This window comes from Bos mutus, unplaced genomic scaffold (assembly GCF_027580195.1).
Source record: "Bos mutus isolate GX-2022 unplaced genomic scaffold, NWIPB_WYAK_1.1 CTG172, whole genome shotgun sequence".
Taxonomy (NCBI): Eukaryota; Metazoa; Chordata; class Mammalia; order Artiodactyla; family Bovidae; genus Bos; species Bos mutus.
The window spans coordinates 333,605-477,783 of NW_027219175.1; the positions used below are offsets into that span (position 1 = coordinate 333,605).

The following is a 144,179-nucleotide window of genomic DNA, read 5'->3' on the forward strand; positions in this document are numbered from 1 at the left end:
TTGTCTGTTACTTATTCATTTTTTCTAGTCCCTATAGAAATGTTTTATCGTCTTTTCCCATTCCATTTCTAGAATGTTTTATCACCTTTACTACCACAACATCCAAGTTATTTTCAGTGGAGCCTGCCTACTTTTTCTTTCATTATGTTTTGACTTTTTACCACATTCCTTTGCCTACAACATATTTCTCTGACTTCACATTTCCCTAGAAGTGTTCCTCATCATTTCTTCCCAAACTTCTCCAAAATAGTATTGTTGCTCCTCGTCTCCAAAATTACAGTTGATCTAGTGTTTGTTTGCAGTTGCAAAGATTACAACTATGTTCTTGAATCTGCAAGTCTTACGTTTGCAGTTGGAGAGACTGACAACTATGTTCTTGAATCTGCAGTTGAGTCTTCCGTCTCTAATGGTGATACCATATCTGTTCATGTCATTTGTAGATGTCTATAGAATTAGTCTGACATTAGGCAGTCTATTTGCTGAAGATTGGTTGCGTTTTTCTGTCTTGCTTGTTGTGTAGTGTGAGGCATCAGCCCTGGGTTGTGTAGGCAGTTGGGTGCAGTACATCTGAGATTAAGAAAGAGGCCTTCAACAGACTGTCACCAAAAAATAATCAGTGTAGACAGGAGATTCTCTAAAGTGTCCCATGATCCTGGTCTCAGTGTGAAAGGTTGTAATGGAATGCAAAGAGCTGGGATTCTTGGAAATGTCCTCCAGAGGAGAGGAATTCAATCTGGGGCCAGAGATAAGGCTTTTTAAACTTTGTATAATTGTAAAATTTTATTAAAATATCAAAATGAAGAAAACTTACAGGTATACATGTGTTCCCATCCCGAACCCTCCTCCCTCCTCCCTTCCCATACCATCCTCTGGGCCAGTCCCAGTACACCAGCCCCAAGCATCCAGCATCAGTCTTCAGCTGGATATTATATAGTCACTAGTAGTCTGTTAATGAAAGACTGCCAATGTTTAAAACTCAGAGTGGTACCAGGCCCCCTCACACATAAGATGCATTTTGGGATAATCTTGGCGTCAGATGATTCATCCCGGGCCATAAAATGATTGTCTTGAAGGAGGATAGATTACCATACAAATGATTCATTTACGTAGATTAGGGAAATACTATCTGAGTATGACATACTAGTTTGTCAAGTAGGTTCTGAGCCATTAGGAGGAACTGACTTAAGAACAGACTTTGGGGTAAAAGCATAGTACATTAGCATAGTTTAAGACAAACATTTCCATAAGAAAAATACATTGGTTATCTCAAGGTTTGAGAATAGTTAACTTCAGATGAAACCAGGTGTCATTCTGGCAATATAACATTTTAAGAGAAACCTCCTTTTAAATTTGTATAAAGACAGAAAAAAAAATATTGCTAGTTTGTTTCCTCCTGCTACTTAAGAGATAAAAATGTCTGATACTTTCAGGCCAAATCCTTCATTTGGAGACCCCGGCCTTCCTGCCTGTTACCCTCTCAGATGATGACAGCAGAAAATATCAGGCCCAACTTATGCCCAGAGAACTACAATACCATAGTGATAGATTGAGGAGATTAAAAAAGTAACATAGATAAATGGTAAATAAATAAGTAAAAGGTGCCACAAGCAATAAACACTACAGAGAAGACAACAGATTCATAATGAGAGCCAATCAAGTAAATCTCAAGGCAAAAAACACCACCAGAGTAGAGTGCCAACTGAAAAATAAAGAAAGCAAATCTGACAAGAAGATCAGGACAGCCTCCACAGAATAACAGAAAACCACAGTTAATATAGAAATGCATACCCATGTTAAAGAATGAAGTGATGCAACAGCAACTAAAGGCACAGAAAATAGGAAACCAAAGTAAAAGTAGAAATAGCTATACAAAAAATAAAAATATAGTTGAAATAATCTTCAAGATCAAATCAATGTGTAGTAACAAAGAAGCATACAACTGAGAAAAATAGTGCACAAACAACACAACAATTCAATGCATCAAAAGAATAATACATATTTCCTTGTGTCTCATCTGTGAGTGTCCTAGTGCTCAACATGGGCCAGAGGACAATTACACCTCTTTGGGAAGTTCTCCAAAGATGGAGAGAACTGGATTCTGGATATCTCTAAGGGCACCTCAGACTCAAAACTGCTATAATTCCTGTGCGTTCTTATAGCTGCCTGAGCCTGGGCATTTTTTTTTTTTTGACCTCTTCTCAGCTTTGGATGTAATCCATAGACACAGGGTCTGCATCATTAATCCTGTGTATTTAATCTGCAGCATGCACAACTGGATGGAAGATTCATAATCCTCTTTCTTAATGGCTCTGTCCCTGGGCCTCAGGTGTAAATTTCATCCTTCCTCACATGTGGTCACCAAATGTGTCTGACTTGAGACACTTGTGGTGCACTGGGGTCTGCCATGATGAGCACAGAAGGTTAAGGTACAGCTGCTTGGAATTCTGGAAACATGGTGGTGCTAGTTATGAATAGGAGCCAGCAGCCATAGGCAGAAGAGGTTTTGCCTGAATGGGATCCTTTTCTAGCCTGTGTTTGCAGGAGCATGAGTGGTACTTCTGCTGGTCTTTCTCTTTTGCCTTGTAGTAGGTGTTAACAGGTGGCCATGACACACATTGTGTGTGTGAATCTCACTTTATACAAATTATATTTCATTAGTTGTTTTACTTTGCTTCCTTGTAGTTCAAAGTAATTTACCCTTTAGTGAAGGGGCTTGCCTCATTCTGGAAATCTCTTCCCTTCTTCTCCATCTCACACCACAAGGTACAGATTTTGTCTTGCTTCCTCTTATCCTCCTTCTCCCATCTTAATTCCTTTCTACCCAGGTATCTCTGAAACCTACATGGGATGCTCTGGTGACCATGATCTTCTCTTAGTATTTATCTGATGCTCTTGGAGAACTATTGTCAGTTTAGAAGTATTATTTGTGATCCATTCATTGAGAGAGGTTCATTTCACATCCTCTTACATTTCTGCCTTCTTGAAACTTCTCAGGTTTGCCTGTCAAGCTCCATTATTCTTTTCCTTGATAGTAAAACAGAAACATTAGTTGAGAAGAATTAATCTGTTTGGTGGGAGGTTGCATATGTACACGCATAACTGGTACTACTTTGACTTCCAACATGCAATCAAGCATATTGTGTTGCTGTTGTTTTTCTTTCCCCCTTGTAAATGTCTCGTAATGAGGAATTGTCATCAGCATGAAGAAATGAAGAACTTTCCACATAAAACATAATAACATAATTGGGCTCAAAAAGTCAGCACTTGAATATATCTAGCTATTTTTGAACATTTCTGACATTTCCCCATAGTACAGATATCTGATTTAGGATCTCGAAGCTTAACTCCATTCAGTGAGTGTCAAAGGTCAGAGACTGCCATGGACATAATTTAATTCTTGTAGAATAAGATGGTGAGTTCAAAGGAAATTGCCAGTTCGTACTTAACTATTTGATAAGGAGAGAAAACGACAACAGCAGCAATGACCAAAAAATGAAATAAACAAACAAACACAGTTTTCTGTAGTTACTGATTTAATCATAAGGGTTGCATATGAATTGATGTTGTATAATAGAAAAAGGCTTCTCTGGTGGCTCAGACAGTAAAGCCTACAATGTGGGAGACCTTGGTTCTATCCCTGGGTCGGGAATTTCCCCTGGAGAAGGAAATGGAAACCCAATCCAGTACTCCTACCTGAAAAATCCCATGGACAGAGGAGCCTGGTAGGCTAAAATTCATGGGGTCGCAAAGAGTCAGACAAGACTGAGCAACTTCACATTATAGAAAAAGCAAGCGGAGACCATACAATCATCTATATCTGCTTAATTGCCTCTGCTAATCACTTGGACACTGTGAATCACACACTAGCCAAAAAAAAAAAAGAATAAGAATTTTGGAAAATTCTTATTAATAAGAATACCAGAATTCCATACCTGTTTCCTGGGAAACGTGTATGCTAGTGAAGGTGCAACAGTTATAATTGGACATGGGACAATGGACTGGTTCAAAATCGAGAACGGAACAAGTCAAAGCTATATATTGTTTCCCCAAGAAAGGTCCGTCTAGTCAAGGCTATGGTTTTTCCTGTGGTCATGTATGGATGTGAGAGTTGGACTGTGAAGAAGTCTGAGCACTGAAGAATTGATGCTTTAGAATTGTGGTGTTGGAGAAAACTCTTGAGAGTCCCTTGGACTGCAAAGAGATCCAACCAGTCCATTCTGAAGGAGATCAGCCCTGGGATTTCTTTGGAGGGAATGATGCTGAAGATGAAACTTCAGTACTTTGGCCACCTTTTGCGAAGAGCTGACTCATTGGAAAAGACTCTGATGCTGGGAGGGATTGAGGGCAGGAGGAGAAGGGGACGACAGAGGACGAGATGGCTGGATGGCATCACTGACTCGATGGACTTGAGTCTAAGTGAATTCCAGGAGTTGGTGATGGACAGGGAGGCCTGGCGTGTTGCAATTCATGGGGTCGCAAAGAGTTGGACATGACTGAGTGATTGAACTGAACTGATATATTGTTTCCCTGTTTATTTAACTTCTGTGCAGAGAACAACATGATAAAATAAAATCCTAGATGAAGCACAAGCTAGAAACAAAATTTAAGTTGGAGATATGAATAAACTTAGTTATCTCAAAGACAACACACAAATGACAGAAGAACAATAGGAACTAAGGTGCCTCTTGATGAAGGTATTATATGTTTCAAGTATAGACATCTGAAATGAGATAGTCCTACATAAAAAATGAAATTCTCAGTTTCACATATGAAAATCTAGATGCAGATTTCAGAATGTGAGATATAAAATTTTCTATTATTCACATATACAAACCTGGGGACAGATTTTCCAATTTGAAATATGGAGTTCTCTGTACATCCCACATGAAAGTATGGACACAAAATTTTATGCATAAAATGGAATTTTTCACATTAGAGTTATGAAATCTGGATACAGATTCTTTGACAGGAAATACAAAAATGTTTATTTCACATATCAAAATATGGTCACAGGGTTTCTCATATGAAATATGGAATTTTTTCATATTTCTCATTTAAAAATCTTTGTACTGTCTTTCCTTCATGAAATATTGTATACTGTCTATTTAACATTTGAAAAACTCATTAATTTTCCTACAAGAAATATTGAATTTGCCCACAGGTTTTCATGCTTGAGCCATGAAATTCTCCATAAATGAAGGTCTTCTGTTTTGATTTGGAATTCTGTGTATTTCACATTCGAAAATCTTGGGAGACATATTCTCATATGAAATACGAAATCTCAATTATTCACATATGAAGTTTTTCCAGATTTGTACACATGAAATAGAGAATTTTCAAGGATTCAGAAATTAAGATATGAGCTAAACAGTCAAACATTGAACAGCTACATTTCATGTATTTCCCGTATAACATATAGAGTTCTTGGTATTTCTTTGATGAAAGTCTGGGTGAAGATTTCCCTACATGAAATAGTGCATTAATATATTTTACACAAGTAAAATTTAAACCCTTATGATTATACAGTGAAAGTGATAAATAGAGTCAGGAGATTCTATCTGATAGAGTGCCTGAAGACCAATGTGTGGTGGTTTGTGATATTGTACAGGAAGCAGTGATCAAGACATTTTCCATGAAAAAGGAATGCAAAATGGTGAAATGATGAGGCCTTACAAACAGCAGAAAAGAGGAGAGAAGCTAAATGAAAAGGGAAAAAGAAAACTATACACATTTGAATGAAGAGTCCCAATGAATAACAAGGAGAGATAAAAACTTCCTCAATTATCAATGCCAAAAAACAGAGGAAATAAATAGAATGGGAAAGCCTAAAGATCTCTTCAAGAAAATCAGGGATACCAAGGGCAAATTCCATGCAAAGAGGGGTGCAATAAAGGAGAGAAATGGTACAGACTTAACAGAAGCAAAAGCTATTAAGAAGAGGTGGCAGGAATACACAGATGAACTATGCACAAAAGATCTTCATGATCCATTTAAGCAGGATGATGTGCTCACTCACCTAGAGGCTGAACATCCTGGAATGACAAGTCAAGAGGGACTTAGGAAGCATATGTACAAACAAAGCTCATGGAGGTGATGCAATTCACTTGAGCTATTGCAAATTGTAAAAGATGATGCTGTGAATGCACTTTCCCCCATATGCCAGCAAATTTGGAAGATCAGCTATAGCCAGAGGACTGGAAAATATCAGTTTTCATTCCAACTGCAAAAAAAAAAAAAAAGGCAATCCAAAGAATGTGCAAACTACCACTTAATTGCACACATCTCTCACACTTGCAAAGTACTGCCCAAAATTTCCCAAGCCAAGCTTCAAGAGAACGTGAACCATGAGCTTTCAGATGTTGAAATTGGATTTAAAAAGGGTAGAGGAATCCAAGATCAAATTTCCAACACCTGTTGGGTCTCAAAAAAGCAAGAGAACACCAGGAAAGCATGTACTCCTATTTGACTATGACAAAGATTTTGATTGTGTAGATCACAACAAAACATGGAAAATTCTTCAAAACATGTGACTACTAAGGCATATTACATGCCTCCAGAGAAATCTGTATGCAGGTCAAGAAGCAACAGTAAGAAAAGGACATGGAAAAACTGACTAGTTCCAAGTTGGGAAAGGAATATATCAAGGCTGTATATTGTCACCCTTTTTATTGTCCTTAAATGTGGAGTTCATCATACAAAATTCCATACTGCATGAAACAGGGTTTGCAGACAAGATTGCTGGGAGAAATGTCAGTAACCTCAGATATGCAGATGACATTATTCATATGGTAGTATATGAAAAGAACTACAGAGCCTCATGAGGAAAGTGAAAGAGGAGAGTGAAAAAGATGACTAAAAACTCAACATTTAAATGAGAATCATGGCATCCGGTCCCATCACTTCATGGCATAAATATGGGGAAACAATGGAAACAGTGAGAAACTATTGAGGGGGGGAGGGTCCCAAAGTAGCTGCAGATGATGACTCTGAAATTAAAATATGCTTTCCCCTTAGAAGGAGAGTTATGACCAGGGTAGACAGCATATTATAAAGGAGACAAATGTCAGTCTAGTCAAAGCTATGTACAGAGGTGAGAATTGGATTATTAAGAAAGTTGACGTTCAAAGATTCAATGCTATTGAAATACGGTGTTGGAGAAAACTCTTGAGAGTCCGTTGGACTGCAAGAGGATCAAAAGGGTCAATTGTAAAGGAAATCAGTCCTGAATATTGATTGTAAGGTCTGATGCTAAAACTGGAACTTGAATATTTTGGCCACCTAACATGAAGGACTGACTCACTGGAAAACAGCCTGATGCTGAGAAAGATTGAAGGCTGGAGGAGAGGGCAAAGACAGAAGATGAAATACTAGGAAGGCATCACTGACTCGATGGGCATGGGTTTGATCAGGCTCTATGACTTGGTGATGGAAACTGAAGCCTGGCATGCTGCAATCCATGGCATCAGAAAGAATCAGACAGGACTGAGTGGCTTAACAGAACTCACTTTATGCCCTTAGATTCTCAGCGAAAGGAAAGTGATAAAGAACTCTCTTACCCATCAGCTGATAATCCTAACATTTCCTAATGATCCCTAAGATTTTTCACTGTTTCCTCAGAGATTCAGACAGGATGAACATTTTTTCTATTATATATATAAAGATCCCCTAGGAAATAATGGAAGGGGCATAATTTACAGAAAGTGGCAGAAGAAAATAAGTACATCAGGAAGGCACCATGACCTTGTCAAAAACATACAGTACACTCCTTTAATTCTGAGTGTGAGACCTGACCAGTCTTGATGACTGGCCTTTGCAAAGGGCAGTGACCAAGACATTGCTGCCTATTGCATTAGAAATGACACAAAGAAAGCACATCATGGTAATCATGCCTCTGTTAACCTCCCCTAACCAAGACAATAGTCTGTAGTAGGCTTTGGGGAGCTTAGAGGATCACAAGGTCTCCCACAATGGTTGGAGCTACCTGGGCCTTTCCCACAGAGAGATGGCCAGGTGTGATGAGGTCACCTTTTTCATGACAAAAATTATCATCTATGGCTACCAGTCGTATTGTCAGTCCTCTGGACTTGTCAGAACCCCAAAACCATGATTCTAGCTGGCAAAGTATAAAAGTGTGAGTGGAGTATAATTGTCCCCCATTCCAACTGTATTACTGTTAATTTCCCCTTCCCGACATGCTTGCACTTGCCTTATATATTGAGGTGCTCCTAAATGACACAATGAACCAGTTACACCTAATTGTTATATATAGGCATTACACTTATTAGTAATGGAATCACCTTTTCTCTAGCACACACAGAACATCCTCCAGGATAGATAGAATCCTGTCCCATAAAACTACCCTTGGTAAATACAAAAAGAAGAAAAGAAAATGAAAGAATTTCAAGCATCTTTTCCATTCACAATGATGTAAGATTAAGTGTCAACTGCAGAGGAAAAGAAAATTAAAAATCCAAACATATGGAGGCTAAATCACACACATCTGAATAACCAACAGATCAAAAAATAAATCAAAATGGAAATCAAATTTAAATACAAACAAATGAAAACAAAAACAAAAACATGACAACCCAAAAGCCTTGGATTCAGTAACTAGCAGTGTTAGGAAGGAGATGCATAACATATAAGCCTGCCTCAAGGAAGATGGGGAACATCAAAGAAACAAACTACCTTTAAATCTAAAGCAAACACAAAAAGAAGAAAAGAATTTCCCCAAAGTTAGTAGAATGAAAAGAATCATAAAAATCAGAGCAGAAATAAGTGAAAAAGAAACAAAGGTGGCTATGGCAAAATTCAATAAAATGAATATCTGGTTCTTAAAAACAAAAATCAATGACAACAGATTAGCCAGAATGATCAAGAAAAATAAAGGAGGGGTGGAGAAGAATCACAGTAGTAAAATTAGAAATGAAAATGGAGAAATCACAAAAGACAACACAGAAATACAAAAGGTCATAAGAGATTACTGTGTGCAATTATATGTCACTAAAATGGACAACTTGGAAGAAATGGAAAAATTCTTAAGGAAGAATAACAGTTCATAACGGAAGGAGTGCAAGAAGTAGAAAATCTTAAGAAATGCATCAGAATTATGGAAATTAAAGCTCAAATCAAAAATTTTTCAACAATCAAAAAACCAGGACCAGATGGTTCCACAGATGAATCCTGCAATTTTTTTTTTTTTTAGAATTCACCAGAAAGTTTTATGGAAGAACAAACACTTAATCAACTCAAACACTTCAGTAAAATAGCAGGGGGGGCAGGGTAAGCTCCCCAACTCAATCTATGAGGCCGCCATCACCCTAATACTGAAAGCAGACAAAGATGCAACAAGGAAGCAAACTACAGGCCAATATCACTAAACATATTAGTAAACTTGGATATAGAAAAATTCCTGCAACTTCTAGCAACAGAATCCAACAACATGTTGAAAAAATCATGCATCATTACCTTAAACGCATGTTGGCTTCATCCTAGGGATGCAAGGATTCTTTAATATTTGCAAAGTAATCAATCAATATAATATACCATATTAAAGTAAAAGATTAAAACCCATATTATTATCTCAATAGATGTAGAGAAACTCCTAGACAAATTTCCACATGTACTTATGATAACTCTCCAGAAAGCAGGTATAAAAGGAACATATCTCAACACAGTAAAAGCCATATATGAACAAACAACAGCAAACAGTATCTTCAATGGTGAAAAATTAAAAGCATTAGGAAGAAGACAAGGATGCCCATTCTCATCATAACTATTCAACATTGATTTGAAAGTCCTAGCCACAGCAGTCAGAGAAGAAAACGGAATAAAAAGGAATCCAGGATGTTAAAAAGTGAAAGGAAACCCGCACTGTTAGCAGATGACATGATCCTCTACATAGAAAGCCCTAAAGACGTCACGAGGATATTACTAGAGAAAATTGATGAATATGAAAATGTTGTGGCCTGTAAATTATCATACAGAAGTCTCTTGCATTACTATACATGAACAAGATAACAGAAAGAGAAATTATGCAAACAATCCTGTTCACCATTACAGTGAAAAGAACAGCATACTTAGGAGTAAATTTACATAAAGAAACAAAAAGAATTTTATGTGTACATAAAGTTGTATACATAGAAAACTATGTAAACCTAGAAAACTATAAAACAATGATGACAGAAATCAAAGATGAGATAAATAGATGGACAATTTTACCAGGTTGATGGACTTGAAGAAACATTATAGTGAAAATGAATATACAAAGTAAACGAAACAATCTATAGGTCAATGCAACCCTTATCAAGTTACCAATGGTATTCTTCAGAGAACTAGAACAAATACTTTTACAGTATGTATACTTTCACAGTAAGTATAGAAACACAAGCAAATCTTGACAAAGATAATAGCAAAAGCAATCTTGAGAAAGAAGAATGCAAATGCCAGAATCAACCTACTTGACTTCAGAATATACTACAAAATTACAGTCTTCAAGAAAGTAGCACAAAGACAGATCTAGATAAATGGAACAAAATAGAAAGCCTAGAGATAAGTCTACGCACCTATGGACATCTTAATTTTGACAAAGGAAGAAAGAATATACAATGGAGAAAAGACAATCTCTTTAACAAGTGGTGAAAAAAAAAAAAAAAGATCAACCAGCTGTAAAAGAATGAAACCACAACCCTTCCTAACACCATAGGCAAAACTAAACTCAAAATGGATTAAATGCTCCCCAAACAGGAATTTTGCTTTCTTGCGTTTATTTTTCTTAGGGGTGGTCTTGATTCTTGTCTGCTGTACAAAGTCACGAACCTCAATCCCTAGTTTACCAGGTACTCTGTCTATCAGATCTAGTCCCTTAAATCTTGGCTTCGGTATCAGGACTCTGCAAAGGATGGCTTCAGTTGATCCCCTCGCTGCTCTTGGCCCCACAGTGTTACGGTGACAGGATAGATTGGGATGTGTTCTCACCTGGAGGCTGGAAGGAAACAACTACTTTGAAAGGGCCTCTGTACAGTAAATGGCAGACTTCAATTTTTGTGGCATCGGTGTTATGGCCCTTAGCACGATGTTGTCCCTTTGTATCTCCATTTTTAGTGGTGTTTCATCTATAAATTTCTTTCCATAAAGATAATTCCATTTTTAAATATGAAATTCTCTGAATGTCACATACTGACATGTGGCCAAATTTTGCTACATGAAGCATAGAACTCAATATTTCACATATGAATACATGAATGTAATTTTCCTCTGGGAAATATGAAATTCTCCATATTTCACCTGGGAAAATGACAACAAAAGCTTTTGAAAACAAAATTGGAATCCTCTGTATTTCATATGAAAATCTGCATGCATGTTTTCACACTTGATATTAGGAATTTTATATTTTAGTCATGTGAAAAACTGGGTCTTTTTTTTTTAACTGAATAAAACTATTTTATTTTATTTTATTTTTTTTATTTCTCATGTGTTCCCCATCCTGAACCCTCCTCCCTCCTCCCTCCCCATACCATCCCTCTGGGTCGTCCCAGTGCACCAGCCCCAAGCATCCAGCATCGTGCATTGAACCTGGACTGGCATCTCGTTTCATACATGACATTTCACATGTTTCAATGCCATTCTCCCAAATCTTCCCCCTCTCTCCTCTCCCTCTCCCACAGAGTCCATAAGCCTGTTCTATACATCAGTGTCTCTTTTGCTGTCTCGTATACAGGGTTATCATTACCATCTTTCTAAATTCCATATATATGCGTTAGTATACTGTATTGGTGTTTTTCCTTCTGGCTTACTTCACTCTGTATAATAGGCTCCAGTTTCATCCACCTCATTAGAACTGATTCAAATGTATTCTTTTTAATGGCTGAGTAATACTCCATTGTGTATATGTACCACTGCTTTCTTATCCATTCATCTGCTGATGGACATCTAGGTTGCTTCCATGTCCTGGCTATTATAAACAGTGCTCACGATGAACACTGGGGTACACGTGTCTCTTTCCCTTCTGGTTTCCTCAGTGTGTATGCCCAGCAGTGGGATTGCTGGATCATAAGGCAGTTCTATTTCCAGTTTTTTAAGGAATCTCCACACTGTTCTCCATAGTGGCTGTACTAGTTTGCATTCCCACCAACAGTGTAAGAGGGTTCCCTTTTCTCCACACCCTCTCCAGCATTTATTGTTTGTAGACTTTTGGATCACAGCCATTCTGACTGGTGTGAAATGGTATCTCATAGTGGTTTTGATTTGCATTTCTCTGATAATGAGTGATGTTGAGCATCTTTTCATGTATTTGTTAGCCATCTGTATGTGTTCTTTGGAGAAATGTCTATTTAGATCTTTGGCCCATTTTTTGATTGGGTCATTTACTTTTCTGGAGTTGAGCTGTAAGTTGCTTGTATATTTTTGAGATTAGTTGTTTGTCGGTTGCTTCATTTGCTATTATTTTCTCCCATTCTGAAGGCTGTCTTTCCACCTTGCTAATAGTTTCCTTTGATGTGCAGAAGCTTTTAAGTTTAATTAGGTCCCATTTGTTTATTTTTGCTTTTATTTCCAATATTCTGGGAGGTGGGTCATAGAGGATCCTGCTGTGATGTATGTCGGAGAGTGTTTTGCCTATGTTCTCCTCTAGGAGTTTTATAGTTTCTGGTCTTACATTGAGATCTTTAATCCATTTTGAGTTTGTTTTTGTATATGGTGTTAGAAAGTGTTCTAGTTTCATTCTTTTACAAGTGGTTGACCAGATTTCCCAGCACCACTTGTTAAAGAGATTGTCTTTAAAAAACTGGGTTTTATCTTTTATCCACGTATTGTGGAATTTTGCTTGTTTCCCTTATGAACATCTGGCTATTGATTTTAGCACACAAAAGACTGAATTTTTATTATTTCACATATGTAAAAAGGGGCACAGATAACCCTCTATTAAATATGGAATACTCTATATTACATGTATGAAAACCGAGGCAGAGTTTTAACCCATCAAATATTGAATTATATATATGTAATTCAGGAAAATGTAGGTCATGATTTTTCTACATGAAATATCCACTTATCCATATTTCAAAAGTGAAAATCTCAGCATAGGTTTTGCTACATAAAATATGGATTTCTCTATGTTTGAACTTTTACACTCTAGGCACTCCAGGATAGATAACATCCTGGACCATAAATCTAGCTTTGGTAAATTAAAAAAAAAAAAAAATTGAAATCATTCCAAGCATCTTTTCTGACCACAGTAGGGCAAGATTATATATCAATTACAGGGGGAATAACTAAAAACCCCAATATATGTAGGCTGAACAACAAACAGCTGTATAACCAACAAATCACCGAAGAATTAAAAAATGAAATCAACATATCCATAGAAATGAACGAAAACACAATAACCCAAAACCTATGGGACATTGTAAAAGCAGTGCTAAATGGAAGGATCATAGTAATACAGGCTTACCTGCAGAAACAAGAAATAAATCAAATAAGTCAACTAGAAAAGGAAGAAATTAGGAATACCAGAGTAAATAGAAAAAAATAAATAAATTGTAAAAATTAGGATAGAAATAAATTCAAAAGAAATAAATAGACCAAGCAAAAATTTTAACAAAGCTAAAAGCTGGTTTTTTGAGAAGATAAATAAATTGAAAAACCATTAGCCAGAGTCATCAAGAAACAAAGGGAGAAGAATTAAATCAACAAAATCAGAAATGAAAATGGAGGAATTCCAGCTGGCAACACAGAAATACAAAGGATCATAAGAGACTATTACCAGGAACTATATGCCAATAAAATGGATGAGTTGGAAGATATGGAGAAATTCTTAGAACAGTATAACCTTCCAAAACTGTATCAGGAGGAAGTAGAAAATCTTAACAGACATTTGACAAGTGCAGAAATTGAAACTGTATTCAGAAATCTTCCAGCAAACAAAAGCCCAGGACCAGAGGGCCTCACTGCTGAATTCTACCAAAAATTTTGAGAAGAGCTAACACCTATTCTACTCAAACTCTTTCAGAAAATTGCAGAGGAGTGGAATTTTCCAAACTCCTTCTATGAGGACACCATCACCCTAACATCAAAACCAGACTAAGATGACACACAAAAAGAAAACTACAGGACCATAACACTGATGAACATAGACACAAAAATGTAATACACCATGTTAAAAAATTGAAAGATAAAAAGCATATGATTATCTCAATAGATGCAGAAAAGGCCTTTGACAAAATGCAACACTTTATGATAACAGCCCTCCAGAAAGAAGGAATAGAATGAACATACCTCAACATAATAAAAGCTATATTTGACAAAATCACAGCAAAGATGACCCTCAATGGTGAAAAATTGAAAGCACCCCTCCCCCCACTAATGTCAAAAACAAGAAAAGAGTGTCCACTCTTACCACTACTATTCAACATAGTTTTGGAAGTTTTAGCCATAGCAATCAGAGAAGAAAAAGAAATAAAAGGAATCCTGATTGGAAAAGAAGGATTAAAACTCTCACTCTTTGCCAATATCCTTATCCTCTACATAGAAACCCCTAAAGAACCCACAAGAACATTACTAGAGCTAAGCAATGAATATAGTACAATTTCAGTATATAAATTTAACACTCAGAAGTCCCTATCATACCTATACACTAACAATTAGAAAACAGAAACACAATAAGGAAACATTCCCATTCACCATTGTAAGGAAAAGAAGAAAATACTTAGGAATAAATCTACCTAAAGAAACAAAAGACAGATATATATATATATATATATATATATATATATATATATATAATTATAAAATATTGATTAAAAAAGAAATCAAAGAGGACATAAATAGATGGAGAAATATACCATGTTCATGGATTGGAATTATAGTGAAAATGAGTATACTGCCTAAAGCAATTGGTAGATTCAAAGAAATCCCTAACAAACTACTAACGGTATTTTTCACGGAACTATAACAAATAACTTCACAGTTTGTATGGAAATAGCAAAAGCCTCGAATAACCAAAGCAATTTTGAGAAATAAGAATGGACATGAAGGAATCAACCTGCTTGACTTCAAGCTATACTACAAAGCTGTAATCATCAAGACAGTATGGTACTGGCACAAAGAGAGAAATAGATCAATAGAACAAAATAGAATGTCCAGAGATAAAGCCACACACCTATGGACAACCTTTTTTTGACAAGGGAGGCAAGTATATACAATGGAAAAAAAGACAATCTCTTTAAAAAGTGGTGCTCAGAAAACTGGTCAACCACATATAAAAGAATGAAACTAGCAATATAGTACCATGTCGTACCTGTCAGAAAGGATACTATCCAAAAGTATACAAACAATAAATTCTGGAGAGGGTGTGGAGAAAAAGGAAGCCTTTTACACCGTTGGTGGGACTGCAAACTAGGACAGGAACTATGGAGAACAATGTGGAGATTAATTGAAAAAAAAAAAATTGGAAACAGAGCCTCCATATGACCTAACAATCCAAGTGGTGGGCATACACACCAAGGAAACCAGAATTGAAAGAAACACGTGTATCCCAATATTCATCAACACAATGTTTATAATAGCCTGGACATGGGTGCAACCTAGATGTCCATTGACAGACGAATGGATAAGAAATCTTTGGTACATATGCACAATGGAATATTACTCAGCCATTAAAAAGAATTAATTTGAATCCGTTCTAATGAGGTGGACTAAACTGGAGCCTATTATAACGACTGAAGTAAGTCAGAATGAAAAACAACACAGTATACTAACGCATATATATGGAATTTAGAAAAATGGTAACAATGACCCTATATGTGAGACGGCAATATAGACACAAATGTACAGAACAGTATTTTGGACTCTCTAAGAGAAGGTGAGGGTGGGATGATTTGAGAGGATAGAATTGAAACATGTATATTATCATAAGTGAAACAGATCTCCAGTTTGGGTTTGATACATGAGAAAAGGTGCTCAGGGCTGGTGCACTGGGATGATTCTGAGGGATGGAATGGGAGGGATAGGGAAGGAATGTTCAGCATCAGGGACACATGTAAACCCATTACTGATTCATGTCAATGTATGGAAAACACACTACAATATTTTAAAGTAATTCACCTCCAATTAAAAAAAAAATGTACTTAAAATAAAATTTAAAAAGCCTGCTGGGCTTCTCCAGTGATCCAGTGGCTTTAGAATTTCCATGTCAATGCAGGGGACATTGTTTGATCCTTGGTGTGAGGAGATGGCACAGGCTACCAAAGTAGATAACCCTTTTTGCCAAACTACTCAACCTGGGCACCCTAGGGCTTCTGCTTTGCAATAGAAGGGAGTACAATGAAAAGCTAGCTCACTGCAATAAAAAGTAATCCCCACTTACTGCAACTTGAGAAACTTTGTGCACAGCAATAAAGAAAGTGCAGCAATAAATAAATTCTAAAAAGTATAAGTAAATAAATTCTAAATTTTTAAATTTCTTTCATGTAATGTGAAATTCCTGTATTTCATTGAATATCCAGATGTTGAATTGACTGCTTGAAATATGGAATTCCTATATTTCAAATATAAAAACCAAGGGCATTATTCCTAAATGAAATATAAATTCTCTATATTTCACATGTAAGTATTTTGGTATAGATTTTCCTATAGGATTCTCTAAATTTCACATAGGAAAATATATTTGAAAGTTGAAATTCTATATAATTTACATATGAAATTCAGGATGATTATGCTTCCTACTGCAAATGTGGAATTCTCTAATTTTGTATGAAAATCTGGATGTAGATTTTCGTAGATGAACATGAAATTTCTGTATTTCAAATCTTTACCATTGAAGCTACCAGGGAACTTTAATAGTTTTAGGAAAACCTCCAAGCTTTTCTAAAATTAATACCCAAAATAGATGCCCTTTTCATGATAGCTGACTGTGATTTAAAAACAGGAAATCAGAAGATACATGGGTAACAGGCAAGTTTGGACTTGGGATACAAAATTATGCAGAACAAAGTCTAAATGCAGAGTTTTGCAAATACAAAGGTTAAACATGGAAACCGCAACAGAGTGTTCTTGGGCTCCAAATCACTGGGGACAGTGATTACAACCATGAAAATAAAACACTCTCACTCCCAGGAGAAAAACTATGACAGACTTAGACACAATGTGCTGAGAAGCAGAGACATCACTTTTTTGACAGAAGTCCGTGTAGGCAAAGCTAGATTTCCCCCCACCCCAGGGGATAATGTATGGATGTCCATTTTGTGTGACCCTACAAAGCATGGCTTAGTTTCACTAAGTTAGACAAGCGGGGATCCATGTGATGGACTGATTAATTTATGTGATGGTGGTTTCAGTGTTTCTGCCCTATAATGCCCTCTCTCAGCACCTACCATCTTACTGGGATTTCTCTTTCTTTGGACATGGAATATCTCTTCACTGCTGCTACAGCAAGCTGCACAAGCAAACACAGCCACTGCTCCTTACCTTGGACATGGGATATCTCCTCTTGACTGCGGGCTGCTCCAGTGCCACAGAGCCACAGCTCACTGCTCTAGTGAATTAGGGAAACTCAGTAATGGCCACAGGAATGGAAAATGTCAGTTTTCATTCCAATCCCAGAGAGAGGCAATGCCAAAGAATACTCAAACTACTACACAATTGCCTTCTTCTAATGCATGAGTAAAGTAATACACAAAACTCTCCAAGGCAGGCTTCAACAAAATGTGAGCCGTGAACTTCCAGATGTTCAAGCTGGTTTTGGAAAAGGCCAAAATAGATATCAAATTTCAAACATCCCCTGGCTCTCTGAAAAAGCAAGAGATTTCCAGAAAACAAACAAACAAACAAACCCATCTATTTCTGCTTTATTGACTATGCCAAAGACTTTGACTCTATGGATCACAATAAACTGGGGAGAATTCTACAAGACATGAGAATATCAAACCACCTGACCTGTCTCTTGAGAAATCTGGGTGCAGGTCAGTAAGCAACGTTAGAACAAGGCATGGAAGAAAAGACTGGTTCAAATAGGAAATGGAGTAGGTCAAGGCTGTATTGTCACCCTGCTTATTTAACTTAAAAGCAGAATACACCATGGGAAACACTGGGTTGTATGAAGTAGAAGCTAGAATCAAGATTGCACGGAGAAATATCAATAACTGCAAATACACAGATGACATGACCCTTATGGCAGAAAAAGAGGAAGATCTAAAAGCTTCTTGATGAAAGTGAAAGAGAGAGTGAAATAATGACTTAAAATTCAACATTCATTAAACTAAGATCATGGTATCTGGCCCCATCATTTCATGTCAAATAGATAGAGAAACAACGTTAGACTTCATGTATTTTGTTGGTGAGGGTGGGTCCAAATCACTGCAGATGGTTACTGTAGCCATGAAATTAAAAGATGCTTCCTCCTTGAAAGTAAATTTATGAGCAACCTACACTGCCTATTAAAAAGTAGAGACATTACTTGGACAATAAAACTCTGTCTAGTCAAGGTTATTGTTTTTTCCCAGTATTCATATATGGATGTGAGGGTTGGACTATATAGAAAGCTGAGAAGAAGAATAATTGATGCTTTTGGACTATGATCTTGGAGAAGACTCTTGAGAAACCCTTGGACTGCAGGAGATCAAACGAGTCCATCTTAAGGAGATCAGTCCTGGGTATTCATTTGAAAAACTGATGTTGAAGCTGAAACTCCAATACTTTGGCCAACTGACTAGAAGAGCTGACTCATGGGAAAAGACCCTGATGCTGGGAAAGATTGAGGGCAGGAGGACAAGGGGACAAAAGAGGATGAAATTGTTGGATGGCATAGTAGACTCAATGGGCATGAGTTTGGGTAGATTCTGGGAGTTGGTGATGGACAGGGAGACCTGGACTTCTGTAGTCCATGTGGTCACAAAGAGTCAGATATGACTGGGAGAATGACCTGAACTGATCTGAGCCGACGTATGGATGTAAGAGTTCGACTATAAAGAAGGCTGAGTGCCAAAGACTGAGATTTTGAACCTGTCTTGCTGAAGGGGACTACTGAGAGTCCCTTGGACAGCAAGCAGTTCCACCCAGTCAATCCTAAAAGAAACTAACTGTAAATATGCATTGGAAGGATTGATGCTGAAGCTCAAGCTCCAATATTTGACTAAAGGACTCATGAGAAAAGACTGCCACTCTATCTTGGTCATGAAACAATATTGGCTCTAATGTGGGAAAGACTGACTGAAGAAGAAGAAGAGGATAAAAGAAGTTGAGTTGCTTGGACATGCTGGAATCTCTTGACTCAACCAAAATGAGTCTGAGCAAAGTGTTGGAGACAGGAAAGGGTTGGGAAGCAGGGACGGCTGCTGTCCACGGTGTTGCAGAATTGGAACTGGGTGGTCAACTGAAAATCAGCAACAACTGTTTCACATATGTCAACCAGGAGATTTTCGAACCTGAACTATGGAATTCTCTATATCACCTTAGGAAAATGAGATGCTTCTTTATGAATTATGGACATTTCTCAATTTCATTTATGAAAATCTGGGTGGATATTTCACTTCTTAATATATGAGAGATTCAATTACTCAGGAACCAAATTTTAATAGAAATATGTTTACATGTAATATGGAGTATTGTACACTTCAAATGCGAAAATCAGGGTACACATGTCCTTATGGGACATGCTATTAGAAAATCTGGGTGTCCATTTTCCTACATTAAAGACGAAATTTTCCATATTTCTAAGACCAACAACTGAGCACAGTTTTTCTTACATGAAATATGTAATTGTTTTTATTTCCCTTTTGAAAATATGGGTTGAAACTTTCCAGTAGGATAGATGGAATGTTTAATTCATGTATAAAAAGGTGGGTCCTTGAACCTCTAACATGAATTATGGAAAGCACATTATTTCATGTATAAAAATCAAGACACATATTTTCTTGCACAAAATAGGGTATTCTCAAATGAATGTTAAGGTTTAATACCAAACAAAATTCTGTAAAATAATTATCCCTCAGTAAAAAATAAACTTAAAAACTTGCTCAAAACATGGTATTCTGTGTATTTTGTATCTCATCATCTAGGTGTAGATGTTTCTAACTGAAATAGGGAATTCTCTATATCTCACATATGTAATTCTGCAGGTAGAGTCTCTGATATACAGTAGTGAATTCTCTGTATTTGACGTAAGAAAAAATGCTGAAGAATCTTGTACATGGAAAAGTGGGATTTTTGTTCCTTTCACATGTGAAAACCAGTCTACAACTTGTCTTATAAGATATGAACTGTACATATTTCAGAAATAAAAATTTGAATGAAGAAATTTTACATGAAATATTAATTTAGTCAAAGCTGTTGTTTATCCAGAAGTCATGTATGGATGTGAGAGATGGACTATAAAGAAAGATGAACAGGAAAATTAATGTTTTTGAACTGTGGTGTTGAAGAAGGCTCTTGGGAGTCTCTTGGATGGCTAGGAGAAATCCAACCAGTCCATCCTAAAGGACATCAATCCTGAATATTCTTTGCAAAGACTGGGGCTAAAGGTGAAACTCCAATACTTTGGCCACCTGATGTGAAGAACTGACACATTGGAAAGTATCCTGATTCCGGGAAAGGATCAAGGTAGGAGGAGGAGGGACAACAGAAGATGAGAAGATTTAAATCACAGCAGGATCCTCTATGACCCACCTCCCAGAACATTGGAAACAAAAGCAAAAATAAACAAATGGGTCCTAATTAAACTTAAAAGCTTCTGCACAACAAAGGAAACTATAAGCAAGGTGAAAAGACAGCCTTCAGAATGGGAGAAAATAATAGCAAATGAAGCAACAGACAAACAACTAATCTCAAAAATATACAAGCAACTCCTACAGCTCAATTCCAGAAAACTAAATGACCCAATCAAAAAATAGGCCAAAGAACTAAATAGATATTTCTCCAAAGAAGATGTACAGATGACTAACAAACACATGAAAAGATGTTCAACATCACTCATTATCAGAGAATTTCAAATCAAAACCACAATGAGGTACCATTTCACGCCAGTCAGAATGGCTGTGATCCAAAAGTCTACAAGCAATAAATGTTGGAGAGGGTATGGAGAAAAGGGAACCCTCTTACACTGTTGGTGGGAATGCAAACTAGTACAGCCACTATGGAGAACAGTGTGGAGATTCCTTAAAAAACTGGAAATAGAACTGCCTTATGATCCAGCAATCCTACTGCTGGGCATACAAACTGAGGAAACCAGAATTGAAAGAGACACATGTACTCCAATGTTCATTGCAGCACTGTTTATAATAGTCAGGACATGGAAGCAACCTAGATGTCCATCAGCAGAAGAATGGATAAGAAAACTGTGGTATATATACACAATGGAGTATTACTCAGCCATTAAAAATAATACATTTGAATCAGTTCTAATGAGGTGGATGAAACTGGAGCCTATTATACAGAGTGAAGTAAGCCAGAAAGAAAAACACCAATACAGTATACTAACACATATATATGGAATTTAGAAAGATGGTAACAATAACCCTGTAAGCGAGATAGCAAAAGAGACACACATGTATAGAACAGTCTTTTGGACTCAAGTGGGAGAGGGAGAGAGTGAGATGATTTGGGAGAATGGCATTGAAACCTGTATAATATATATGAAACTAATCACCAGTCCAGATTTGATGCATAATACTGGATGCTTGGGGCTGTTTCACTGGGATGACCCAGAGGGATTATATGGAGAGGGTTGGGGGGGGGCTGATTCAGGATAGGGGACACATGTATACATGTAGCGGATTCATGTTGATGTATGGCAAAACCAATACAATATTGTAAAGTAAATAATCTCCAATTAAATAAGTAAAATATATATATATATATATATATATATATATATATATATATATATATATATATATATATATATACATATATATAAAAGAAGATTGGATGGCATCACTGAATCAATGGACATGAGTTTGAATAGACTCAGTGAGTTGGTGACAGACATTGAGGCCTGGCATGCTGCAGTTTATGGGGACGCAAAGATGTGAATATGACTGAGCCACAAAACTGAACTGAACATGGACCTGTCCATCAGAAAAAGAACCAGCTTCCCTCTCAGTTAGTCTATCCCATCAGGAAGCTTCCACAACTCTCTTATTCTTATCCATCAGAGGGAAGACAGAATGATAATCATAATTACAGGAAACTAACTAAACTGATCACATGGTCCATAGCCTTGTCTAACTCAATGAAACTATGAGCCATGTGTGTAGGGCCACCCAAGATGGACGGGTCATGGTGAAGGGTTCTGACAAAATGTGGTCCTTGGAGAAGGGAATGGAAAACTTCTTCAGTATTCTTGCTTTGAGAAACCCATGACCAGCATGTAATGGCAAATTATAGCATACAGAAAAAGGAACACCCAAGGTGGCAGGTGCCCAATATGCTACAGGAGATCAGTGGAGAAGAAACTACAGAAAGAATGAAGGCATGGAAGCAGAGCAAAAACAGCACCCAGTTGCAGATGACACTGGTGATGGAATTAAGTCCAATGTTGTAAAGGGTAATGTTGCATAGGAACCTGGAAGGTTATGTCTATGAATTAAGGAGAATTTCATGGAGTCAAACAGGTGATGCCAAGAGTAAGCATTGACATTTTAGGAATCAGTGAATTAAAATGGACTGGAATGGGTGAATTTAACTCAGATGTCCATTATGTCTACTACTGTGGGCAAGAAGCCCTTAGAAAAAATGGAGTAGCCACCATAGTCAACAAATGCTGACTGAAATGTAGTACTTGGAGGCAATCTCAAAAACAGCAGAATGATCTCTGTTTATTTCCAAAACAAACAAGTCAATATTACAGTCATCCAATCCTATGCCACTAATAGTAATGCTGAAGAAGCTGAAGTAGTAGCTTCTTCTTCTATGAAGACCTACAAGAACTTCTAAAACTTACATCCATAAAAGATGTCCTTTTCATCACAGGGGAATAGAATGCAAAAGTAGGAAGTCAAGAGACACCTGGAGTAACAAGCAAATTTTTCCTTGGAGGACAAAATGAAACCACTCATAAGAAATGGAGTTTTGCCTAGGGGACACATGGCTCATAGAAAGCACTCACTTCCAGGAACACCAAAAAAAAAAAAACTATACACAAGGACATTACCAGCTGGTCATACTGAAATCAGATTGATTCTTTTATTTGCAGCCAAAGATGGAGAAACCATATAAAGTCAGCAAAAAAAAAAAAAAAAGGCTGGGATCTATTGTAGCTCAGATCATGACCTACTCATGCCAATTTCAGGCTTAAAATGAAAAAAGTAGGGAGACTACTAGACTCTTCAGCTAAGACCTAAATCATACCCCTTATGATTACACAGTGAAAGTGACAAATAGACCCAAGGGATTAGATCTGATAGAAAGAGTTCCTGAGTAACTACCAACAGAGGTTTATGAAACTGTGCAAAAGGCAATGACCAAGACCATCCTCAACAACAACAATAAAAAATGCAAAAACCCAAAATGGGTGTCTGAATATACCTTACAAATTACTGAGACAGGAAGAGAAGCTAAAACAAAGGAGAAAGGCAAAGATATATCCATGTGAAAGCAGAGTTCCAAAGAAGAGGAAGGAGAGATAAGAAAGCCAACTTCAGTAAACAATGCAAAGAAATAGAGGAAAATAATGAAATGGAAAATACAAGACATCTTCACAAAAATTAGAGATACCAAGGGAACATTCCATGCAAAGATGGTCAAAATAAATAATAGAAATGGTACTGACTTACCAGAAGCAGAATGCATCAAGAAGCAGTGTCCAGAATACACAGAAGAACTATACAAAAAGGATATTCAATACACAGATAACCACGATGTTGTGATCACTCACCTAGAGCCAGACATCTTAGAATGTGAATTCAAGCCATCCTTATGAAGCATCACTATGGAGAAAACTAGTGGAGCCGATGGAATTCCATTAGAGCTATTTCACAGACTAAATGATGGTTCTATGAAAGTGCTACACTCTATATGCCAGCAAATTTGAAAAAACTCAGCAGTTGCCACAGGACTGGAAATGCTGTTTTCAGTCCAATCCTAAATAAAGGCATTACCGAAGAATGTCCACACTATCACACATTTTCCCCTATGACAAATGGTAGAAAAGTAATGCTCAAAATTTGGCAATCCAGGCTTCAACATTTCCTTAACATGAACTTCCACATGTTCCAGCTGGATTTAGAAAAGTGTGAGGAATGAAAGATCAAGTTGCCAACATCCACGAGATCATCAAAAAAGTAAGAGATCTAAAAAAAAAGCAACTTCTCCTTCTTTCTTTAAACAGAAGCCTTTGTGGAAATCACAACAAATTGTTAAAAATATTTAAAGTGGTAGGAAAACAAGACCACCTGCCTGCCTCCTGAGAAATCTGTATCCAGGTCAAGAAACAACAGGCTATGGGGCAACAGGTTGCTTTCAAATAAGGAAAGGTTTATACCAAGCCTGCATATTGTCTCCCTGCTTATTTAACGTCTATGCAGTGTAAAACGTGCAAAATGCCAGGCTGAATGAAGCACAAGCTTGAATTAATACTCCTGGGAGAAATATCAATAAACAGAGAAGTAGATGACATCAGCCTTATGGCAGAAAGTGAAGAAGAACTAAAGAGCATCCACAGCAAACATTATCCTCAATGGTGAAAAATTGAAAGCATTTCCTCTAAAGTCAGGAACAAAACAAGGGTGCCCACTTTCACCATTACTATTCAACATAGTTTTGGAAGTTTTGGCTACAGCAATCAGAGCAGAAAAAGAAATAAAAGGAATCCAAATTGGAAAAGAAGAAGTAAAACTCTCACTATTTGCAGATGACATGATCCTCTACATAGAAAACCCTAAAGACTCCACCAGAAAATTACTAGAACTAATCAATGATTATAGTAAAGTTGCAGGATATAAAATCAACACACAGAAATCCCTTGCATTCCTATACACTAATAATGAGAAAACAGAAAGAGAAATTAAGGAAACAATTCCATTCACCATTGCAACGAAGAGAATAAAATACTTAGGAATATATCTACCTAAAGAAACTAAAGACCTATATATAGAAAACTATAAAACACTGGTGAAAGAAATCAAAGAGGACACTAATAGATGGAGAAATATACCATGTTCATGGATTGGAAGAATCAATATAGTGAAAATGAGTATACTACCCAAAGCAATTTATAGATTCAATGCAATCCCTATCAAGCTACCAACAGTATTCTTCACAGAGCTAGAACAAATAATTTCACAATTTGTATGGAAATACAAAAAACCTCGAATAGCCAAAGTGATCTTGAGAAAGAAAAAATGGAACTGGAGGAATCAACCTACCTGACTTCAGGCTCTACTACAAAGCCACAGTTATCAAGACAGTATGGTACTGGCACAAAGACAGAAATATAGATCAATGGAACAAAATAGAAAGCCCAGAGATAAATCCACGCACATATGGACACCTTATCTTTGACAAAGGAGGCAAGAATATACAGTGGATTAAAGACAATCTCTTTAACAAGTGGTGCTGGGAAATCTGGTCAACCACTTGTAAAAAGAATGAAACTAGAACACTTTCTAACACCATATACAAAAATAAACTCAAAATGGATTAAAGATCTCAACATAAGACCAGAAACTATAAAACTCCTAGAGGAGAACATAGGCAAAACACTCTCTGACATACATCACAGCAGGATCCTCTATGACCCACCTCCCAGAATATTGGAAATAAAAGCAAAAATAAACAAATGGGACCTAATTAAACTTAAAAGCTTCTGCACAACAAAGGAAACTATTAGCAAGGTGAAAAGACAGCCTTCAGAATGGGAGAAAATAATAGCAAATGAAGCAACCGACAAACAACTAATCTCAAAAATATACAAGCAACTCCTACAGCTCAACTCCAGAAAAATAAATGACCCAATCAAAAAATGGGCCAAAGATCTAAATAGACATTTCTCCAAAGAAGACATACAGATGGCTAACAAACACTTGAAAAGATGCTCAACATCACTCTTTATCAGAGAAATGCAAATCAAAACCACTATGAGGTACCATTTCACACCAGTCAGAATGGCTATGATCCAAAAGTCTACAAATAATAAATGCTGGAGAGGGTGTGGAGAAAAGGGAACCCTCTTACACTGTTGGTGGGAATGCAAATTAGTACAGCCACTATGGAGAACAGTGTGAGATTCCTTAAAAACTGGAAATAGAACTGCCTTATGATCCAGCAATCCCACTGCTGGGCATACACACTGAGGAAACCAGAAGGGAAAGAGACACGTGTACCCCAATGTTCATCGCAGCACTGTTTATAATAGCCAGGGCATGGAAGCAACCTAGATGTCCATCAGCAGATGAATGGATAAGAAAGCTGTGGTACATATACACAATGGAGTATTACTCAGCCATTAAAAAGAATACATTTGAATCAGTTCTAATGAGGTGGATGAAACTGGAGACTATTATACAGAGTGAAGTAAGCCAGAAGGAAAAACATAAATACAGTATACTAACGCATGTATATGGAATTTAGAAAGATGGTAACGATAACCCTGTATGCGAGACAGCAAAAGAGACACTGATGTATAGAACAGTCTTATGGACTCTGTGGGAGAGGGTGGGAAGATTTGGGAGAATGTCATTGAAACATGTGAAATGTCATGTATGAAATGAGATGCCAGTCCAGGTTCAGTGCACGATGCTGGATGCTTGGGGCTGGTGCGCTGGGAAGGCCCAGGGGATGGTATGGGGAGGTTGGGAGGAGGAGGTTCAGGATGGGGAGCATGTGATTTTTTTAAAAATAAAATTTAAAAAATAAAATAAAATAAAAAAATAAAGAGCATCTTGATGAAAATTCAAAGAGAAGAGTGAAAAATCTGGCTTACAATCTCAACATTCAGAGAACTAAGATCATGACATCTGATCCAATCACTGCTTAGCAAAGGGATGGATAAACAATGGAAAGAGCAAAATACATTATTTTGAGGATTCCAAAATTACTGCAGATGTTGATTTCACCATGAAATTAAAACATCCTCTTTGGAAGAAGGCTATGACCAAACTACAACATATTGAAAAGCAGAGACATTGCTTTGCCAACAAATGTCCACATAGTCAAAGCTATGGTTTTTCTAGCAGTCATGTATGGATGTGAGATTTGCACTCTAAAGATAGGTGAGTGTGGAAGAACTGGTGCTTTTAATCTATGCTATTGGTGAAGACTCTTAAGAGTCTCTTGGGCTTAAGGAGGCTAAAGGAAATCAATCCTGAATATTCTTTGGAAGGACTGATTCTGAAGATGTAACTCCAATAATTTGGCCACCTGATGTGAATAAATGACTCATTTGAAAAGACACTGATGCTTGGAAACACTGATGGTGGGAGGAGAAGAGGATGACAGAGGATGAGATGGTTGGATGGAATCCCCGACTCGATGGACACGAGTTCGAGTATGCTTCAGGAGTTGGTGATGAACAGGGAAGCATGGTGTGCTGCAGTCCATGGGGTTGCAAAGAGCTGGACAAGATCCAGAGACTGAACTGAACTAAACTCAAATGTACAATCAACTACATTTATACATGCGAATATAGTGATGCTGCATTTACTACATGATAGATTGCACTTTTTTATTTCACTTCATGAAAATTTGGAAGCTGTTTTTCTTACATGAAACGTGGAATTCTCTCCACCTCATGTATGAAAATATGCCTGGTGGTTTTCTACCATTAGATGTGGAAATATGTATATCTCACATATGAAAACCTTGGCAATGGCTTTCTGAAGATAAGGAAAACCAGTATGAAATTTCAATTCTCTCTATTTCCCTAGGGAAACTCTGGACACCACTGTTTCTTCATAAACTAGAGAGTGCTGGCATTTCTCAAACCTATATCAAAACAAATAGTTTGTTCCATGAAATGTGTAATGTTCTGTATCAGCTGTATCAAAACCTAGGTGCTAAATTTCCATCTAGGGTTTGGGGCTTCTATGGAAGAAAGTGAAAAGGAACTAAAAAGCCTCTTGATGAAAGTGAAAGAGGAAAGTGAAAATGTTGGCTTAAAGCTCAATATTCAGAAAACTAAGATCATGGCATCTGGCCCCATCCATTCATGGGGAATAGATGGGGAAAGACTAGAAACAGTGTCAGACTTTATTTTTTTGGGCTCCAAAATCACTGCAGATGGTGATTGCAGCGATGAAATTAAAAGATGTTTGCTCCTTGGAAGGAAAGTTATGACCAACCTAGGTAGCATATTGAAAAGAAGAGACATTACTTTGCCAACAAAGGTCCATCTAGTCAAGACTATGGTTTTTCCAGTAGTTATGTATGGATGTGGTAGTTGGACTGTGAAGAAAGCTGAGCACTGAAGAACTGATGCTTTTGAACTGTGGTTTGGAGAAGACTCTTGAGAGTCCCTTGGACTGCGAGGAGATCCAACCAGTCCATTCTGAAGGAGATCAGCCCTGGGTGTTCCTTGGAAGGGATGATGCTAAAGCTGAAACTCCAGTACTTCGGCCATCTCATGTGAAGAGTTGTCTCATTGGAAAAGACTTTGTTGCTGGGAGGGATTGGGGGCAGGAGCAAAAGGGGATGCCAGAGGACGAGATGGCTGGATGGCATCACCGACTTGATGGACATGAGTCTGAGTGAACTCCAGGAATTGGTGATGGACAGGGAGGCCTTGCATGCTGCAATTCATGGCGTCTCAAAGAGTCGGACAGGACTGAGCAACTGAACTGAACTGATACCGTATTTGATGTCAGAATGGAGATTTTCCTATAAAAAATGGAAATCTCTATATTTCATATGAAGCACCGGTTCTTCAGCTACAGAAACACCTATGTTTCCTGTTTGCCTGTTTCCCTGTGCCTTGAATATTAGTTTGTGTCTACATGTGTGAGATTGTTGACTCTTTGTGTGTGTGTGTGTGTGTGTGTGTTTTCTGTAATGATATGTGTCCTTCCACAGCTGATGAAGAGATGAAGCTGACACATCACAAGACGTGTAGCAAGCAGAAGGAACTCTGTTCATTTCCAAGACAAACCGTTCAGTAACACAGTAATCCAAGTTTGTGTCCTGACCAGTTATGCTGAAGTAGTTGAAGTGGAACAGTTGTATGAAAACTTACAAGACCATTTAGAATGAATATCCAAAAAAAGAAGTCCTTTTCACCATAGAGGAATGGAATGCAACTGTAGAAAGTCAAGAGATACCTGGAATAACAGATAAATTTGGCATTGGAGTGCAAAAGGAATCCAGTAAAAGGCTAAAATTGTTCTGCCAAGAGAATACAGAGCTTATATCATGCACCCTGGTCCAGCAACACAAGAGAAGACTCTACACGTGGAATCACCAGATGTTCAGTACTGACATCACATTGAATCTTTTTTTTTTTTTTTTGCCACCAAAGATGGAGAAGCTATATATGGTCAGCAAAAGCAGGATGGTAAGCTGACTATGGCTCAGATCATGAATTCCTTATTGCCAAATTCAAACTTAAATTTAAAAAGTCCAAAAAACACTAGACTATTCAGGAGTGACCTAAATCAAATCCCTTAAGAAAGGTTTACTCAGTGAAAATGCAAATAGATTAGAGGAAAATAATAGATAGAAAGAATGACTTAAGAACTCGGACAGAAAATTAGACATTTTACAAGAAGCATTGATCAAGAGTTCCTCAAGACAAAAAATGCAAAAAGGCAAAATGGACCTAAAGATGCCTTACAAATAGATGAGAAAAAGAATAGAAGCTGAAAGGAGAAAAGGATGAAAAGGAAAGAAAAGGAAGAAAAGGGAAGGAGAAAGGGAAAGATGTCCATCATTTTTAGGCAGAGTTTCAGAGTATAGGAAGGAGAGATGATGCCATCCAGGTTTCCTCTGTGATCTTCTCCTCCTGAAATCCCTCCCAGCATCAGAGTCTTTTCCAATAGAATGGGCCAAAGACTTGAGATGTTCAAAAAAAAAAAAAAAAAAAAAAAGAAACCAAGGGAATATTTCTTCCAAAGTTGGTCAAAATAAAAGACAGAAATTTCAAGAGCCTTCCAACAGCAGAAGATATTAAGAAGAATTCTTCAAGCACTCACAGAAGAACTACACACAAAAAAAGTATTCATGAACCAGATTACCAAAATATTGTGATCACTCACCTAGAGTGATCATTCATCTTAGAATGTGAAGTCAAGGAGTCCTTATGAAGCATCCATATGAACAAAGCTTGTGGAATTGATGGAATTCTACTTGAGTTATTTCATAGCTATAGAAGTGCTTCATTCAATATGCCAGCAAATTTGGAAAACCCAACAGTGGACACAAAACTGGAAAAGTTCATCCAATTCCCTAGAAAGGCAATGCCAAAGACTATTCACACAACCATGCAATTGCCCTCATCTCAAATGGAAGCAAAATACTGTTCAAAATTCTCCAAGTTAAGCTTCAACAGTACCTGAACCATGAAGTTCCAGATGTTCAAGCTGGATTTAGTAAAGGCAGAGGAACAAGAAATCGAATATCCAACATGTGTGGGATCACCAAAATGACAAGAAAGCTCCAGAGAGGGGGAAAAAAATCTACTTCTTCTTCATTGTTTATACCAAAGCTTTTGACTGTGTGGATCAAAACAAACTGTGGAAAATTCTTAAAGTGATAGGAATACCGGATCACCTTACCTGCCTCCAGGAAATCTGTTTCAGGTTAAGAAGCAACAGTTAGAACTGAATGCAAAACAACAAAATGTTTCCAAATATGGAAAGGCTTACCTAGGATTCACAAGGTTGAATACTGTCACCCTTCTTATTTAAATTGTATGTAATGTTCACTTCAATAGTTCAGTGGTGTCCAACTCTTTGTGACCCCATGAACCACAGCATGCCAGGCCTCCTTATCTGTGACCAGCTCCTTGAGTTTACCCAAACTCATGTCCATTGTGTTGGAGATGCTATCTAAAATCATCATCCTCTGCCATCCCTTTCTCTTCCTGTCCTCAATCTTTCTCAGCATCAGAATCTTTTCATTAAGTCACTCATTTGCATTGGGTGGCAAAGTGTTTCAGTTTCAGCTTCAACATCAGTCCTTCCAATGAACACCCAGGACTGATATCTTTTAGGATGGACTGACTGAACCTCCTTGCAGTCCAAGGCACTCTCAAGAGTCTCCTCCAACATCACATTTCAAAAGCATTAATTCTTAGTTCTCAGATTTCTTTATAGTCCAAATAACACATCCATACATGACTACTGGAAAAATCATAGCCTTGACTAGACAGACTTTTGTTGGCAAACTAATGTTTCTGCTTTTTAATATGTTGTCTAGGTTGGTGATAACTTTCCTTCCAAGGAGTAAGCATTTTTAATTTCATGGCTTCAATCATCATCTGCAGTGGTTTGGAGACACACCACCAAAAATAAATAAATAAATAAAAATAAAATAATGTCAGGCACTCTTTCCACCATTTCCCATTCTATTTGCCATGAAGTGATTGGGCCAGAGGCCATGATCTTAGTTTTGTAAATGCTGGGGTTTAAGCCAAATTGTTCACTCTCCTCATCACTTTAATCAAGAAGCTCTTTAGTTGTTTGTCACTTTCTGCCCTATGTGTGGTGTCGTCTTCATATCTGACGTTATTGATATTCCTTCCAGCAATCTTGTTTCCAGCTTGTGTTTCTTTCAGCCTAGCATTTCTCATGATGTACTCTACATTTAAGTTAAATAAGCAGGGTGACAATATATAGCCTTGACATACTCCTTTTCCTATTTGGAACCAAAATGCTGTTCCATCTCCAGCTCTAGCTGTTGCTTCTGGACCTGCATACAAGTTTCTTAGGAGTCAGGTCAGGTGGTCTGGTATTCCCATCTCTTTCAGAATTTTCCATAGTTTATTGTGATCCACACAGTCAAAGGCTTTGGTATAGTCAAACAAGCAGAAATAGATATTTTTTCTGAAACTCTCTTGCTTTTTGATGATAATAGCTGTCGCTGCTGCTGTTAAGTCACTTCAGTCGTGCCCAACTCTGTGTGACCACATAGACGGCAGCCCACCAGGCTTCCCCATCGCTGGGATTCTCCAGGAAAGAACACTGGAGTGGTTTGCCATTTCCTTCTCCACTACCTGAAAGTGAAAATGAAGTCGCTCAATCATGTCTGACCCTCGGTGACCCCATGGACTGCAGCCTTCCAGATTCCTCCATCCATGGGATTTTCCAGGCAGGCATACTGAGGTGGGGGTGCCATTGTCTTGATGTTGGCAATTTGATCTCTGGTTCATCTGCCTTTTCTAAAACCACTTTAAACATCTAGGACTTCGTGGTCACACATTATCGAACTCTGGCTTGGAAGATTTTGAGCATTATTTACTAGTATGTGAGGTGAACGCAATTGTGCGATAGTTTGAGCATTCTTTGGCATTGCCTTTCTTTGGGATTGGAATGAAAGCTGACCATTTCCAGTCCTGTGACCACTGCTGAGTTTTCCAAATTTGCTAACATATTGAGTGCAAAACTTTCACAGCATCATTTTTTAGGATTTCTCATAGCTGAACTGGAATTCCATCACCTCCACTGGCTTTGTTAATAGTGATGTTTCCTAAGGCCCACTTGACTTCTCATTCCAGGATGTCTGGCTCTAGGTGAGACTAAGTGATAACCCCATTGTGATTATCTAGGTCGTGAAAATGTTTTTTGTACAGTTCTTCTGTGTATTCTTGTGACTTCTTAATATCTTCTGCTTCTGTTAGGTCCATACCATTTCTGTTCTTTATTGAGCCCATTTTGGCAAGAAATGTTCCCTTGGTATGTCTAATTTTTTGAATAGACTCTAGTCTTTCCCATTCTATTGTTCTCCTCTATTTCTTTGCATTGATTGCTAAGGAAGACTTTCTAACACTCCCTGATATTCTTTGGAACTCTGCATTGAAATGGATAAATCTTTCCTTTTCTCCTTTGCTTTTGTCTTGTCTTCTTTTCACAGTTCTTTGTAAGGCCTTCTCAGACAGCCACTTAGCTTTTGATGTTAAAGGAAATCAGTCCTGAATATACATTGGAAGCACTAATCCTGAAGCTGAAACTCCAATAGTCTGGACCCTTGATGTGAAGAATGGACTCATTGGACAAGACCCTGATGCTGGGAATCATTGAAGGCAATAAGAGAAGAGGACGACAGAGGATTAGATGGTTAGATGGCATCATCAACTTGATGGACATGAGTTTACAGAGGTTCTGGGTGTTGGTGATAGACACGGACACGTGACATGCTGCAGTACGTGGGGTCGTTAAAGTTGAACACGACTGAGAGACTGAACTGAACTGATCTCAAATGTAGAAGTACCTATATTTTTACATGCAAATATAGTGATGCTTGTTTTCCTCCATGATATATCACAGTTTTTATCTCACTTTATGAAAATCTTGAACCTCTTTTTCTTATGTGAAATTTGGACTTGTCCATCCATCATATCTATCTAGATGGTGGTTTTCTACCATTAAATGTGAAGTTCTGGATATTTCACATAGGACAATCTTGGCAGTGGTTTCTGAAGATATGGAAAACCCTTATGAAAATGGAATTATCTCTATTGTACAAATGAAAATCTGGGCACACCTTTTTTTAAGTGAAGTAAGGAGTTTGCTGTATTTCGAATAATATATACCAAAACAAAGGATTGATTCCATGAAGTGGGGAATGGTTTGAATGTACTGCATGAAAACCTAGGTGCTAAGTCTTCATCATGGAACTTGGACTTCTCTATACTTCATATTTCAGCTTAGAATGGAGATTTTCCTATAAGAAAATGGAAATAGATGTATTTCATATGAAGCACTGGAAACATCTATATTCACTGTTTGCTTATGTTTCCACATGCCTTAAACATTTGTGTGCCTACCCACATGAGCTTGTTGCCCACGTTTGTGTGATTTTCTGTGTGGATTGTGTCCAACCACAGCTGACAGAAATGAATGTTACAGACCGTGAGATATGGAGCAAGCAGAAGGCTGCACCAGGCATCCACAGAGTGTGGGAGACTGGCCCATGCATCTCTGAGGTCGTCCTGTTCAAGACAGGAATGAGGAAAGAATGGCCAGTGACAACACAGAACAGTGTGTTCACAAATTTGGGTTTACATCAAGAGACATAAAGAAGCTCACAGTGTCTGCTGTGTTGATGTGTGTGTGTACATAAAATGTATGTGGAAGGCTTGAGGACTCATCCAGTGTAAATCCAGTGGTGTGGGGCTTTTAAAGCATAACCTGTGGACCTTTCAGTCTATGATAACTGGGCTGGCCTGTCGAAATGGTGGATATGGCTATAACTGGATCTAAGTCTGTGAAGAGGTGAAGGTCCTTCAGAAAAGAGTAGAGACTGGAAGGAGGAGGAACAGAAAGATAAGATACTGCACTGGAGAAGTTTTCAATATTAGAGGAAGGCTCTGGGATAGTGCTGCCTTGGGTCAGCCCATCAAAAGCACATTCTCTCTTTACACGTCACAAATAATATCATCATGTGAGACAAATGACATGATAAGGTAGGATTCTTCATTGTGAAAAGACAGACATCCTAGAAGAGAGGAGGTGACCTTGGCTCTGTCCATGGGCTTCTAGCCTATCTGACAGTGCAGAAAGGTGAAGAAATTTCAGAGGTGGGATGTAGACATTTTGCCCTTTGCCGGTTTGTGCCCATGAGTAAGTGAGGATGGCAAAGTAGAAGGGTGTGAATTCATCTTTTCCTGTGAGAGATCCAAAATTACAGCTTTCTGCTGAATGATCATTGACAGGAGAATGTTGGGTCCCACAAAAAAAAAAAAAACAACAACAACAACAACAATAAAAAGACATGTCCATGGCAAAGGAAAAGACCCAACAAGATTGTAGAAGGGGTGAATTTCCATTTAAAATCAATACTTACCAGCCACACTGAGAGTGCTCAATAAAATATTTTGTGCACCTATACCCAAGGAACGCACAAAGACAGAGTCAGAACTGCTTTTGAGTGATTGAGTGTCTCTTGCAGAAGCATGGGTCAGCAATGGCCTAACATGGAAGAGAGGCTCTGTCTGCTACAGACCTTGTTCATGCAGTTTGTGATATAAGCCCTCTCAGAGGAGGTAACCTTTCAACCCACCAAAAAGTGGCCTAGTGCACAATCCACAAATTGCAGGATAATTATTCTAAAGAATTTCTTGTACAGGTAAGGAAGTTTTAGGACCACTAGAGATTTCTCAACCTGTGGATCTGGCAAAGGGATTGAGAACCCTCAGGGAATTTGACTTTGGAGGCCAGTTGATTTAATTATAGAACTTCCACAGGACTGAAACAGACTGTTGGAGGGCACAAACAAAACCTTGTGTCCACCAGGAGCCAAGAGTAAGGGCAGTGTCCCCACAAAAGACTGAGTCAGACTTGCTTGTGAGTGTCTAGGAGTCTCCAGCAGAGGCATGGTCCAAGAATGGGATGCAGCAGGGTGGTGGGCATTGAATACAAGAGTGCCTGCTCAAGTCCTTTTGAAGAAGGTCCCAATTACTTTCATTACTCATACCATAATTAGGCCTGAACAGGGCCTAGGTTCACTCACAGTCTGTCTCTCCCATCAGGAAGTTTCCACAAGCCTTCTTATCCTTATCCATCAGAGGGCAGACAGAATGAAAACCACAATCACAGAAAACTAACCAAATTGATCAAATGGATCACAGCCTTGTCTACCTCAATGAAACTATGAGACATGCCATGTAGGGCCACCCAGGATGGATTGGACATGGTGGAGAATTCTGGCAAAATGTGGTTCATTGGAGAAGGGAAATGGAAAAGCACTTCAGTATTCTTGCTTTGAAAACCCCATGAACAATATGATAAGCCAAAAAGATAGGACACTGAAAGGTAAACTCTCCAGGTTTGTCGGTGTCCTCTATGCTTCTGGAAATCACTAAAAAAGAAGAGATGGAGCCAAAGAAAAAAAACAACACATAATTGTGGATATGACTATGGATAAAAGTACAGTTTGATGCTGTAATGAACGATATTTCATAGGAACCTAGAATGCTAGGTCTATGAAGGAAGGTAAATTGGAGTGGTCAAACAGAAGATGACATGTGTGAACATCAGACTTTCAGGATTCAATGAATTAAAATTCACTGCAATGGACGAATATAATTCAGAGGACCATTCAAAAAGCCCGACAGTTTATACAAATGCACATTTATATAAACACAGGCATTGAGATAAAGCCTCATATTCCTCTTAATTATTTCAGAGTAGAAAGTGAAACTATGAAGGTGAAGATGTAAATTTAATATTGAAATAAAGAAATGTAGGAATTTGTTGGCATCACCAACATACATTTTAATCTACAATATCCTGCATGATCAGGTTCCTACTTGGGAGATCAGTTGTAATTAGTAATTATATGAAAGAAATTATATGTAATTATATGAAAGATGGCTGATGAGTTGACCTTGAAAGAGAAGTAGTAAATGCATCAGTATTGTTTGCACTGGGAACCATGCCTCCCAGTTGCAGTTTAGGGAAAATATCTTCAGGGGCTGACATATTGCTGTATCTAACTGTAAAGGTACAAGGCTGATCATCAGTCAAAATCATGTATCTGCAAAAGAGATATGATGTGGTACTGAGAAACAGAAATAGTCATAGTAACAAAATTCTCCCTGTGACCGTTTGCTTGATTGTAGTTGCTCTGTGAATGCTGATGTAAAAAGATCAACAGATTTTAAACATCAGTTTGATCTATCACACTTTGCTCTTTCAGTCTAACTGACATTGATGATGAAGAAAAAAATCACTTTGAGTTGGGACACTTGCACTAGCAACTATGTGGCTCGTAGAAGAATTTCGTATGAAAGACACACTTAGAATTGTGGAGGCTGAAAATACACACTCTCCTCTAGTTTCGGGAAGAATCCAGGAGATATGATCATCCACATTACTCCTTCCTTTAGCATGCTTCATCTTGTAATCTCAAACTAATGAAGGTACTGGAGAGATATTTTTAGTGCCAACTCTTCTTTTCATTCTTAGTAAAACTTGGGGATAGTATCGCTTAACATTTGGATTATGAGATAACTTCAACTAAAACCAAAGAAGAACATTATTAGTGACCTTTCAAACCAAGGTAAAATAGAGAAACATAGCCAGACTCAAAATATCGTTCCTTTAAACATACAAAGATAATAGCCTCAAATAATACACCTCCACTAATAGTTTTAAATATTTAAATATTTGAATTATTTCCTCATGTAACAATATATTATATATCCACACCATATACTCCTTTAAGGGCTTCAGGATTTCTCTCTGGTTCCAAGTTGCTAGGGGAACTTAAAACTTAAATTTGTTACACTTAAAATGTCTTAATATCCAGCTCTTCTCAACTTGAGAAGAATAGAAAAATATTTCAGCAGCATATTATCTCAATTTTAAAGTCAGTTTTAGCTACCTATGTTAACACAGTTAAACTGTCACTATATTTTAAAAATATATATTTCCTATAATAATTGAAATTTATGGAGTGCCTTACTCAAAACAGAGACTTCTTTTTTTCTCCTGCCAGACGGTCAGCTAGTGAAGCAGATCTTTGAAAAAGCCATCACATTTTACAGGTGCTTGGAGTTTTGGAACCCTGGTGGTGTCAGTTTTTCTGAGAAGCCAGCAATCACAGGCAGAAATGATATGGTGCTAATGCGATCATCTTCTAGCTTGTGGTGGCAGAAGCATGGGTGGTAGTTCTGGCTAGTCTTTTCTATCACCTGATAGTAGGTCTTCGTATGTGGCAAGAGGGGAAAATTCAATACTCTCACCACCTCGCTGGGTGATTTGAGCCCTAAGGTCCTGCTTCTTTGTCAGTTTGGGAATTTTCAAAAGCCATTCCTTTCTACACACCTTGTCATCACAGATCCAACATTCCATCTCCACATAGTCAAAAACCAACCCTCCCAGGTTGGCTTTCTAACCTCATGTTTCATCTTCCAGGCCCTATGCACACTACTTGACCTGCATTGCAGTTTGGGGGATGCAGGACCACACAACACATTCTCTATTTGATTCTCACTCTAGACAAACTAAATGTCATCATCTTCTTCACCTTGCTTCCTTTCAGTCAAAAGAAATTTAAGTTTAGTGAGGTGACTTATCTGAATCCTCAATCTATTCCTTGCTTCTCCAAATCCTAACCCAGGACACATATTTGTTTCTATTTGTCTCGTCCTCCTTCTCCCATCTTCCCTCCATTCTTCCCAGTTATGTCTACTTTTCATATAGTCTCTCTTAAGCAAGATCGTCTGCTAATATTCATTTGATGCTCTGGAGGAACTGTTGCCTTTATAGAAGGGTTATTTGTGATGCTTCCATGGAGAGAGTTGCACTCAATGTGCTCTTTTATTTTCTGTCAAATCAGAAGTTTTGATTTCCTTTCTAGGCAAACTAGGTAATTCTTTTAGACATGCTGGTGAAACAACAAATTTGCTTGACATAAATTAATCTGTCTGATGGGAGGCTACATACATACTCACATAATTGGTACTTCACTAACATGAACATTCCAATAAGCACATTTATTTTTCCTAAAATTTCTGCTAATGAGAAATTCTCATCAACATGAGGAAAAACAGTTCTTTCAGATAAGTGATGGTACAGGAATTTTTCTCAAAATCAGTCAGTTCCTGAAAATATCTAGCTATTTATCAAAATGTCCTGACGTTTTCCCAGAGCACAGATATATTCTGTCCTGGAAACTTAATTGTTTTACAGAGGTGTCAAAGGCCAGAGACTGGCATGGTAATAATTTAATTCTTGTATAAGAAGGTGGCAAATGCCCAGGAACGTAAAAATATGTAGATGATAGCTTGAAAAAGAGAGACTGAGAAAAAAAAAATATATATATATATATATAAAAGAGAACAGGCAGGTTTAGTTAGTCATACTCATGTAATATTAATAGGTAAACCTTAAATTGAGTTTGGATCATAGAAAAAAGCAAGGGGGTTTCATAAAGTCATCTACATCTACTTTATTATCTCTTACTGGCTTAGACTGTGTGTGAAAATGAGGTCATTCAGTCGTGTCTGACTCTTTGTGACCCCATGGACTGTAGCCTACCATTTCCTTCTCCTGGGGATCTTCCAAACCCAGGTACCAAACTGGTTCTGCCCCATTGCAGGCAGATGCTTTATCATCTGATACACCAGGGAAGACCTTTGACTGTGAGGGTCACAACAAATTGTGGAAAATTCTTAAGGAGATAAGAATACCAGACTACTGTCCCTGTTTCCACGGAAGGCTGGAGGCAAGTCAAGACACAGGAGTTGGAATTGGACAAAGAACAATGAACTGGTACAAAATAGGGAAGGAAATGCTGTGCTATGCTAAGTCACTTCAGTCGTGTCCGACTCTATGTGACCCCATAGACGGCAGCCCACCAGGCTTCCCTGTCCCTGGGATTCTCCAGGCAAGAACACTGGAGTGGGTTGCCACTTCCTTCTCCAGGAAATGGAGAAGGAAATACATCAAGGCTATATATTTTCATCCAGCTTATTTGACTTATGTGCAGAGTACTTCATGGAAAGTAACTTGCTGAAAGAATCTGAAGTGGGAAACAAAATTACTGTGAGAAGTATGAATAACCTTAGTTTTAAGATGACAACATATAAATGGCTGAAAAACACTAGGAACTAAAGGTGAAAGGAGAAATTGAAAAAGCTGAATTAAAACTCAATACAAAAACAGACACAAAAAATAAGATCATGGAATTTGGCCCCATCATTTTGAGATATTTTAATGAGATACAGTTGAATTAGTGACAGGTTTCACTTTCTTGATCTCTGATATGACTGCGTGATGTGACTGAAGCCATGAAACAAAAAGGCACTTGCCCATTGGATGAAAAGCTATGACCAATCTCAAAACCATATTACAAAGCTGAGAGATTATTGAAAAAGGCCTGAATGGTCAAAGTTGATTTTCAGGAGTAATGTATGGAGGAGTGAGCAGGAACACAAGAACTGACTGCCAAAATATAGATGCTTTACAACAGGAGGGCTAGAGAAGACATGTTGAGAATGGAGTTCAAACTAATAAAGTGTGAAGGAAATGATTTCGATTATTCTCAGAAGGACTGATGCTGCACATGAAGAGCCAATATATCAGCCTCTTGAAGCCAAGAGCAAAATCACTGGGAAGAAACTGATGCTGGGAAAGATTGAGCACAGGAGAAGAAGGAAACGACAGAGGGTGAGATGGCTGAAAAGCATTGTTGACTCAAAGGTCATGGGTTTGAATACAACTCTGGGAGATTTGAATGGCAGGTGAGCCCTGGGTTCTTGCTGTACATGGAGTCACAAGAGTCTGACAAGTCTGAGTGACTGAACAACATCAAAAAGTTAGAACTGGCAATGCTTGGGACATGGTTCAGATTGCATGTTAAGTCTGTCATTGTAATTGGAATGATAAGTGAGATTTGGGACATTTAGAAAGAACACAGCTCTTGTCAGTTTCCTTGTTTTCCTCCCTCATATTGTACTTCCCACAATGTCTTTTTAAAGCTTCCCAGAGAAGGAGAACACCGGCGGTGTCATATGATATCCTGAGATGGAAACCTTATCCCACCTGCCACTTGGATCTATAAGCTTGGCCTTAGGCAGAAGCAGACATTGTCTGTAAATACCTGGTAGAGCTGTCCATCTTCTGATGTGTTAACAGGAATGGTATGTGATCTTAAGGGTTATCTCTAAGTTAAGCACACTTATAGCTTCTCAATCAACCTCTCTTATCCTGGGAGAAGCATCTTTGAGTTGTTTATCCTAGTTGCCCTTAGGAATGCTTACAAGGGGTTCCATTACTGAGCATGGAAGTATGTAGGAGACTGGATCCATTTTTGACTTTTACGCTTGGCTTCTGTGTAAATAGACCATTCCTCTTAATGTCAGTTTTTGACTTCAGATAAAGGTTGAGGATTGTGGAAATGTGTGAATGCGTGTGAATGTCCCATAAAACTGAGGACATGGAGTACACAGTTTTCCTCTTTGAATCAGATCTCAAGGCTTCTGGCTTAATAGATTTGTACTATCAGTGCATCTCAAATATTCATAAAATGTTTATATGATGACTGCCACACAGATTTGAAGCTGGAACTCCTGTATTGTCATCATCTTAGTAGTGTAGTTGGACTTGGACATTTAAGGTATTATGTAAGAAGTATGTGGGCTATGTTATAACTTCCTTCTATTTTAACTGTCTGTCAGATACTTGGGGGGGGAAATCAATGTCGACCATGTGGGAATAGAATTATAGATTTCATCCTTAGGTTCTTTGATGCCTAAGAGTATTCTTTGTTATTGGTGAGTGTCCAGCCTCCTGTAGGAAGGTAGTATCCTATTATAGGAAGGCCTGGTTGAAACTTCAGGCATCTACTGAGCCTTCTCTGGTACTGCCATATTAGCAGGTTTGTGTTTTGTTATTGCCAGACATAATAAACATCTAAGGTCCCATTAAATTTTTGCTAGGTGATTGGGAGAGTACCATAGTTTGTACAAAAGTTAGGATGGAGTAGCTTGGTTATTACTGAAATGCTTTCAACTTCTGAAACTCAGCCAGTTGTCTTGAGCTTTTTGGCATTTATTATTATTATTATGTTTATTTTTTACTTTACAATATTGTATTGGTTTTGCCATACATCAACATGTGTCTGCCAAGGGTGTACATGTGTTCCCCATCCTGAACCCTCCTTCTAGTTCCCTCCCCATACCATCCCAGTGGTCATCCCAGTGCACCAGCCCCAAGCTTCCTGTATCCTGCATCAAACCTGGACTGGCAATTCATTTCTTATATGATATTATACATGTTTCAATTTGAATCCATTCTAATGAGGTGGATGAAACTGGAGCCTATTATACAGAGTGAATTAAGCCAGAAAGAAGGACACCAACACAGTATGCTTCTAAGTCACTTCAGTCATGTCCGACTCTGTGTGACCCCATAGACAGCAGCCCACCAGGCTCCGCCATCCCTGAGATTCTTCAGGCAAGAATACTGGAGTGGATTGCCATTTCCTTCTCCAATGCATGAAGGTGAAAAGTGAAAGTGAAGTCTCTCCATCGTGTCTAATTCTTAGCAATCCCACAGACTACAGCCTACCAGGCTCCTCCGTCCATGGGATTTTCCAGGCAAGAGTACTGGAGTGGGGTGCCATTGCCTTCTCCACAGTATACTAAGGCATATATATGGAATTTAGAAAGATGGTAATGACAACCCTGTATGTGAGACAGCAAAAGAGACACAAATGTATAGAACAGTCTTTTGGACTCTGTGGGAGAGGGAGGGGAGGGATGATTTGAGTGGGCATTTTAATTTGTGCCTCTTTATATTTTTGAATTAGCCATTTCTTCAGCCGAAATCTCTAACATAAAAGTCCAAAGGAGAACCTAGACATACACTCACAAACACATTTTTAATCTGATGCACACACACACACACACACACACACAAGCACAGTCTCAGTCTTATATACTCAAAACACAATTATGAAAGGAAAATAAAACCAAAGGACTCACAGAAGGAAACCTATGAACTGCACAGAGTTCTCTGATATTTGTTTTTAGGCTTAAGGTTGGAAGTTATTTTGTAGTTGAATGATTTCAGTCTAGTGACATTTTAAGTCAGAATATTTTAATATACATAACGTTGTTCTGGATCCCATGGGATCTTAGAATATTTTGCATGTAAAACTATTCTGTGATTTGCTAAAATGAAAATAATGCAGGGTAACAATGTGGAAGTCATTTTGACCTCGTTAGGCCCTGCAGTTACAATTTTGCTTGTTATATTTTAAGCATCCAATTTCATCCTCTAACCTTCTCCATCCAATATTTCTACTTTTTGCCTCAATTTGCCGTATTTACCTCACTTACATTTTTGTTTTTACTTTTACAATTTTCAGTTCAGTTCAGTTCAGTTAAGTCTCTCAGTCATGTCCGATTCTGCAACCCCATAAATCGCAGCAGGCCAGGACTCCCTGTCCATCACCAACTTCCAGAACTCATTCAAACTCACATCCATCGAGTTGGTGATGCCATCCAGCCATCTCATCCTCTGTCGTTCCCTTTTCCTCCTGCCCCAAATCCCTCCCAGCATCAGAGTCTTTTCCAATGAGTCAACCCTTCCCATGAGGTGGCTAAAGTACTGGAGTTTCAGCGTTAGCATCATTCCTTCCAAAGAACACACAGGGCTGATCTCTTTTAGGATGGACTGGTTGGATCTCCTTGCAGTCCAAGGGACTCTCAAGAGTCTTCTCCAACACCACAGTTCAAAAACATCAATTCTTTGGCTCTCAGCTTTCTTCACAGTCCAGCTCTCATTTCCATACATGGCCACTGGAAAAACCATAGCCTTGACTAGATGGACTTTTGTTGGCAAAGTAATGTCTCTATTTTTCAATATGCTCTCTGGGTTGGTCCAAACTTTCCTTCCAAAGAGTTAGTGTCTTTTAATTTCATGACTGCAGTCACCATCTGCAGTGATTTTGGAGCCCCCCAAAATAAAGTCTGACACTGTTTCCACTGAAACCGTTTCCATTGTTTTACAATGAAAGTCTGAATCTGTTTCCATTGTTTTACAATTTTAGGCACCAATTATAAGGTAAATGCATAAAGGAAAGAAAATTTGAATTCATGTACAATGTTTCCCTAATGTATTGAGCTATTTTCTTTATTCTTTTGAGAATTAAAGGCACCAATATGTTGAAGCCATCTGGGAATTGATCATCAAGGTAAAGGATCATTTACCAGGCTTCTTTTGATCAGACAATTGAAGTACAGTTTACTAATATGCTCTCATGAAGGAACAAAAACAGCAGCTTTTCAACATGATATGTCGAATATCCTTATCCATGCCTCTTCCAGGTTATGACAGAGGATGACATGAATTAATCCTGTTCTTTTTGAGAAGGACCTGCCACTCAAAGCAGAGCATGAAAAGAAGATAAAAGGGACTGAGAAGGATTAGTCAGTACAAGGCAATGAAATGGAAGATGGAATTGCCTTTAAGGTGATATTGTACAAAGCATGCAAATTTGACTACATAGTAAGACACCTGAAATTTAAAACAAGGCTATTGGACTTTGGTCTTGAAATGATTACTAAGGACACCAATTTCAATAACTCTTACAATGGCTCCAAAATGCTCACCTCTCTAAAGCATAGTATTCTCTCTTACATTTAGCAAAACATTTCAGTGAAAGAAAAAGAGTGTGATTTTTCTACCACTCCCTTAACTACACAGATATTCGACAGATTTCACTGTCTGTTAGCTGCAAGAATGAGAACGTTGAACTTAACTTGGTGTTGTCCTATGGGGGTTACCATACCAAAACAGGGACATGACTTGATGTTCCCACTGCCATCTGAAGGAATGACCACAAATTTGAGATTGCCAATATTTCTAGGTAGTCTTCATGACAGTGTGGATAGTCCAACAAGCAGGGACTCTGTTCAGAGTATTTCAAACTGAAATATATTTAGGATCCACCATTGATTTTGATCCTTGCTTACTCCATGACTTTTCTAGATTATTAAAATAAATGATTCCTTTTCTTCTTCTCCTCCCACCCCTTTGGATACATGTCTCTGTAACTACTACTGCATTTTAGGGAACTGTGGCCTGAAACAACATGCTTAGAATGGGTTATTGTAGACTGTAAATTTCATAAAAGCAGCAATCATTTTATAATTTGAATTCCCACATTTAACATTCATGTAAATACAATAAATAGGTATCAACTTGTAATAATTTCTCAGCAAATAGGAAAGGTGAATTATGATAAGTGCAGGTTATAGGATGCTGTTAAGTAATGTGTAGAGCATTGATTGGTTATTACATTTCTTTATTGATAATTTAGTAAGTGCTTAAAATGTGTCATTTGCAGGCTCTAAGTTTCACCTGATGTGAAAGATACATTAAAAAATGAGAGTAGACATAAAACACATTGAAGACATGATATCTGCACTCACCTTGGTAGGAGGGCAAACAGAAGTTCCTTCCAACCCCAAGAAAGAATTGAGGCAAAAATTTGAGAAGGGTCTTAGCATGACTGAAAATAGTTTGTGTGATTGTAGCTCCAGAAGAGAAAGATAATGAAATTACTAAGGAAAATATATCATGTCTTCAAAGAACTTGTTGACCATGCTGATGTGCTGCAAACACCATCAGGAATGTATCTGTCTCTGTGGGGACAGATAAGCAACATTGAAACATGTCTTAGGAAATATAGAGTGGATCTTGGTGTCAGGAAATAAAGGCATGCCTTAAGGACAGTAGAGCAGAAATAACCCTACAGCATACCACCTGTAAACTATATATCTTGTGCTTACCATGGGACAATCACTGATTATGTCATGTTATCTTTGGTACACAGTCATGGTATAATGGTGATCATGATTTTGGACATGCTACACTGTCTATATTTCAAGGATGAAATGACTTTCTATAATGAAGAAAATCTGCTGTCTAACCTTTTAAGACTCTACCAGTAACTAATAGAATATAAGGTAACTGTGAACACACTAAGGTACATCCTGTGTATTTCCATTTTTCTGATTTTATTTGCATCTCTTCCTTCACCCATGCCATCCTAATTGAGCCACCCATTCATTTCAGCAGGGATGATTTCAGAAATCACTTTACATCCATTATCTATTTTCCCTTGGTTCTCTCTCTCTTTTTTTTTTTTTTTTTTTTTTTTTGCTTACAAACATTAGATCAGGTGTCATTTACCTAGGATGCATAACAAATTTTGTCTTGAACTGTAGAGTTTATAAAACCATGCAGTAAAATAGCCAGCCATTTGAACTAAAGCATAATTTTACTCTTCATTGTTTGAAAATAGAAAATGAAACTATGAAGATGAATATGTAAATTTATTGTTGAAATGCAAGAATTTTAGGTATTTGTTGACATCTCCCAATATAAAGTTCAATCTTCTTTAGGCTCCATAATCTGACACTTATTTGATAGGTCAGTTTTAATTAGCATAGTTTTCATCTGATGATGATTGTTGATCAGTTGACTTGAAAGAGAGGAGGCAGATGTATAAGCGATCATTGACATTGAGGACCATGAGTTGCCTGTCTCTTGCAGGATAGGAAAAGGGCTGTCATGGGCTGACATATTGCTATATGTGACTGGAAATTTAGAAGATTCCACCATCAGTCTGGAATAACTGCTTTGTAATGGAGACACAATGTGGTTCTGAGAAGTAGATGTAGTTGTAGTAGCGAAGTCCTCAACGTGGCCATTTACCTGAGTGTAGCTGCTATGTGAGTGCCAATTAAAAATGCTCAGTGTTTTAAAAACAGCAGGTTGATCTACTACAATCTGGTCTGTTTGTCTAAGTGATATTGGTGATGGGGAAGGTAAGTCACATGGACTTACAGCGCTTGTATTAGCAAATATCTGGCTGCTATGAGGCTTTGGTATGTATGGCACATTTAAAGTTCTGGAGGCTGAAAATGCACTCTCTCCACTCGTTTCTCGAAGAAAGTCAGAGTTATGATCATCTTTGTTGACCCTTGCTTTAACATACGTCTTGTTATCTTGAACTAATGAAGATATTAGAGACACATTGTTAATTCCAAGTCTTCTTTGCATTCTTACTAAAAGTTGGGGATGGCCTGTTTGGAATTTGATTTATAGTAGGTTTGTAACTAAAATCAAAGAAAAACTTATTTAGTTTCTTTATAAACCAAGGTAAAACTGACAATCAAAGCTAAGCTATAAAAAATTATTCCTTTAATGACACCAATTAAATAGCATCAAATAAAACACCTCCATTAGTAGTTTTAACAGGTAATATGTTAAAAGCAATTATGCTCAACTAAAAATATGTTGTATATATACAGTAAATACCACTTTAAGTGGCTTCAGGACTTGTATCTGTATCTGGTTTTTTTCATCCAACATTTTGCTAGGAAAAATAAAACTTTTTTTTTTTTAAACATCCAATATTTTAACCTCCAGCTGTTCTCATGATTTAACTTCAAAACAAATTTTTTTTTAAAAAAATTTACTATCTCAATTTCTTTTCACTCATTGTTGGTTTCAAATATTCTGAAAGGCTCCTTTCTTTTCAAGACCTTTTTAAAAAGTTCTTCACTGATCACTATACATACACCACTCTCATCCCACCTAATAGATTCCAGCTGATAATTTGCAACTATACTCCAAAGTTTTGTGGAAATGTGAAAGAAAATCATTCAGCTCATCTGTTTCAGAGACAGAATTTGTGTAGCATAGCCTTTTTATCACAAGATCCTCAGACAAAGCCTGAAAAGCATATTCTTCAATCATAGATCTCAAAACTGAGTCCCTAGTAAGTGTATAATCATACAAAGAAGATCTAATGGAGGTTTCTGAACCAGTTGATTCATCCTTAGGAGTCCCATCTTGAATTTCTGAAGAAATATGTGCCATCTCAGAGAAAGTCTTTCTTCAGATATTTTTCTCATTTGTCTGATTTTACACACTGCAACTTCAAATGCTGCTTGGCTGGCCTACAGACCTCTCTAGACCATCACAGAGGTCCTCAAAGTCACCTAGCAATTGAAGGGTAACTGTGACATCACAAAGTCACTGGTCTTCAAGCAATTGAAGGATAATGTTCAACCAGTGCTTACTTCAGCATCAACTTAAAATACACACTGCTTACAGAAATACTAACCAAAGCCATGAAGGCTGCAAAACCTCATTCCTAAAGAATTTTTACACAGAAAAATCATATTAATAAATCTACTTGAAATCTGAACTAAAAGTGATTTATCATCCTTCTAGACACACATTCTTAATATTCATTACTGTTACCCATGCAAACTTGGATCTACTCGCTACTGTGAAGTAAAATCAATCAACTGACTGAGTTACAGTGAAAGCATGTGTTTATTGTAGGACTGAGCAAGGTTTCCTAGCAGTCTTTGGTGCTTCAAAGACCCAAATTCACAAATACTTTCAGGGGAAGGATTTTAATGACTGATCACACACCTGTGATCAGTTTTGGGGCATTGTACTAATGGCCTGTTACTGAGGATATTGGGAGTCAACATCATCGACCGTCTGTTTCCAACTACTCTGTGGTCTATGTACATACATTTCAGCCTGGTTGGAGCTTTAACATCTCTAAAACTGTTCACAGTGTATTGCTCAGAATGTTATCTATGGCCTTTGAGGAGGAACTAAAGACCTTTCTGCTACGTCTGCTACATCACCTCAGTCGTGTCCGACTCTGTGTGACCCCATAGATGGCAGCCCACCAGGCTCCCCTGTCTCTGGGATTCTCCAGGGAAGAACACTGGAATGGGTTGCCATTTCCTTCTCCAATGCATGAAAGTGAAAAGTGAAAGTATCATTACTATTTTCTGTTGCTTGATTATTTTCCTTAATTTCTGGCTTTTCTAGCTTCTCTGATTAAAATTACTCTTGGAAAACAAGGAGGTCTACAGGCTTCCCAGCTCTTGAACTGTTTGAGTCAGCAACAACTTTGGCTATTTCCTGTTGACATGGAGCATGGAGTTGGAAATAATTCTGAGATCTAAGTTTGGTATCAACATTTTCTGCAATGGAAACATATCTATTTTATATAGATATTTGTATATCTATATACATAAATATGCATATAAATAGGTATATCTGCTGTCACTTCAGACGTGTCCAACTCTGTGTGACCCCACAGACGGCAGCCCACCAGGCTCCTCTGTCCCAGGATTCTCCAGGCAAGAACATTTGAGTGGGTTGCTATGTCCTTCTCCAATGCATGAAAGTGAAAAGTGAAAGGGAAGTCACTCAGTTGTACCAATCTATTTGCGACCCCATGGACTGCAGCCTACCAGGCTCCTCCATCCATGGGATTGGCCAGGCAAGAGTAATGGAGTGGGGTGCCATCACCTTCTCATATATATCTGAGTATTTTTTCATTAAACCTGGGCAAACTTTTGAAAATTGGTAGGTATTTATTAAAAGGAGAGAGGGGAGTGATATAAAAGAGTCCTTATATGTTAGATGTAGCCAATAAAACATATTTTGAAGTATTTCCACTTACATATATTCAATAACTGAGTAGAGTCTTGAGTCATTCTGCATTTGGGTTTTAATTTTTCCATGTTGTTATACCTAATGGGAATTAAAAGTCAATGTAATTTTTTTATACACAAACTCATACACACATGGGTATGTATGTAGATATGTCAAAATAAAATTTTAGGCAACATTATTCAGGTGGCCAAACACTTTGCTTGCTCCCAAGATCTTAAATGAACTGTTTGGGAAGCCCAACATTGCTTAATAAATTACTGGCTGAATGCTTTAGATACTGTTGCTGAAAGGCTCTCCTTTAATCTAGTTCATCTTCCACTATTGTTTCTGTCATAAGAGATGGCGTTCTTACATATGAGGAAACCTTGAGGCCATACAATTGTAACTCCCATTTGCTTAGAGATATTGTTTGAAGAAAGCTGTTGTTCTCCCCACATTGGATACAATTTTAAACATTCAAGTCTGTAATAACATAGGAACATGTTGGAACCACATGCACAATGGTCAACTAGCTGGATTTAGGATAACAGCTACCCACTTAATGGCTAAAAGAGATGCCAAGGGCATTGTGCATAGATCATAGACAGGCTCTTCTGACTAGCTGAACATTGAAATTATATGAGGTGTACATCAAAATTACTTCTCCATAATTCAGTATGTAAAGTTTTCTTTCATCACTTTCAACTTCTGGTAACAAATATTTCAATAGAAATCACTGATGATCAAAATTTATCTTGCTTCGTGCCACAGGGGTTCAGCTTCCTGCCCCCATCCACATCATTTATCTTGTTCCTTGTCCTCCTTTGTATTTTTGAGGTAGCCACATTAGAGAAAATCTAACTAGATAACAAAAACAGTCTCAATATATTATGTTAATGGAAAAGTATATTATAGGCTGTGTATTTTGCAATATTTTACCCAGTTGTCACAGAAGTATGGCACAAATGCTGTAACAGGAAACTTAAAACCAGCAGTATAATATATAATAAGTAACTATCATAGAATATTCTCAGAAAACAATTTCTTATTCAAAACATTGAGGGAAAACAAAGGTACAAGAATACAGTAATTCTCAGTGTTCATAGGAAAACATAGGGTAAACAGTACATTTGAATTCTCTGCTGCTGCTGCTAAGTTGCTTCAGTTGTGTCCGACTCTGTGTGACCCCAGAGATGGCAACCCACCAGGCTCACCAATCCCTGGGATTATCCAGGCAAGAACACTGGAGTGGGTTGCCATTTCCTTCTCAGTATTACACAAAGTAAGATCATGACATCTGGTCCCACACTTTCATGGGAAATGGAAGTGGAAAAGACAGAAGCAGTGACAGATTACCTCTTTTGGCTCTAAATTCACTGCAGATGGTGATGGAAGCTATAAAATTAGAAGACAATTTCTTCCTGGAAGAAAAGCTGTCACAAATTTAGAAAGCATGTTAAAAAGTGAAGACATGACTTGATCAATGGAGGCACTTTGAGTCACATCTATGGTCTTTCCAGTAGACATGTACAGATGTGAGAACACCAAACTGCTCTGCTAGGAATGACTTGTGTGTATCCACTGAATTGCAAGGAGATCAATCCAGTCAAACATAAAGGAAATCAACTCTGAAGAAGAATTAGAATCACTGATGCTGAAGATGAGTCTTCAAAGCTTTGACCACCTGAGCAAAGAAATGACTCACTGGAAAAAAAAAAAAACTGATTCTTAGGAAACAATGAAATCAGGAGGAGACATGGGTGAGAACGAAGGAGAAGGTTGTATAGCTTCACCCATTCAATGGATATGATTTCAGGCAGACCCTGGGTGATGCAGAGGGCAGAAAGCCCTTGTGTGCAGTCCAAGGGGTCACAGAGAGTAAGACATGGCTTTGTGACTGAATAACAACAAGATTTCAGTTAATAAAATGGATCTTCCAGGGTCATGGTGGAGGTCTCATAATGTTAGAGGAATAGGAGGCACAGTCCACTTTCTCCTACACAAATCCATCAAAGGATCGACTGCACATGGACCACCTTCCAGAAATCAACTTGAACGATGTTGATGGTCCCTAGAAACTGAGAAATGAAAACCCATCTCTTAAAAAGGAGGTAGGACAAAATAAGAGATGGACATGAAGAAAAGGTTTTAGGGAACGAGACTCCCCTTGGAGAGGGAGTCGTAAAGGAGGAAAATTAAAACAAGATAGGAAACCCTCTCTCAAAAGTGTCAGTGGGAGGAAAAAAAAGGAAAAAACAGAACCAGGGGGAAAAGAACAAAAACACAGATTATGCCAATAAATGCAATTACTAGCCAAAAAGTCACTCAGATTCTTCTGTCCACAGTCATACATGAGGTCTGGGAGGAGACCTGTGATGTATCAAACACAGTATTGTTAGAACCAGGATTTAGTGCCCTGAGGACAATCTGATGGAGCTAATGTGACAAGGAACATAAACCATGGGAAAACTAGAGACAGCCATTTTAGAAAGGACTTTTCCTACAAGAAGGCTGTAAGTCCACATAGTGAACCATGGCACACTCACAGACCAGAAAACTAGAAAATACCAAAGAAGACCAAGCCAGCTTCCATTGAAGACCCTTTCCTCCATGGAGGTAGAGAGGAATGTATATGACTGCCAGAGGCAGAAGCAAATAGGTTACTAGTAACTTGGTCCTACAGACATCCCCTACCAAGCTCTAAGCTGGTTGAAATTTGCTAATGATGAATTCCTGAGTTCATGGACAGTTCACATAGGCCAGGATCATGACAGCCTGGGGTCAGCTACCCTGAAGAGACACATGGAACACCTGAGGCTGTGGGCTCTGGCACAGGTAGCAAACTGTGTGGTTGAGACCAGAGAGCTGCATAAGGCATGGGCCACCTAGGACTGTGTCTTGTCCTCCAACCAGCCACCTGAGATTTTTGACTTGTGAAGAGCAAAAAGCACCGAGCCAATCATGGTCATTGCCCTTGCTGAGCACCTAAGTGCCTGACTGGCTGGGAAGTGCATGAAACACACGGCCCACTTGGGACCATGCCCTCACGTATCAACAGGGAGGCTGAGGAGTGGGGACCCAGGAAGAACATGTCACATTTGTCAGTGGCAAGCCCAATGTGGTCAATCCACCTCAAGCACCCACATATCCCAGAGGTATTTGTTTTCAGTGTCCCACCTCACCGCCAAAACACCGAGCAAGTGAGGTCGAATAAGAGGCTACCACACCCTCGTTTCATGTTGAAAGCCAGATATGGAGAGGCTTTCAAATAAAAGAAGGAAATATAAACAAAGGAGCATAAACCAACCCAGAAGTGATAGGTTCAACAGCATAAACCTTCAATTAATGCCAATTAATTCAATTAATGTTCAACTGAGGTACAATAGTAGAATTTGACAACAAGTACAAGCTTCAACTAGGGACTATCTGACACTGTACTGACACCAAAAATTTTTTTTTTTTTTTTTTTTTAATTCTGAGATCTATTTCTATATGATTTCTTTAACTTTTAACAATGCTAGGCCTTTTTAATACCCTAAACTTTTATTTCTGTTAACTATTATTACCTTTCAAATAAAAACACATACGTCTGTGTTTTAAACACTTGTTATATATATAAGAATGAATTCGACCTCCGTTTTCTTTTCTTGTACTATTTAAATGAGTCTAATTTTTATTCTTGGTTCTTAACTTTTGCTTTCCAAAAATGGTTATCAATGTTGTAACTTTAGGAATACAATTTTTAGGATCGGATTTCACTTATGAGGGCATCAGATTTCAGACACGCTGAAACCATAATCTCAAAAACCTAGCCAATCTTGTCACATGGACTGCAGCCTTGTCTAACTCAATGAAAGTAAGCCATGCCCTGTGGTGCCACCCAGGATGGGCGAGTAATGGTGGAGAGTTCTGACAGAATGTGGTCCATGGAGAAGGGAATGGCAAACTACATCAGTATTCTTGCCTTGACAACACCATGAACAGTATGAAACACATGATAGGATACTGAAAGAGGAAATCCCTGGGTCAGTTGGTAGGTATCCAATATGCTACTGGAGATTAGTAGAGAAATAACTGCAGAAAGAAAGAAGGGATGAAGACAAAGCAAAACCAATACCCAGATATGAATGTGACTGGTAATAGAGGCAAGGTCTGATGCTGTAAAGAGCAATATTACATAGGAAATTGGAATGTCAGTTCCATGAATCAAGGCAAACTGGAAGTGATCAAACCAGAGATGATAAAAGTGAACGTCAACATTCTAGGTATCAGCGAACTAAAGGGACTGGAATGGGTAAATTTAACTCAGATGACCATTATATCTACTACTGTGAACGGGAATACCTTAGAAGAAATGGAGGAGCCAGCATGGTCAACAAAAGAGTCTTACATGCAGTACTTAGATGCAATCTCAAAGATGAAAGAATGATCTCTGTTCGTTTCCAAGGCAAACCATTCAATATCACGGTAATCCAAGCCTTTGCCCCAATGAGAAATGCTGAAGAAGCTGAAGTTGAATGGTACTGTGAAGACCTGCAAGACCTTTTAGAACTAATATCCAAAAAAGATGTCCTTTTCATTAAAGGGGACTGGAATGTAAAGGTAGGAAGTCAAGAAATACTTGGAGTAACAGGCAAATTTGGCCTTGGAATACTGAATGAAGCAGGGCAAAGGCTAATAGAGTTTTTCCAAGAGAACACACTGGTCATAGCAAACACCCTCTTCCAACAACACAAGAGAAGATGGTCAACACCAAAATCACCAAAATCAGATTAATTCTACCTTTGCAGCCAAAGATGGAGAAACTCTATAAAGTCAGCAAAAACAAGACCGGGAGCTGACTGTAGCTCAGATCATGAACTCCTTTATTGCCAAATTCAGACTTGAATTAAAGAAAGTAGGGAAAACCACTAGACCATTCAGGTATGACCCAAGTCAAATCCCTTATCATTATACAGTGAAATATAGATTTAAGGGACTAGATCTAATAGACAAAGTTCCTGATGACCAATGGACGGGTATTTATGACACTGTACAGGAGACAGGGACTAAGACCATCTGTGTAGACACGAAATGCAAAAATGCAAAATGGCTGCCTGAGGAGGCCTTACAAATAGCTGAAAAAAAAAAAAGAAAAAAAAAAGCAAAGCAAAGAAAAGATATATGTATCTGAAAGCAGAGATCCAAAAGAATAGCAAACAGAGATAAGAAAGCCTTCCTCAGAGATCAATTCAAAGAAATAGAAGAAAACAACATAATGGGAAAGACTAGAGTTCTCTTCAAGAAAATTAGATACAAAGGGAATATTTCATGCAAAAGATGGGTTCAATAATTGCACTCATCTCACACGCTAGTAAAGTAATACTCAAAATTCTCCAAGACAGGCTTCAGCAATACGTGAACCGTGAACTTCCAGTTGTTCAAACTGGTTTTAGAAAAAGCAGAGGAACCAGAGACCAAATTGCTAACATCCACTGAATCATGGAAAAAACAAGAGAGTTCCAGAAAAACATCTATTTCTGCTTTATGGACGATGCCAAAGCCTTTGAGTGTGTGGATCACAATAAACTGGAAAATTCTGAAAGAGATGAGAATACCAGACCACTTGACTTGCCTTTTGAGAAAACTATATGCAGGTCAGGAAGCAACAGTTAGAACTGGACATGGATTAATAGACTCGTTCCAAATAGGAAAAGGAGTACGTCAAGGCTGTATAGTGTCACCCTGTTCATTTAACATCTATGCAGAGTACATCATGAGAAACGCTGGACTGGAAGAAGCATAAGTTGAAATCAAGATTTCTGGGAGAAATATCAATAACCTCAGATACGCAGATGACACCACCCTTATGGCAGAAAGTGAAGAGGAACTCAAAAGCCTTTTGATAAAGATGAAAGTGGAGAGTGAAAAAATTGGTTTAAAGCTCAACATTCAGAAAACAAAGATTATGGCATCTGGTCACATCATTTCATGGGAAATAGATGGGGAAACAGTGTCAGTATTTATTTTTGAGGGCTCCAAAATCACTGCAGATGGTGACTGCAGCCATTATATTAAAAGACGTTACTCCTTGGAAGGAAAGTTATGACCAACTTAGATAACATATTCAAAAGCAGAGACATTACTTTGCCAACAAAGGTCCGTCTAATCAAGGCTATGGTTTTTCCAGTGATCATGTATGCATGTGAGAGTTGGACTGTGAAGAAAGCTGAGTGCTGAAGAATTGATACTTTTGAACTGTGGTGTTGGAGAAGACTCTTGAGAGTCCCTTGGACTGCAAGCAGATCCAACCAGTCCATTCTGAAGGAGATCAGCCCTGAGATTTCTTGGAAGGACTGATGCTAAAGCTGAAACTCCAGTACTTTGGCCACCTCTTGCGAAGAGTTGACTCATTGGAAAATACTCTCATGCTAGGAGGGGTTGGGGGCAGGAGGAGAAGGGGATGACAGAGGATGAGATGGCTGGATGGCATCACTGACTCAATGGACATGAGTCTGAGTGAACTCTGGGAGTTGGTGACCAACAGAAAGGCCTGGCGTGCTGCGATTCATGGGGTTGCAAAGAGTCGGACACGACTGAGCCACTGAACTGAACTGAACTGAACCAGATAATAGAGAAAGATCAGCCAGAAATATCACTAATGCTGCTGCAAACACAGGCTAGAAAAGAATTCCATTAAGGCTAAATCTCTTCTGCCCATGGATGCTCCTATTCATAGTTGGCATCACCAGGGTTCCAGCATTCCAAGAAGCTATACAACATCTTCTGCTGATCAAGGCAGACCCCAATGCTCCACAAGTGTCTCAGGGCAGACTCCTTTGGTGACCACATGTGAGGAAAGATGAAAATTACACCTGAAACCCAGGGACAGAGCCATTAAGGAAAAGGATTGGAAATCTTCCAACCAGTTTTGCATGCTGCAGATTAAATAAACACGATTTATGACAGAGACACTGTATCTATGGAATACATCAAAAGATGAAAAGAGGTCAAGTGAAAGATGATGCCCAGGCTCAGGAAGCTGTAAGAATACACAGGGATTATAGCAGTTTTGAGTCTGTGCTGTCCTTAGAGAAATCCAGAATCCAGTTTTCTCCATCTTTGGAGAGCTTCCCAAAGGGGTGTAGTTGTCCTCTGGCTCAAGTTGGGGACTAGGACACTGACAGATGAGACAGAGGGAAATATGTATTATTCTTTTGATACATTGAATTGTTGGTGCACTATTTTTCTCAGTTTTGGGTTTCTTTGTTATTACACATTGATTTGGTCTTTTAAGATTATTTCAACCATTTTTTTTTTTTTGAACACACTGTCTCCTGGGGCTCCTTTCTTTTCTTTTTTAATTTTATTTCATTTTTTAAACTTTAAAATATTGTATTAGTTTGGCCAAATATTAAAATGAATCCGCCACTGGTATACCCACGTTCCCCATCCTGAACCCTCCTCCTCCCTCCCCTCCCTCTGGTTCAACCATATTTTTATTTTTTGTATAGCTATTTCTACTTTTACTTTGGTTTCTTATTTTCTATACCTTTTGTTGCTGTTGCATCTCTTTATTCTTTAAAACTATTATGCAATTCTATATTAACTGTGATTTTCTATTATTCTGTGGGGGCTGTATCTGATCTTCTTATCTGATTTGGTTTCTTTATTCTTCATTTGACACTCTGTTCTGGTGTTTTATTTTGCCTTGAAATTTACTTCATTGGTTCTTTTTGTGAATCTATAATCTTCTCTGTAGTGTTTATTGCTTGTGGTACCTTTTATTTATTTATTTATTCCATTTATCTATGCAGAGAAGGCAATGGCACCCCACTCCAGTACTCTTGCCTGGAAAATTACATGGACAGAGGAGCCTGGTAGGCTGCAGTCCATGGGGTCGCTAAGAAATGACTGAACGACTTCACTTTCACTTTTCACTTGCATGCATTGGAGAAGGAAATGGCAACCCACTCCAGTGTTCTTGCCAGGAGAATCCCAGGAACGGGGGAGCCTGGTGGGCTGCCATCTATGGGGCCACACAGAGTTGGACACGACTGAAGCGACTTAGCATTTATCTATGTAACTTTTTAAATCTCCTCAATGTTGTACTATGATACCGTGGTTCTCTGAGTTAAGTTGGGCCTGATCTTCTCGGATGTCATCACTTTAGAGGGTAACAAGCAGGAAGGCCAGAGGTCTCCAAACAGATAGCCTACAAGTGTCAGACATTTTAATCTCTCTTAAGCAGTAGGAGGAAACAAACTAGATATATGTTTGTTTGTTTGTTTGTTTTTTCCCTTTTCTGTACAAATTTAAAAGGAGGTTTTTCTTAAAATACTGTGTTGCCATAATGACACCTTATTTAACCTTAAATTAATTATTCTCAAACCTTGAGATAACCATTGCAATTTTCTTACGGAAATGTTGGTCTTAAGCTATGCTGATGTACTATTCATTTACCCTAAACTCTGTCCTCAAGTCGGTTTTGCTTAATGGCTCAGAACCTACTTGACAAACCACTATGTTATACTAAGGTATTGTTTCCCTAGTCTATGTAAATGATTACATAGATATACATTTGTATGGTAATCTGTCCTTCTACAAGATTCAAGGTAATCATTTTATGGCCCAGGATGAATTATCTGGTGCCAATATTATCCCAAAATGCATCTTATGGATGAGGGGCCTGGTTCCATTCTGAGTTATAAGACATTCCTTTCTTTCATTAACAGACTGCTAGTGACTCATGCAAAGATGGGCTCGATAAAGAACACAATAGTATGGACCTAACAGAAGCAGAACATATTAAGAAGAGATGGCAAGAATACACAGAAGAACTGTACAAAAAAGATCTTCATGACCCAGATAATCACGATGGTGTGATCACTGACCTAGAGCCAAAAATCCAGGAATGTGATGTCAAGTGGGCCTTAGAAAGCATCACTACAAACAAAGCTAGTGGAGGTGATAGAATTCCAGTTAAGCCATTCCAAATCCTGAAAGATGATGCTGTGAAAGTGTGGCACTCAATATGCCAGCAAATTTGGAAAACTCAGCAGTGGCCACAGGACTGGAAAAGGTCAGTTTTCATTCCAATCCCAAAGAAAGGCAATGCCAAAGAATGGTCAAACTACCGCACAATTGTACTCATCTCACACGCTAGTAAAGTAATGCTCAAAATTCTCCAAGCCAGGATTCAGGAATATGCAAACCATGAACCTCCTGAAGTTCAAGCTAGTTTTAGCAAAGGCAGAGGAAACAGATATCAAATTGCCAACATCTGCTGGATCATGGAGAAAGCAAGAGAATTCCAGAAAAACATCTATTTCTGCGTTATTGACTATGCCAAAGCCTTTGACTGTGTGGGTCACAATAAACTGTGGAAAATTCTGAAAGAGATGGGAATACCAGACCACCTCACCTGCCTCTTGAGAAACCTATATGCAGGTCAGGAAGCAAACAGTTAGAACTGGACATGGAACAACAGACTGGTTCCATATAGGGAAAGGAGTACATCAAGGCTATATATCGTCACCCTGTTTATTTAACTTACATGCAGAGTACATAATGAGAAACGCTGGACTTGAAGAAACGCAAGCTGGAATCAAGATTGCAGGGAGAAATATCAATAACCTCAGATATGCAGATGACACAACCCTTATGGTAGAAAGTGAAGAGGAACTCAAAAGGCTCTTGATGAAAGTGAAAGTGGAGAGTGAAAAAGTTGGCTTAAAGCTCAACATTCAGAAAATGAAGATCATGGCATCCGGTCCCATCACTTCATGGAAAATAGATGGGGAAACAGTGAAAACAGCGTCAGACTTTATTTTTGTGGGCTCCAAAATCACTGCATATGGTGACTGCAGCCATGAAATTAAAAGACACTTACTCCTTGGAAAGAAAGTTATGACCAACCTAGATAGCATATTCAAAAGCAGAGACATTACATTGCCAACAAAGGTTCATCTAGTCAAAGCTGTGGTTTTTCCTGTGGTCATGTATGGATGCAGAGAAGGCAATGGCACCCCATTCCAGTACTCTTGCCTGGAAAATCCCATGGACGGAGCAGCCTGGTAAGCTGCAGTCCATGGGGTCGCTAAGAGTTGGACAAGACTGAGGGACTTCACTTTTTTCACTTTCATGCATTGGAGGAGGAAATGGCAACCCACTCCAGTGTTCTTGCCTGAAGAATCCCAGGGACGGCGGGGCCTGGTGGGCTGCCATCTATGGGGTCGCACAGAGTCGGACACGACTGAAGCGACTTAGCAACAGCAGCAGCAGCATGTATGGATGTGAGAGTTGAACTTTGAAAAAGGCTGAGCAACGAAGAATTGATGCTTTTAACTGTGGTGTTGGAGAAGACTCTTGAGAGTCCCTTGGACTGTAAGGAGATCCAACCAGTCCATTCTGAAGGAGATCAGCCCTGGAATTTCTTTGGAAAGAATGATGCTAAAGCTGAAACTCCAGTACTTTGGCCACCTCTTGCGAAGAGTTGACTCATTGGAAAATACTCTCATGCTAGGAAGGGTTGGGGGCAGGAAGAGAAGGGGATGACAGAGGATGAGATGGCTGGATGGCATCACTGACTCAATGGACATGAGTCTGAGTGAATTCTGGGAGTTGGTGATCAACAGAAAGGCCTGGCATGCTGCGATTCATGGGGTCACAAAGAGTTGGATACGACTGAGCGACTGATCTGATCTGAGTGACTATATACCATCCAGGTGAAGACTAGCAGGGGAGTCCTCTTTCTGCCCCTTCTCATACCTATGTCAGAATATTTCTCTGTGTTCTTTATATTTTAATAAAACTTTATTGCACAAATCTCTGAGAGATCAAGCCTTGTCTCTGGACCCAGATTGAATTCTTCTCCTCCGGAGGACAAGAATCCCAGCGTCTTTTCATTCATCAACAACCTTTCCTCTGGGGGCTCATTTGGGATCCTGCAGGACAAGGTAAGTATGCTTGGAGCTCTAGTTCTTTGTTTTCCTGGTGAACACATTTTCTGTTGTACTTTACTAATTCTAAGGTGTACTTGTGTGAATGAACGAAATGCCCTGGGAGAAGCAAGCGAGGAGCCCATATTTGTGGTCCCACAATGATCTCATACAGCTTATAGCAGAAACCTGTTGGGGGTTGCCAATGCCAAGAGGCACCCAATGTCTCCTTTGGGTACTGACCGGAAATGGGCATAGTTTGTGGACCTAACTCTCCTTTATTGGTCAAGCTTTTTGGTCTCTTTGACCATTTCATAACTCCTTGGGAATTAGAGGTACTAATCTAATCTATTGGATCATGGACTTACAAGGGACTTGTGATCTATATTGTTACTGTGACTGTGGCTTAGGTCCCCAACTTAGGTTGGCAGTCAGGAAACCTGACTACCTTAAAAAAAAAAAATGCTGCATCCTAAAAAACTGAGATATAGTTGATCCCCAGGGCTTAAAGAAGACACACCTAGACACACATATTCCTATGTGACACTACATGGCAACGGTATCCACTGGAGGATGGTGCTTGGTGGCCAGTTTGAGGGTCTATTAAGTATAATACCATTTTAGAATTAGACCAGTTCTGTAAGGAACAAGGAAAAAGTGATCTTAGAGGATAGATTTCTCACTCAGTTAGCTCCAGATATCTGTCATAAGCTATTAAAACTGGCTTATGGACCAAATCCGTCTTTAGATACTCTGTTAAAACTGGCTCAGTCTATTATGGTAGGGAATATGGTGAAAAGAAAGAAAAGCAGAAAAAGACAAAGGAAAAGGCAGAAGCCTTAGCAATGACTATGAAAAACATTCTTAAACAGCCTGACAAAAATGCCCAGAGGAACCCAGGTGAAAAGGTATGGGCTTACCATTAATGTGGAAAGGAGAGGCACCTCAAGTGGGATTGCCCTCAGGCATCTAAGCTGACCCCAGCTCCATTACCAGTCTTCAAAGGACCACATTGGATGAAAGACTGCCCCCTGAGGCGTAGGTCTCTGAGCTTACCCAGGGGACAGAATTTAGTTTGTCTCCAGCTCTGAGATTGCCCAGGGGTCAGAATTTAGTTTGTTTGTCACTGAAAGAAAAGGTGTGGCCTTGTGAGTTTTGACACAACCCCAAGGGCCTCACCAGAAAACTACTGCTTATTTAAGCAGAGAATTAGATGTAATTTCACATGGGTGGCCCCACTGCCTAAGAGTAATTGGGGTAGCATCTTTATTAGCACCTGAAGCTTTAAAAATAATTAATGAATGAAACCATACTGTACAGACTTCTCATGATGTGAGTGGAATATTAAGTTCTAAGATTAATATTAGGATGACAGATAGTAGGCTTCTTAAATATCAGTCATTGTGGATAGAAGGACCAGTAACTAAGCTTAAAGTTTGTGGAAATTTAAATGTTGTCACTTTTGAAGGACCAGTAACTAAGCTTAAAGTTTGTGGAAATTTAAATGTTGTCACTTTTCTTCCTGAGAAGGAAAATGAAACACCTGATCATGGTTGTTCCCAATTCCGAAATTTAAACTATGCAGCTTGGGAAGATCTATGGATACCCAATTAGACAATCCTGACATGGAAATATTTACAGATGGCAGTTCTTTGCTCGGGATGAAAGGCTTAAAAAAGGTTATGCTGAGGTGACTGCTAAACAGGTTTAGGAAGCAAAATCACTTCCCCAGAGAACCAGTGCTCAGTTAGTGGAGTTTTCACTCTGACCATAGCTCTAGAGTTAAGCAAGGGACAGCAAGTGAATATTTACACTGATTCTAAGTATGCTTATTGGACTTTACATGCTCATGCTGCAATATGGAAAGAAAGACAGTTTAAAACAGCAACTGGAGAAGCTATTAAGCATTTCAGAGAGATCGAGGAACTTTTAACTGCTATATATTGTCTTAAAGAAGTAGCTTGTATGCATTGCAAAGGGCTCATCAGAGATGGGAGTAAAGTAGCTGAAGATAATCAGTTGGCTGACTGTCAAGCCAGAAAAGTGGCACTTTATAAAACTCCTTCACTACAGACATCTTTGATCTGTACAGGTCCTGTGGAACAGGAAAAACCACAACATACTGAGAAAGAATTAGAAAGATATGAGAAAAGAGGTGCAAAGATTTCTGATAAAGGATGCTTACAGTCTGAGAATGGATAATTAAAAATTCCTGAAAATGCTCAGTGGAAAATCCTTAAGGGTTTACATCGGAGTTTTCATTTGGATGTAGAGAGTACTTACCAAATGGCTTCTCGTTTGTTTGAAGGAAAAAAAAAATGTAATGAAAACTTTAAAGAATATTTAAAAATCTGTAAGGTTTGTCAGAAATAAAAAAAGTCTGAAAAGCTAGCTAAATCTGGATTACAATGAAGTAGAATGTAACCTGGAGAGGACTAGGAAATTGATTTTACTCATATTCCAAAAGCTAATTGATACTCTTGCTTTCAAGTTTGGGTAGATACTTTTAATGGATGGACTGAGGTTTTTCCCTGTCTTACTGAACAGGCTAAGGAGGTTTTATAGATTTTAATCCATGAAATTATCCCCAGGTTTGGGCTGCCAAGGAGCCTTCAGAGTGACAATGGTTCCACCTTTAAACTACTGTAATTCAGGGAGTATCTAAAACTCTAGGAACAGAATATCACTTACACTGTTCCTGGAGATCCCAATCCTCAGGAAAGGCTGAAAAAGCTAATGACATTATCAAAAGACATCTGCACAAATTAACTCGAGAGACTCAGGATAGTTGGATTTAAGTCCTACCCATAGCTTTAATGAGGGCTCTAACTGCCCCCCAAAAAGAGGGACTGTCCCCCTTTGAATGTATTTATGGAAGGCCTTTCTGATGCACAGACATTTTTATAGACCCTGGAGTCTTGGAATTAACTAGTTATGTAACCCAGCTCTCAGGTTTTCAACAGGCGTTAACAGAACTCCTGGAGACGACTCCTTACCCAGCCTCTGAGTCAAACAAGCCTTTATTTGAGTCAGGAACCAAAGTCCTCATAAAAACATTGGGATCTGGGAGCCCATGCCTCGAGCCCCTCTGGGAAGGCCCTTATCAGGTTATTCTTTCTTCTCCCACAGCTGTCAAAGTGCCAGGATTGCTTCGTGGGTACATCACACTTGAGATAACAGGTGGCACCCTGACCATAACTAAGTGACTTCATTTTATGCATTTACTTTCTATGCTCTGACTTTGTACTTTTCAAATGGGCCTGATAATATATGTGAGCCTACATCTGCTGATTACAAAAGTCCTGACTCTGTCTTTTGATCCTCAAGACAATGCTTTCCAGTCCTGGGCTCACTCCTATGCTTCATTCCACAATCGGTCTAACTGCTGTGTCTGCAAAGCTCTCCCCTCTTCTTCAGTGGAAGGGTTCCCATGGTGGACATCTCCACATCAAGGAAAATACTTTTTCCAAGTCTGCCAATACCTTTGACAACAATCATAAGTGATGTATCTTCTTCATCTGATGACATCTAACACCCCTAAAATGGACTGGTGAAACATGCTGCACTTTAACTATGGGCATAACATGACTTTGGTTTTGATTTTATTGATAACACAATTTTGATTTTAACTTGTTTTAATTATTTTGCCCTGCATCTGTAACTGTGTAACTGGATTTGTTTCTAGTCACATGAAAGCTTTAACATTACAAATGGTAGATTAAATTCCTACTACTTCTGCAACTTCTTCCAACTACTATTTGGGGTCCCTGGATCAGATATCCTCAATATGAAGATTAGGAGAATATGTTGCTTCACCAATTTAGGGACAAAGCCCCTTGTCAGCTCAGAATCAGTCATGGAATGAGAATAATACCTCTTTTCCCTCAGCAACATAATTCTCCTAGAAAGAAAATGAGGGAATGGGATGGTAACAGGAAGGGAGGCCAGGGGTCTCCAAATGGAGGAAATAGCCTGCAAGTGTCAGACATATTTATCTCTCTTAAGTTGCAGGATGAAACAAGCTAGCAATATTTTTTTTTTCCTTCTCTATACAAATTTAAAAGGAGGTTTCTCTTTAAATATTGTGTTGCAATAATGACACCTGGTTTCACCTGAACTATTCTCAAACCTTGAAAATAACCAATGCATTTTTCTTATGGAAATGTTTGTCTTAAGCTATACTAATGTACTATGCATTTACCCCAAACTCTATCCTCAAGTCGGTTTTTGCCTAATGGCTCAGAACCTACTTGACAAACCAGTATGTTATACTAAGTATTGTTTCCCTAATCTATGTAAATGAAACTATTTGAATCTATGTGAACTTGATCTTCTACAAGATTCAGTTAATCATTCAATGTCCTGGGATGAATCGACTAGTGCCAATATTATCCCAAAATGCATCTTATGGGTGAGGGGCCTGGTGTCATTATGAGTTTTAAGACATTCCTTCCTTTCATTAACAGATGGCTAGTGACTATATAACATCCAGCTGAAGACTAGGAGGGGGGTACTCTTTCTGCCCCCTTCTGATGCCTTTGTCAGAAGATTTCTCTATCTCCTTTATACTTTAATAAACTTTATTACACAAAGCTCTGAGGGATCAAGCCTTGCCTCTGGCTGCAGATTGAATTCCTCCCCTCTGCAGGCCAAGAATCCTGGTGTCTTTTCATTCAGCAACAACCTTTCACACTGAAACCAGGATCATGGGACATCAGAGAATCCATGTTTACAGTGAATATTAACTGGTGACAGTCTCCATGAAGGCCTCCTTCTTAATATAAGATGCACTCCACTCCACTACCTGCACAACCCAAGGCTGATTCCTAATACCACACAACAAGCAAGACAGAAACACAAACCAAATCATCAGCAGATAGACTGCTTAATGTCAGACTAATTCCATAGACACCTGCAAATGACATGAACAGACACGATCCCACCATTAGAAAGGGAAAATTCAGCTGCAAACTCAAGAACATAGTTGTCAGTCTCTCCAATTCCAAAGCCTAAACTAGTCAACTTTATTGACTTCAAGTGGAGACTAGGAGCAATAACTATAACACAGCAGTCTGGGAATAAATGACCATTAACACAGTAAGTAGGGAAATGTGAAGACAGAGAAATATGTTGTGAGAAAAGAAATGTGGTAAAAATTCAAAACATAATGAAAGAAAAAATAGCCAGGCTCCCTGAAAAAGACTTGGAAGTTATGGTAGTAAAGGTGATAAAACATTCGAGAAATGAAATGGAGAAACGATGAGAAACATTTCTAAAGGGCCTAGAAAAATGAATAAGTAATAACAAATAATAACACCAAAATTGACATTGGTCTAGTATAGGCTAATACACACTGTTGTACTGCTGAAGCTGACACAACATTGGAAAGAATCCTCCAATTTAAAAATGAAATTTAAAAAGAAACACAAGCATTCAATGGAACAAGAGACCTGACAAAGTAAATTGATACTTATCAGACATTTCACCCAAACACAGCAGAAAATACATTTTTCTATATTGAAAATAAAATATCTCCAGGAAAAATCACAAACGGGATCTCAAATCAACCCTTGGTAAATTTAATATAATGGTATTTGTATCAAATTTTTTAACCACAATGCTATGATTTACATACCAGAAAAAAACACGAATCCATGTAGGCTAATAAATACACCTCTACATGTCCAAGAGATCACTGATGAAATCAGAGAGAAAATGAAAAAAATTTGTAGAAGCAAAGAATAGTAAAAACATGAGTATCCTAAAGTTGTGGAGCATGCTAAAGCAGTAAAAGAGTGAAGTTGATAAACACTACACAACTGAAGTAATCAACACGACCTTAAATCTAAAGAATTTAGAAAAGAAGAAAAAGCAGCCAAAATTCCCCAAAGTGAATAGAAGGGGGAAAAATGATAAAAATCAGAGCAGAAATTTAAGAAAAAAAATGATGAAAAAAGTAGCCAAAATCATTATCACTAAAAGAGGTCTCTTGGAGAGGAGGAACAAAAGAGATAAACCATTGTCCAGACTTGTGAAGAAAAAAAGGACAAACACTTATATCAATCAAATTTGACATGACAAAGGATGACAATATAACTGATACCACAGATAACAAAGAATTTTAAGAGACTACAGCAAACAAATATAAGACAATAAAATTTAGAATCTGAAATCCATGGACAAATGCTTAGAAACTCAATTAAGAAGAAACAGAAAATATGAACAGAGCAATTACAAGCACTATTATTGAAACTGTGATGAAAAATTTTGTTGACAAAATTAAATCCAGTTTCATCCACCTCATTAGAACTGATTCAAGGTTCGATGCATGATGCTGGATGCTTGGGGCTGGTGCACTGGGATGGCCCAGAGGGATGGTATGGGGAGGGAGGAGGGAGGAGGGTTCGGGATGGGGAACACATGTATACCTGTGGCGGATTCATTTTGATATTTGGCAAAACTAATACAATTATGTAAAGTTTAAAAATAAAATAAAATTAGAAAAAAAAAAAGAACTAGGTATAAAAAAAAAAAAAATTAAATTCCAGATGGCTTCACATGGAAATTTTATGAACCAGTCAGAGAACTGCCAACACACGCACTTCTGAAACTCTTTCAAAATTCTAATGTGGAATGAAAACATACAAATTCATTCTACAAGGTCACCATCACCCTGATACCAACACCGAGATAACACAGAAAATAAAGTTAGAGACCAATATTGCATATATGTACAGAGGCAAACATTCTTAGCAAAATATGGGCAAAAAAAAAAAAAAATCCACCAATACCTTAAAAGGATTGAACACCACTATTAAGTGGGAGGTTTATCCCAGATAAGGAAACATTCTTCAATCGCTGCATATCAATGTATAGTAAAGAATTAAAATCATATGATCACCTCAATAGATGCTGAAAAAAACTTTGATATAATTCAACAAGTGTTTGTGATGCTGCTGCTGCTGCTAGGTTGCTTCAGTCATGGTCGACTCTGTGGGACCCCACAGACAGTAGCCTACCAGACCCCCCCGTCCAGGCAAGAATACAGGAATGGGTTGCAATTTCCCTCTCCAATGCATGAAAGTGAAAAGTCAGAGTAAATTCACTCAGTATGTCCGACTCTTAGACATGGATTGCAGCCTACCAGGCTCCTCCATCCATGGGATTTTCCAGGCAAGAATACTGGAGTGGGGTGCCATTGCCTTCTCTAGCGTTTGTGATAGAAACTCTCCAAAAGCTGAACATAGCAAAATCTACCTCAACAAATGCAGAGAAATCAAAACTAAAATAACGTATCACCTTGCACCATTCCAAATGGCCATGATGAGAAAAAAAAAAAAAAAAAAATCTATAACAGATGACTTCCCTGCTTGTCCAGTGCCTAAGACCTCATGATACTAATGCAGGGGTCCCAGCTTTGATTCCTAATCATGGAATTAGAATCTACATGCAGTGATTGAGGCTTCTGGCAAACAAGTAAAAGTATATATATATATATATATATATATATATATATATAAAGATAGATAGATAGATATAGATATATAGTTATATGATTGCATAATAATATATGAAGGAGATGGTGTGAAAAAAGAGAATCCTCCTGCCATATTGCACTATTGTTAGGAATATGAATGAATACTGTCATGATGCCAAACATTATGGAAGTTCTTTAAAGAACCAGGAATACAACTACCATTTAATTCAACAATCCCACTATTTGGCATATTCTCAAAAGAAAACTTAATGAATATTAGATATATATGCAAGTAACCATTGCAACACCATTTACAGTAGCCAAGGAAAACAACCTCAGTGTCATCGAATGAAGAATGGATAAAGAAGTTATGTTACATATATGATGGGAAATTACTCACCCATAAAAAGGAACAAACTTGGATTATTTGGACTTGCAAAAAGTTGGACATGACCAAGCAACTGAACTGAACTGAACTGATAGATGGCAAAATTATATACCTAAACTTTTGACATACACATATGCATGTATATGTGTAGCTATATATATATATATATATATATATATATATATATATATATATATATATATATATATATATTAGTATTATATATAATATACTAATGCTTGCCTCGATAGCACTAGTACTAAGGAACCTGCCTTCTAACAGAAATCATAAGAGATGCAGTTTCAATTTATGGCTTGGGAAAATTTTCTTGAACTAAGCATGACAACCCGTTTCTATTTCTCCACTTTGAGAATTCCATGGATTGAGAATACACAATGGTGACAGTCTGTGTGATACAGAATGTCAGACAGGAATGTAGTGACTTAACACATAAAACATCATTTTAATGGTTTCTAATATGTATGTAGTACACATGTTCCTTCCATATATTATCAATGACATGCTCAGCCAAAAGATGGTTCACTCACTCACTTCACTTCGGTCACACATTCATGTCCGACTCTTTGGGACCCCATGAATCACAGTGCACCAGGCCTCCCTGTTCATTACCAATTCCTGGAGTAACTCAAACTGATGTCCATTGAGACAGTGATGCCATCCAGCCATCTAACCCTCTGTTGTCCCCTTTTCTTCCTGCCTGCAATACCTCCAAGTATCAGTCTTTTCCAATAAGTCAATGCTTTGCATGAGATGGCCAAAGTATTGGGAGTTTCAGCTTTAGCATCTGTCCTTCCAATGAACACCCAGGACTGATCTCCTTTAGGATGAACTGGTTGGACCTCCTTACAGTCCAAGGCACTCTCAAGAGTCTTCTACAATACCACAGTTCAAAAGCATCAATTCTTAGGTGCTCAGCTTTCTTCACAGTCCAACTCTCAGATCCATACATGACCACTGGAAAAACCATAGCCTTGACTAGAGAGACCTTTGTTGGCAAAGTAATGTCTCTGATTTTTAATATGGTATCTAGATTGGGCATAACTTTCCCTCCAAGTAGTAATCATTTTTTAATTTCATGACTGCAATCATCATCTGCAGTGATTTTGGAGCCCCCCAAAATAAAATCTGACACTGTTTCCCCTGTTTCCCCATCTATTTGCCATGAAGTGATGAGGACAGATGTCATGATCTTTGTTTTCATAACGTTGAGCTTTAAGCCAAATTTTTCACTCTCCTTTTTCACTTTCATCAATAGATATTTTATTTCTTCAATTTCTGCCATAAGGGTGTTGTCATCTGGATATCTTTGGTTATTGAATTTCCCCAGAAATCTTGATTCCACCTTGTGTTTCTTCCAGCCCAAAGTTTCTCATGAGGTACTCTGCATACAAGTTAAATTATCAGGCTGACAACATACAACTTGACCTACTCCTTTTCCTGTTTGGAACCAATCTGTTATTCCATGTCCAGTTCTAACTGTTGCTTCTTGACCCACATATTCCCTCTCTTTTGGAACACCCTCCCTTCTCCCTCGCCATCCTACAATCTAGGCTGAGCATTTTTCATGGGGTTTCATCTAGCAGCTTCCCTAAATCAAATGGCTCCAGTGAAAATTTTGCAGCTATGTCTACTTATATTTCTCAGTATCACATCATGTCTCCAGTACACAACAGTTATTTTGGACTGAGGGTGGAACATTCTACTTTTCCAGATTTGTATGGAAATATGTCAGCCCATGACGATCCTTTTCCTAAACTACAATAGGCTGGCAATTTATATTTCCCGGTGCCAATGATTCCTGATACATTGCTGCCTCTATTTCTAGGTCAACACATGAACCCATCTTCATTATTTAAAAATCATCCTAATACAACTGATATACCAAATAGGTGTCAGATTATGCTGGATATGGAGGATAAAATTAATGTTGGGAGATATCAACAAATTCCTACAATTCTCTTATTTGAAGAATAAAGTTATATGTTCATCTTCATAGTGTCAATTTCTATTTTGAAATAATTCAGAGTAAAGCGAGTATTTCAGTTCCTGGATATTTTACTCTGCTTTAATATAAACTCTTCGTTCAAGAAAACCTTCAATATTCATCCTAGGTAAATTACACCTAAGGAATTATTTGAAAAAAAGAAAATAGAAAATGCAAACAAAGTTAAAAGGCGAAGTGTAAATAAATTGAGTTCTGAAATCATCCAGGCTGAACTGACTGGGTGTCTAAGTTAGGATGGTATGGAAAATGGAACAGATATAAATCAAATTTATAAAAAGCAAATGAACAATATACACTTTAGTGCTTTCTCAGTTTTATTATATTATGGCAGTATTGGGAAAAAAGCTAAGAGGTTAAACAGCAGTTTGTATTTATATACATATACACATTTTCAAGTATGAAAGATCTTTCATACTTAAAAATGTAGATGTAGCATACTCAGTAATCATGATCACTATCATAGCATGACTATGATGCCAATGATAACATGACATATTCAAAGACTGCACCACAGTTAGCAAAAGAAAGGCATTATATAAGTAGTATTATAAAAAGTTATTCTTGCTCTGCTCTCCTTATGTCTTGCCTTTATTTCCTCCCACAAAGACACCACCCTATATTTCCTAATGGATATTTTGATGTTGCTTTCCTGCTCCTGGAAAGACAGATTTAAATCCTTATGGTGAATGCTGCATCTCAGCACAGTAATCAGTTCTTGGAAGACATGACATCTGTTTCCCTTCATAGCTTTATTATCTATCTGTTTCACTGAACTTCTAGAGATACAATTAGGAAAAATATTTTCAGTCATAATAAGCCACATTTCATAGCTATTCCTAAGCACCTGCTTGAGTTGGGAAGAACCTGTCTTCCTGCCTACCAAGTTAACCACAGATATCCAATTTTTCGGTGTTTCATGTCTACCTAAGTTTCCTTCTGTATCTTGCATATTAGCTAAGAAAAAGTGTCTGCCAAATGATGTATGTTAAGTATTTGCTGAATTAACAATAAAGAGATGCTAAATAAATTAGCAACCAAATTTATATACATTACTCAACAACATCCCATAGCCTCCACTCTTACCATAAATTAACATTTCATATTTACTGACAGTTTAATAAGGTGCTGTGTCTTCTTTATAATGCAATGTCTAGGTTTCTCATAGCTTTTACATCCAAAAGCAAGTGACATTTGTTTTTGATAACTTCAGTCACCATTCCTAGTAATTTTGAAGTCAAAGAAAATTAAGCTTGTCACTGTTTCCACACGTTTACCCTTTCTACTTGTCGAGTAGTGATGGGACCAAATGCCCTTATCTTTGTTTTTATGAATATTGAGTTTTCAGAATGGTTATTCACTCTTCTCATTCACCCTCATGAAAAGGCTCTTTATTTCTTCTTCACTTTCTATTTTTTTCTGCATTACTATCTATATATATGAGGATTTTGATATTTCCCCCAAAAACCTTTATGTCAGCTTGTGATTCACTCACCTGGTATTTTAATAGTATATTCTGTATATTATTCACATAAGAAAGTGACAATATGGAGCTTTGTCACTCTCCTTTTCCAGTTTTGAAGTGGTCAACTGTTCCATGCCTGCTCCCAATTCTTGCATCTTGACTCATTTAAGGGTGGTTTCAAATTTTACTTCCTCAAGAATTTTCCATGTACCCTACCCCTTTTTGTTTTGGTGTTCTCCATCTAGACAACTATGTTTCTCATCATGGGCCATTTCAGTTCAGTTCAGTTCAATTCAGTGGCTCAGTCGTGTCCGACTCTTTGTGACCCCATGGATTGCAGCATGGCAGGCCTCCCTGTCCATCACCAACTCCTGGAGTTCACTCAAACTCATGTCCACTGAGTCAGTGATGTCATCCAGCCATCTCATCCTCTGTTGTCCCCTTCTCCTCCTGCCCACAATCCCTCATAGCATCAGAGTCTTTTCCAACAAATCAACTCTTCGTATGTAGTGGCCAAAGTACTGGAGTTTCAGTTTCAGCATCATTCCTTCCAAAGAAGACCTAGTACTGATCCTCTTTAGGATGGACTGGTTGGAATTCCTTGAAGTTCAAGGGACTTTCAAGAGTCTTCTCCAACACCACAGTTCAAAACCATCAATTCTTCAGTGCTCAGCTTTCTTCACAGTACAACTCTCATATCCATACTTGACCCCTGGAAAAACCATAGCCTTGACTAGACAGACCTCTGTGCCAATCACCAATCAGACCTTTTCTTGTTTTCCCTTTGTGTTCTTCTTCTTTTTTTTTAATGCACCACATTGCACCACACTGTTTTTCATTCATTTCCTCCTTTCTCAGTTCAGTTCAGTTCATTCAGTCTCTCAGTCATACCAGACTCTTTGTGAACCCATGAATCTCAGCACACCAGGCCTCCCTGTCATTGACCGACTCCAAGAGTTCACACAAACTCATGTACCTAGAGTCGGTGATGCCATCTAGCCATCTCATCCTTTTTCATCCCCTTCTCCTCCTGCCCCCAATTCCTCCCAGCATCAGGGTCTTCTCCAATGAGACACCTCTTGGCATGAGCTGGCCAAAGTATTGGAGTTTCAACTTTAGCATCAGTCCTTCCAATGAACACCCAGTACTGATCCTCTTTAGAATGGACTGGTTGGATCTCCTTGCAGTCCAAGGGAGTCTCAAGAGTCTTCTCTAACATCACAGTTCAAAAGCATCAATTCTTCAGCGCTCAGCTTTCTTCACAGTCCAACTCTCACATCCATATATGACCACTGGAAAAACCATAGCCTTGACCATATGGACGTTTTTTGGCAGAGTAATCTCTTCTTTTTAATATGCTCTCTATGTTGGGCATAGCTTTTCTTCTAAGTGATAAATGTCTTTTAATTTCATGGCTGCAAACAATCTGCAGTGATTTTGGATCCCAAAAAATAAAATTTGACACTCTTTCCACTGTTTCCCCATCTATTTCCCATGAAATGATGGGACAAAATTCCCTGATCTTCATTTTCAGAAGGTTGAGCGTTAAGCCAACTTTTTCACTCTCCTCTTTCATTTTCATCTAGAGGCTTTTTAGTTCCTCTTCATTTTCTGCCATAAGGGTGGTATCATCTGCATATCTGAGATTATTGATATTTCTCCCTGCAATCTTGATTCCAGCTTGTGTTTATTCCAGCCCAACGTTTCTCATGATGTACTCTGCATACAAGTTAAATAAGTAAGGTGACAATTTACAGCCTTGATGGGCTCCTTTTCCTATTTGGAACCAGTATGTTGTTCCATGTCCAGTTCTAACTGCTGTTTCCTGACCTGGATTAGGTTTCTCAAGAAAGGTCAAGAATGTCAGGTGTTTTTCTTTCTGGCTTACTTCACTCTGTATAATAGGTTCCAGTTTTATCCATCTCATTAGAACTGATTCAAATGTATTCTTTTTAATGGCTGAGTAATACTCCATTGTGTATACGTACCACAGCTTTCTTATCCATTCATCTGCTGATGGGCATCTAGGTTGCTTCTATGTCCTGGCTATTATAAACAGTGCAGCGATGAACACTGGGGTACATGTGTCTCTTTCCCTTCTGGTTTCCTCAGTGTGTATGCCCAGCAGTGGGATTGCTGGATCATAAGGCAGTTCTATTTCCAGTTTTTTAAGGAATCTCCACACTGTTCTCCATAGTGGCTGTACTAGTTTGCATTCCCACCAACAGTGTAAGAGAGTTCCCTTTTCTCCACACCCTCTCCAGCATTTATTGCTTGTAGACTTTTGGATCACAGCCATTCTGACTGGCATGAAATGGTACCTCATTGTGGTTTTGATTTGCATTTCTCTGATAATGAGTGATGTTGAGCATCTTTTCATGTGTTTGTTAGCCATCTGTATGTCTTCTTTGGAGAAATGTCTGTTTAGTTCTTTGGCCCGTTTTTTGATTGGGTCATTTATCTTTCTGGAGTTAAGCTGTAGGAGTTGCTTGTATATTTTTGAGATTAGTTGTTTGTCCACTGCTTCACTTGCTATTATTTTCTCCCATTCTGAAGGCTGCCTTTTCACCTTGTTAACAGTTTCCTTTGTTGTGCAGAAGCTTTTAAGTTTAATTAGGTCCCATTTGTTTATTTTTGCTTTTATTTCCAATATTCTGGGAGGTAGGTCATAGAGGATCCTGCTGTGATGTATGTCGGAGAGTGTTTTGCCTATGTTCTCCTCTAGGAGTTTTATAGTACTAACACATATATATGGAATTTAGAAAGATGGTAACAATAACCCTGTGTGCGAGACAGCAAAAGAGACACCGATGTATAGATCAGTCTTATGGACTCTATGGGAGAGGGAGAGGGTGGGGAGATTTGGGAGAATAGCATTGAAACATGTATAATATCATATATGAAACAAGTCGCCAGTCCAGGTTCGATGCAGGATACTGGATGCTTGGGGCTGGTGCACTAGGACGACCCAGAGGGAGGGTGGGGGCGGGGGAGGAGGGAGGAGGGTTCAGGATGGGGAACGCAGGTATACCTGTGGCAGATTCATTTCGATATTTGCAAAAACTAATACAATTTTGTAAAGTTTAAAAATAAAATAAAATTAAAAAAAAAAAAATAAAGTGCTGCCTGGCCTGGCAGTGCTGTACAATAAAATAAAATAAAATAAAATGATAACAAAAGAAACAAAAAAAGAATGTCAGGTGGTCTGGTGTTTCCATCTCTTTCAAAATTTTCCATAGTTTATTGTGATACACACAATCAAAGGCTTTGATATAGTCAATAAAGCAGAAGTAGGTGTCTTTCTGGAAATCTCTTGCTTTTTGATGATCCAACGGATGTTGGAAATTGGATCTCTGGTTCCTCTGCCTTTTCTAAAACCAGCTTGAACATCTCGAAGTTCATGAGTCACATATTGCTGAAGCCTGGCTTGGATAATTTTGACCATTACTTTACTAGTATGTGAGATGAGTTCAATAGTGTGATAGTTTAAGCATTCTTTTGTATTGCCTTTCTTTGGGATTGGAATGAAAACTGACCTTTTCCAGTTCTGTGGCCACTGCTGAATTTTTCAAATTTGCTGTCATATTGAGTGAAACACTTTAACAGCCTCATCTTTCAGGATTTGAAACAGCTCAACTTGAATTCCATCATGTCCACTACCTTTGTTCGTAGTGCTGCTTTCTAAGGCCCAGTTGACTTCGCATTCCAAGATATCTGGCGCTAGGTGAGTGATCACACCATAGAGATTATCTGAGTCATGAAGATCTTTTTTGTACAGTTCTCCTGTGTATTCTTGCCACCTCTTCTTAATATCTTCTGCTTCTCTTAGGTCCACAACATTTCTGTCCTTTTCAAGCCTATCTTTGCATGAAATGTTGCCTTGGTATCTCTAATTTCCTTGAAGAGATCTGTAGTCTTTCCATTCTGTTGTTTTCCTCTATTTCTTTTCATTAATCACTGAGAAAGGCTTTATTTTCTCTCCTTGCTATTCTTTGGAACTCTGCATTCAGATACTTATATTTCTCCTTTTCTCCTTTGCTTTTTGCTTCTCTTCTTTTCACTGCTATTTGTAAGGCCTCCTCAGATAGCCATTTTGCTTTTTTTTTGTGTTTCTTTTCTATGTGGATGATCTTGATCCCTGTCTCCTGTACAATGTTACAAACCCCTGTTTATAGTTCATCAAGCACTCCATCAGATCTAGTCCCTTAAATATATTTTCCACTTCCACTGTATAATCATAAGGGATTGGATTTAGGTCATATCTTTATTGTCTAGTGGTTTTCCCTACTTTCCTCAATTTAAGTCTGAAATTGGCAATAAGGAGTTCATGATATTAGCCACAGTCATCTTCTGGTCTTCTTTTAGCTGACTGTATAGAGATTTTCATCTTTGGCTGCAAAGAATATAATCAGTCTTATTTCGGGGTTGACCATCTGGTGATGTCCCTGTGTAGAGTCTTCTCTTGTGTTGTTGGAAGAGGGTGTTTTCTACGACCAGTGCATTCTTTTGGCAAAACTCTATTAGCCTTTTCCCTTCTTCATTCCAAAGTACAATGCCAATTTTGCATCTTATTCCAACTGTTTCTTGACTTCCTACTTTTACATTACAATCCCCTGTAATGAAAAGGATATCTTTTTTGGGTGTTAGTTCTAAAAAGTCTTGTAAGTCTTCAAAGAACTGTTCAACCTCAGCTTCTTCAGCATTGCTGGTTGTAGCATAGTGTTGGATTACAGTGATATTAAATGGTTTGCCTTGGAAAGGAACAGAGGTCATTCTGTTGTACTTGAGATTACATCCAAGTACTGCATTCCAACCTCTTTTGTTGACCATGATGGCTACTCTATTTCTTCTAAGGGATTCCTGCCCACACTAGTAGATATAATGGTCATCTGAGTTGAATTCATCCATTCCAGTTCATTTCAGTTCACTGACTCTTAGAATGTTGACATTCACAACACTATCTCCTGTTAGACCACTTCCAGTTTGCCTTGATTCATGGACCTGACATTCCATGTTCCTATGCAATATTGATCTTTATGGCATCACACCATGCTTCTATCACCAGTCATATCCACAACGGTTTTTTTTTTTTTTTTTCCTCCTTAGGCTTCATTTCTTCTTTCTTTCTGGAGTTATTTTCCACTGATCTCCAGTAGCATATTGGGCACCTACTGACCCCAGGAGTTCCTCTTTCTGTATCCTAACATTTTGCCTTTTGATACTGTTCATGGTGTTCTCATTAGAGAAGGCAATGGCAACCCACTCCAGTACTCTTGCTTGGAAAATCCCATGGACAGAGGAGCCCGGTAGGCTGCAGTCCATGGGGTCGCTAGGAGTCGGGCACGACATAATGACTTAACTTTCACTTTTCACTTTCGTGCATTGGAGAAGGAAATGGCAACCCACTCCAGTGTTCTTGCCTGGAGAATCCCAGGGATGGGGGAGCCTGGTGGGCTGCCATCTCTGGGGTTGCACAGAGTCAGACACAAGTGAATTGACTTAGCAGCAGAAGCATGGGGTTCTCAATGGAAGAATACTGAAGTGGTTTGCCATTCCCTTTTCCAGTGGACCACATTCTGTCAGACCTCTCCACCATGACCGCCCATCTAGGGGCCCCAAAGGGCATGGCTTAGTTTCATTGAGTTAGACAAGGCTATGGTCCATGTGATCAGATTGGCTAGTTTTCTGTGATTATGGTTTCAGTGTGTCTGCCCTCTGATGCTCTCTTGCAAGAGTTATGGTCTTACTTGGGTTTCTCTTACCTTGATCATGGGGAATCTCTTCACAGCTGCTCCAGCAAAGCACAGCCACTGCTCCTTACCTTGGACTAGGATTATTTTTACACAGCCACCCCTCCTGACCTTGAACGTGGGGTAGCTCCTCTTGGCCCTCCGGTGCCCATGCAATCACTGCTCTTTCGAATATTTCTTCCTCTGTCTCAGTTATTCTATTGTTGGTTGCTTCCAGGGTGTTGTTAATCTCCGTTACTGCATTGATTATTACTTCCTGATCCTTCTTTATTTCTTCTGCTACTGTTGCTAAGACACTTCAGTGACTGAAGTGACTTAGCAGCAGTATGACTTGTGTGACCCCAAAGATGGCAGCCCACCAGGCTTTCCATCCCTGGGATTCTCCAGGCAAGAACACTGGAGTGGGTTGCCATTTCCTTCTCCAGTGCATGAAAGGGAAAAGTGAAAGTGAAGTGGCTCAATCGTGTCTGACTCTAGCGACCCCATGGACTGCAGCCTACCAGGCTCCTCTGTCCATGGGATTTTCCAGGTAAGAGTACTGGAGTGGGGTGCCATTGCCTTCTCCATGGTAAACATGTTTATTTCCTCTCATTCCAGGTCTCCAGTGGCAACTCTACTTAGCTTTCAATATTTTGGTCATCTTTACTCTCATTATTCTGAATTCTTCCTCAGGAAAACTTTCTATCTTGGCTTTTTTTGTTTGTTTTGGTGGTTTTTTTCATTTACCTTCACCAGCTGCATATTTCTCTCCTGTTTCATTTTGTCTCAATTGCTGTGGCTTGGGTCCCCTTTCTGCAGGCTGGAGAGTTATGTCTCCACTGTGTTGTGGAAATTGCACTTTGTGGGTGGGATGTGACCAGTGATTTGTCAAGATTTAATGCTTCATGGAATTTGTGTCTGTGCAGTGGCAGACAGATCTGTATCTCTTCTCTCTGAAGTGAAATTAGTTGTCTATGGATTGCGCTTTTGGGTGTTTTTAGGTTTGCTACGGCTTTGTGTGCCCCCTTTTTATAATATTCACTGTTGTGTTTCTGTTTTGCTGGAGAATATCTCTGGGTTCTCTTGTACTGGACTTGCTGGCTCAAGTGTGGAGATTGTCTTCCATGTAGACATGGAAACTCTGATGTGTGTGTTTGTTCTTTAAGGATCCTTGAGATAAGGAGTTCAATGTTGATCTAAAGTTCTGGAATCGACATCCTGGCCTCTGGGTTTCTGTCTCCAGGTTACAGTAGCATCAAAAAACCATATCCTCACAATAGGAAGATAAAACCCCAGGTTAATGTTGACACAACTCTCCTCATTCAGAAAGAATCAAAGGGATTCACAGAGTTCCAGACAGCAGAGAAAAGGGAGAGAAAGAAAGAGGTGCCTAGAAGGAGATATGGGGGAGTTAAAAGGGGAGAGAGCAATCAATTCAGGAAACAAAAGTATAAGTGAAATCAGATTCTAAAGATTTTGTTCCTTAAGTTACAACATTGAAAACCATTTTGGAAAGCAAAAGTTAACAACCAAGAATAAAATTTAGACTCATTTAAGTAGTTTTAAAAAAGAAAACAGAGGTCAAATTCATTCTCATATATATAAAAGAAATATTTAAAAAATACATTTATGTGGTTTTTGAAAAGTAATAATAGTTAATAGAAATAAATGTTTAGGGTATAATAAAGGACTAATGTTGTTAAAAGTTAAAGAAATCATATATAAATAGATCTCAGAATTTCAAAATATTGTGTGCTTTTTGGTGTCAGTACAGTGTCAGATAGTCCCTTGTTGAAGTGTGTTCTTATTGTCAAAGGCTTCTGTTGTCCCTCAATTTAACAGTCTCGGCATTAATTGCAGACTTATTCTGTTGAACTTGTCACTTCTGTGTTGGTTTGTGCTTCTTTATTTATATTTCCTTCTTATATTTGAAAGCCCCTCCATATCTGGTTTTCAACATGAAACAAGGGTGTGGTAACCTCTTATTAGACCTCATTTGTTCCATGTTTGGTGGTGATGTGGGACACTGATAACAGGTACCACTGGGATATGTGGGGATGCTTGAGGTTGACTAACCACATTGGGCTTGCCACTGACAAATGTGGCATGTTCTTCCTTGGTCCACCCTGTTCAGTCTCCTGGTTGACACATGAAGTCACTGTCCCTAGTCGGCCCTGTGTTTCACACACTTCCCAGCGAATAAGGCACTTAGGTGCTCAGCAAGGGCACTAACCACAATTGGCTACGTGCTTTGTGCTCTTCACAAGTCCAAAATCTCAGGCGACTGGTTGGAGGGCAAGGCAGAGCATCAGGTGGACCATGCCTCTTATGCAGCTCTCTGTTCTCAGCCACTCAGTATGCTGCCTGTAATAGAGCGCACAATCTCATGTGTGTCCTGTGTCTCCTCAGGGTAGCTGACCCCATGCTATCATTATCCTGGCCTATGTGAACTGTCCATGAACCCAGGAATTCATCATTAGCAACTATCAACCAACTTAGAGCTTGGTAGGGGGTTTCTCTGGGGCCAAGATATCAGTAACCTATTTCCTTATGCCTCTGGCAGTCATACATATTCCTCTCTCCCTCTGTGGAAGAAAGGGTCTTAAATGGAGGCTGTCTTGGTCTCCTTTGGTATTTTCTAGTGCACAGTCTTCTGTTTTGTGAGTGTGCCATAGTTCAGTATGTGGCCTTAGAGACTCCTTGCAGGAAACCTCCTTTCTAAAATTTCTGTCTCTAGTGTTCCCATGGTTTATGTTTCTATGTCACCTCAGCTCTATCAAATTGTCCTCAGGGCACTGAATCCTGATTCTAACCATAGTGTGTTTGATACATCACAGGCTTCCCTCTCAGGCCCCATGTATATCAGTGGCTGGGAGCATCTGAGACACTCCTTGGCTAGTAACTGCATATATTGGCATAATCTGTGTTTTAGTTCTTTTCCCCATGGTTTTGTTTCTTCCCACTGACACCTATAAGAAAGGCTTTCCTGTTTTCTGTAAATTTCTCCTCCTTTATGACTCCCTGTCCAAGGCGGGTCTCGATCCCTATAAACTTTTCTTCCCTTATATCCCTTATTTTGTCCCGTTTCCTTTTAAAGAGACTGGTTTTCCTTTCTCGTTTTCTACAGCCCATCAACCTCGTTCACAAATTGATTTCTGAAAGGTGTTCCATGTGCAGTTGAACCTTTGATGGATTTGTGTGGGAGAAAGTGGACTGTGCCTCCTATTCCTCTAACATTATGAGACTCCCACCAAGACACTGGAAGGTCCATTTTATTAACTGAAATCTTATTGTTGTTCAGTCACAAAGCCATGTCTGACTGTCTGTGACCCTTTGGACTGCAGCACACAAGGTCTGTCTGTCCCTCACCATCACCCAGGGACTGCCTGAGATCATGTGCATTGAATGGGTGAAGCTATATAACATTCTCTTTCTCTCTCACCCATGTCTCCTCCTGATTTCTTTGTTTCCTAAGAATCAGGGTCTTTTCTAGTGAGTCAGTTCTTTTCTAAGGTGGTCAAAGCTTTGGGGCTTCAGCTTCAGCATCAGTGATTCTAATGCCTCTTCAGAGCTGATTTCCTTTATGTTTGACTGGCTTGATCTCCTTGCATTCCAATGGACACTCACAAGTCATCTCTATCAGAGCAGTTTTGTGTTCTCACATCTGTACATATCTAGTGGAAAGACCATAGATGTGACTCTATGTGCTCCCATTTGTCAAGTCATAACTTCACTTTTTAATATGCTTTCTAAATTTGTGAAAGCTTTTCTTCCAGTAAGCAATTGTCTTCTAATTTTATAGCTGCCATCACCCTCTGCAGTGAATTTAGAGCCACAAAAGAGGAAATCTGTCAATGCTTCTCCCTTTTCCACTTCTATTTCCCATGAAAATGTGGGACCAGATGCCATGATCTTACTTTGTGTAATACTTAGAATTCAAATGTACTTTTTACCCTATGTTTTCCTATCAATATTGAGAATTATTGTATTCTTGTACCTTTGTCTTCCCTCAATGTTTGGGATAAAAAATTATTTTCTAAGAGTATTCTAAGATGATAGTTACTCATTTTATATAATACTGCTAATTTGAAGTTTCCGCTGGAGCATTTGTGCCATGCTTCTGTAACAACTGGGTAAACTATTGACAAAATACACAGCCTATAATATATTTCTCCATTAACATTATATACTGAGCCTATTTGTGTTATCTAGTTAGATTTTCTCTCATGTGGCAACTACAAAAATACAAAGTAGGACAAGAAACATGAGTAGGATGTGGAGGGGGATAGGAAGCTGAACCCCTGTGCCATGAAGCAAGAGAAATTTTGATCATCAATGATTTCTGTTGAAATATTTGTTGTCAGAAGTTTAAAGTGATGAAAGAAAATTTTACATACTGAATTATGGAGAAACGATTTTGATGTACACATCATATAATTTAAAAGTTCATCTAGCCAGAAGAGCCTGACTATGATCTATGCACAGTGTACTGGGCATCAGTTTTACCCATTAAGTGGGTAGCTGTTATCCCAAATCCAGCTAGTTGACCATTGTGACTACAGACTTGAATGTTTAAAATTGTATCCAACGTGAGGAGAGCAACAGCTTTCTTGAAACAATATCCCTAAGTAAATGACAGTTGCAATTTTTTTAACTGAGAGTAAACATACACACTGAGAGAAACACACACAATGAGAGACACACACATACTGAGAGATATACACACAATGAGAAAAACACATTTAGAGAGACAACACACACACTGAGAGAGATGCATACTCACACTTAGAGAGACATGCAAAAACTTGAGAGACACACACACACACACTGAGAGATATTCACACACTGAGAGACACCAACACTGTGACGAGACACAAAGACACACTGTGTGAGAGAGATACACACACTCAGAGACAGACATTCACCCAAAGAGAGAGAGAGACCCACACACAATCAAAGACAAACACACACACACACACACACACACACTGAGAGGGATGTATACAGTGAGAGAGCTACACACACACTGAGAGATAAAAATACATATTGAGAGAAAAACATATAATGAGAATTACCCACAGACAATGAGAGACACACAGAGACACAAACATAGTGAGTGTGACACAGAATGTGAGAAACACACACACACTTTGAGAGAGATTCACTAGCACAAACACTGGGAGATAGACATACACACTGAGAGAGATAACACAGAGAGAGACACACACACACTGAGAGAGACAAACACATACACACACTGAGAGAAATGCACACACACAAACACTGAGAGAGAGGCACAAACAAGCTGTGAGAGGCACACACAATGAGAGACACACACAATGAGAGACACACACATACAGAGAGATACACACACACACTGAATGGGATGGAAACACTGAAAGAGAGACACACACACACTGAGAGTGTCCCACACAATGAAAGACAGAAACACACACACTAAGTGAGTCACACACACTAAGAGAGATGCACAAACACACTGAGAGAGACATACAAAGCCATCCTGAGAAAGAGAAACACACATGGGGAGACACATACACATATTGAAAGAGGGACACTCAGAGAGACACACACACAGCAAGAGAGACACTCACTGAGACAGACACACACACATACTGCAAGAAAGACAAACACACTAAGAGAGGGAGACACACACATTGACAGACTGAGACACACACATTGACAGATTGAGACACACACATTTAGACAGACACATACACTGAGAGACACCCACCCACCCACACAGAGACACACAGAGACAGACACATTTGGAGAGAGTCACATACACACTGAGACACACACACACTGAGAGAGACACACACACACAAAGAGACACACAGACTGAGAGAAAAACACACACACAAAGAGAGAGAAACAAACCTTGAGAGAGAAGCACACACAATGAGAGACACACATACTGAGAGAGATTAACACACACTGAGAGAGAGACACACAAACTGAAAGAGAGACAAACACACACTGGAAATTGACCCACACACTGAGAAAATACCTATAAAATGAGGGTGACAAACACACTGAGAGACACACCCACACTGTGACAGAGACACACACACTGTGGCAGAGACACATACACTGTGAGAGAGACACACACACTGATAGAGAAACACACAGAGAGACAGGCACTTTGAGAGAGACATGCACACGTTTAGATAGAAACATACACTGAGAGAGAAAAACACACAGACTGAGAGACACACACGCTCAGAGAGACACACACAGACAGAGAAACAGAGACAGTGTGAGAGAGTGACACACACACAGAAACACACACAGGGAGAGAGACACACATAGACACTGAAGGAGAGACACACACTGATAGATGAGGCACACACACTGAGGGAGACACACACACACTAAGAGTAAATAAGTAAATATACACACTGAGAGAGACACACACTATGACATACAAAAAGACACAAAACATAGAGACACACACACACACAAAGAGACAAACACACTAATAGAAAGACACCCACACATGAAGAGAGAGAAACACACACTGAGAAAGAGACACACACACTGAGAAAGACACATACAAACTGAAACAGACAAACACACACACACAGATATTCACACACTGAGCAGGAGACACCAACACTATGACAGAAACACACACACACTGTGAGAGAGAGACACACTCTGAGAGAGACACACACACACTGAGAGAGAAACACAAGCACTGAGAGATAAACATATGCAATGAGAGAAACACCCACAATGAGAGACAAACACTCTGAGATACAGACACAAACACTGAGAAAGAGATGCATAGAGACACACACACACAAAGAGAAACACGCACTGAGAGAAAGATACACACACACACTTAGAGAGAGAAACACACATTGAGAAAGACACACACACTGAAAGACACATACACGAAGAAAGAGAAACACACATTGAGAGACAGACACACAATGAGAGACACACACAGTGAGTGTGTGAAACCAACACACTGAGAGACACACAGAGTGAGAGATACACGCATACACTGAGAGTTATTCACTCACATAAACACTAAGAGATAGACACACACACACAAAGAGATAAAACCCTGAGAGAGACACACACACTGAGAGAGAGTCCTGCAAAATGAAAGACAGAAACACACACACTGAGAGAGTCACACACACTGAGAGAGTCACACACACGGAGAGAGATGGACACACAGAAACATTGAGAGACACACACACACACACACACAGACATACACATATTGAAAGAGCGACACATAAAGAGAGACACTCATACACAGTGAGAGAGACACATGCTGAGACAGAGACACACACATATTGTGAGAAAGACAAACACACTAAGAGAGGGAGGCATCACATGGAAAGACTGAGACAGAGGCACTTAGAGAGACATACACAATGAAAGACATTCACACACACACACACACACACACAGATAGACACATTCAGAGAGAGTCATACACCCACTGAGACACACACACAATGAGAGAGATAACACACTGAGAGAGTATCAAACACACACACTGGGAGACATGCACACCCACAAACACTGAGACAGAGGCACAAACACTGAGAGAGAGACACAAACACTGAGAGAGAGACATAAACAGGATGATAGAGACACACACGGGAGAGACACACACATACAGAGAGACAAATACATGCATTGAGACACACACACACACTGAATAGAATGGAAACACTGAAAGAGAGACACACACATACTGAGAGAGGGTCCCACAAAATGAAAGACAGAAACACACACACTGAGAGAATCACACAAATTGAGAGAGATGCAAACAGAAACATTTGAGAGACACACACACACATTTTGAGAGAGAAATACACATGGAGAAAGATATACACATATTAAAAGACAGACAAGTAAAGAGAGAGAAACATGCACAATGAGAAAGAAACAAAGTGAGACAAAGACACACACATACACTGAGATAAAGAAAAACACACTAAGAGAGGGAGACACACACACTGACAGACTGAGACATGCACACTTGGAGAGACACACACATTGAGAGACACACACACACAGACACAGAGAGCAGATGCATTCAGAGAGCATCACACACACACTGAGACACACACATACTGAGAGAGACATACACTCTGATATATATAGTGACACAAACACTGAAAATGAGACACATAGAGAAACACACACACAAAGAGACACACTGAGAGAAAGACACACACATGAAGAGAGAGAAAAACACATTTAGAGAGCGGCACACACAATGAGAGAGAGACACACAAACTGAAAGAGAGACCTCACTAAGAAAGTGACACACTCTGAGAAAGACACAAACAAACTGAAAGAGACAAACACACACACTGAGAGAGACAACACTGTGACAGAAACACACACACTGTGAGAGAGACACACACACATAATGAACACACATACAATGAGAAAAACAAACACTGAGAGAGACAACACACATACTGAGACACACACACACACTGCGTGAAATTCAGAAATTCAGACACACTGAGAGAGAAACACCAACACTGTGATAGAAACACACACACACATTGAGAGAGACATACACGCACTGATAGTGAGAGACACACACATTGAGAGATAAACATACACACTGAGAGAAACACACACAATGACACACACACAATGAGAGACACAAACAATGAGAGACACATACACTGAGAGATACATGCACTCTGAGAGAGAGTCCCACAAAACTGAGAAAGATGCACATACACACTGAGTGAGACACACAGAAACATTCAGAGACACACACACACTGAGACAGAAACACACACGAAGAGAGACCTACACATATTGAAAGAGAGACACATAAATAGACACATACACAGAGAGAGAAACACACACTGAGACAAACACACACATACAGGGAGAAAAACAAACACACTAAGAGAGGGAGACACACAAAGACTGAGACATGCACACTTAGAAAGAGAGACATACACCCTGACAGACACACACATACACAAACACACATTCAGAGAGTGTCACACACTCACTGAGACACATACACACTAAGAGAGATAACACACTGAGAGAGACAAACACACAAATACTGGGAGAGATGCACATTCACAATCACTGAAAGAGAGACACAAACAGGCTGAAAGAGACACACACACTGGAGAGACACACACACAGTGAAGGACACACACTGAAAGAGAGACACAAACAGGCTGAAAGAGACACACACACTGGAGAGACACACACACGGTGAAGGACACACACATACAGAGAGAGACACACACACTGAGAGACACACACACTCTGAATAGGATGGCAATACTAAGAGACACACACACAGAGAGAGAATCCCACAAATTGAAAGGCAGTAACACACACACTGGGAGAATCACACACACTGAAGAGATGAACACACACACTGAGAAGAGACACACAGAAACACTGAGACACACACACACACTGAGAGAGACACACACACACACATCCTGAGAGAGAGAAACACAGATGGAGAGAGACATACATGTATTAAAAGAGAAACACATAAAGAAAGAGACACATATGCAGTGAGAGACACACACACTGAGATAGACACACTCACATATACTGTGAGAAAGAAAAACACACAGAGGGAGAAACACACACTGACAGACTGAGACATGCACACTTAGAGAGAGAAACAGACACACTGAGAGACACCCACCCTCATACACAGAGACACACAGAGGCAGACAGATTCAGAGAGAGTCACACACACTGAGACACACACTCTGAGATACAAACAGACACAAACACAAAAATGAGGCACATAGAGACACACACACTGAGAGAAAGACACACACACATGAAGAGAGAGAAACACACATTGAAAGAGTGGCACACATAATGAGAGAGAGACAGACAAACTGAAAGAGAGACAAATACACACTGAGAAAGTGATACACATACTGAGAAAACACCTAAAAATGAGAGAGACAAACACACATACTGAAAGAGAGACAACAACACTGACAGAAACACACACACACTGTGAGAGACACACAATGAAAGACACACACTATAAGAATCACACATATAATGAGAGACACATATTGAGAGAGACACATATTGAGAGAGACACACACAGAAACACACACTGTGACAGAGACACACGCCTGGAGAGAGACAAACACGCATTGAGAGTGAGACACATACAGAGAGAAACACACACACTGACAGAGAGACCCACGCACTCAGAGAGAAAGACACACACACACAGATACACAAACTGAGAGACACACACATACAGAGAGAGACACAAAATACACTGAGAGAGACACACAAACTGATAGGCACACACACTGAGACACACACACTGAGAAAGAGATACACATACTGAGACAGAGACACACACATCCTTACACTGACAGAGAGGCACACACAAACTGAGAGATAACAACACATATGAAGAGACACACCGAGACAGACACACATTGAGAGAGAGTACACACTGAGAGAGTCACACACACACAATGAAAGATAGAAACATACACAGTGACACAAATGGACAGAGTGAGAAACATACACACACTGAGAGAGACACACACACAGTGACAGACACATACACTGTGAGAGAGACACACACACATGCGTACTGAGAGAGATGCACACAAGGTGAGAGGTACCCTCACACACTGATAGACACACATAAATATACAGACACACACAGACACACTCTGTGATACACACATTTCTGTGTGAGAGACAGAAATACACACTGAGAGAGAGACCATACACACACACAGACACATAGACACAAAGACACTGGGAGAGAGACACACACAAACACTGAGAGGCACACACACACAGAGACACACACAATGAGAGAGCAAAAGAGTGAAACGTACAATGAGACAAACAAACACACTGAGAGAGAGACACACACACACACTGAGAGACAAACACATTGTGAAACAGACACACATACATGTGCACTGATAGAGGCACACACCAAGAGAGGGGCACTCAAACACTGACAGACACATACACAGACACACACTGAAAGAGACACACACACACTGAGAGAGAGATATACACACTGAGACAGAAACACACACATACTGAGGGACACACACACACACTGAGAGAGACAGACAAACACACTGAGAGAGAAACCACACACATGCACAGAGACACAGACACTGGGAGAGAGACACACACACAGACACAGACAATGGTAGAAACACACAATGAAATAGAGACAAAACAAACACACTGAGAGAGCCACACACACTAAGAGAGAGAGACATACAGAAAGAGACACACACAACTGAGAGAGGGACACACACTGATAGAGAAAGACACACATAAAATGAGGGACACACACAATGAGGGACACACACATATGGAGAGAGACACATGCACACTGAGATACAAATACACTAAATGGGATGGGAACTCTGAGAGAGACACACATACTGAGATAGGGTCACTCACACACTGGCAGACATACACATATACACAGACACACACTAAGACAGAAACACACACAAACTGAGATAGAGAGACATACACATTCAGAGAGAGACCACACAAACACACAGAGACACACAGAGACACAGACACTAGGAGAGAGACACACATACACAAACACTGAGAGACACACAAACACAGAGACACAGAGGCACACACAATGAGACAGAGAAATGCACAATCAGACAGAAGCACATAAACACTGAGAGAGAGACACACACACACACACACTGATAGAGAGAGACCCCTACACACAGAGTGGGACCCACACACATTGAGATAGAGAAACACACTGAGAGAGACACACAAACTGAGAGAGAGACACACACAAACTGAGAGAGGGAGACACACATTGGGAGAGGGAGACACACACTGACAGAGACACAGAAACACAATAAGAGACATAAACATACAGAGATAGACACACACACACTGAGACATACACATACACTGAGACACACACACACACTGAATGGATGGAATCATTGACAGAGTGCCACACTCTGAGAGAGAGACCCACACACTCAGAGACACACTTACACACACGTTGAGAGATACACACATACAGAGAGACACACTAAGTACACTGAGAGAGACACACATACTGAGAGACACTCACTGTGAGAGAGAAACACACACAGAGATAGAAACACACACTGAGAGATACACAATGACACACTCTGAGAGAGATTCACAGATTGAGTAAGAGACACATACACAGAGAGACAGACATAAACACTGAGAGAGAGACCACACACACAAACAGACACACAGACACTGGGAGAGAGACACACACTAACACTGAGAGACACAAACACACAGAGACACACAGAAACACACACAACAAGTGAGAGAAACACATAATGAGACAGACAAACAAGCACACTGAGAGAGCCACACACAAAGAGAGACACACATACTGAGAGTGACACACAGGCACACACACACACACACACACACTGAGAGAGAGAGATGCACACACACAGACTGAAACACACACACTGAAATAGAGACACACTCACTGAGCAACACACACACATAGATACACTGAGAGAGAGAAACACATGGAAATCCACACACACAGAGACACACACTGAAAGACACACACACACACAGGTACTGAGAGAGACAAACACACAGAAATTAACACAAACACACTGAGACACAGACATAATTAGTGAATAGGAAGGAGTCACTGAAAGAGTGACACACTTTGTGAGAGAGACCCACACACTTAGAGAGACACACATACACATTGAGAGAGAGACACACACACTGAGAGACACACACATACAGACACACACACACTGAGAGACACACATTGAGATGCACACACACTGAGAAAGTCACAAACACACACTGAAAGATAGAAACACACACACACTGAGAAACACAAATATACACACAGACACACACACTTAGAGACACACACATTGTGAGACAGATACACATATATGTGCACTGAGAGAGGCACACACTGAGAGAGGGACACTCAAACACTTACAGACACATACACAAACACACACTGAGAGAGACACACACACTGAGAGAGAGAGATACATGCACTGAAACAGAAAAACACACACATTGAGACACTCACTGAGAAAGAGACATACACACTGAGAGTGAGACCACATACACACAAATGCACAGAGACACAGACACTGGGAGAGAGACACACACACAAACACAGAGACACACACAGAGACATACAGAGAAACAATGATAGAAACACACAATGAGAGCGACACAAAAACACACTGAGAGAGCCACACATACTGAGAGAGAGACAGATATACTGAGACAGACACATAAAGACAGAGACACATACACTGATAAAGACACACACATAATGAGAGACACATATGGAGAGAGACACAAGCACACTAAGAGACACACACACTGAATGGGATGGAAACGCTGAGAGCAACAAACACACTGAGAGAAGGTCACTCACACATTGACAGACATACACACAGACACACAGAAATATACACTGAGACAGAAACACACACTGAGAGGCACATACACACACACTAAGAGAGAAATATACACACTGAGAGAGAGACCACACACACACAGAGTCACACAGAGACACAGACACTAGAAGAGAGACACACACAGACACTGGGAGACACACAAACACTGGGAGACACACAAACTGAGCCACACAGAGACACAATGAGACAAGTGACACACAATAAGACAGGACACACAAACACTGAGAGAGCCAAACATACTGAGAGAGCACACACACACACTGAGAGTCACACGTACACACACAAACTTAGTGAGAGAGTCCCACACACAGAGATACACACACATTGAGATAGAGACACATACTGAGAGAGACATACTCACACTGAGAGAGAGCAACACAAACTGGGAGAGGGAGACAAACACTGGGAGAGGGAGAAACACTGACAGAGAGAGACAGACACACATATTCAGAGACACACACATACAGAGAGATACACAAACAGACTGAGACACACACAGAGACACTGAATGGATGGAATCATTGAGAGAGTGACATTTTCTGAAAGAGAGACACAGACTCAGAGAGACACACATATACACTGAGAGAGACACACACGTACAGAGAGAGACACAAAATACACATAGAGACACATACACTGACAGACACTGAGAGAGAGAAACACACACTGAGAGAGACACAATGGAACACTCTAAGAGAGAGTCAAACATTAAGTGAGAGACACATACACTGAGAGAGAAACACACACAGTGACAGAGCAACACACACATAGTGAGAGACACATGCACACACACTGAGAAAGACATACACACTAAGAGAGAGAACACACACAGAGAGACACACAGGGACACAGAAACTTGAAGAGAGACACATACACAAACACTGAGAGACACACACACAGAGACTGAAACAATGAGAGAGATAAACAAACCATAAGACAGATACACAGAGACACACTGAGAGAGCCACACACACACTGAGAGAGACACACACACACTGAGAGACACACATAATGAGACAAACACAGACAATGAAAAAAACACACACTGACAGAGATGCACACACACACATTGAGAGACACACAAAAACATTGAGAGAGACACACTAAGAGACACACATACAGAAAAATTTACACACACAGAGAAAGACACACACTGTGATAGAGACAACACACTCTGAGAGAGAGACACACACACACACTGAGTGAGACACGTGCAGTGAGAGAGAGAGACACATGCATATTGAGAGACATCCCACAGACAAAGAGAGACATATACTGAAAGACACACACACATTGATATAGAAACATACAGAGAATGATAAAAACACACACAGGCTGAGAGAAACACATTCAGAGAGAGACACACACACACACTGAGAAAGACACACACACATTGTGAGAGAGACACACACACAGAGCAACACACACACAGAGACACATACACACAAACTGAGTTGCACACACCCAAACTGAGAAAGAGACAAACACACAGTGAGAGAGTCACCAAAACTGGGACACACACACACACTGAGAGAGATGCACATTCACATGCTGAGAGAGACACACACACACAATGAGATACATATACACACTGATAGAGAGAGACACACACACTCAGAGAGACACATATACACTGAACATAAACATACACAGTGATATAAATACACAAAATGAGAAAACACGCTGAGAGAGACAACACACACATTTCTGTTTCTCGGTGTATGCCTCTGTCTCTCAGTGTATCTCTCACTCTCTTTGTGTATGTGTCTTTCACTCAGTGTTTGTGTGTCATTATCTTAATGTGTGTGTCTCTCTGCAATTGTGTGTATGCCTCTCTTTCAGTGTGCGTGTGTCACACTCAATGTGTCAGTTTCAGTCACCCACTGTGTGTGTCTCTATCAGTATGTGTGTTTCTAATTCAGTGTGTTGTGTATCTCTAAGTGTGTGTGTATGCCTCTCTCTCAGTATGTGTATGTCTCTCAGTGTGTATCTCTCTCATTGTGTGTGTTTCTCTGTGTGTGTCTCAATGTGTGTGTCTCTCTCAGTGTGTGTATATGTGTCTCTCTGTGATTTTGTTTCTCTCTATGTGTCTCTCTCAGTGTGTGGGTGTCTTTCAGTGTTTGTGTGTGTCTCTCTCAGCATGTGAGTGTGCGTCTCTCTATCAGTGTGTGTGTGTCTCCCAGTTTTGGTGACTCTCTCACTGTGTGTTTGTCTCTTTCTCAGTTTGGGTGTGTGCAACTCTCTCAGTGTGTGTTCATGTGTGTGTCTCAGGGTGTGTGTGTCTCTTAGAATTCCATCCAATTCAGTTATATCTCTCAGTGTGTGTGTTTTTCTCTCATTGTGTATGTTTCTCTCTCTTTGTGTGTGTGTTTCTCCATATTCATGCCTCTCTCATCTGTGCGTGTCTCTCTCTCTATTTGTGTGTTTCTCAATATGTGTGTTTGTCTCTGTCAGTCTATGTGTGTGTCTCTCTCAGTGTTTCCATCCAATTCAGTGTGTGTGTGTCTCCTACTGTGTATTTTCCTCTGATTGTGTCTGTTTCTCTCTCAGTTTGTGTGTCTCTCTTTATGTATGTGTCTCTCTCATCTGTGTGTTTCTCTCTTTATATCTGTGTGCCTCTCAGTGTATTTGTATCTGTTTCAGTATGTGTGTTTCTGAGTGTCTCTCTCAATGTTTGTGTGTCCCCCTCAGTATGTATGTGTGTGTCTCTCAATATGTCTGTGTCTCTCTGTGTTTCTGTGTGTCTCTCTCAGTGTGTATGACTGTCTCTCAGTGTGTGTGCATGCATTGCTCAATGTGTGGCTCTCAGAGTGTGGTGTTTCTCTCTCAATGTGTGTACATCTCTCTCAGTGTGTTATGCATCTCTCAGTGTGTGTGAATGTCTCTCAGTGAGTGCATCTCTCTCAGTGTATGTGTGTGGATGTCTCTCATTGTGTGTGTATTTCTCTCATTGTGTGTGTGTCTCTCTCAGTATATGTGTATGTGTCTCTCAAGGTGTGTGTGTCTCTCTCACAGTGTTTGTGTTTCTCCATGTGTTTTTATCTCTTTCAGTGTGTATCTGTCTCCTCAGTATGCGTGGGTCTCTCAGTGTGTGTGTGTCTCTGTCTCAATATGTGTGACTCTTTGTGGATGTGGGTGTCTCTAAGTGTGTTTGTGTCTCATTCTCTATGTGTGTGTGTCTCTCTCAGTGTATGTGTTTCTCTCTCTCAGTGCATATGTTTCTCTCTGTGTTTGTGTCTCTCTCAGTGTGTATATATGTAAATCTTTGTGCTTGTTTCTTCCTCTCAGTGTGTATGAGTGTGTCTCTGTCTGTATCTGTGTGTCTCTCAGTGTGTGTGTGTATCTCACTAGGTGTGTGGATGTGCATCTCTCAGTGTGTGTGTGTTTCTCTCAGTGTTTGTGTGTCTCTCATGTGTGTGTTTATGTGTCTCAGTGTGTATGTTTCTGTCTCACTATGTGTGTTTCTATCATTGTGTCTCTCTCTGTATGTGTGTGTCTCTCACTGCAGGTATGTCTCCCTCTGTTTGTTTAGCTATCTCAGAGTGTTTGTCTCTGTGTATGTGTGTGTCTCTCTCTCGCTGTGAGTTGTGTGTCTCTCAGTGGGTGTGTATCTCTCTCAGTGTGCATTTCTCTCATTGTGTGTGTCTCTTGGTTAGTGTGTGTCTCTCTCAGTGTGTTTGTGTCTTTGTGTGTATTTGTCTCCTCAGTGAGTGTGGGTCTCTCTGTGTGTGTGTGCATCTCTCTAAGAGTGTGTGTCTTCCAGTGTGTGTGTGTGTATCTCTAAATGTTTGTATCTCTCGCAATGTGTTTTTGTGTCTCTGTGTATGTGGGTGTCTCTCTCAGTGAGTGTGTCTCCCTCAGTATGCGTGTGCCTCTGTTTGTGTGTTACTTAGTGTGTGTGTGTTGCTCTCAGTGTGTCTGTTTCTTTCCCCCTGTGTGTGTATCACTTTCAGTGTGTGTCTCTCTCTGTGTCACACTCTCATATTGTGTGTCTATGTGTGGGACTCTCTCAGTGTGTGTGTCTCTCCATATGTGGTTGTCTCTGTGTGTGTGTCTCAGTGTGTGTGTGTTCATCTCTCATTGTGTCTGTGTGTCTCACACTATGTTTATGTGTCTCTCTCTCTCAATGTTTGTGTCTATTTCTGTATGTGTCTCTCAGTGTGAGTGTGTCTCTCTCTCAGTGTATGTGTTTGTCTCTCACAATGTGTGTGTAGCAATCTGTGTATCTTTGTGTGTCTCTCAGTGTGTTTGTTTGTGTGATTCTCTCAGTGTGTACATTTGTCTCTCAGTTAGTGCATGTATCTCTATATGTGTGTCTCTCACTGTGTGCATTACTTTCTGTATCTGTTTCTCTCAGTGTGTGTGTGTCTCTTTCAGTTTGTGTGTCTCTCAGTGTGTGCGTCTCTCTCTCAGTGTGTGCCTGTGTGTGTGTCTCTGTTTCACTGTGTGTGAGTCTCTCATTGTTTGTGTGCCCCTTTCAGTGTGTGTGTCTCTAAGTGTGTATCTCTCTCTCAGTGTGTGTGTGTCTTTCAGTTTATGTTTCTCTCTCGGCTTCTGTGAGTGTATGTCTCTCAGTGTGTGTGTCTCTTTCTGTTTGTGGGTCTCTCTCAGGATATGTGAGTGCATCTCTCTCACTGTGTGTGGGACTCAATTCGTGTTTGTCTCTCTCAGTGTGTGTGTGTCTGTCTCTGTATATGTGTGTCTTTGAGTGTGTGTGTGTGAGTCTCTCTCAGTGTATGTGTTTGTGTCTCTCACAGTGTGTGTGTTGCATTCTCAGTGTGTGTGTCTTGGTGTGTGTCTCAGTGTGTGTATGTGATTCTGTCAGTGTGTATCTTTTTCTCTCACTGTGTGTGTCTCTCTCTATGTGCGTCTTTCAGCGTTTGTGTCACTCTCTCTATGTCACTTCTCTCAGTGTCAGTGTCTCTTTCAGTGTGTCTGTTTCTCAGTGTGCGTGTGTCTCTCAGTGTCTCTCTCAGTGTGTGTCTGTCTCTCAGTGTGGGTGTCTCTGTCAATGTGTATGTCTCTGTCAGTGTGTGTGTGTCTTTCTCTCAGTGTTTGTTTTTCCCTACAGTGTATGTGTGTCTCTCTCCATGCTTGTGTGTCCCTCTCAGTGTGTGTATGTCTCTCAGTGTATATATGTGTCTCAGTTTGTATGTGTCTCAGTTTGTGTGTCTCTCACTTTGTGTGTGAGTGCTTCTCTCTCGGTGTGTGTCTATCTCTGCAGGTTTGTGTCTTTCAATGTGTGTGTGTGTCTGTCAATGTGTGTGTTTCTCTTTCAATGTGTGTGTGTGTCTCTCTCAATGTGTCTGTCTCTCACAGTGTGTGTGTTGCTCTCTCAGTGTGTGTGTTTCCATGTGACTCTCAGTGTATGTGTGTGCGTCTCTCCTCAGTGTTTTTATGTCTTTCTCAGTGTCTGTGTTTCTTTGTATGTATGTGTCTCTCAGTGTGGTGCCTCTGTCTCAATGTCTATGTGCGTCTCTATCAATGTGTGTGACTCTGTGTGTCTCTGTGTGTGTGTATGTACTTGTCTTGCAGTGTGTCTGTGTTTCTCTCTGAGTGTATATGTGTGTGTGTGTGTCACTGTCTCAGCATGTATCTCTCTGTATCTTGTGCGTCTCTCTCTCAGTGTGTTTGTGTGTCTCTCAGTGTATGCATCTCTCTATATATATATCTGTGTATTAAGGAAAGTTATGACCAACCTAGATAGCATATTCAAAAGCAAAGACATTACTTTGCCAACAAAGGTCCGTCTAGCCAAGGCTATGGTTTTTCCTGTGGTCATGTATGGATGTGAGAGTTGGACTGTGAAGAAGGCTGAGCACCGAAGAATTGATGCTTTTGAACTGTGGTGTTGGAGAAGCCTCTTGAGAATCCCTTGGACTGCAAGGACATCCAACCAGTCCATTCTGAAGGAGAGCAGCCCTGGGATTTCTTGGGAAGGAATGATGCTAAACCTGAAACTCCAGTACTTTGGCCACCTCATGCGAAGAGTTGACTCATTGGAAAAGACTCTGATGCTGCGAGGGATTGGGGGCAGGAGGAGAAGGGGACAATAGAGGATGAAATGGCTGGATGGCATCACTGACTCGATGGACGTGAGTCTGAGTGAACTCCAGGAGTTGGTGTTGGACAGGGAGGCCTGGCGTGCTGCGATTCATGGGGTTGCAAAGAGTTGGACATGACTAAGCAAGTGAACTGAACTGATTCTTTGAGTGTGTGTCTCTCTACGTGTGTATGTCTCTCTCTCAGTGTGTGTATGTGCATCACTCTGTGTGTCACACTCTCAGTGTTTCCATCCAATTCAGTGTATGTGTGTATCCCTCACTCTGTATGTTTTTATCTCAATTTGTATGCTTCTCTATCAGTGTGTCTGTCTCTATGTTTGTGGTTCTCTCATGTGTTTGTGCCTCTCTATCTGTGTGTCTCTCAGTGTGTGTGTATCTTTCCACATGTGTCTCTCTGTCTGTCTCTCTCTCAGTGATTGTGTGTCTCTCAGTATGTGTGTGTCTCTCTCTCAATGTGTGTCTCTCTGTGTGTGTGTCCTTGTCTCACTGTGTATCTCTTTCTCAGTGCATGTGTGTGTCTATCCCTCAGTGTGTGGGTGTCTCTACTTCAGTTTGTGTGTCTCTGTGTGTGTCTCTCTCTCAGCATGTGTGTCTGTGTGTCTGTCTATATGTGCATGTGTGTCTCAGTGTGTTTCTCTCTCACTATATATGTCTCTCTCTCAGTGTGTGTCTGTGAGAGTGTGTATGTGTGTTTTTAATGTGTGTGTCTCTCTCAGTGTCTTTGTCTCCCTAAGTTGTGTGTGTTTCTCTCATTGTGTGTGTCTCTCTGTTGTGTGTTTCTCTCAGTGTTTGCATCCTTCTCAGTTTGTGTCTCTCTCTCAGTATGCATGTCTCTATTTCAGTATTTATGTGCCTCTCTCTCTTTGTGCCTATGTCTCTCTCATTGAGTCTTTGTGTCTGTCTCAGTGTGTGTGTGCATGTCTCTGTGTGTGTGTGTTTTTGTTTCTCTGTATGTGTGTGTGTCTCTCAGTGTTTTGTGTCTCTCTGTTAGTGTGTGTCTTTCAGTGTTTGTGTGACTCTTTCTCAGCATGTGTGTTTGCATTTATCTCAGTATGTGTGAATCTTTCAGTTTTCATGTCTCTCTTGGCCTGTGTGAGTGCGTGTCTCTCAGTATGTGTGTCTCTCTCCATTTGTATGTCTCTCTCAGCATGTGTGACTGCATCTCTCTTAGTGTGTGTGTGTGTGTCTCAATTTGCGTGCCTCTCTCAGTGTGTGTATGTCTATTTCTGTATGTATGTGTGTGTCTTTCAGTGTGTATGTCTCTCTCAGTGTGTCTTTCTCTCTCAATGTGTGTGTGTCTCTCATAGTGTGTGTGTTGCATTCTTAGTATGTGTGTCTCTAGTGTGTGTGTGTGATTCTTTCAGTTGTATGCTTTTCTCTCACTCTGTGTGTCTCTATCTTTGTATGTCTCTCAATCTCTGTATGTCTCATAGAGTGTTTGTGTTACACTCAGTGTGTGTGTGCATCTCTCACTGTGTGTCTCACTCTCAGTGTGTGTGTGCTTCTCTCTCATGTATGTGTGTGCTTCTCTCTCATTGTATGCGTGTATTTCTCAGTGTGTGTCTCTCTCAGGGTTTTGTTTCTCTCTCTGAGTGTGTAGGTGCCTCCCTCTAAGTGTGTGTGTGTCACCCTCAGTGTGTCTTTTTCAGTCTCCCACTGCATGTGTCTCTGTGTGTGTGTGTTTCTAATTCATTGTGTGTGTCTCTCAGTGTGTGTGTCTCTCTGAGAATATGTGTGTCTCTCAGCGTGTGTGTCCTTCTCATTGTGTGTCTCTCTCTGTATATGTGTGTCTCTCAGTGTTTGTGTGTTTCTTTCTTAGTGTGTGTTTCTCTCTCAGTGTGCTGTCTCTCTCTAAGTATCTGTGTGTGTCTTTCTCAACAAGTGTGTCTCTGTGTGTTTGTGTGTATCAGTGTATTTGTGTGTGTGTCACTCTCTCTAGATGTATCTAACTTGTAGGTCTCTCAATATGTTTGTGTGTCTCTCAGTATGTGTGTGTCACTATCTGTATCTGTGTGTCTCTCAGTGTGTGTATATCTCTCACTGTGTATTTGTATCTTTTTCAATGTGTGTGTGTGCCTCTCTCATTGTATGTGTGTTTCTCAGTGTATGTGTCTCTCTCAGTATGTTGTGTCTCTCACTGACTGTGTGTGTGCCTCTTTCAGCGTGTGTGTTTCTAATTCGGTGTTTGAGGGTCTCTCTCAGTGTGTGTGTGTGTTTCTCTGTATGTGTGTGTCTCTCAGTGTGAATGTGTTTCTCTCAGTGTGTGTTTTTCTTTCAGTGTAGTGTCTCTCTCTCAGTGTCTTTGTGTGTTTTGCTCAATGCATGTGTCTCTGTGTGTCTCTGTGTTTGTGTATGTGGGGGGTCTCACAGTGTGAATGTGTGTCTCTCTCACTGTGTGTGTCTCTGTCTCATTGTGTGTCTCTCTCTGTGTCTCTCTCTCAGTGTGGTTCTGTATCTATCTCTCAGTGTGTTGTGTCTCTCTCAGTGTGTGTGTCTCTCTCTGTGTCCCTCTTTCTCTCTGTGTTTTTGTCTGTGTCTCTGTATGTGTTTGTGTCTCTCAGTGCCTGTGTGTCTCTCTAAGTACATGTCTTTCTCTCAGTATGTGTTCGTGAATCTCTCAGTATGTGCATATGTGTCTCTCTCAGTGTGTGTTTCTCTCTCTATCAGAATGTGTGATTCTTTTTCTCAGTTTGTGTGTGTCTCTCTTTTAGTGTCTTTCTGTCTGTGTCTCTATCTCAGTGTGCGTATGTCTATCTCAATGTGTCTGTCTGTGTGTGTGTGGGTGGGTGTCCCTCAGTGTCTGTGTCTCTGTCAATACGTGTGTGTCTTGTGTGTCAGAGACATTGTTTGTGTGTCTCTCTCTGTCTTTGTGGATGTCTCTCTCAGTGTGTGTTTGTCTCTCTCAGTGTGTATGTTTCTCTCTCAGTTTGTGTGTGTATCTCAGTGTGTGTGTTTGTGCCTCTCTCTGTATATGTGTGTCAGTATGTGTGTGTGTGTCACTCAGTTTGTATGTGTGTTTCTCAGTATAAGTGTGTCTATGTATGTCTCTCTCAGTGTGTTTGTGTCTTTCTCATTGCATGTTTGTCTCCTCAGTGTATGTGAGTCTCACTCTCTCTAGGTGTGTGTCTCTCTAGGTGTGTGTGTGAGTCTCTCTCTTAATGTGTGCATCCCTCTCAGCATGTGTGTTTGTCTCAGTGCATGTGCATCTCTCAGTGTATGTTTCCCTCTCAGTGTGTGTGAGTCTCTCTCTGTATCTTTGTGTCTCTGAGTGTGTGTTTGTGCCTCTCAGTGTGTGTATCTGATTTTCAGTGTGTGAATCTCAGTGTGTGTGTGTCTCTCACTGTGTGTATGTCTCTCTCAGTGTGTCTCACTCACTCATATAACACTACATTATATCCATGTAGTGGATATAATGACACAAATATAGTGGTTGTGATGTCGTAAATATAGTGGCTATTATATCATATTTGTAGTGGATGTGATCTCATATAAAATGGATGTAATGTCATATACAGTGTGTATGATGTCATATACAATGAATGTGATGTTGTATATAGTGGATGTTTTGTCATTAATACAGTGGGTGTGATGTTGTAGATACAACGGATGGGATGTCATAGATACAGTGGGTATGATGTCACAATTACAGTGGCTGTATTGTCACATGTATAGAGGGTATATATATATGTCACATTGTATATATGACATGTATCCATGTCACATACCATGGATGTAATAGCATATATAGTGGTTGTGATGTTATGAATACAGTGGATGTGATCTCATAAATACAGTGGTGTGATATAATAAAGGGTGGATGTGATGTTCTATATAATCCATATGATGTCATACATATAGTGGCTTTGATGTCATACATACATTAGGTTTTATATTATTGATACAGTGGGTGTGATGACACAGATAATTTGGATGTGAAGCCATGATGTCATAGATACAGTGGCTTAATTTCACATGTATAGTGGATGTGATGTCACATACAATGGATGTGATATCAGATGTAGTGGTTGTGTTGTCATAAACACAGTGGGTGTGATGTCATATGTAGCAGATACGATGTCATAAACATAGTGAGTGTGAGATACTGTGGCTACATAGATACAGTGGCTATGATGTCACATGTATAGTGGATGTTTTGCCATTCAAACTGTGGGTATGAATCCTAGATACAGTGGGTGAAATGACAGATACAGTGGCTGTGATTTCAGAACTATAGTGGATGTGATGTAATATACAGTGAACGTGATATCAGATATAGTGGGTGTGATGTCAGATAGCAGTTATGTTGTCATAAACACAGTGGTTGTGATGTCATATACAGTGGATGCAATGCCATAAGCATAGTGAGTGTGATGTCATAGATACAGTGGCTGTGATGTCACATGTATAGTGGATGTGATGTCATATACAGTGGGTGTGATGTAATATATAGTGCATATGTATTTATACATTTAGTGGGTGTGATGTTATACAGAGGGTGTGATATCATCGATATGATGGGTTTGATGACAGAAATACAGTGGATGTGATGTCAGATATAGTTGATATGATGTCAGATATAGTGGTTGTGTTGCCATAAACACAATGTGTGTGATGTCATATATAGTGGGCATTTTCTCATAAACACAGTGGGTGTGATGTCATGTATCCAGTGGCTATGATGTCACATGTATAGTGAATTTGATGTCATATACAGTCAATGTGAAGTCTAAATAGAAGATTTGATCCACTCACATAAGCATCTAGGAGGAATGATGATAGATAACAAATAGGACAGTTACAGACCACCCCTCCCTCATGGCTGAACTGACTGCCTGAATGCCATGTCCACCAGGCTCACCACGGCCTTAGCAGTCGTAACTACCCACAAACTGGAAGCAGTATATAGTGTAGTGAAGGTAACACAGGTCGCAGGCTTAAAAGCCTAGCTCTACAACTCGGTAACCAGAGTTCTCTTCCACGCATTTTCTACCACGGAAAAAGGAAAGGCTCCATTACTCTGCAGATTGGACCACCAAACCGGTCCATCTCCCTCCTCCACCTCTTGATAACGACACCCGCTCCCAATGGAGCTCCAGTGCCAGGAGCGGGCAGGTCCGCCCAGGGATCCTTGGGGTTGAGGATTCGAGCCGCCTGCCCCTCGTGTCCATGGGTCCCGGCCGTGGCCAGCTCTGAAGACAGGTATCCAGCATCCAGAGACCACCAGGGCAACTCACCAAACAGTTCCTTTGAATCTTTGTGGACACGCAGCTCCCATCCTCTCTCCTACCTCCGTCTGCACTGTGGTGATGATGCACTTGGGTTCAGGGGACCTGCGTCAGCTCCAGGCTGGTGGGAATACCCAGATCCTCCAGGCCACTGGGCGTCGGGCAGCGAGAGCCCAGGGCGCCCAAGATGGGCGGCCAAACCCAGTTGTGATCCTCGCGCGCCATCTGGCGGCCATCTCGGAAACCGCCGCCGAGGCTCCAATTGCCCAGGATAGCCATTTCCAAGCGTGGATGGTCGCATTTCCTGATAAGCACCGCGAGGCAATCTGGCGGCGGCGGGAAATCGCCGCGCGCGCAGGAGCACAGGCACCAGAAGTGAACGCACAACCTCATGGGCCACGCACATGCAGGTACACGCAGGACAGCCTCATGTTTGAGAATGCGTCTCCCAGATCAGTAGGGCCTTCCACCCTGACGAATGCACTGCTCACCAAGATACCTGGGGAAGCCGCGAACCCAGTCAGCCTCTGGACAAGAAAGGGCCATCGCCGAGCCCTTATGTGCAGCCTCCTACTCACAGCCCCGCACCCTGCCTCCTGCCTCCTGCCTGCTCCCAGAACAGAGGTCTAGTGTGGGGAAGTGGGACAGGGAGAGGGGTGCCCGTGCCTCTCAGCAGGCCACCCTGCCCTGGACGCAAGTTGGAGGACAGTGCTGCCAGCATTTCCCTGCCTCTGAGGGAAGGGAGCTGTGGAACTCTTGCTGGCCCACCCTCCTTTTCTCAGACATCACACCACTGCCCCCAGGTGCCCAGACCCCAGCTGGCCACCATTGGCCAGCAGGGGTAGACGGATCTCAGGAAGGTGGGCAAACACCCGAGCCGTGAAATCCTGCAGCACAATCATGCCAGAAGCCTTTGACCTCACACCAGAACCATTCTGTGGCTGGCTGGTCTTTGGGACACCACATGTCATCTCTGGGTGAACCATCTGGGTGCCTGGAGCCCGCATGGAGCTGCCAGGGATCCTGCAGCCTGGAGTCCTACCTGCTGACCCTGCTGTCCCCACACATCCAATCCACTATTCCTGGGGTCTCCCTGAGGTTCCTGGGGACCCAACCAGCCACAGTTCTTGTCCACAAGTCCCTGTCCCCCAGGTCCTCCAGCCCAGGGTGCCACACAGACCATCTTGGACACTGCTGGGACTGCACCACAGCGCAGATTCAGGGTACAAGGCCAGTGTCACTCCCCCAACCCTTGGCACCCCTCCCCTCCACTGTCCAGAGCAGAGATGAGACTCAGCTCAAACTTTCAGGAAACATTATTGAAAAGCAATTATATCCACTATATATGACATCACACCCAGTGTGAATGACAACACAACCACTATAGCTGACATCACACCCACTATGTCTGACATCACATCCACTGAATCTGTATCATCACATTCACCATATCCATGATATCACACCCACTGTATGTATGGAATCACACCCACTACATGTATGACATTGTATGCACTATATGTGACGTCACCACCACACTTTATGACATTCAGATCAGATCAGTCACTCAGTTGTGTCCGACTCTTTGCGACCCCATGAGTCACAGCATGCCAGGCCTCCCTGTCCATCACCAAGTCCAAGAGTTCACTCAGACTCACGTCCATCGAGTCAGTGATGCCATCCAGCCATTTCATCCTCTATTGTCCCCTTCTCCTCCTGCCCCCAATCCCTCGCAGCATCAGAGTCTTTTCCAATGAGTCAACTCTTCGCATGATGTGGCCAAAGTACTGGAGTTTCAGCTTTAGCATCATTCCTTCCCAAGAAATCCCAGGGCTGCTCTCCTTCTGAGTGGACTGGTTGGATCTCCTTTCAGGCCAAGGGACTCTCAAGAGTCTTCTCCAACACCACAGTTCAAAAGTATCAATTCTTCGGTGCTCAGACTTCTTCACAGTCCAACTCTCACATCCATACACAACCACAGGAAAAACCATAGCCTTTATGACATTACACCACTGTATTTATGACATCATACTCACTGTATTCATGGCATCAACCCACCATATATTACATCACATCCACTGTATATGACATCACATCCACTATACATGTGGCATCATAGCCACGGTATCTATGGCATCACACCATGTTCATGACATCATATCCACTATGTATGACATCACACCTACTATGTTTATGGCAACACAACCACTATATCTGACATCACATCCATTGTATCTACGTAATCACACCCACTGCATGTATGGTATCACATCCACTATATGTATGACATGATATGCTCTATATATGACATCACAAGGACTATGTTTATGACATCATATCCACTGTTTTATGACAACACAACCACTATACCTGACATCACATCCATTCTGTGACTTCACATCCAGCAACACTTACTGAAAGCATTGAAGACAGGGAATGACAATACAGAGAAGAACTTCTAATGTCCACTGGAGATCATGGTCCCGGCCCTACTCCTCCCTGGGTCCCTAACAAGGTGCCCTCCCTCCCCCCACACTCTTCCTTCCTAAGGGACTCATGAGTGGTATCTTGCCAGGACAGTGGGAGCTGGCAATTCCCAATCCTCCTAGGGCAGGCCCTACTGCTTGGGCCCACATGCCCTATGGCGGGCACAGGACTGTCACACAGCAGGGCACGCTGTACCAAGCACAGGACATGGAGTCCTGAGGAAACACAGGGTGGCCTAGCAAAGCACAGGTCCATGAGGGCCTCCTGAAGCCCGGGTGGGAAGCCCTGATGCAGATCTTCCTTCCTGAGGTCCTTAGGTGGGTGCTGGCCAAGCCCTCATCTGTCCCCTCCTTCACAGTGGTTTCTGGAAGTTGGATGGGGTATATACAACCTTGACCTACTCCTTTTCCTAATTGGAACCAGTCTGTTGTTCCATGTTCAATTCTAACTGTTGCTTCCTGATATGCATATAGTTTTCTCAAGAGGCAGGTCAGGTGGTCTGGTATTCCCATCTCTTCCAGAATTTCTCACAGTTTATTGTGATCCACACAGTCAAAGGCTTTGGCATAGTCAATAAAACAGAAATAGATGTTTTTTTGAACTCTCTTTCTTTTTTAATGATCCAGCAGATGTTGGCAATTTGATCTCTGGTTCCTCTGCCTTTCTTAAAACCAGCTTGAACATCTGGAAGTTCACAGTTCATGTATTGCTGAATCCTGGCTTGGAGAATTGTGAGCATTACTTTACTAGCATGTGAGATGAGTGCAATTGTGTGGTAGTTTGAGCATTATTTGGCATTGCCTTTCATTGGGATTGGAATGAAAACTGACCTTTTCCAGTTCTGTGGCCACTGCTCCTCAGTGGCCAGATTTGCTGGCATATTTAGTGCAGCATTTCCACAGCATCATCTTTCAGGATTTGAAATAGCTCAACTGGAATTCCATTACCTCCACTAGCTTTGTTTGTAGTGATGCTTTCTAAGACCCATTTAACTTCACATTCCAGGATGTCTGGCTCTAGGTAAGTGATCACAAAATTGTGATTATCTGGGTCATGAAGATCTTTTTTATATAATTCTTCTGTGTATTCTTGCCACCTCTTCTTAATATCTTCTGCTTCTGTTAGGTCCATACCATTTCTGTCTTTTATCGAGCCCATCTTTGCATGAAATGTTCCCTTGGTATCTCTAATTTTCTTGAAGAGACTGACTCTCTTTAAGTCTCTTTCTCTTTGCACACACACACACCACATAGTACATCCTATTAGTTCTGTTGCTATGGAGGATCCTGACTAATACAAATGTTGTAATTTATATTTCTTTTAAAATATACAAGTGTCATTTACTTTACTCTTAAATATTTAGCTGAATGTAATGTTGTATCAATTATCTGATTAAAATTCATTCCTAGTCTTCATTTATGAGATATTTACAAATCTTTCCTCATATTTTTATTGGTATACATCCCCTCATGAATGATGTGCAAGTGACTGTTTTCCTGCATTCTGAATGTTAGAATTTTGAACCTTCAATCAGAAATCTTATCTTGAAAAATAATGTTTTACTTTAATATAGTCTGCTTCTGTTAGGTCCATATAGTTTCTGTCCTTTATTGTGCCCACCTTTGAACAAAATATTCCCTGGGTAGCTCTAGGTTTCTTTAAGAGATCTCTAGTCTTTCCCATTCTATTGTTCTCTCTTTGTTTGCACTGATCACTTAGGAAGGTTTTCTCATCTCTTCTTGCTATTCTTTGGAGAATATCTTCTTGCTATTCTTTTTTATCTTTTTTATCTTTCCTTTTCTCCTTAGCCTTTAGCTTCTCTCTATTTTTTTTTTTTTCCTCAGCTATTTGTAAGGACCACTTTTTTTAAAATCTTTTTTATCTTTCCTTTTCTCCTTAGCCTTTAGCTTCTCTCTCTCTCTCTCTTTTTTTTTTCCTCAGATATTTGTAAGGACCACTCAGACAACCATGTTGCCTTTTTGTATTTTTTTTCCTTGGGGATGGTGGTATTGATCACCACCTCCTGTACAATATTACAAACCTCTGTCCCTACTTCTTCAAGCACTCTATCAGATTGAATCCCTTGAAACTATTTGTTCCTTCCACTGTATAATCATCAGGGATTTGACTTACGTCATACCTGAACTGTCTAGTGGTTTTCCCTAATTTTTAAATGTATGTCTGAATTTGGCAATATGAAATTCATGATCTAAGCCATAGTCAGTTTCCGGTCTTGTTTTTGCTGATGGTATATAGCTTCTCCATCTTCAGCTGCAAAGAATATAATCAATCTGATTTCAGTATTGACTATCTGGTGATATCCATGTGTAGAGTCGTCTCTTGTGTTGTTGGAAGAGGGTGTTTGCTATGACCAGTGCAGTCTCTCGGCAAAGATTGCTGGGTGAAATATCAATAACCTCAGATATGCAAATGACACCACCCTTATGACAGAAAGTGAAGAGGAACTAAAGAGACTCTTGATGAATGTGAAAGAGGAGAAGTGAAAAAGCTGGCGTAAAACTCAACATTCAGAAAACTAAGATTGTGGCATCCAGTGCCATCACTTCATGGAAAATAGATGGAGAAACAATGGGCACAGTGACAGACTTTATTTTCTTGGGCTCTAAGATCAGTGCAGATGGTGCCTGCAGCCATGAAATTAAAAGACATTTGCTCCTTGGAAGAAAAGCTATGACCAAAGTAGACAGCATATTTAAAAGCAGAGACATTATTTTGCTGACAAAGGTCCATCTAGTCAAAGCTATGTTTTTCCCTATGGTCATGTATGGATGTGAGAGTCAGACCATAAAGAAAGCTGAGTGCTGAACAACTGATACTTTTGAACTGTGGCGTTGTAAAAGACTCTTGAGAGTCCCTTGGACTGCAAGGAGATTTAACCAGTCCATCCTTAAGGAAATCAGTCCTTAATATTTGTTGGAGCGATTGATGCTGAAGCTGAAACTCCAATCCTTTGGCCACGTGATGCGAAGAACTGAGTCATTGGAAAAGACCCTGATGCTGGGAAAGATCGAAGCCAGGAAGAGAAGGGGATGACAGAGGATGAGATGGTTGGATGGCATTACTGACTCAATGGACATGAGTTTGGGCAAGCTCCAGGAGTTGGTGATTAACAGGGAAGCCTGGCATGCTGCAGTCCATGGGGTTGCACAGAGTAAGACATGACTGAGCCAGTGAACTGAACCGAACTAAACTGATAAATAACCCTAGGTTGCAATCTATGTCTTCGTTTTAGTCTGTGCCTGCACAGGTGGAGAAGTTGAGTGATTACTGAATTCATTTGAATCTTGACGTACAACAGTTTGTTTTTTTTTTCCAAGTGTCATGAATCAGTGCCACAGTTGAGGCATCTGCTGGGCTGTTAATATATATTCCTCACAGGCCAGGTCTCCAAGCTCAGAAGAGAACTGAGGCAAAGAGAAGTCTAGATTAGGAAAGGAGAGGTGAGGGCTGCCTTTCTGTAGAGCCTATACTGCCCAGAGTGTCATCTCCTAAATCTTGAGATGGGCAGAGATATATGTCAGGCTGAGACACCTAGTTTTCCCAATCCATCCCTCTGTTGATATATTCTTTAAGAATGAATATTTTAAAAATATATTTGATGATGGGTCATTTAGAGAGATGCCTCTTGAAAGTCTGTCATTTTGAGATCCTTTATTGTTGTCCCTGCTATTCTTCATTAGCATCCTAGAATATTTGGAGAGTTTCAGCCTCTCCCAGGCCAATATTATGGTTCTAGTCTTTTATCTACTACTAACTCCCAGAATGACCTTAGGCAAAACTTCTCCCCTTCTTCAACCTCTGTTTAATCTTCTAATTTATTTGCACTAAACTCCTTCCATAAATCAGTGCCAATTTGGATGATAGCTAATACTTGACTTCAGTGACTCTAATAATTTATTTTTTAAATGACCTTTTTCTTGTCGTTGTTGTGCTTGGTCTTCATTGCTGCATGTGGGCTTTCTCTACATGCTGAGAGTGAAGGCTACTCTTTGTTGTGGTGCATAGGCTTTTCGCTGATGTGGCCTCTTGTGAAATACAGGTTCCAGGTGCACAGGCTTCAGTAGTTGCTGCATGTGGGCTCGGTAGTTGTGGCACATGGGCTTCATTGTTCCACAGCATGTGAAATCTTCCTGGACCAGGGATCAAAACTGTGTCTCCTGCATTGCTAGGCTAATTCTTATCCACTGTACCACCAAAGAAGTCCAGTGAGTCTAATAATTTACATTGAGCAAGATACACACACACACACACATAGATACACACACAGAGGGAACCACATATATGCATTTCCAATATCTGTTACATACTTATTAACAGCTTCCTTTTGTTGTTGTTGTTTACTGTCATCAGGGAAAAGTCCAGAGGTATAGTGGGCTCTAGACACAGAGCTCCAGTTCCACTTCTTTATGATTCCCTTGTATCTGTCATCCTCCATGGTTTGGCTTCATTGTCAGGTTCTTGGCAAGATGGATATAGCAGTTCCCAGGAGTCACATCAAGATCTAACCATTTCCACAGGGGAAAAAAAAGGACCACACCTCTGTACATTTAGTTCTTAGTAGAGAGGAAACGTTTCTTAGAAGCACCCTAGGGCACTTTTCACCTCTCACTGGTCCTGACTGAATCATATTTCCATTTCTTTTTCATTTGCTGGCAAAGGGAATGATAGAATACTGAATAGATTGCACTAATCTTTTTCAGGTAAAAGAAGTACTGAAGTTAGCTGCTTATTAACCCTCCTTTGTCCCCAAGTTGGAAAGATAAAATGCTTATAGTGCAAAGATGAAATAATTTCTACTTAGAAAGATTAAATGGTTATTTTCATGACATGATTCAATCATTGTTGTCCATTTATCTATCCCATGGGACCTATGTTTATGTCCAGAGATAAAGGGGCCACCTCATGGAGATTGTAATATTATTTATTATCCAAAGATGTTGTCATCCTTCTAGATTGACTTAAGGAATATTATCCAGGGATGGAAAGTGAGATGCACTGTCAGTTAAGGAATAGAGATGAATGGAAATAGTGGCAGGCATTCATGAATTTTATTTACAGTGGTGAGCTCAGGCAAAAGGCTGTGATTCTGTTTTCTGGGTTGCCTAATGCAAACCTGGACCAGATGCTAGCCTGTGACATATGATATCGGATGGTTAGAAGGCTACTGGAATAGTGTAGGGGAGGGAATTCAGAACTTCTGAACATGAGAGTACCGTATTGAATCTTATGAGGGTCTACCCATTCACTGCTAACTTTGTCCTCCAAAGATATTAAAGCATCTTTCCTGTAACTCTTACCTTGAGAAATTAAGGGGTGAGGGAAGTGTCAAAAAGCTTGCAAAAGCACTTCTGTTGAGACTGAGTATGTTATTGAGAAGTAGATGCCATTGAAAAGGACTCTCTGATTTGTAGCATATTGGAGGGGGCCAGACATAGATGAGTCTAGGTGGTGACAGTTAACAGCAGTAGCAAATAAGATATTACCATGACATACATCTGGGGATCATCTGACATGTTATAGATTGAATTGTGCCCCCCCCCCCATTCATATGTTGAATCCCTAATTCCCAGTGTGACTATATTTGGAGATGGGACCTTTAAGGATATAATTAAGGTTAAGTGAAGTCATCAGGGTGGGACCCTATTCTGATAGAATGAGTGTCGTTGTAAGAGGAAGAGACACTAGATCTCTCTCTCTACAAGCACATAAAAGAGAGACCATGTGACGGTACAAAGAGAAGGAGACCATCTGCAAAGCCAGGAAAAGAGGTGTCACCAGAAATCAATCCTTCTGGCAGTGTTATTCTTGGGCTCTCAGGCTCCAGCACCATGAGAAAATAAATGTGAGCTATTCAAGCCACAAAGTCTGTGGCAGTTTGTTATAGCATCCTGAGTGGACTAAAACCCATGTACAGATCTCTGGCCATGGGTAATTAACCTTGGTGGTCCCATGAATGAAAGCTACAGATAATCCACCAAAGCCTTATCTGATTTCTATAACCAAAAAGATGCTTAGGTCTGGCCAACAGAAGTGCCTGGAAGTTTAGTCACCACACAAGCCTAGCAAAGGAATAGCTTATGTTCAATTCCCAGGCATAATTTATTCATACCCAGAGCCCTTAGAATAGAGGATGGTCAAGTGAATCCATCGTAACACTTGTGAAACTTTCTCTTGGCCTTACTCCGAAGTACCTGTACCAGATGATCCTGGCAACTTACAGAGGGAAGCAGGACAGTCACATACCCTTCAGAGACTAACTGGAAACTTTCTTTAAGGCAAAACTACTGCCAAGGTATCCAGGACATCCCCATAGTAGTACTCAGCACAGAGTGGAGAGAGTGTTTATGGAGGTTAGGAAAAAAGGGTTCTTCTTGGAGGCTGGAACTCAGAAGGCTCAGAGAGACCCTGATCCCCTCCTCTGGGATTATTCTACCTGTTCCTAGGAAAACTTATCATTAGGTAACATCTGCACACTGCTTAGCATATGCATTTTTTGTAATTGTGGTTGATGTCAACCCTGAAGGCATCTGAACTCCCCTGATAAAGCCAAGGACGCTTTCAAAAGGGACATTTAGGCCTCTGTTTAGAATCCACTAAACCAAGCCTAACCACTTCTTTTATATGAGGTTTGTGCATATTATATAAACTTGAGAATATTAAGGACCGTGTGTGTGTGTGTGTGTGTGTGTGTGTGAGTGGGCACACATTGTTGGAGACTAGTTCAATGTGAACTCTCAAAGCCTGGGCAGAGTGAGCAGGATCCAGAAGTTGGGCAGGCAGGCAGGTTGGGTGGGTCACAGGCCCACACCTGACCACAGGTGTGGAAGCTAAGACGTGAGAGTATGCCAGGCAAACAAAGAGAAGTGCCAGAAGGATGGCCCAGGCAGGCAGATCCCCCAGGACATCTGCAGTCTGCCCTAAGCCAGGTGGTGAGGACTCAGGATAGAGCCCAGCTCAGGCAGGCAGAGTTGAGGCCTGGCTCCTGAACCTTTGGAGGGCTCCACCAGGGGCTCCCAATCACTTGGGGCTTCTGTGTGTGGCTGCTGGAACTCAAGTTGTGCCTGCCAGTTAGATTTAAGCACTCCTGGAGGCAGCCAGGGAGGTGGTCATTCCTCTCCTCCAGATGGTCCAGGCAGGTGTTGAGCTGGTTTAGCATGGGGTTGATGGCTGCCTCTTCTGCTTCTCAGGTGAAGCCATCATCCTTGCCTTCTGTGCCGATATTCACAGGCACACCCTGTTAGACATGGCTGCCATACCTGGTGGGATTGTGCAGGCACAAGGCTCATGAAGCCTGGGAGTGAGGCAGTGCAAGTTGGGCGTGCATATAGCCGAAACAAGGAGGGCGGAGTGCAGTCATTAAAACCTTGTGCTCACTGAAATTGTCCTCCTGCAGAAAAGAAAAAAAGACTGTCACTGTTTGTCCTGACTGAAGATGTGCCGACTGGGTGGGTGGGCATGGGTCTCTCCCTGATTTTTCATATAGATCTTATAGTCTTATAGTCATATAAGATCTTATAGTCTGTGGGTATCCACAACTCACATCAAGCCATCCTGGTCTACGGGTCCCCAAAGCTGCAAAGTGGCACCACCTGCCCGAGGAGTTCTTCCAGATGCAGATGTCAAAGACAGTCCTCTGTTCTCTCCTCAGAGCTGGAATTTACCTCTTTATCTCAGTACTATGACATACTCATTTTAAAGAATGACTTAGAAACGAGTTGCCAGTCCAGGTTTGATGCACGATACTGGATGCTTGGGGCTAGTGCACAGGGATGACCCAGAGGGATGGTATGGGGAGGGAGGAGGGAGGAGGGTTCAGGATGGGGAACACATGTATACCTGTGGCAGATTCATTTTGATATTTGGCAAAACTAATACAATTATGTAAAGTTTAAAAATAAAATTAAAAAAAAAAAGAATGACTTAACCATTAATATGAGAGCTACCCGACTGAGATATGCAAGTCCAAGTCAGCAAGAGAGACATACCAGGAGAGAAACATGGTGAAATTTGGATGTGGGGGAGTGGGTCTTCTTCTCATCTGTGCTCAAAAGACAGGATCGGCAGGTATTAATTAAATAATCAATTGAAAAGTTTTTTTTTTGTTTGTTTGTTTGTTTTGTTTTATAGAAGACCAAGGTATTTTGGACCTGGGGTGGACTTGAGAGGAGTGTGCATATTTTTTTTTCCATTTATTGAATACTCAAACTATTGTATAACTGCACTCATCTCAGTAAAGTAATGCTCAAAATTCTCCAAGCCAGGCTTCAGCAATACATGAACTGTAAACTTACAGATGTTCAAGCTGGTTTCAGAAAAAGCAGAGGAACTAGAGATCAAATTGCCAACATCCACTGGATCATGGAAAAAGGAAGAGAGGTTCAGAAAAACACCTATTTCTCCTTTATTGACTATGCCAAAGCCTTTGACTGTGTGGACCACAATAAACTGTGGAAAATTCTGAAAGAGATGGGCATACCAGACTTCCTGACCTGCCTCTTGAGAAACTTATATGCAAGTCAGGAAGCAATGGTTAGAACTGGGCATGGAACAACAGATTGGTTCCAAATAGGAAAAAAGTGTACATCACAGCTGTATATTGTCACCCTGCTTATTTAACTTCTATGCAGAGTACATCATGAGAAACGCTGGACTGGAAGAAACACAAGTTGGAATCAATATTGAAGGGAGAAATATCAATAACCTCAGATATGCAGATGACACCACCCTTATGGCAGAAAGTGAAGAGGAACTGAAAAGGCTCTTGATGAAAATGAGAGTGAAAAAGTTGGTTTACAGCTCAACATTCAGAAAACGAAGATCATGGCATCTGGTTCCATCACTTCATGGGAAATAGATGGGGAAGCAGTGTAAACAGTGTCAGACTTTATTTATTTATTTTTGGCGGGTGGAGGCTCCAAAATCACAGCAGATGGTGACTGTAGCCATGAAATTAAAAGACACCTACTCCTTGGAAGGACAGTTATTGAAAACAGAGACATTACTTTGCCAACAAAGCTCCGTCTAGTCAAGGCTATGGTTTTTCCAGTGGTCATGTATGGATGTGAAAGTTGGAATATCGAGAAAGCTGAGCATTGAAGAATTGATGCTTTTGAACTGTGGTGTTGGAGAATACTCTTAAGAGTCCCTTGGACTGCAAGGAGTTCCAACAGTCCATCCTAAAAGAGATCAGTCCTGGGTGTCCTTTGGAAGGACTGATGCTAAAGCTGAAACTCCCATACTTTGGCCACCTCATAGAAGAGCTGACTCATTGGAATAAACTCTGATGCTGGGAGAGATTGGGGGCACGAGGAGAAGTGGACGACAGAGGATGAGATGGCTGGATGGCATCACCCACTCGATGGACATAAGTTTGGGTGAACTCCAGGAGTTGGTGATGGACAGGGAGGCCTGCCATGTTGCAATTCATGGAACTGCAAAGAGTCAGACATGACTGAGTGACTGAACTGAACTTTTATGGGCCAGGCTATATATGTATCCCTCACAACCATTGATGTGAGGTTAAGTGTGATGATGAGTGGTCATCTATTTCTAGGTGGCTGGTAAGTGTCAGGGCTATCCTAACGTTTTGTTGCTTCCTCTAACCTCTGTGCTGCAACTGGTTGTATCTCTGAAAACTGAAGTCATCTTCTACACCTTCTGAGGGATGCAGATTTAAGACTGGCTGTGGAATTTTGCCCCTATCCTTTTCTTCCATAATCCACCACATAATGGTCTCTTCTCACCCTGCTGGAATAGACTGCTTCAGGAAGCCTCCTGACTTCAGAAATTTCCAGGCATAGACAGACTCTCATCTTCTGTATACTGCCCCATGCTCCCTGGTCACTGGAGAAAGAGCCATGAGGTTCAGAAGGAACAAATCACCCTCCTTATCAATAGAGGAAGTCAAATGAGGTAGATTATCCTTATGGGAATTGCAGAGATTTTGGTCACCATCCAAGACTTCAAGAAGCATTTGTTATTTGTATCACACCCAGGTTAACCTGGCCACAGCTAAAACAGGCTCTCTATGCTACTAGATCAGGCTTTTGGCTCTTATCATGTAGCAGATCCTGTGGTGCACAAAATGTTTAGGGTGAATTGGTACGCTTGCTGTATGGAGCACGTGGCAACAGAATAGCATCTCAGGCTGCTAGGAGGTAATATCCAGTATGAACCTGGAACCCATTTATGGTGCTGTTTCTTCCATTGCCATGATTTTCAAGTTTCAGAAACATATTACTGAGGATATGTTCAAAATATTTCAATCTAGGCTTCAGCAGTTCATGAACTTAGAGATGTAAAAGGCAGAGGAACCAGAAATCAAATTGCCAACATTTGTTCAATCATGGAGAAAGCACAGGAATTCCAGAAGAACATCTACTTCTGCTTCATTGACTATACTAAAACCTTTGACTGTGTGGACCCCAACGAACTGTGGAAATTCTTAAAGAGATGGGAATACCTGATCACTTAAAGAGATGGGAGTACCTGATCACCTATCTGTTCTTGAGAAATCTGTATGTAGGTCAAGAAGCAACAGTTAGAACCAAGCATGGAACAACTGACTGGTTCCAAGTTGGGAAAGGAGGGTGACAAGACTGTATATGGTCACCCTGCTTATTTAACTCATATGCAGAGTACATCATGCAAAATGCTGGGCTGGATGAAGCAAAAGCTGGAATCAAGATTCCTGGGAGAAATATCAGTAACCTCAGATATATAGATGATACCACTCCAATGGCAGAAAGTGAAAGGAATGAAAGAACTTTATCAGGGTGAAAGAGGAGAGTAAAGGAACTGACTTGAAACTCAGCATTCAAAACACTAAGATCATGACATCCAGTCCCATCACTTTGTGGCGGGGAAAAGTGGGACCAGAGACAGATTTTATTTTCTTGTTTTAGTTGCTTTGTTGTATCCAACTCTTTATGACCCCAGGAACTGTAGCTCACCAGACTCCTCTGCCCATGGAAATTTCTAGGCAAGAATACTGGAGTGAGTTGCCATTGCCTTCTCCAGGGGATCTTCCTGACCCAAGGATTGAACCAAGGATGGAGTCTCCTGCACTGCAGGCAGCTTCTTTACCATTTGAGTCACCTTTATTTTCTTAGGCTCCAAAATCACTTTGGACAGTGACTGCAGCCATGTAATTAAAAGATGCTTCCTTGCAAGGAAAGCTATGACAAATGTAGACAGTGCACAAAAAGCAGAGATATCACTTTGCAGACAAAGGTCCATACAGTCAAAGCCATGGTACTTTTTCAATAGTCATATATGGGTGTGAAATCATAAAGAAGGCTGAGAACTGAAGAACAGACACCTTCGAACTGTGGTGCCAGAAAAGACTCTTGAGAATCCCTTGGACTGCAAGGAGATCAAACCAATCAATCCTAAGGGAAATCAACCCTGAATATTCACTGAAAAGACTGTTGCTGAAACTGAAACCAAAGGCCACCTGATGTGAAAAGCCAGCTCTTTGGAAAAACACCCTGATGCTCGGAAGGATTGAAGGCAAAAGGAGAAGGGTGAAGCAGAGGATTAGATGGTTAGATAGCATCACTGACTCAATGGACATGAATTTTAGCAAACTCTAGGGACAGCAGAGGACAGAAGAACTTGGCATGCTGCAGTCCATTGGGTCACAAATACATTGATATGACTTAGGGACTGAGTAACAACAGCATGGTCTACAGTGGTATCCCTCTTTCATTCATCATATTGATGATTGGTTTATTTTTTATTTTTTCTTGATTAATTTTAGTGATGGTTATAAATTCCATGTTTTGTTTTGTTTTGCTTAATATATGCTTTTGCTAATTTTCTCCATGGTTTGTCTTCTATTTCATTGACTTGTGCTCTTATCTCTATTATTTTTTCCTACTTATTTTGAATTACTTTGCTTTTCCTTTTCTAGCTCCTTTACATCGGAACTTAGGGCATTGCTTTTATACCTTTCTTTTATAATATACTCATTTAAAGCAATAAATTTTCTTATCACTTCTTTTGTTGCCTCCCACTAATTTTGATGTTTTATTTTCATTATTATGCCATTTGAATAATTTTCTAAGTTCCTTTGTGTTTTCTTTGATCCATGGGTTTTCCAGAAGTATGATGTTGAATTTCTAAATATTTGGAGATATATTATTGTTATTAATTTGTAATGGGATGCAACTGTTGACTCAGATAACTTACTGTATCAAATTTCTCTTTCTATTGAGACTAGTTTCATGGTCTGGCATTTGATTCCCAGGTGAATATACAGTGTGCTCTTGCAAATAATCTATATTCTGGAATTGTTAGATATACTATTCTGTAAGTGGCAATGAAGTAAAAGTGATCAGTAATGTTATACAGATCTTCCATCTACTTACTGATTTCTTGCCTACTTGTATCAATCGCTGAAGCAGTGGTGTTAAAATTTCCAACTAAAACTGTGGAAATATGTCCTTCCTTTAGTCTGTCAAATTTTACTTCAGATATTTTAATTTCTCTTTCTGGCTGAAAATACACTTATGAATTCTACGTGCTCCTGATTAATTGATCCTTATATCATTTTACCATTTATCTCATGTAATACTGACTGTCTTTAACTCTACTTTGTGTAGTATTAATATAACTTTTCCCACTCTTTTATGCTTAACATTAGCATGGTATATCATCTTGAATCCTCTTAATATCATCCATATATGTCTTTATATATATATAATAGAAGTACACTTCACTTACAGTATCCAGATGCACAGCAAGGTGATTCAGTTAAACATATGTACATTTAATATTTTTAAGTTACTTTCCATTATAGTTTATTGCAAGATATTCACTATAGTTCCCTGTGCTATACAGTAAATATTTCTTGCTTGTTGCATGTCTATTTTTAAAATTAGAAATCTAGAATTCTATTCATACTGTTAAACAGGTATTACAAAATATCATAAAATTTTTAGTTAGCCAAAAAAATCATATTTTCTAAAAATATACATATTATGCATACTATTTATATATATGTATACAAAAGCTTTTCTACTATGCTTGATAAATGTTTGAGAAAGAATATTGGGGGGAAAAAAGAGATGGAGAAATTGGAAAAGAGAGTGTAAATGAAATGGGAACACTTAATATAAAATAGAAAAAGTGAAACTAAATAAAAGTAAAATATATTTATATAGTACAGTTTTTTTATTTAATTTTTTTTTAGTTGAAGGGCAATTGCTTTACACACCAGCTTTTTTAAACACATGACTGCTCATTAGAAATATATGTGAACCTTTGGAGCAAAGAAGCAATATCTGGGCATTTGTGGTCTCCAAAAGAATTCCAACATAATTCTGATATGTATCTGGATTTTAAAAAGTTACTACATGTTTTTCTAGTAAATGGTAGTTTTGATGATATAGAATTTTATTATTTTTCTGTTGACCCATCATCATACACTGGTATTGAGTATTAGTTACATAATCACAAGAGTAAAAGATGCTTATGAGTTATCACAGTAAATAGTCAGACAAAAAATAAAAGATAATTACAATTTCAAGCTCTAGTAGGAACACTATTGCATAGGAACCTGGAATATTAGGTCCATGAATCAAGGCAAATTGGAAGTGGTCAAACAAGAGATGGCAAGTGTGAACATCAACATTCTAGGAATCAGTGAACTAAAATGGACGAGAATGGGTGAATTTAGCTCAGATGACCATTATATTTACTACTGTGCACAGGAATCCATTAGAAGAAATGGAGTAGCCATCATAGTCAACAGAAGAGTCCACAATACTGTACTTGGATGCAATCTCAAAAACAACAGAATGATCTCTGTTCATTTCCAAGGCAAACCATTCAATATAATGGTAATTCAAGTCTATGCCCCAACCGGTAACACTGAAGAAGCTGAAGTCGAATGGTTCAATGAAGACCTACAAGACCTTACAGAACTAACACCCCCCAAAAGATGTCCTTTTCATTATAGGAGACTGCAATTCAAAAGTAAGAAGTCAAGAAACACCTGAAGTAACAGGCAAAGTTAGCCTTGGAGTACAGAATGAAGCAGGGAATTGGCTAATAGAGTTTTGCCAAAAGAATACACTGGTCATAGCAAACACCCTCTTCCAACAACATAAGAGAATATTCTACACATGGACATCACCAGATGGCCAACACCAAAATCAAATTGATTATATTCTTTGCAGCCAAATATGGAGAAACGCTATACAGTCAGCAAAAATAAGACCAGGAGTTGACTGTGGCTCAGATCATGTTCCCCTTATTGCAAAATTCAGACTTAAATTCAAGAAAGTCAGGAAAACCACTAGACCATTCAGATATGACCTAAAGCAAATCCGTTATGATTATACAGTGGAAATGACAAATAGATTTAAGGGACTAGATCTGATAGAGTGCCTGATGAACTATGGACAGAGGCTCATGACACTGTGCTGGAGACAGGGATCAAGGCCATCTCCAAGAAAAAGAAATGCAAAAAATCAAAATGGTTACCTCAGGAGGCCTTCCAAATAGCTGGGAAAAGCAGAAAACTGAAAAGAAAAAGAGAAAAGGAAAGATATATCCATTTGAATGCAGGGTTTGAAAGAATAGTAAGGAGAGATAGACAGCCTTCCTCAGAGATCAGTGCAAAGAAATAGGGGGAAACAATAGAATGGAAATGACTTCAAGAAAATTAGAGATACCAAGGGGATATTTTATGCAAAGATGGGCTCAATAAAGGACAGAAATGGTACGGCAGAAGCAGAAGATATTAATGAGGTCACAATAATTTACAGAACTGCAAAAAAGATGTCCATGACCCAGATAATCACAATGGCGTGATCACTCAACTAGAGCAGACATCCTGGAAGTGAAGTCGAGTGGGCCTTAGGAAGCATCACTAAAAACAAAACTAGTGGAGATGATAGGATTCCAGTTGAGCTATTTCAAATCCTAAAAGATGATGCTGTGGATGTGCTGAACTCAATATGCCAGAAAATTTGGAAAACTAAGCAGTGGCCACAAGACTGCAAAAGGTCAGTTTTAATTCCAATCCCAAAGAACAGTAATGCCAAAAAAAATGTTCAAATTACTGCACAATTTCACTCATCTCACATGCTAGTAAAGTAATGCTCAAAATTCTCCAAGTCTGCTTCAGCAATATGTGAACCATGAACTTCCCAATGTTCAAGCTGGTTTTAGAAAAGGCAGAGGAACAAGAGATCAAATTGCCAACATCCGCCAGATCATCGAAAAAGCAAGAGAGTTCCAGAAAAACACATATTTCTGCTTCATTGACTATGCCAAAGCTTTTGACTGTCTGGACCACAACAAACTCTGGAAGATTCTGAAAGATATGGTTATACCAGACCACCTGACCTGTCTCTTGAGAAACCTATATGCAGGTCAGGAAGCAACAGTTAGAACTGGCAAAACTAATACAATTATGTAAAGTTTAAAAATAAAATAAAATTGGAAGAATAAAAAAAAAAAAAAAAATAAATTCCATTAAAAAAAAAAGAACTGGACATGGAACAACAGACTGATTCCAAATAGGAAAAGGAGTATATCAAAGCTGTATATTGTCACCCTGATTATTTAACTTATATGCAGAGTACATTATGAGAAATTCTGGGCTGGATGAAGCACAAGTTGGAATCAAGATTCCTGGGAAAAAAATACCAGTAACCTCAGATATGTTGATGATACCACTCCAATGGCAGAAAGTGAAAAAGAATGAAAAAGTTTCTTGATCAGGGTGAAAGAGGAGAGTGGAAAAGCTCACTTGAAACTCAACATTCAGAAAACTAATATCATGTCATTTGGCCCCATCATGTTATGTTTGCCATATTATGGCAAATAGATGTGGAAACAGTGGGAACAGCAGCTGCATTTATTTTGGGGGGGCTCCAAAATGACTGCAAATTGTGACTGCAGCCATGAAATTAAAAGACACATACTCTTTGAAAGGAAAATTATGACCAACCTAGACAGTATATTAAAAAGCAGGGACATTATTTTGCCAACAAAGGTCCATTTAGTCAAGGCTATGGTTTTTCCAGTAGTCATGTATGGATGTGAAAGTTGGACTGTGAAGAAAGCTAAGCGCTGAAGAATTTATGGTTTTGAACTGTGGTGTTGGAGAAGAGTCTTAAGAGTGCCTTGGACTGCAAAGTGGTACAATTAGTCCACCCTAAAGGAGATCACTCCTGAGTGTTCATTGGAAGCTGAAACTCCAATCCTTTGGCCACCTGATGCAAAGAGCTGACTCATTTGAAAAGATCCTGATACTGAGAAAGATTGAGGGTAGGAGGAGAAGGAGATGACAGAGGATGAGATGGTTGGATGGCATCAATGACTTGATGGACATGAGTTTGGGCAAACTCCAGCAGTTGGTGATGGACAGAAATGCCTGGCATGCTGTGGTCCGTGGGGTCACAATGATTCAGACACAAGTTAGTGACTGAACTGAACTGAATGGGAACATGATCAACTTAACAAAAAATTATTATATACAACTTGGGAGGCCAAGCATAGTGATGTGGTAAGTGGAAGTGCATATATGCACATGCTTTCCTCTGCACCACCAGTCTATGTCTTTTGGTTAGTGCATTTAATTCATTTACATTTAAGGTAATTATTGATATGTATGGCCCTTTTTCATTTTCTTAATTGTTTTGGGTTTATTTCCTGTAGATCTTTTCCTTCTCTTGTATTTCCTGCTTAAAGAAGTTCCTTTAGCATTTGTTGAAAACCTAGTTCATGGTGTTATATTCTCTAAACTTTTGCTTGTCTGGAAGCAACAGGACAGAATTGTCCTTTCAGAATTTTGATTTCTCCATCAAGTCTGAATAAAAGTCTTGCTGGGGAGGATATTCTTTGTTGTAGGTTTTACCCTTTCATCACTTTTAATATGTTGTTCCATTCCCTTCTGGCTTGTAGAATGTCTATTGAAATCAGCTTATAACCTAGTGGGAGTTCCCTTGTATACTGTCATGTTTCCCTGTTGCTTTTAATAGTTTATCTCTGTCTTTATTTTTTTGTGAGTCTGATTACTATGTTTCTTGATATCTTCCTCCTTGGTTTTATTCTGCCTGGGACTCTCCGGAACTCCTTCTCCATTTGAAACCCCAATAATGCGAATGTTGGCACATTTAATGTTCCAGAGGTATCTTGCTAAGTCGCTTCAGTCGTGTCTCACTGTGCGACCCCATAGATGGAACCCCACCAGGCTCCCCCATCCCTGGGATTCTCCAGGCAAGAATAATGAAGTGGGTTGCCATTTCCTTAGCTTGTCTTCATTTTTTTTTCCCATGCTTTTTTTCCTATATTCTTTTCTGTGGCAGTGATTTCCACCATTATTTCCTCCAGGTCATTTATCTGTTCTTCTGCCTCAGTTATTCTGCTATTGATTATTTCTAGTGTATTATTCATCTCTGTTTGTTCTTTAGTTCTTCTAGGTTTGGGTAAGCATTTCTTGCATCTTCTCCATTGATTTCCTGAGATCCTGGGTCATCTTCACTATCATTATTCTGAATTCTTTTTCTGGAAGGTTGCTTATCTCCACTTCATTTAGTTGTTTTTTTATTTTTATTTTTTTCTGGAATTTTATCTTGTCCCTTTGTCTGGGTGATAACTTTCTTCTTTTTCACCCTGATTAACTTTATGTAATGTGATTTTTGTTCTAGCCACTGTGGGATCGTGGTTCTTCTTGCTTCTTCTGTCTTCTCTATGATGGAGGAGGCTAAAAGGCTTATGTTAAGTTCCTGATGGGAGGGAATGGCAGTGGGATAACTTGTGTCTTGCTCTGGTGGGCACGACCTTGCTCAATAAAGCTTTAATTTAGGTATCTGGTGGTATGTGGGGTTGTGCTCACTCCTTGTTAGTTGTTTGGCCTGAAGTGACTCAGCTCTGGGGTCTACAGGCTCTATGGGGGGTGGGGAGGTTAAGAGGACATATGCCAAGGGGGACCTTCCAGGACTGCTGCTGCCAGTGTGCTCATCCTTATGTTGAGCCCTTGCTGGCCCATGCCTCCACAGGAGCTCCTCCAACCCTAGCAGGTAATTTTGGTTCAGTCTCCTGTGGAGTCAATGCTCCTTTCCACTGGGTCTTGGTGTGCACAAGATTTTGTTTGTGCCTTCCAAGACTGGAGTCTCTGCTCCCCCCAGTCCTGTGGAAGGCCTTCAAGGTCAGATTCCCTGGGGATTCCCAGACCCTTTTGTCAGGTCCACAGGCTGGGAAGCCTGATGTGGGGTTCAGAACTTTCTCAAAAGTGGGAGAACTTCTTTGGTATCATTGTTCTCCAGTTTATGGGTCACCAACCTGGCAGATATGAGATTTGATTTTATTGTGGTTACACCCTTCTATCCCCTCACTGCAACTTTTTCTTTGTCTTTGAATGTGGGGTATCCTTTTTTGATGGGTTCCAGAATTCTCCTGTCAATGGTTGTTCAACAGCTAGTTGTGATCTTGGTGCTCTCACAGGAGGAGATGAGCTCATGTCCTTCCACTCCACCATTTTATATGTCTTTATTTTTGAACTGAATTCCTTGTTGATAGGGAAAAAATTGCTCATTTTATTACATTCCTGTAATCTCTGCCTTTAAATTAGAGTGTTTGGTGCATTTACATTGAAAAAAGTAAGGCAACGGCACCCCACTCCGGCACTTTTGCCTAGAAAATCCCATGGACGGAGGAGCCTGGTAGGCTGCAGTCCATGGGGTTGCGAAGAGTCGGACATGACTGAGCAACTTCACTTTCACTTTTCACTTTCATTCATTGGAGAAGGAAATGGCAACCCACTCCAGTGTTCTTGCCTGGAGAATCCCAGGGACGGGGAAGCCTGGTGGGCTGCCATCTGTGGGGTTGCACAGAGTTGGACACGACTGAAGCGACTTAGCAGCAGCAGCAGCAGCAAGACCTAGTTCTATCCTTCTACTACCTACCCCATGTATTTTTGTTCCTGTATTCTCTTTCCTGTTCTGTAAATCAAAAATTTTTGAAGTCCATTTTCATTTATCTGTTATATTTTTGGCTATAACTTTTTGCATTGTTTTTTAGTGGTTGCTCTAGAAATTATATATCTTTAACTTTTCACTTTTCACTGTCTACTTGGAGTTAATATTGTACAGAAATGTAAGAACCGTTCTACTACATAAATTTGTTCTGTCTCTATCTTATCCTTAATGCTGTAGTTACCATATATGTATCAACTGCATATTTTATAAACCCTATAATACATTATCAAATTTTTGCTTTAAAAAGTCATGTGCTGGAAAGAAATTAATAGAACATATTAATATTTATCAATGTATTTACCATTTCTAGTATTCTTTAAATTAAAGTTTCTTTCCACTATCATATTTCTTCAGATTGAAAGGTGGATTTTAGCATTCTTTTAGTGCCAATTTTTACATTTCACAAGGGCAGGAGTCTTTAGCAACAGTGTAAAGAAACTGAGCCCTGGGCCAGCAGAAGGGCAGGCAGGGGCATTCAGTAAGTTCTGTTTGAGGGGAGAAAAGGAGAGGTGACTCCAGGAAAAAAGGCAGGGATCCTAGAAGTGGGGAGATACTCAATCTACAAGTCGGTATCTAAGATATGGTGTCCCAGCAGGCTCCACAGCCACACTGACTTTGTGATAGTCCTTGGGTCTTTGCTGTTCCTGTGATATTCCACCCAAGACTCAGTGGTCCCAGGTATGAAGAGAAGGACCATGAAGACAGGGAGCCAGTTAGGGCATATAAGGATATGTCTCCTGTAGGAGACACGGGTCTTCCCATTCTAGAGGGGAACAGCCCACCATGCAGTTATGTTTGGCAGAGGGACAGGGACAAACAAGCTGCCTGGAATAAGAATCACGTTGAAGTGTCCACGTGTATGATTGAGAGTAGGGTGAAGATATGTGACTGGTTTCTGGAAACAGTGTGAGGGTCTACAATGGGCTGAGGTCCAGGAAGGCCCAAGGCTATACATGGCCAGTTGCACACCACAGGTAAATGTAACAGGCTGCCTGCATCAACGCAGAGTCTGGCTTCATAACATCAGTAGTCTGCATACCAGCCTGACAATGAATTCTTCTTTTTCATTTTCCAGAACAAGTGGAGGGATCTGTACTTACTGCAACCAGGAGATCTGAGACTGTCCAAAGATCATCCTAGAACACCTTGGCATCTGCTGCCATGTATATTGCTTTAAGGTAAGGAAGAGGGGTGATGCTGCTGAGAAGATCATCCAGACCTGGGGATTCCTTTTGTGTTCAGAAGGTGTGCAGAAGGCTTGATTTCTGTATGCTCATGCTCCATCTCGGGGGTTTTGCTGAAGCGGGAGCTGAGTGAACTCTCAAGTCTAAGAGAGTTAGTGAGTGTTGGCAATTCTATGTGCTTAATACTGTGAGGGAGACAAAAACAGTCTTATGGGTAAAGACTATTCCCAACAGAGGGCCAACAAGTGCAAAGGCCTCAGAGCAGGAGCATGAGGTATTTTATCTCACATGGCTGGAATAATGTGATTGAGAGATTAATGGTAGGAGATAAAGTCACGAGGATGCCTAAAGACTGGATAATGTAGGTGTTGGAGGACACAGAGAGATTTTAGATTTCATTATAAATGAAGCTGGAACCTACCAGATGGTTCAGGTGGTAGAAAGAAAAGGCCTGACTCAAGCTAGAGGAAACAGTCACTTAATTAGGGAGTTGGCATGGCATATATCAAGACGGTGGATGGATTGGGGATAGTATTTGAAAATAGAGCTGGTAGTCTGTGGGGTGTGAATAAATGAAAGGAGTCAAAGGACATTCCAAAGTTTGGAGCCCAGCCATTACCTGAAAGGTGATGGTTCCTTTTACTGAGAAGGGAAATATTGGGGGGAGTAGATTTGAGCAAAGAGAAGGTGTAGATGAGTGAAATTCCAGGGAGAGCTACATAGGGAGTACCTGTGATCATATAGATATGTGCATTTGTGTTCCAGGGAAAGGCCAGTCCTGATGAAATCATCTAGGATATGAGTAGGTGGGGATGGTGGCTGATGATGTGCCCTTATGTCTTTCTGGGATTTAGAGATTGGGAAGAGGATGGGGTCTACAGAGGTGGATGAGAAGTAACACAGAATATAATGCCCCAAGTGACACAGTTTTTCCAGAGATTCCAATTGTCAACAGTGTCACTGGCTGATGAAAATCAAATGGAATGAGGCCTGAGGACTGCACTTGAATTTTACAGGATGGTGGTCATTGATGACTTCAGTTGAAACAGTTTGGGTGGAGTGATGGGGATAGAAGCCTGACTGCAGTGGACTTATGTGGGAATGGACAGAGTCACTCTGAAACACTCCCTTGATGTGCTGGCTTTATAAGAGAGCAGTGCAAGTGGACAGTGGGGCAGAGGTGCCAGGCATGGGTTTATGCTGATGGGAGTGGTAAAATATTGATCTGGACTATTACTTCCCATGCCTGGAACAGTCGCCCTCCCCAAGAGCCTGTGACAGCCTCTGACTGAGTGTGTTTTCCAATCTCATAGATACTTCTATTTTCTTTTGCTTCCTCCAGGCTGAGAAGAAAATTATGACTCCTGGACAAGTTTGACTATCGCCAGTTGCCCCAAGTTGCTAGCTCTTCTTCCCTCACTTCCTCCCTCATTGTTTTGATTTGTTCATGATTTTGCCCTTTTTAAGTTCAACTTGCTTGCATCCAGTAGTGTATCTTAATGATGTTATGATAATCCCTTGTATGTGTATCTTTTTACACCTGAAAAAGCACTTCCCATCCATGATCTTATCAGGCTCAAGCAAAGAGTGTTGAACAACAATTCTTTTTTGACTTCCCTAAGACTAGTCGGCTTCCTGATTAGTCTGAGCGTGCTTTCGGGACTTGAAAGCAGAAGGAGACCCCGACCGCACCCCAAAGGTTCTTAGGGGCCAGGTTAAAGACTGTTGATGATCCCTGGTGGGTAAATTGCAGACCCTGAATACTAGGCTAATATATATCTTGTCTATTTGCCATATATATTTTTTGAACTTTCCATATCCTTTTACAACTAGTTCGTTGCTTTCAATTGAGTTACATAGATTTTAGTTGCCTCCTCCTACCTACCTTTCAGCATAGCATGCAGGCATGTGGGCATATTATTAGAAAGTTTACACGTTAGGTTTAAGTTCTCTATGATGTAATTCTTAAGAGGCTACAGACCAAATGGACATCTGTGTCTGAATTTTGATAGCTGATTGATACATTTTACTTTAATTTCCAACCCCTAAACTTTACCCAGGGATCCCCTAAAGTAGATATTAGAGTGTATAGACTCCAACAATTATGAAGGGATAAAATCAGCTAACATTCTTGAGGCCTTACTACATATCAGGCATTATAACAGAGTGATTGCATTAATCCCCGTGCTAATCTTGTGCAGAGGGTACTCTTCACACCAGTTTGTAAATGAGGATATAGAGGCTCAGACAAGCGGTCAGAACCATTGCTGTGTCCCTCCAGTAACTGTAACCATAGTCCTGAGCAAGTGTGGAGGTTACCTAGTCCTCCCAGGGAACCTGGCCCCCTTAGATTTTCCCTGAGGCACAGTTTCACAAAGAGGGGCAGGTGGGAAATTGCATTCCTCCTCTGAGCATCCTGGGTAAAATACCAGAAGACCCAAACTGCCCCCCTCACACCCCTTTTCCACGAAAACACTTCTGAACTTAAATACTCTTAGATGGGAAGACATTTGACTCACAGATCTTCCTAAAGAAGAGCTTGTCAACCCAGGGGAAGCTCCAGTGGGCTAGATGATCTGAGCACAGGGCCCTTAGTGACGATCTATTTTCCAGTCCAGAATCTGTCCTAAGCTAACAGCCACTACCAAGACCCCAGGTACTTGCAACAGTGATCCCTGTTGGCCAGCTGGACAGATGTAGGCCCATGCAATTGGGCTTCACCTTTGGGGCCAGCATTACTGTGTAAATCGGGTTTCCCTGATACCTGAGTTAGTAAAGAATCCGCCTGCAAGGACAGAGACCCCGGTTCAACTCCTGGGTCAAGAATATCCCCTGGAGAAGGGATAGGCTGCACATTCCAGTATTCTTGAGTTTCCCCTGTGGCTCAGCTGGTAAAGAATCTGCCTGCAATGCGGGAGACCTAGGTTTGATCCCTGAGTTGGGAAGATCCCCTGGACAAGGGAAAGGCAACCAAATCCAGTATTCTGGCCTGGAGAATTCCATGGACTGTGTAGTCCATGGGGTCACAAAGAGTCAGACGCAACTGAGTGACTTTCACTTTCACTGTATAATTTCCACAAAAGGACAAGCACAGTTCTTCTGATTAAAAATGAGGGTCTTTTCTCTTGATTCTGAAGAATGGGCTGCCTTTCTGAATGCCACGTGTATTCTAACAGCGTTTGTAAGTTGTTTTGTGGAAGTCGCTCCAACTTCAAATGATCTTTTTGTTGTATTTTTCATGAGTCTGTGGTGGAGAAACTGGTCTCCCCATCCTATTTTTCCACCATCTTGAGATCACCCTTCCTCTTGACTTAATTAGAAAATGTCTCTCCATCTCTGTCCAGTTTCTGAGCCCTGTGCACAATGGACGGTGGAATTGTTCTTCTTGCCAAATGATCAGAGAACAACGTTCTATTTATGTTGTCTACAAAAGACCCACCTCAAAACAAGGGACACATAAAGACTGAAAGTGAAGGCTGGAAAAAGATATTCCACGCAAATAGAGACCAAAATAAAGCAGGAGTAGCAAATATCATTTCAGATAAAATATACTTTAAAACAAAAGCTGTGGAAAGAGACAAAGAAGGACACTACATAATGATCAAAGGATCAATCCAAGAAGATATAACAATTTTAAATATATATGCACCTTACATAGGAACACCGCAATATGTAAGACAAATGCTAACAAGTATGAAAGGGGAAATTAACAATAACACAATAATTGTAGGAGACTGTAATACCCCACTCACACCTATGGATAGATAAACTAAACAGAAAATTAACAAGCACACACAAACCTTAAATGATACAATAGGCCAGTTAGATCTAATTGATATGTATAGGACATTTCACCTCAAAAAAAAAAAAAAAAGAATTTCACCTTTTTCTCAAAAGCATAGGGATCCTTCTCCAGGATAGATCACATCCTGGGCCATAAATCTAGACTTGGTAATCAAAAAAAGAAAAGAAAGAAAAGAAATAATTCCAAGCATCTTTTCTGACCACAATGCAATAAGATTAGATCTTAATTACAGGAGAAAAACTATTAAAAATTCCAACAGATGGAGGCTGAACAACACACTGCTAAATAACCAACAAGTTACAGAAGAAATAAAAAAAAGAGATAAAAATATCCATAGAAACAAAATAAAATGAAAACACAATAGCCCAAAACCTATGGGACACTGTAAAAGCAGTGCTAAGGGGAAGGTTCATAGCAATACAGGCATACCTCAAGAAACAAGAAAAAAGTCAAATAAATAACCTAACTCTACAGCTAATGCAAGTAGAAAATGAGGAAATGAAGAACCCCAGGGTTAGTAGAAGGAAAGAAATCTCTAAAATTAGGGCAGAAATAAATGCAAAAGAAATGAAACCATAGAAAAATCAACAAAGCCAACAGGTGGTTCTTTGAAAGGATAGATAAAATTGACAAACAATTAGCCAGACTCATTAGAAAACAAAGGGAGAAAAATCAAATCAATAAAATTAGAAATGAAAATGGATAGATCATAACAGACAACAGAGAAATATAAAAGATCATAAGAGTCTACTATCAGCAGTTATATGCCAATAAAATGGACACCTTGAAAGAAATGGACAAATTCTTAAAAAGTCCAACATTCCAAAACTGGACCTGGAAGAAACAGAAAATCTTAACAGACCCATCACAAGCACGGAAATTGAAACTGTAATCAGAACTCTTCCAGCAAACAAAAGCCCAGGTCCGACGGCTTCACCTCTGAATTCTACCAAAAATTTAGAGAAGAGCTAAAACCTATCCTACTCAAACTTTTTCAGAAAATTGCAGAGGAAGATAAAGTTCCAAACTCATTCTATGAGGCCACCATCACTCTAATACCAAAATCTGACGAAGCCGCCACACACACACACACAAAAGAAAGAAAGAAAGAAAGAAAGAAAGAAAGAAAGAAAACTACAGGCAAATATCACTGATGAACATAGATCCAAAAATCCTTAACAAAATTTTAGGAAGCAGTATCCAATCACACATTAAAAAGATCATACGTCATGACAAAGTGGGCTTTATCCCAGTGATGCAAGGATTCTTCAATATCCACATATCAATCAATGTAATACACCACATAAACAAATTGAAAAAATAATTTATATGATTATCTCAATAGTAGCAGAGAAAACCTTTGACAAAATTCAACATCCATTTATGATAAACACTCTCCAGAAAGCAGGAATAGAAGGAATATCAGATCAGATTACATTAGATCAGTCACTCAGTTGTGTCTGACTATTTGTGACCCCATGAATCGCAGCACACCAGGCCTCCCTGTCCATCACCAACTTCCGGATTCCACTCAGACTCACGTTCATTGAGTCAGTGATGCCATCCAGCCGTCTCATCCTCTGTCATCCCCTTCTCTTGCCCCCAATCCCTCCCAGCATCAGAGTCTTTTTCAATGAGTCAACACTTCGCATGAGGTGGAAAAAGTACTGGAGTTTCAACTTTAGCATAATTCCTTCCAAAGAAATCCCAGGGCTGATCTCCTTCAGAATGGACTGGTTGGATCTCCTTGCAGTCCAAGGGACTCTCAAGAGTCTCCTCCAACACCGCAGTTCTAAAGTATCAATTCTTCGGTGCTCAGCCTTCTTCACAGTCCAACTCTCACATCCATACATGACCACAGGAAAAACCATAGCCTAGACTAGACGAACCTTTGTTGGCAAAGTAATGTCTCTGCTTTTCAATATGCTATCTAGGTTGGACATAACTTTCCTTCCAAGGAGTAAGCATCTTTTAATTTCATGGCTGCAGTCACCATCTGTAGTGATTTTGGAGCCCAGAAAAATAAAGTCTGACATTGTTTCCACTGTTTCCCCATCTATTTCCCAAGAAGTGATGGGACCAGATGCCATTTTCTTTGTTTTCTGAATGTTGAGCTTTAAGCCAACTTTTTCACTCTCCACTTTCACTTTCATCAAGAGGCTTTTTAGTTCCTCTTCACTTTCTGACATAAGAGTGGTGTCATCTGCATATCTGAGGCTATTGATATTTCTCCCGGCAATCTTTATTCCAGCTTGTGTTTCTTCCAGTCCAGCATTTCTCATGATGTACTCTGCATATAAGTTAAATAAACAGGGTGACAATATACAGCCTTGACGAACTCCTTTTCCTATTTGGAACCAGTCTTTTGTTCCGTGTCCAGTTCTAACTGTTGCTTCCTGTTGCTTCCTGACATGCATACAAATTTCTCAAGAGGCAGATCAGGTGGTCTGGTATTCCCATCTCTTTCAGAATTTCCCACAGTTTACTGTGATCCACACAGTCAAAGGCTTTGGCATAGTCAATAAAGCAGAAATAGATGTCTCTCTGGAACTCTCTTGTTTTCCCATGATCCAGCAGATGTTGGCAATTTGATCTCTGGTTCCTCTGCCTTTTTTAAAACCAGCTTGAACATCAGGAAATTCATGGTTCCCATATTGCTGAAGCCTGGCTTGGAGAATTTTGAGCATTACTTTACTAGCGTGTGAGATGAGTGCAATTGTGCAGCAGTTTGAGCATTCTTTGGCATTGCCTTTTTTGGGGATTGGAATGAAAACTGACTTTTTCCAGTCCTGTGGCCACTGCTGAGTTTTCCAAGTTTGCTGGCATATTTAGTGCCACACTTTCACAGCATCATCTTTCAGAATTTGGAATAGCTCAACTGGAATTCCATCACCTCCACTAGCTTTGTTCATAGTGATGCTTTCTAAGGCCCACTTGACTTCACAGTCCAGGATGTCTGGCTCTAGGTCAGTGATCACATCATTGTGATTATCTGGGTTGTGAAGATCTTTTTTTTTTTGTACAGTTATTCTGTGTTCTTGCCATCTCTTAATATCTTCCGCTTCTGTTAGGTCCATATAATTTCTGTCCTTTATCAAGCCCATCTTTGCATGAAATGCTCCTTTGGTATCTCTGATTTTCTCAAAGAGATCCCTAGTCTTTCCCATTCTGTTATTTTCCTCTATTTCTTTGTATTGATCGCTGAAGAAGGCTTTCTTATATCTTCTTGCTATACTTTGGAACTCTGCATTCAGATGTTTATATCTTTGCTTTGCTTTGCTTTTTGCTTCTCTTCTTTTCACAGCTATTTGTAAGGCCTCCCCAGACAGCCATTTTGCTTTTTTGCATTTCTTTTCCATGGGAATGGTCTTGATCCCTGTCTCCTGTGCAATATCATGAACCTCATTCCATAGTTCATCAGGCACTCTATCTATCAGATCTAGGCCCTTAAATCTATTTCTCAATTCCACTGTGTAATCATAAGGGATTTGATTTAGGTCATACTTGAATGGTCTAGTTGTTTTCCCTACTTTCTTCAATTTAAGTCTGAATTTTGCAATAAGGAGTTCACGGTCTGAACCACAGTCAGCTCCTCGTCTTATTTCTGCTGACTGTATAGAGTTTCTCCATCTTTGGAATGAAGAAGGAATCTGAGATCAGAGGCGGTGATGAGAGGAGTTACCCTGCATCGGAGGTCAGTGGCAGTGGCCACAAGGAGATAACCCAAGCCCCAAGCCTGAGGCCAGGGGCAGCTGGCAGGAGGAGCTACCCAACAGCCCTAACACCCCCACGCCCGAGGCCAAGGGTGGCGGCCTGGAGGACCAACCCCACGTCCAAGGAGCCATGGCTGCACGGGCGTAGGAGGACCTAAAGGAGCTATCCTACGTTGAAGGTCAGGAAGGGCGGCGGTGAGGAGATACCCCTCATCCAAGGTAAGGAGCAATGGCTGTGCTTTGCTGGAGCAGCCGTGAAGAGATATCCCACGCCCAAGGTAAGAGAAACCCAAGTAGGATGATAAACCCACAGCAAACAAAATCCTCAGTGGTGAAAAATTGAAATTATTACCCCTAAAGTCATGAACAAGACAAGGGTGCCCACTTTCACCATTACTATTCAACATAGTTTTGGAAGTTTGGTTATAGAAATCAGAGAAGAAGGAGGAGGAGGAGGAGGAGGAGGAGGATATCTTAATTGGAAAAGAAGTAAAACTCTCACTGTTTTCAGATGACATGATCCTCTACATAGAAAATCCTAAAGACTCCACCAGAAAATTACTAGAGCTAATCAATGAATATAGTAAAGTTGCAGAATATAAAATCAACACACAGAAATCCCTTGCATTCCTATACATTAATAATGAGAAAATAGAGAAATTAAGGAAATAATTCCATTCACCATTGCAATGAAAATAATAAAATACTTAGGAATATATCTACCTAAAAAAACCAAAATACCTATATATAGAAAACTACAAAACACTGGAGAAAGAAATCAAAGAGGACACTAATAGATGGGGAAATATAGTGTTCATGGATCAGAAGAATCAGTATAGTGAAAATGTGTATACTGCCTAAAGCAATCTATAGATTCAATGCAATCCCTATCAAGCTACCGATGGTATTTTTCACAGAGCTAGAACAAATAATTTCACAATTTTTATGGAAATACAAAAAAACCTCTAATAGCAAAGCAATCTTGAGAAAGAAGAATGAAATTGTAGGAATCAACCTGCCTGACTTCAGGCTCTACTACAAAGCCACAGTCATCAAGACAGTATGGTACTGGCACAAAAACAGAAATATAGATCAATGGAACAAAATAGAAAACCCAGAGATAAATCTGTGCACCTATGGACACCTTATCTTTGACAAAGGAGGCAAGAATATACAATGGAGAAAATACAATCTCTTTAACAAGCGGTGCTGTGAAAACTGGTCAACCACTTGTAAAAGAATAAAACTAGAACACTTTCTAACACCATACACAAAAAATAAACTCAAAATGGATTAAAGATCTCAACGTAAGACCAGAAACTATAAAATTCCTAGAGAAGAACATAGGCAAAACACTCTCAAATATACATCACAGCAGGATCCTCTATGATCCACCTCCCAGAATTTTAGAAATAAAAGCAAAATAAACAAATGAGGCCTAATAAAACTGAAAAGTTCTGCACAACAAAGGAAACTATTAGCAAGGTGAAAAGACAGCCTTCAGAATGGGAGAAAATAGTAGCAAATGTAGCAACTGACAAAGAATTAATCTCAAAAATATACAAGCAACACCTGCAGCTCAATTCCAGAAAAATAAACGATCCAATCAAAAGATGGGTCAAAGAACTAAACAGACATTTCTCCAAAGAAGACATACAGATGGCTAACAAACACATGAAAAGATGCTCAACATCACTCATTATCAGAGAAATGCAAATCAAAACCACAATGAGGTACCATTTCACTCCAGTCAGAATTGCTGCTCTCCAAAAGTCTACAAGCAATAAATGCTGGAAAGGATGTGGAGAAAAAGGAAGCCTCTTACACTGTTGGTGGGAATGCAAACTAGTACAGCTACTATGGAGAACAGTGTGGAGATTCCTTAAAAAACTGGAAATAGAACTGCCATATGACCCAGCAATCTCACTGCTGGGCATACACACTGAGGATACCAGAATTGAAAGAGACACATGTACCCCAGTGTTCATCACAGCATTGTATAATAGCCAGGACATGGAAACAACCTAGATGTCCATCAGCAGACGAATGGATAAGAAAGCCATGGTGCATATTCACAATAGAGTATTACTCAGCCATTAAAAATAATACATTTGAATCAGTTCTAATGAGCTGGATGAAACTGGAGCCTATTATACTGAGTGAATTAAGCCAGAAAGAAAAATACCAATACAGTATACTAACTCATATATATAGAATTTAGAAAAATGGTATTGATAACCCTGTATGCGAGACAGCAAAATAGACACAGATGTATAGAACACTCTTTTGGACTCTGTGGGAGAGGGCAACGGTGGGATGATTTGGGAGAATGGCATTGAAACATGTATAATATCCTATGTGAAACTAATCACCAGTCCAGGATCGATACATGACACAGGATGCTCAGGGCTGGTGCACTGGGATGACCCAGAGGGATTGTATGGGTAGGCAGGTGGGAAGTGCTTTCAGGATGGGGAACACGTGTACACCCATGGAGGATTCATGTCAATATACGGAAAAACCAGTACAATATTGTAAAATAATTAGCCTCCAATTAAAATAAATAAATTTATATTAAAAATAAAATAAATTATTTCCAAAAAGAAAGAAAATGTTTCTCCATCTCTGTCCAGTTTCTGAGCCCTGTACACATTGGATGGTGGACTTGTTCTTCTTGCCAAATGATCAGAGAACATTTCATTAATTTGCATGGATATGCATCAGATTTGTTCTGGAGGGGAAAATTGGCACAGCATGCCATTTACTGAGACAAAATATGAGCTGGTTTTCCTCAAGATTAGTTATCAGACTTGGACTTGGCCCATGGTATGGATTGACATATAGGTGCTGAATTAGCCAGTGAAAGGGAAAGAAGTCCAAGATAGGCTGGCTTCCCAATCTTCAAGATACATTCGACCTTTAAGAGAGTTTTAGAACCAATGTGCAAGATTGATTCAATATATATATATATATATATATTTTATGGTTGAAGTGACTCATAATTATGCAGACATGGAAATTGAGGTGGTTCAATTACACTTTTGCTTCTTTTTAGTTGCCTAGAATTTTTAATCATACTTGCCTGACTCACAGTAATGTACACAAACATAATAAACGGTGAGATATTTCATGTGCAAATATTGTTTCCTTTTTTTAAAGTGTAATTACTTGGTTCATTTGGCTGCGTGATTAATTTCTCCTATTACATGAAGCCATTATCTTTACAAAAGCAAATAAATACTTTTAAGAAGTATCAAATATAAAGAGAAAATAACGCATTATCTAGAAACAATACATTCACAAGAGGTGTGCAATTACAGACCTGTCAGATATTAAAAAAAATAATTTTATTTGAGTGTAGTTGCTTTACAGTGTTGTGTGAGTTTTTGCTGTACAGCAAATTGAATCAGCTATACATATACATATATCCCCCCTCCCTTTTGGAGTTCCTTCCTATTCAATCAACCGGTCAGATTTTTTTTTGTTTGTTTTAAGACCTCTCAGATCTTAATGAGTAATGTTTTATTCTTTTGGGTCCATACTTTCATGGCAAATAGGTGGCTACTTCGTCCTTATTGAACACTTGCAATGACCAGAATCACAGTCCCTCGCAAGCCCATTCTGTGTCTGGAAATGCATTCCTCAGTTGAGTTACAACCTGTTCCCTCTAACCATCATCCACTGGTAATCTATAATTCCTTTCTTATATGCTAGCCCCTAAAATTCATAAATATGCTTATCAGCTTCTTCCTCTGTCAACTCTTCCCATTTAAACACCCCTGTTCCCATCAACTCTGGCAGTAATTCTGAATAAATATATCTCAAACACCCTATTCAAAAGTGCCCCCTCAATCACACATCCCAACCCACTCCTTCAGATGTGTACCAACAAGCAATACTTTTCATCTTGTTCATTAGGTCCAGTGGCACAGGCTGTCAGAATTCTGTTGAATAGTCATTCTGCTTATCAGGTGATCCATGCTTCCAAGTTTTGTACCCAAAAATATAATTTATGTGCCATCTATATCTTGATCCCTCCTGGGCCCCAAAAGGGTTGATAAGGAAATCAGTCCAAATATATAAGACATGACAGAAATCCCTCCAGTACTGAGTAGGGACTTTGGGACCCAGTATTCAATAGATATTGAACTAGTATCCCTGTAGCTACATTCTCACTGCAACCTCAGCCACCATCTTGGCTACATGAATACCATTGGGAAATGAAGAAGATGTTTTACCAATTCAAAGGACAAGAAGTATAACAATAGCTCCTAACCAGATATTTCTAGGACTCCCTGTTGGTGATAGTATGTGACACAAACACCCCCTACCTCCACCCAAATAGGGTAGTGTTATTTTTTTTTTTCAAAATGACTTAGCAGAGCAGGTTACTAGGAATCCAGTTGATTCTTATACTCAGCCTTCACTAATCTTCCTTCCCCTTTACACATCCACACCTATGAGGGCCCCAAACCCATACACCCAACATGGGGTCCTCTGGGGGACTCTGCTTATGAATGTATTCCACCTGTGAATTTCCACACAACACATTCCTCTTACCCTATTTTTCTGCACAATATCTTTCCCCATGAATTTCTTAGTGGAGAAAATCTTCCACCAGGGGACCCAACAGTGGCTATATTGAATTCGAAGTTGAGATTGCAACCTGGCAATTTGGGGCCCTTTTGGCACTGAATCATCAAGACAGGTGTCATTTTACCCACTGGCTGACTGCTTCTGATTTTTGAGGGAAAATGGAGTTACTATTACACTGTGGAGGCAAGAGGACCATATCTGGAACCTAGGAGAAAAATATGAAAGTGTTTCTTAGTGTTCCCATATCCAATAATATATGGTAATGGGTGACTCTAATGACTCACACAGGCAGGACCAGTAAGGGATCAGATTAGTTAGGAGGAAAGACTTGTATCTTATGGCCACATCAGATAAGATCAGATCAGTAGCTCAGTCGTGTCCTACTCTTTGCGATCCCATGAATGGCAGCACGCCAGGCCTCCCTGACCATCACCAGCTCCCGGAGTTCATTCGGACTCACGTCTGTCTAGTCAGTGATGCCATCCAGCCATCTCATCCTCTGTCGTCCCCTTCTCCTCCTGCCCCCAATCCCTCCCAGCATCAGAGTCTTTTCCAATGAGTCAACTCTTCGCATGAGGTGGCCAAAGTACTGGAATTTCAGCTTTAGCATCATTCCTTCCAAAGAAATCCCAGGGCTGATCTCCTTTAGAATGGACTGGTTGGATCTCTTTGCAGTCCAAGGGACTCTTAAGAGTCTTCTCCAACACCACAGTTCAAAAGCATCAATTCTTTGGCGCTCAGCCTTCTTCACAGTCCAACTTTCACATCCATACATGACCACAGGAAAAACCATAGCCTCGACTAGACAAACCTTTGTTGGCAAAGTAATGTCTCTGCTTTTGAATATGCTATCTAGGTTGGTCATAACTTTCCTTTCAAGGAGTAAGTGTCCTTTAATTTCATGGCTGCAGTCACCTTCTGTAGTGATTTTGGAGCGCAGAAAAATAAAGTCTGACATTGTTTCCATCTATTTCCCATGAAGTTATGGGACCAGATGCCATGATCTTCATTTTCTGAATGTTGAGCTTTAAGCCACCATAAACAACCACAATCAGCTAGATGAGGTCATAAGGAACTGAAATGCTAGTGAAAGAAGGAACTTATCAATACTGAGTATGCCCTCATAGTCAGTTGCCAAAATAAAAACTATAGAAGCTATGCATACTTTGCTTGCCTTGTTATTATATGGTTGAATCTCATGCCCATTATTTTTTATTTCTCCCATTTCCAAATGCTCTGTTTGAATTATGTGAGTGGTACTTAAAAAGTAATTTAACCTATAGAATACAGTATATCAAAATGTAATTATGGCAGAATTAGAGAAGGAACAGACATCCCCCAGAGAATGAGAGTGTATTTAATGGGACTTTTGTCATCAAAATGTAATTATGGCAGAATTAGAGAAGGAACAGACATCCCCCAGAGAATGAGAGTGTATTTAATGGGACTTTTGTCATCCTATATTCCTGGAGAAGGTAGAGGTGCATTCATCAATATGAGTGATGGTTGCATCATACTAAGCAGAAGCATGGCATTGCTACTGTTATCATTTGGAAGAAAACCATGGAGAGAAGAGTATTATGGATGATGAGTAGTCAAAGAGGTGGACTGTGCTAGACTGGCTGTTAGCAACTAGGACTCATCTCTGCCCCTTTATACATTTTCTACTTAATATATGGGATAGTCGTAGGAACAACAGAATCCCTCATCAAAGCACCTCCAGGTATGATTGCCCAGCTACTGGAGTACTTTGAGAAAAAAAGAAGCCCTTATTCCCTGGCAGCAGCACTGGGCACTAAAGAGTGTCGGACACAACTGAGCGACTGAACTGAACTGAATGCATATATATAGAATTAGAAAGATGGTAATGGTAACACTGTATGTGTGACAGTAAATGAGACACAGATGTATAGAACAGTCTTTTGGAATCTGGGAGAGGGCGAGGGTGGTATGAAAAAGGAAAATGGCATTGAAACATGTATAATATAATATATGAAATGAATCTCCAGTCCAGGTTCTATGCAGGATATAGGATGCTTGGGGCTGGTGCACTGGGATGACCCAGAGGGATGGTACAGGAAGAGAGGTGGGAGGGGTTCAGGATGGGGAACACATGTACACCCATGGCAGATTCATATTGATGTATGGAAAAACCAATACAATATTGTAAAGTAATTACCCTTCAATTAAAATAAATAAATTTATATTTGACACTGATGTATAGAAAAATCTTTTGGACTCTGTGGGAGAGGGAGAGGGTGGGATGATTTAGGAGAATGGCATTTAAACATGTATAATATCATATATGAAACGAGTCACCATTCCAGGTTCGATGCACGATGCTGAATGCTTGGGGCTGGTGCACTGGGATGACCCAGAGGGATGGTACAGGGAGGGAGGAGGGTTCAGGATGGGGAACACGTGTATACCTGTGGCTGACTCATGTTGATATATGGCAAAACCAATACAATGTTGTAAAGTTAAAAAATAAAATACAATTTAAAAAAATAAATAAAAGCTCAAAAAATAAAATAAAAAAATAGAGTACAGTGTATCAAAGTGTAATTATGACAGAATTAGAGAAGGAACAGACATCCCCCAGAGAATGAGAGTACATCTAATGGAAATTTTGCCATTCCACATTCCGGAAGAAGGTAGAGGTGCATTCACCTATTTAAGGAATGGTTGCATCACGCTAAGCAGAAGCATGGCATTGCTACTGTTATCATTTGGAAGAAAACCATGGAGAGAAGAGTATTATGGATGATGAGTAGTCAAAGAGGTGGACTGTGCTCAATTGGCTGTTAGCAACTAGGACTCATTTCTGCCCCTTTGTACATTTTCTACTCAATATATGGGATAGTCCTAGGAACAACAGAATCCCTCATCAAAGTGTCTCCAGGTTTGATTGCCCAGCTACTAGAGTACTTTGAGAGAAGAAGAAGCCCTTACCCCTGGCACCTGCACTGGGCACTAAGAAGTGTCAAAAAGAGGTTATACCTGGTTTCTTTCCCAGTGAATTCTGGGAAACTTCCTGAGAATCATCTATGACAGTCCTGCCTGCAGCTGGAATCACTGGGGGCTTTTTCCTAGTGTATCAGCAGCAGCCTCCCTGACCTTCACTGCTTCAACCTTCTGCTAGTTGTGAAAGCCACTGATTTCCTGTTTTCAACCCTTCCTGCTTAGGGAAGAGTGGCACTGCTTTTCTTATGGGCTACCCTGTTAATGCTGTCTCCACCGAGCATTCTTCTACACCATATACCCTGCCTGTGAGGGACTTCCGCACCATGCCATCTGCCCCATGAAAATTCCCCACTCCAGGCCTTCCTCAAGGTACACACTGAACACCTTCTGCACAGTGTTGTAGCCCAAGAAGCACCTTCTGTTCCAGACCCATTATCTAATGAAACCTGCAAGATTCTTTTTCCTCTGAACATCCTCTGAATGCAGCCCCACTTATGAATGCTCCCTGTGTTCCCTTCTCATCCCATCCCTCATAGCCCAGGAACTCCCGTCTGCTAACCTCTTCCTCTGGGTACCTACTATATTGTCATGAGTTACAGGTAGCTTATGATAATTGAGAAAGGGTTTCTTATATCCATATTGCATCAGCAATATTTCAAACAAAACCCATAACCATCCTTCATCAGCTCCTATGTAACTAATTCTCATTCTTCTCAGTCTTGGGTTAGCAGCCTCATGAATCTTTCAGCTTATTCCCTAGAGTTCTGTAAACTCTGGCTTACTACAATGATAGGATTTCAAAGTGATTTAAGTAATGGCATCAGAAACTTGTGCCTCAAAACATTTGGCAAAGTCCATTTCCTGAGGGTCTGAGACAGTACCTTCTTCTTGAAGATAAAGCATAGTGTCCTGTAGGTGATTGCACGTGCTTTTGGGGAAGCATAAGTGCAAGATAAAACATGTAAATGCCCACAGGTAAAGATCTGATGAGAGTTCAACATATAGATAATACATCTTTCAACATATAGATAATACATCTGACAAGGAAATGTGGTTGTTTTTGTGATGTGCAACATTTAAAACATAACTAGAATTATGATTGATAACACTGAACTGTTTGTTGTTGTTCAGTCCTAAGTTTTGCCTGAGTCTTCGTGACCACATGAAATGCAGCAGCCAAGACTGGCCTGCCTTTCACTATCTCCCAGATTTTGCTTAAACTCATGTACATTGAGTCAGTGATGCCATCCCACCATTTCATCTCCTGTTGCCCCCTTCTCCTCCTGCCCTCAATCTTTCCCAGCATAATGGTCCTTTCCAATCAGTCAGCTCTTTGCATCAGGTGGCCAAAGTACTGGAGCTTCAGCTTCAGCATCAGTCCTTCCAATGAATGTTCAGGGTTGATTTCCTTTAGGATTGACTAGATTGATCTCCTTGCAGTCCAAGGGACTCCCAAGAGGCTTCTCCAGCACCACAGTTTGAAAGCATCAATTCTTCGGCACTCAGCCTTCTTTACGGGCCAGCTCTCACATCCATACCTGACCACTGGAAAAACCATAGTAGTAGTAGTGTTAGTCACTCAGTCGTGTCTGGTTTTTTGTGATCCCATGGACTGTAGCCTGCTAGGCTCCTCTGTCTATGGGATTCTCCAGGCAAGAATACTTAAATGGATTCCCATTTTGATTCCAGGAATCAAATCCATGTCTCCTGTGTTGAAAGTAGATTCTTTACTGTTTGAGCTACAGAGACGCCCAGAAAATCCATAAGTTTGACTATATGGACCTTTGTCTTTACTTTTTAATATGCTGTCTAGGTTTACCATAGCTTTCTTTCCAAGGAGCAAGCACCTTTTAATTTAATGGCTACAGTAACCATCTATAGTGATTTTGGAGCCCAAGGAAAAAAAAATCTATCACAGTTTCTAATTTTCCCCCTTCTATTTGGCATGAAATAATGGGAGTGGGGTGCATGATCTTAGTTCTTTGAATGCTGAATTTTAAGCCAGCTTTTTCAGTCTCTTCTTTCACCTTCATCAGGAGGCCCTTTAAGTCCTTTTCACTTTCTGCCATTTGACTGATATCATCTGCATACCTAAGGTTATTGATATTTCTCCTGGTAATTTTGATTCCAGCTTGTGATTCATCCACTCTGGCATTTTGCATAATGTATTCTGCATATAAGTTCAATAAGCAGGGTGATTATAAACAGCCCTAATGCATCCCTTTTCTATTTTGGATCCAGTCCATTATTCCATGTCTGGTTCTAACTATTGCTTCTTGACCTGCATACAAGTTTCTCAGGAGGCAGGTAAGCTGGTCTGATGCTCCCATCACCTGAAGAATTTTCCACACTTTGTTGTGATCCACACAGTCAAAGGCTTTAGTGTAATTAATGAAGCAGAAGTAGATGTGGGATTATTTATTTATTTATTTGTTTTTGGAATTGTCGTGCTTTCTCTAAGATGCAGCGGATAGTGGCAATTTGATCTCTGATTCCTCTGCCTTTTCTAAATCCAGCTTGTACATCTGGAAGTTCTTGGTTCATGTACTGATGAAGCCAAGCTTGAAGGATTTTGAGCATTACCTCGCTAGTGATATAAGCACAATTGTATGAAAGTTTGGACATTCTTTGGCATTACATTTCATGGGATTGGAATGAAAACTGACTTTTTTCCAATCCTATGGTCACTGCTGAATTTTCCAAATTGGCTGGCATATTTAGTTCAGCACTTTAACAGCATAATCCTTTAGGATTTTAAACAGCTCAGCTGGAATTCCATCACATTCACTACCTTTGTATGTAGTAATGCTTCCTCAGGCCCACCTTGCTTCACATTCCAGGATGTCAGGCTCTTGGTGAGTGACCACACCATCGTGGTATATGGGTCATTAAAACTTTTTGTATAGTTCTTCTCTGTATTCTTGCCACCTCTTATTAATATCTTCTGCTTCTATTAGGTCCTTGTTGTTTCTGTTCCTTTGTCATGTCCATTGTTGCATGAAATTAAACAGTTTAATATCAGGCAAAGCAACATCAGGACATATCATAAACAGTAAGCGCATTGACAAACCTCCAGGAAATTCATAATGTTTCTGAAACATTCATTTCAATAACATTTTGTCCACACAAATGTAATCTAAGGAAGGCTAGGAATTTCTTGTGATTTGACAAAGGCTCCCATGGAACTCAATATATAAAGCAAAATTTTTACAAGGTGAAAGATCCTTTGTGACTTTCTAGGGTCACTCTCTGGGAAAACTCAAATAGGGTTTCAGAATAAAGAATATATAACTCATGGAAATTCCTTGGTGGTCCAGTGGTTAGGACTCAGTATTTTCACTGTCAAGGGTCCAGGTTCAATCCCTAGTCAGGAAAATCAGATCCCAGAAGCCTCCTGGCATTGTGGGAAAACAAAACAAACAAAAAAACAACAAAGACTATATCACTTAGGATTTGAGTGTGGGGAAAGTAAAATAAGAGTTTTTAGGAAGGTTGAACACTTAGTTAACAAACACTACTCATTTATTTAACCAAAGTGAAAACATATTTTGAAAGTACATATTGAATGAGATGCAATTATAAAAGAACCTTAATTATTTCAAAATTAACAAGGCTTGATTGAAGACCATGATAAAGTCAACGTAAACCAAAGAATATTATTCTGATTAGAAGGAGTCTTTGCTTTCTAGGCAGATGACTCATAAAGTAAAGAAAAACACTTTACAACCTGAGTAATCTTACTACCAATAATCTAAGGAAATGTTTCCAGTTTAAGAGAAAATCAAATTGTATTTTTGCATCAGTGTACTTTGTGATATTATAGCTCAGTTTTTAAAATCTTGTAAACATACCCATTGATTTTTAGCCACCTTTGACCACAAGGAAAAAAAATCCCTTTTCTGAGAACCATATCCATTCAGGTTTTGTCCTGCCCTTTCATCTTTTTCATGCTGGAACAACCAGTATTTTACTTTAGGAAAAAAAGCATTCTGTTTCCTTAACAAAAACACATCCTGCACATCTTGCATAGTTACTTTAGTATACGTGTCAAGATTTAAGCTAGCAAAAGATCTTGAAAACTATCTTTAATGCTGGCATACTACATATAAAACATAATTACCGTTAAAATAAAGTTGTGTGAAAGTAAATTCACTTCCATTAATTCCTGAGAACTTTAAGAGTGTTCAATTCATAAAACACACACACACACATACACACACACACACAATTATTTTTAAACCAGTCATAACAAAACTCCTTGAAGGACTTTCGTAATATAATTCAGTAATACCATCAGGGTAGGACATACTACTCTAGTATGTCCTAGTACTAGGACAACCCACTCTAGTACTCTTGCCTGGAAAATCCCATGGACAGAGGAGCCTGGTAGGCTGCAGTCCATCGGGTCACAAAGAGTCAGACACGACTGAGCGCCTTCACTTTCACTTTTCACCTTCATACATTGGAAAAGGAAATGGAAACCCACTCCAGTGTTTTTGCCTGGAAAATCCCAGGGACGGGGGAGCCTGGTGGGCTGTGGTCTAAGGG

The 144,179-nt window shown here is 39.9% G+C and overlaps 1 pseudogene; it reads right to left on the bottom strand.

Annotated features, from left to right (window-relative positions):
- Positions 1-45,983: 45,983 nt before the first annotated feature.
- Positions 45,984-47,480, bottom strand: LOC138986811 (heat shock transcription factor, Y-linked-like; annotated as a pseudogene).
- Between the last annotated feature and the right edge of the window lie 96,699 nt (positions 47,481-144,179).